Source organism: Dasypus novemcinctus, chromosome 13 (genome assembly GCF_030445035.2).
Source record: "Dasypus novemcinctus isolate mDasNov1 chromosome 13, mDasNov1.1.hap2, whole genome shotgun sequence".
Taxonomy (NCBI): Eukaryota; Metazoa; Chordata; class Mammalia; order Cingulata; family Dasypodidae; genus Dasypus; species Dasypus novemcinctus.
In genome coordinates this window covers 98,804,463-98,930,247 of record NC_080685.1, presented here as the reverse complement: position 1 = coordinate 98,930,247, position 125,785 = coordinate 98,804,463, and the positions used below count along the sequence as shown (strand labels likewise).

The 125,785-nt window shown below is 38.9% G+C and overlaps 2 protein-coding genes across 6 annotated transcripts; one reads left to right on the top strand and one right to left on the bottom strand.

Moving 5' to 3' along the window:
* Positions 1-29,684: 29,684 nt before the first annotated feature.
* TATDN3 (TatD DNase domain containing 3) lies at positions 29,685-65,325 on the bottom strand. 4 transcript variants are annotated; one of them, XM_012530044.4, is made up of 10 exons: positions 65,198-65,325; positions 63,275-63,307; positions 62,369-62,442; positions 51,829-51,913; positions 41,256-41,318; positions 40,183-40,292; positions 39,973-40,028; positions 38,425-38,537; positions 32,896-32,976; positions 29,685-30,346 (listed from the first exon to the last, which is right to left on the bottom strand). In XM_012530044.4, exons 1-10 carry the CDS (start codon positions 65,261-65,263, stop codon positions 30,203-30,205), a joined length of 825 nt encoding a protein of 274 aa, XP_012385498.2. In that variant the 5' UTR covers positions 65,264-65,325; the 3' UTR covers positions 29,685-30,202. The 4 variants fall into 4 exon arrangements, with proteins under 4 accessions (XP_012385498.2, XP_004471031.2, XP_058131164.1 ...); XM_004470974.5 differs by having other exon boundaries at positions 32,896-32,973; XM_058275181.2 differs by having other exon boundaries at positions 65,194-65,301.
* Positions 65,326-65,351: 26 nt separating this feature from the next.
* On the top strand, positions 65,352-105,715 carry NSL1 (NSL1 component of MIS12 kinetochore complex). Of its 2 annotated transcripts, XR_009180238.2 has the most exons (7): positions 65,352-65,643; positions 72,684-72,762; positions 76,391-76,521; positions 78,089-78,143; positions 102,565-102,632; positions 103,000-103,142; positions 104,222-104,352. XR_009180238.2 is itself a non-coding variant. In XM_004470972.5 (6 exons), the coding sequence occupies exons 1-6, from the start codon at positions 65,410-65,412 to the stop codon at positions 104,498-104,500; spliced, it is 846 nt and encodes a 281-aa protein (XP_004471029.1). In that variant the 5' UTR covers positions 65,352-65,409; the 3' UTR covers positions 104,501-105,715. The 2 variants fall into 2 exon arrangements, 1 of the variants encoding a protein (XP_004471029.1); XM_004470972.5 differs by lacking the exon at positions 103,000-103,142 and having other exon boundaries at positions 104,222-105,715.
* Positions 105,716-125,785: the final 20,070 nt, after the last annotated feature.

The window sequence follows — 125,785 nt, the reverse complement described above, 5'->3', positions numbered from 1 at the left end:
TCTGGCCAGACTCAAGATTCAAAGCGGACTCTGCTTGCCGAGTTCACTGAAGAGAAGCCCTCTGACACACCCTACGTTTTTCCTTGTAAGAGCTGACCGAAAGGAAGACCACTGTTCTGCCTCTTATTTGGCTGCAGTTAGCCAGGGGTTTTATCCAGGCTTAATGTCTTGAGGGTGGGGAGTGGGAGCCCTTCCCAGCTGCCACAGGGGTTTGGTAACTCACATTTGTTGTTGGATTCTTCATCTCTCTGTCCCTCACCCTCCTGAGAGTTGCGCAGCACTGTCCTGGTCTTCTGACCCCCCTCCAAAACAGGTCTCTTGAACAGCTTTTGCTCCTTTCTCCATTGTTTTAGTGAGAAAGTTGAGGGCTGCCTGCTTTCTCCAAGGTCATCTTCCCAGAACTCCTCCAAAGCAAATAAGATATTTCCAAAATAGGGATTATACAAAATTCATATGCCTATTTTAACAAAGCTTCATAACGTAAAGAATGGAGTACAGAAAGTGGAAAGCACAACAGTATCTCTTTGCAATATAATACTTTTTTTTAAGATTTTTTATTTATTTCTCTCCCCTTCCCCCCACCTTGTTGTCTGCTCTCTGGGTCCATTCGCTGTGTGTTCTTCTGTGTCCACTTGCATTCTTGTCAGGGGCACCCAGAATCTTTGTCTCTTTTTGTTACATCATCTTGCTGTGTCAGCTCTCTGTGTGTGCAGCACCACACCTGGGCAGGCTGCGCTTTTTTCATGCAGGGTGGCTCTCCTTGCAGGGTGCACTCCTTTTGCATGGGGCTCCCCTACATGGGTGATACCCCTGCATGGCACAGCATTCCTTGCATGCATCAGCTCTGCTCGTGGGCCAGCTCACCACATGGATCAGGAGGTCTTGGGTTTGAACCCTGGACCTTCCATATGGTAGGCAGATGGTCTGTCAGTTGAGCCAAATCCACTTCCCATATAATTCTAATCTCTGAACTTTGCCTCCTCTCATTTCTAGATTATTATTAGCCAGTTTAGGCATGAGTCATAGTTTATATCCTTTGTATGGATGTATAATATAACATGAACCTTAATCTCTGTCAAAGATGACACTACGGGCAGCATCACTTGGGGGGAGTCAAGATGAGCCTGAGCCACATTATGGGTGTGGAGTGTCGAGTGTGGACGAGATTTGAAGAAGGAACACTTCAGCAATATGAGATCTGAACAGCACCCAGGAGCCAAGGTCCACGATGCTGTTAGGAGTGATGTGGCTGTTCTGGAGCAAAGGTTTCCCACAATCTAAAATGCAAACCAGAACAGTGCTACCAGATGTACAATCCATGGTATTTCATGGGCAGAGAGGAAGATCCCAGCAATCTTGCCTTCATCTTGCACCCACATTTCCATGCTCTGTTCACTTGAGAGGCTGAGGCTATGCTGTTCTACTCTTTGAAAAGATTAAGTTGGGAATGGAGGGGTAGAGGAAGCTGTAAGTCAGAATCCTCCCGTGGGTACATTTTTGTATAAATTTGCTAGGGATTTAATTTTGCATCAGGCAGAGCCTCCTTTCCTATTAATAAAAAATATCCAAGAATTGCCAAAGCAGGTCCTACATTTCCTTTCTGGCTTAAAAATGCACCTACTTAGTGATTTAAGTATAGCCAATGTCATGTCACAATGAAATTATCCATAGTGTGTCTTGCTTCTACTCCTTTTGACATGAATTAATGTATTAGATTAGCTAGTTGGTATCTTGGTCCTAAAGACGGTGAGATTAAGAATGCCTAATTTGAAGAAGAAGAAGTAAGATAACCAGAGATTCTGGTTCACACTTTCATCCCTTGTGCTCCCCTACTCCCAAACACTGTCATTTGAGTTTTGTTTTATTTGTTTGTTAATATTAAGGTAGGCTTTTCTGCTGGGCGGAGGTGAGAGAAACATGGTGTTTGCTTTTAAATCACTATTTGAATTATTAACATTGTTCATTTTGAATCTTTTATTTTACCAAGCTCTTATACCAAAGTTGTTACAGTGGTATCTAGTTACTCATCGTTAATTGGTTCCAGGAGGCATGACAAGTAACAAGTACCCCAAACAAATTTTCCCATAAGGAATAATGTAAATAAATTTAGTACATTCCCAAACCAAAGACAATGCACATTTTTAAGACGATATGTAAAAAGATAGGGTTGTATATCATTATTTTACATGAGAAATAAACCTAAAAATTAATAAATACTTAAATAAAATAAATCCCTTTGCCTGTACTAAGAAGAGTCCATGGCTCAATGGGATGATAGGAGAAGAGTGGAGAGGAGGAGAGGTTACATGGAGTGTTGCTTGGAAGGAGAGTCCCCCTCCAGTAGAACATCGGACACTTGTACTTCAGGTGTTCTTCCTCTTTTCTGCTTTTTTTCAACTTACACCATAGGCTCTGACACACTCTTTGTCACCTTCATTAAAACTTATCCAGTGAGGATTGCTTCTGTCTTATTTTCAGAATTACTTGAAAATGTGAAGTTGTTTGGGCATTCAATAAGTTTACATTTCTGCTTGTCAGAGCTTTGTCCGTATGGTACTTCTCCACAAAGTTTTGTGCTTCTGCCCATTTTGGACACATTTCTTTTATCAAGGAACTGGAGACATCCTCCCTTATCTCCTCCTCACCTGAAGAAATCTCTCTTTGCTGCTCATTCTGTAGTTCCTGCAGCTCCTCCGTGCTGAGCTCTTCACGATGTTTCTCCACTAACTCCTCAACATCAGCAGCACCGACCTCCAGACCCATGGATTGGCCCAAAGATACACAACTATATCTTCTGTACCGGCAGGCTCAGCCTCAAACTCTTGGAAGTGTGTCTGAGTCACAGCTTCTGGCCACAAATTCTTCCATGCTGAATTCATGGTGGTCCTCTTTATTAAATTATCAAACCAGCTAAGGCTGGCCTTAAAAACTTCAACATGCTCAATCACTTGGTTCTGGTTTGTTTTTCAAAAGTTCGGCATGCAACATTTTTGCTTTTTCACATGTCATGGCTTCCGATACACGCCCCTTCAGTATTCCACTTGTGTATTTATCTTGCAGTCTTGCTTGTAACCTGCCCTCCCATCTTCTCTCCACTTAAGCAAATCCTACCTATCTTTCATGGCCCAAATCATCTCAATTCTCACGTCCTTGCTGAGGTTTAGACTGAAGCCGCTAGAGACCTCTTTCTCTTCTGACCTTGATAGAACTGTTAGTATCTCCCCTGCCCCCCACCATGTAACTAAACACCTTAAATTCCATTTTAAATTCCTTTTTGCCTAGTTTAAATTCAGTTTTACCTAGTTGCCCACAATAGCACACGCCTCATACTATATCCCTTAACTTTAGAGTGGGAATGAAGCAAGACCTTGGTAAGGTTTGGAATGTATTGCAAACTAGAGCAAGGACAGGGAAATGGGGTGTAGCAGTTTGGTATAATTGATGAATTCCAAAAAGAAATATTGGATTATGCTTGTAATTTGATCTGTACCTGGGCATGATTGAGTTATGATTAGGGTATTGCGTCCCCACCCCTTGGTGGGGCATGGTGAAAAACAAAGTTAGGGATTTCTGGTGTTAGAGTTTGATGCTGAAGACCTGGGAAGTCAGCACCCAGAGGAAAGAGAAGCCAGCCCCAGGAAGGAAGGAACCTTGAACCCAGAGAAAAGCAAGCCCCAGGAACATAGGAACCCAGGAAGCCTGAACCCTCATGGACCCTGGCAGCCATCTTGCTCCAAATAGACTTTGGTGAGGGAAGTAACTTATGCTTTATGGCCTAGTAACTAGCTTCTACCCCAAATAAATACCCTTTATAAAAGCCAACACATTTTTGGTATTTTGCGTCAGCACCCCTTTGGCTGAGTAATACAAGTGTCAAGATTATGAAAGATAAAGAAAGACAGAGGAAGCATCCCAGGCTGGAGGAGACTACACACAATGCAGGATTCAGGATTCAGTCCTGGACCTGACATAAGTGGGACAATTGGCAAAATGGGAATAAGGTCTGGAGAGCAGTTAATAGCACTGAAGTGATGTTAATTTCTTAGTTTCAGTAACTATATTGTGGTTACGGTGGGTGTTGATGTTAGTGATTGCTGGGTAATGGAATATGGGAATTCTTGGTATTGTCTCTGCAAACTTGAAATAATTTCAAAATGAAAATAAAAATAAATTATTATATATATATATATATATATATATATAAAGAGAACGTTTGAATAATTTATCTAAGGACACGTGGTTGATGAGTAAATGGTCTTTTTGACTCCAGAACTACCTCTAACTAGAGTTGTATGAATGGAGCAAGGCTGGAATGGCACGGATGAGGACATTCCATTACCACGGTAGCATCACAGGTGGGCTGATCCCTACCAGTGGACTTCACATAGGCTCTGGGTTGCTGTCTGTTAAAGGTGATTCATAGTACTATTCCTGTAGAAAAAATACCTTTCTCTCTCTATATATATATGTACATATATATATATAGATATATGCTTAATTTCAAAGCCCTTTTAAAATCACTGGTTGGGCACATTATTATCTCCATGAGAAATTATAAAATTAAGTGAATTAGCCATGGACATGAACCTGTTCCTTGTCACACAGAGGGAGGGTCAGCTTCATGGGCGTGCAACCCAGCAGTCACACAGAGCCCCCCGCTCAGAGGGCTCTTGCTCTTGATTTACCTCTCTGCTGCCGCTGTCTTGAAATGCTCAGTAATTTCTTAACAAGGGTCCCTGCATTTTCATTTTGGCACTGGACCTCCAAATTGTGTAGCCAGTCTTGATCACACAACAAATAAATAGATCGGTAACTAGAGGGGCAAAAATTACTACTTTAAAATTGAACAAAAAGTTATCTATTTTTTAGTTCCTAGTTAATATATAAAGCTACTGTTTTTTTGGGTTGGCTGTATTAAGCTCTCAATATGTTCTTGCTTATTAAATCCTTATGACGTTGTGACTTGGGTGTTTGACTTATGAAGAAACTGAGGCCCAGAGCAAGTAAATAACTTAACCAAGGTCATACAATTAGTAGCTGCATAGCCAGGAGTTGAACAAATCTTCCTAACTCCAAAATCCTTGCTCTTTCACCAGACTCTATTTGCTGTGATAACTAGTTTGCTCCAGTTTTCAGGTGTTATGTAGTAAAAGTTTGAATTTTGTGATCTTCCCAGTAAACTTTTAACTAACATCTAAATTTCATTTGCAATAAACTTAAATAATGGGCTTTCAGCAAAATGTAAATTAACTCAAAAGAACACAAGAGATAATTACCTTGTTTCGTGTTCTTCTCCTTTATTTACATTCTCATTGGTTTTCATTTGTACATCCCCCAGAGAGGATAATTGGTGGCAGTATTAAAGAAGATGGAATTCAAAAAGTTTAATTTCTGATGAATTAGTGACGGAAGTTGAAATTAGTGCCAAAAATGAGGTATTTGAATCATTTGTAGATTCTTTTCATTCATTTTATTCTTGATTTCCATTACACTGGATAAGTAATTGAAATACGGCTAGCACTATTGAGGCCTATTGTGGGGACCCAAGACACCCCCCCCAAGTTCTCAGCACACAGCCGCCTGCATGACATAGGCATAGGTTAAAGGTCAATAACCCTCCCTGGAGGGGAGAGAATGTGTGGATAGTGTCATAAGGAAAATCTTCCCAAAGCAGTAACGTCCTTGGTAAACGTCCTTAGTAAATGGCCTTCCTACAAGCATAGTGAAAACATCCCCAGACCCTATGTGTGGGCCTCAGGTGACCCCAGCAGGAGCTCTGTTCTTCCACCCTATGGAAAGTCCTTGTTCTAAAACCGCTTACATAATACCCCTCATTTTCTCATCTCTTTGCCGAGCTCTAACTTCATTCATTCTTGACCAGCCTCCGTCAAAGATTCTCTTCTGTTCGTAAGTCCCAGTAAATGCCAGGTGTGTTCTTTGGTACCAAGGCCACACCATCTCGTGCCCTTCAGGAGATGGGTTGTAACACCTATCAAATTCTTTAATGTTAATTGAGTTTTTAAAATATTTTGTCGTCTTTAAAATTCAAATTTTCTAGGTACAGTGTTGGAAAGGTATTTTCCCTTTTCCTTCTGCAATCGACATCTTGCCTAAAGAAATGTTTATTTAAATCACTTGAATTCCCAAGGGTTAAAACTTCAGAGTGGGTTTTTTATATAAGTATGTATAGGATCTTTTATATTCGTGAGCAAACCACTGGATTCATATCTTTACGAAGGTAGGTTTATCACCTGCTTCTTATTGGGCCCTTATATCACACTGGGTTCAAAGACCAAAAGTTATTGTAAGGGAGAGAGGAAACAAATATAAAAGGGGAAAACTGCACATGTCAGAGAGGACCAAATTAAAGTGTAGTTCTGTAAAATCAGCTTGTTTTCTTCTTCTGTACTTTACCTTTTTTTCTTCTAACTCTTTAAAATTCCATGAAACAAAATGAGTATAGGAGTTAGGTCCTGCTTGAGACACTGGATTAGAGAAAAATATCCTTTTCTGTTTCTCCCAGCCCTAAAATTTTGGGAGCAGACCTAAGTCCAGCCCTCAGCCAAGAGCCAGGCCAGCAAGACCTTCCAGGAAAGCCGAGCTCAAAGGTGAGCTGAGCCTAGGTGAGCCAATCCATGCTTGAGCCTGAGAAGAAATGCTTATTGTTAACATGCCATTGAGTTTTTGCAGAATTACTTTGGCAATAGCTGATGGAAACAATTTTTTTACTACCTTTCAGAAAATCCTAGTGTTCCTTATGCCTCTGGAAAGGAGAGGGGTAGGGGGAAGTCCAGAATTCCATTCTACCCTAAAGCTTTTCTTTTTGTTCAAGAACAACTGTTTTCTGGAAGTATAAGTACTAGTAAGATTTCTTTGTTAGCCAGAGAGCATTGAAATTTACCTCTTCTCAATTCCCTAATATATATAATGTGGTTAATTAATATTTGTTGAATGAATGAACAGTATTTTACCTGAGTCTTTATTTTTTTTTCATTTAATATTACATTGTAAGAATTTTGTCACTAAATGTGTCAGCAATAAAAATTTTTATTTGATAATAATATAGGAATATATCATATGGGTTTATAATTTAGGAATGAAAAAACTGATGACTCTGGTGGCTTTCTTAAGATGATGTATATTTGTATGGTTTTTGTCACTTCAAGGAATTTCAAAGCAAAAAAGTAGAAACAACCTAAAAGTCTTAACATCAAGGGTACTAATTTAATAAATTATATATATATATATACTGTTCATTCACTCAACAAATATTAATTAACCATACTATATATATTAGGCAATGTGCTGGGTGCTGATCCTAATTTTATTTTTTAACAGTTTTATTGAGGTATGATTGACATATAATAAAATGTACACATTTAAAGTGTACAATTGGATACGTTTTGACGAATGCATACATCCATGAAACCATCACCAGATAACGAGCATATCCATCACTTCCAAAAGTTTCAGGTCCCTTCGGAATCCCTCCCTCGTTATCTTACCCTCAAATCCACCCCATTCTCAGACAACAACTGATCTGTTTCCTGTCACTATAGAAAACTTTCTGTTTCTAGAATTGTGTATGAATGGAATCATACAGGTTATATTCTTTTTGTCTTTTTTCATTTACCCTTATTTTGAGATTTGTCAGTGTTGTATCAATAGTTTATTCATTTCTTTTACTGAGTAGTGTCCATGTGTGGATATACCACAATTTGTTTATCTATTAGCCTGCTGATGAACATTTGGATTTCAGAAGTTTTGGGCTTTCAAAAGTAAAACTGTGGTGAATATTCATCTGTAAGTCTTTTTATGTATAAATACATTTCCCCTTACACCTGTATGGAGAATTTCACTTCTTTTGGGTAAATACCTAGAAGTGGATTACATGGTGGGTATATGTTTAACTTTTTAAAAACTGCAAAACTTTTCCAAATGGTTGTACCACTTTGCATTCTCACCAGCAGGGTACAAGCATTCCCGGCCCTCTGCATACTCGCCAACACGTGTGGTGGTCAGTCTTTTTAACTTTAGCAGACTAGTGGTAGGTTGTAGTATCTCACTGGAGCACTGATTTGTATTTCCCTAATGATTAATGATGCTGAGCATCTTTTTATGTTTTGATTTACTACCGGTATAACTTATAGTTCATTGAAAATATTATTCTGGCTTCTGTTTGTTGTTGCTTGTTCACATGTGAGCTGTTAGTCCCCACTTTTTATTCTCTGGTTTCTTTTTTTTTTTTTTTAAGAAGTACTGGGGATTGAACCCAGGACCTCGTACGTGGGAAGCAGGCACTCAACCACTGCGCTGCATCTGTTCCCCTCTGATTGCTTTTTTTTTTTAAGATTTTATTTATTTCTCTCCCTTTCCCATTGTCTGCTGTCTGTGTTCATTTGCTGCGTGTTCTTCTGTGTCTGCTCACATTATCTGGCAGCACTGGGAAACTGCATCTCTTTTTTGTTGCATCATCTTGCTGAGTTGACTCTCCATGTGTGTAGTGCCACTCCTGAACGGGCTGCGCTTTTTTCACACAGGGCTGCTCTCCTTGTGGGACGCACTCCTCGCGCATGGGGCACCGCTATGTGGGGGTGCCCCTGCATGGCCCAGCATTCCTTGTGCGTGGCAGCACTGCGCGTGGGCCAGCCTACCACACAGGTCATGAGGCCCTGGGTATCGAGCCCTGGATCCTCCATATGGTAGATGGATGCTCTATCAGTTGAGCCATGTCTGCTTCCCTCTGATTACTTTTAAGGTTTTCTTTTCTTTTTTTTTCAAATTTTGTTGAAGTCTGTGTATGGAGTTTTAAAAATTCCTGACTGGTGTTCTTTGACCTTCTTGAGTCTGTGGATTGGTATCATTAATCAGTTCTGGTTATTTCTCGGTCATCTTTCCAAGAAACATACCTGTGTTTCATTCTTGCCTTCTGGGCTTCCCATTGCATGTAGGTTTGACCTTCTCACTGTATCTTCCACATATTAACACTCCCATATTTTCCATCTTTTTGTCTTTCTTTGCTTCTTCAGGATAATAACTTCTGATCTCTATCACAGTTCTTTAATTCTCTCCTGCTGAATTCACATCTGCTGCTAAACTCTTCTCAATTTATCTTACTACATTTTTCCATCTTCCTTATTTTTCTTGTAATTAAGGTTACAAGTTAAAAAGACCAAAACATCTATAAGTAATCTGTACATTCACAAACTTAGTTAATACAAACCTTTTAAATATTTTAAGTATTTTAAACTTCCTTTGTAAATTTAACATGTCTGATTTTTCTAAGCCCTTTAAATACCTGAAAGGACAAATTTACAGCTCTAACAATCAAAATCTTCCTAAGTATTCAACAACATGTATACATTTTAACATTACATTTATAAATGTGCTGTCACTTAAATATTCCAAGAATGTTTATAAACTTAATCATAGTATCTTACAACTTTCCACTTAAAATCATGAAACTAATCACAAATATTTAAAAATATACCAACACAGAGATTGTGTGTTAAAATAAGCACACACAGATTATTCTGAACTTTACACAAAAATATTGATATTATGGGTTTAATTTACTTCCTTGTCTCTATATTTATTTTGTATCTTTCTGGAATTGGAAAGTTACTTGGCCAACCAATGGACACAGTTTACTATCTTAGGCAAAGTGATGTTACAAGACCTCATTGTACTTTTTCATTTATTCCCAGGACAGCAAGAATCACTGACTGGTTGACTGGTTCTTAAAGCATAATGACATCTATAAGCAGAACTGACGAAATAATTAAAAAACTTAAAATAGACAAACAGTGTCTCTTGGAGGAGATAAATGCAAAGCGTGAATCCAACTGCTTCGTGGAAAGAAGCAATCAAGTCAGCATACTGAGAGTTCAAAAGAGGCATTTCAGTGGTGCCTATAAATCTCTTGGCCATATCAAAATCAAAGAACCTGTTCCTGACAGTGACAGGAGCTCCTGGGTCAATCTGAGTCTCCTTGTTCACACAGAGAAAAAGCATTTTCCAGCCAAAGGTAAGATGCTTGGTAGGAGTCCCATCCAATAGATAGATAACAGATTTATAAGTAAATTTAGGTAGAATTTTGGGGCTTGAAAGGGATTCTTAATTATAGCCCTGGGATAGTTTAAAGGCAATCTCTCTGAAGTTACAAGCACCAGTAAATTAGGTTAGTTGATATAAGCTCTACTGTAGACCAGAGATTCCTGTTTTCTTGTGTACATAGAATCCGAGGCTCCACCTCCACGCAAGCTCGTGCACTAGGCACTAGTTTGGGCCCTGAAATCTGCATTCTCAGCAAACTAATGTGAATCTGATGTGGAGAAAAGTTGTTATAGATAATTGCAGTAAACCAAAAAAGGTCTAGAGAGCTCCTTCCTCATCAATTTATGTCCCTGCGAAAGTTTCATGTGTAAAATTAAGGTACAATGGAAATGATTTTATGAGAAACATCAAAACAGAAAGCCCTGAGAAATAATAATAAAAAGGGGGGGGCGGCAGGGGGAAGGAAGTGCATGGTACTATTATTTTGCAGGAGGAGAAACAGGAACTGGTAAAGACCTGTGTCTGAATACTTGTTTCTGAGTCAAGGCAAGAAACTGATAGTATGTTATCATTAGTTTGAAAAAAATAGGGTGTGGAATTTTATTAAATTCAACTAACAAATAATGTATGTCAAAAGAATTGTCACATTGGTGATGTAACTTCTTTGATGAGGGAATTGTGACTTTACATTTGCCCAGTGCTCACGTGGCATGGAAAACTGAGCTTCTCCATTGTGTTGTTTTTTGTTTGTTTTTTTTTCGTTTTCAAAAATTTACTTATTTTTTAAAGATTTATTTATTTTATTTATTTATTTCTCTTCCCGCCCCCCCCCCCCCCCGGTTGTCTGCTCTGTGTCCATTCGCTGTGTCTTCTTTGTCTGCTTCTGTTGTTGTCAGCGGCATGGGAATCTGTGTTTCTTTTTGTTACGTCATCTTGTTGTGTCAGCTCTCTGTGTGTGCGGCACCATTCCTGGGTAGGCTGCACTTTAATTTGCGCTGGGTGGCTCTCCTTACGGGGCACACTCCTTGCACGTGGGGCTACCCTACACAGGGGACACCCCTGTGTGGCATGGAACTCCTTGCACGCATCAGCGCTGCACATGGGCCAGCTGCACACGGGTCAAGGAGGCCTGGAGTTTGAACCGCGGACCTCCCATGTGATAGACAGATTCCCTAACCATTGGGCCAAGTCCACTTCCCTCAAAAATTTATTGAAGTATATCACTCACAAATAAACATACATAAACAATAAGTATATAATAATTGTGAACTTAGAAAACAAACATATCTAACATCATACTGGACTCCCATAACTCACTCTACTACCAAAAACTTACAATGTTTTTAAACATTTTAAAGTAATGATTAAAGAGCGTTGTCAAAATATTACTACTAAACAAAATATTTTCCCCCAACCAATCCTATTATTATCTTTATATTGTTTATATATGAATGTACATAAACAATTAAGTGTATAGTAAAAGTTGTGAAGTTACAAAGCAAACGTGTAACATCATACAGATGTTGGTTTGCATTGTCCTGAGATATTTGTTACAGATTATGAAAGAATATTGTCAAAATCTTACTACTAATTATAGTCCTTATCTTAGATTCAGTATATTTTTCTCCATAACCCACCCTATTATTTTTTAAATATAATTTTTATGACAGAAGTTATGAACTTAAACGACAATCATGCACATGTCACTCCAGCTGTATTTTTCCCTTGCTTTTCCACATTCCCAGCACCCTGCAGTAGTGATATACATTTGCTTTAACTATCAAAGGACACTCTTGGATCGCTACCATCAACCACAATTCTCACCCACCTCTTGGTTTACTGTGCTATCCAGTTCCTAGATTATTCTCTTGCATTCTGTCAATTGGCGTTTACATACCTAGACTACCATTTTCGGTCACATCCCCATTTATAAACTAGCTGTTACTCACTGTGTGTTACCATCCACTCTATACATTTCCACACTTTTATAGTAAAGCTAATTAAAACTTCTACATACATTAAACACCAGTAGTCCACTCAGGCCTCCTCTTATCGCCTTTAAAGATCCACCACCTACCACCAGGTCTTGAAGACATTTTCCAATAATTTCTTCTAGAAGTTTCATGATTCTTGCTTTTATTTTTAGTTTTTTGATCCATTCTGAGTTAATTTTTGGATAAAGTGTGAGATAGGGGTCCTCTTTCCTTCTTTCAGCTATGGATGTCCAATTCTTTCGGCACCATTTGTTGAATGGATTGTTCTGTCTGAGCTGTGTGAGTTTGAGAGGCTAGTCAAAATTCACTTGACAATACATGTGACAGTCTGTTTCTGAACCATACATTTGGTTCCATTGGTATATGTGTCTGACTTTAGGTCAGTACCATGCTGTTTTTACCACTATAGGTAGATATTATGATTTAAAGCCTGGAGATGAGGGTTCACTTCTCCTTTTTATGATGTTTCTGGCTAGTCAGGACTCCTTACCCTTCCAAATAAATTTAATGATTGTGTTTTCAATTTTTTCTTTAATGCTGGTGGAGTTTTTATTGGGATTGCATTAAATCTGTATATCAATCTGAGTAGAATTGACATCTTATTGATATTTAGTCTTCTAATCCATGAGTATGGAATGTTCTTCCAGTTATTTAGGGCATTTTTAATTTATTTTAACATTGAGTTGCAGTTTTCTGAACACAAGAGCTTTACCTCATTGGTTAAGTTTATTCCTGACTATTTGAGTTTATTCTGTCATATTTTATTTTCACTACTCTTTTGACACTTTTAGTTACCTTTATTGATATAATCTTCATTTCTAGACTCTCTTCCAGGCCCCTCTCTCCTGCATTTTCTTTTCAGGCTCTAACATACCCTTTAGTATTTCCTGAAAATCTGGTCTCTTGCTTAGAAATTCTCTCAGTTTCTGTTTATCTGTGAATATTCTAATTTTGCCCTCATTATTGAAAGACATTCTTGCTGGATATAAAATTCTTGGCTGGAAGTTTTTCTCCCATAGTATCTTAAATATATCACACCACTGTCTACTTGCCTTCTTGGTTTCTTGTGAGAAATCAGCCCATAATCTTATTGGATATCCCTTATATGTTATGCATTGCTTTTTCTCTTGCTGCTCTCAGAATTCTCTCTTAGTCTTTGGCATTTCACATTCTGATGAGTATGTGTCTTGGAGTTGGTCTATTTGGATTTTTTTGGATGGGAGTATGTTTTTGTGCTTCTTGGGCAGACATATCTATGCCCTTCAATAGGGTTGGGAAATTTTCTACCATTATTTCTTTAAATATTCCTTCTGCCCCTTTTCCTTTTACTTCTCCTTCTGGGACACCCATGACACGTATGTTTGAATGTCTTTTGCTGTCATTTAGTTCCCTGAGACCTTGTTCATTTTTTTCCATTCTTCATCTGTTTTTTTTTTTCTTTTAAAGATTTATTTTTTATTTCTCTCTCCTTCCCTGACCCCCAGTTGTCTGCTCTCTGTGTCCATTCACTGTGTGTTCTTCTGTGTCCACTTATATTCTTGTCAGCAGCGTCCAGAATGTCTCTTTTTGTTGAGTCGTCTTGCTGCATCAGCTCTCCATGTGTCGGCACTATTCCTGGGCAGCTCTCCTTATGGGGTGCATTCCTTGCGTGTGGGGCTCCCCTATGCTGGGGACACCCCTGCGTGGCACAGCACTCCTTGCATGCATCAGCACTGTGCGTGGGCTAGCTCATCACACGGGTCAGGAGGCCCTGGGTTTGAACCTTGGACCTCCCATGTGGTAGGCAGACGCCCTATCCCTTGGGCCAAATCCGCTTCCCTCATCTGTTCTTTTGTATGTTCACTTTCAGAGGCCATTTTTTCAAGCTCAGCAATCCTTTCTTCTGCCTCCTCAAATCTGCTATTATATGAGTCCAGTGTTTTTTTAAAATTTCATTTATTGCACCTTTCATTCCCACAGATCTGTTATTTTTCTATGTATGCTTTCAAATTCCTCTTTGTGCTCATCCAATGTCTTCTTTTTTTTAAATGTTTTTATTTACAACTTTGAAAAATGTACATTTTTTACATGGGTTACTTATGCAAAGTTAGATTTAAAAGAATGAGAAACACATGAAAAAATAACAATAGAACATAAAACAAAAACATTTACAAGCCTTATCCCACACTGCTACTTAAAGGTACTGTATATCTAAAAGTATGAATAACCAAAGAAAGATTGCCGGCATTGACTTTGAGGTCTTTGTAATGCTGAAAGAGAAGAAACTAACTAAAGCATGCAGTGTGAACTCAGGATTTAAGTGGAAAATAGTTTGCCACAGATATGCTCCCTTCCTTGGGTTAATTAAAACTCAGAAAAAAGATGGGGGACTATAAGCTTATTTTTCTAGGGCAGCACTGCTCCTTTAAAAAGAGTAAAGGATCTCCACCTTTCCCTAGCTGCAAATCTAATGATTTTGTTTCCATTTCTCTGCTCCCGCACTTCCTTAAAAAGCAAAAACCCGAAAGACTACAGTATTCTGAAACTTAGCCATGGGTACCTCCAGTCACTATCTGACAAGGAGAGAGTAGGTGACAATTGCTGCACTCCTTTTGCTGAGTCCTTCCTACCAGTAAATACCATCTTGAAGTTTATTTTGGCTATATCTTAGTACCATAAGAGTTTTAGCCTCCGTTGCCCTTCCAAAATGGATGTGTATATGGATTTGCTTCCCTATTCTCTGTAAGCTGTATTCTATACACATTCACTTTGAAATTCAATACAAGTGAAGGATGAGCCAGGATGAAACACTTTAGCAATCATTTTGTTAAAAATAACATTCTGGTCATCAAGATATGCATAAGCACCACTTGTGTAACAATTCATTTTAAAAGCTTAGTGTAAAGTACAGTAACACAATACTGCCCGAAAACTGGAGGTAAAATACCACAGAAAAGGAATTAAGCATTAGCAATTTTTGCAAGTAACCCAGGTACAGTACCTTTGAATTCATAGAGGATGTTTTCTGATGTTCAAGGAGAGGGTAGAAGGGGTAGGAAAGCTTGGCAAGGGAGGATGCTAACAATACAACAGCTGTTTTGTTTTTAATTAAGTAAATGTAGCGATACTGAGGAATAGGAAGGTAACAAACACATCATATATAATTTTTCTTTTGACCACCCTCTTCTTTTGCTGCACCTGGGTCAACAGTCACGCCAGCACTGTTCTACTATTGCAGAAACAGGCTTTTCATATTCCTGCTTGTTCTCCTGGTACAGCTGAGCAGCCTGGCTATTTGCTGGACTATTGGGATTAGGTTCATCCAAGAGAGACTGTATGGATATTAAAATGGAAGACACATCATAGGTTGGACTCCAGCGGTTCTGAAATATATCCAGACATATACTACCATCTGCATAGAGATAAATCTGTCAGTGGTTTATTCGGATATTCTTCAGTGAATTCTATTGTAAGCTTAAACGTTCCATCCTCAAACGGGGTCCCTTCAGGGCCCGAAAATGACCACATTCCAAACCATGATGTTGTTCTCGGATGGGGCCCCACTGACTCCAGCCGGAGGATCCTCCTGCAACCTCTTGAAGTCCTGCATGAGGCACCACCGAACCAGTGTGGACATTTCTCTGGTGGGGTCAGGGCTGGAGCATACACGAGGGTCTCTGGGCCCCATGGAGGGTAAGGAGGCTGAGGAAGAAGATGGAGAAGACGGAGAAGCTGAGGAGGAAGCACCCAGAAGAACTGCACTGCCTCGGCAAAGTCAGGGGTCCCCAAAGTCTTCTTAATATCCTTAATCTCTTTAGCCATCTAATCGAATTTTTTAAGGAGATTTGTTTGAACATCTATGATTAGTTGTCTCAACTCCTTTCTGTTATCTGGAGGTTATCTTGTTCCTTTAACTGGGCCGTAGCTTCCAGTTTCTTGGTGTGGATTGTAATTTTTTGTTGGTGTCTTCGCATCTAGCTTACTAGAGTATTTTTTTCTGAGTGTAGTTTTTCTCTTTAGTTTAGGGCTTCCTATCATTTCTCCCTTGCTGGTTGTGCAGTAAGAGCCAAGCATGTAATTGGTGCTGTAAACTGTGGAGGCTCAAGCTACCCTCATTGCACCAGGGACCAATAAAGCTTCCTCCAACTTTCTCCTTTGCCAGCGGTAGGGACAGAGTCACAGCTGGGTGGAATAATCCACATGCAGGCCTAGACAGTAGGTGCCCAGAGAGACTGATGAAGCCTCACATCCCTTTCTCCCCTACCTGGGGCAGGGATGGAGCTGCAGGTTTGGGCAGCAATCTATGCAGTGCGGGACCAAGGTGACTGCAGTTGCCCTGGTAGACTTCTGATTTTCAGTCTACGGCAGCCAAAATTCCCTGCAATTACCTGTATAGGCTGGTGCAGGGCTCCTCAGCCTCCTCTCTGCCAGGAGCTGAAGCCTAGGCCAGGGCTGCAGGCTGATACGCGTGAAAGAAACTGTCAGCCTGGCTTTCCCTCACTCAGGCTGGGGGCAGAGTCAGAATGGCGGCTACTGGCCTCTTTCAAGTCAGGGCTGGTTCACACACCCGTTCCCAGGGTTATCTTTTAGCCAGCCGAGTGTACCAATCAGTAGCCGAAATCGGCAGCCAACTCTCTCCTCTTCCCATTTCTGGGAAATGGAGCTTACAATTTCAGCCACAGAATAACTCCTGGGGCGGCTTGTGCTGCCAGAGTAGGACAATCACCGGCCTCTGTGGGTTGGCCAGTAATTTCCCGGAGAGGCAGCTTCCTTCCTGCTGAAGGTGGCACTGGGGCCTAGGCTACAGCTGCAATATGATCTGGATGGAAAGAAGCTGGTCGCCACCAGCACTGGGATTCTCAGTCTGTCCCGCTTCCCCTCAGGCTAGGTGCAGAGTTAAGATGACGGCTTCTGGCCTCTTTCTGACTTGGACAGGCTCAAGCTTTAGCTGTTCTCAGGGTTATACTGTAGCCCGCTGAATTTACTCATCAGTAGCTGAAGTTGGTGCCCAACCATCTCTACCTCCCGGTTTTGGGGATGTGGAGCTTTCAATTCCAGCCACGGAACAGCTCCCGAAGCGGCTTGTGCCTCCAGTGGAGGATGGACACCAGCCTCCGTGGCGTGAAGCCTCTACTTACGTGTCTTCTCTGCAGACGGGCATCTCCTCCTTCCATTCCTTCAAGGATGTTGCAGGATGCCCCTCTGGCCTCCTGCAGCCCCCAAACAGGTGCTCAGCCAGCTCCAGAGAGCTCTGGGTGCTTGCTAACTGCCCTATAGCAGGAGCTGACTCTAGCAGCCCCTTACTCCGCTGCCATCTTGCTGGTTCTCTCCCTCTCCTTTGCATTTTAAAGGAACAGTCATACCTGTTATTTCTTGAAAAAAAAATAACCCTTTTATAAGGAGGAATACCTTTAGTTGTGTTCCTGATTTTAAGAGAATCTGCATAATCTTTCATTCCGGTTCAATTTCTGAGAACTAGATGAGTAAAATCACAATCACTACATTAATTCTTGCAAGTTTATAGGGTGAGGACAAACATGGTTTACAATTTTATGTGAATACACATGGTTTTCTACACTGAAGAGTCTGGAAACATCATTTCCATAATCAACACCCATGGTCTCAAGGTTACAAGCCTATATCTTGGAGCCTCAAAACAAGTCTTCCAATGTTGTAGAACAGCTATCGGCTCCTTTTAAGTAAACTTAAATAGACTTAAATAGAAACTCAACTTATGAAGGCAATATAGAGAATAAGTATAGACCTTATTTAAATGTTATGGTAATTGGTATGTAAATAATGCCCTTTCCTTGTTAGTCAAAACTAAGGGTCTCTAAGTATGGTCTGGGGACTGCTGAGGGTAATCAGGTCCTTTTCAGGATGTCCATGAGGTCAAAACTATTTTCCTACAATACTGAGACATTGTTTACCTTTGTCATTCTCATGCTGTCATGAGAGTGCGATGGACTTTTCTAAAAGCTTTATGACATGTGATGCTGTCACTACTCTGCCTGTTAATGGCTTCTGGGCTTATATTCTTGAGTTGTAAACTTTTCTCTTTTTGATTTCTAATATGGTAAATATTGAGAGAGATAATACATATGAACAAAAGATCATTAGAGTCCTCAATAATTTTTAAGACTCTAATGGGTCCTGAGACCAAAATGGCTTGAGAACCACTGGCCTAAAAAAATGTTAGGTAATTGTTGACCCAGTGTTACATATTCTCAAAGTCTTCTTAAAAATTTTCCCCATGGATTTCTTATTAATTTCTACTTGAAACTTATTATCTTGGGTTTCAAATTTAATTCTAATCAAGGTTGAAAAAAATATTCTAGGTTTCTTTTCTTTTTATTTCCACATGTTGAAAGAACCTGGTTTTAGAGAAGGGCAGTGACCTTATTTAAGTGCTTATTTTATCTTAAGGTTTGAAAGGGTAAAAAAATCAATACCCTTCTATTCCTAATCTGAATTTACATCAGTTGAGAGATAGATGAAGGTAAAAGCCTCAGTTTCATTATTGGAAAACAAAGCTATATTGGAGAAATTGGCTTAAAAGCAGCCAATGGCAACCCCACTCTTGAAGAGAACTTTCCCTGTCCCAAACTAAAACTTTAGGCTGAAAGAGATGAGAGAATCCTTATTTGTAAAACTAAGGAGATGGGGTAATACCTATAAAATCTGTTGAACTTTTTAGTCTAGTAGGCCCTCAAAAAGTATGTGGTGAATCAAATGATTAACAACACTAACTACAACACGCTCATTCAATTTTGAGATGGCCCTCTTCTATCCTGTGAATGTTGAACACCAAAGCTCAATCCTTGGCCCTCTTCTCATCATCTCCACTCTTTCTAGGTGATCTCAGTTACAGAACTTAAAATAGCTCTATTCTGATGACTTGAACATTTCTTTCTCTGGCTGCGACCTCCTTCCTGAGTTGGAGACACATATCTCAGATTGCATCCTTGACATCTCTGCCTGATATTATCTCGGAATACCACAGCCCAAACAGTCCCTTTCTCCCATCCTCACGTGCACGCTCACCGTCCCCAGTCTTCCACTGCTAGAGGAACGGCCCTACCATGCACAGTGGTCCAGTGGGCCAGTGGTCTTGGAGTCACTTACAACTTTCTTTCCCTGGTATCCCACATCCAATCGGTAGCAAGTCCTCTCAATAGCGCCTTGGAAATCAATCTTAAACCTGAACACTTCTACCACATCAACCCAGTCCGTGGTCTTCTCCCTCCTGAAGTACAACAGGGGCTTCCCAAGGGACCTTCAGCTTCCACTCTTGCTGCCCCACATTTACTTCTTCACACAGCAGACTGAGTGAGCTTTTAAAAACATACATTAGCTATGTCCCTTATTGCTCAAACCTCTCCTATGGTTTCACACCACACTGTGGATCAAATCCACAGTCTTTATTCAGTGCTTACAGGCCCTCCATGAGCAGGTTTCTGTTTATCTTTCCAATTTCCTTTCCTCTACTCTCCCCACCCTCATTCAATGAGCCACAATGGCTTTCTTAGTGTTTTTAAAACATACCAAGCTAGTTCCCACCATAGGTACTTGGCATACGCTGTTCCCTCTGCCTGGTATATATTCTTTCCCTTTATTCAGGTCTTTGTTCAAAAGTTATTTAATCAGAAACCATTATATCTAAAATAGCACTCCCCAGTACCCAATCCCTTATCCAGCTTTATTTTTTTCCAGTATTAATACTCCCTAATGCTAAACTGGCACAAAGTAGGTACTTAGGAAATATTTGTTGACTGAATAAATATTGGGACACTGACTGTATTTTTCCAGAATGAGTGGTGGGTCTTTCTTCATTCCTCTTGGGACCAAAGACAAGCCCTTGGGCAATGTTTCACAAACCTAGAGTTTTCCACTGCGCTTTTGTTTGCTGCTATAGAATAATCCTTAGAAATAGAAGAGAGTAATAAAATATCTTTTGCAGGACAAACTCAATAAAAATTAGAAGGTACTCTTTTCCTTTGTACATACCTGTGTGAGAGGGAAAACATTCATTCATTTTATTTGTTCATTCAGTCATCAAATATTTATTGAAGGCCTACTTTATGTTAGGCAATATTATATGTGCGGGCAACGCAGCAAATAAAACAGACAAAAACCCCTGCCTCATAAAGCTTAAATTTTAGAGGGTGGAGGCAGACAAGTAAAAAATATATTTAAAATGGTAGTAAGTACTCTTGGGAAGCCTAAAGCAGGGTGGGAGGATAGGAAGTATTGGGTAGGGGATGCAGTGCTGCTCATCGAGTGCCCAGGGCATAAGGGATGACCAGACTCCTGGCTTCTTGTGGTGGCCAATGTAAACGGGAAAAGGGCAATGAATGAGGTTAGTCCAGATGGTCTTGATTGTGGTGAGGCCATGTGTGTTGATGGAGAAGGAGATTGAAGATTTTGTCAGGAGCCCTCAGGCTCTACCTGCCAGTAGAGATGGGAAGATCAGATAAGGTTTTTTTTTTTTAACAAGGCAGCTTCAAGCACTTTCCTTAATCTGCTTGGGAGATGTGGAGGCCAAAAAACAGGGGCAGTCCTATCAGACACATAGCCTTAAACACAGAAGACTTGTATCCACGTTTGCCTCTGCTATTGATAGCCTTATGCTTATAGTCATTTAGCATTTCTAAACCCTACTTAAAGAAAGTGTCTGTAAAACATTGCTCATCCTCTCTGTCCTCCAGGATTATTTTGAAAATTATGAAATGTACTATAAGTTATATAACACATGGTTTTATTTTTTTATTTTTTAGATAATGCCATATTTGGATGAAGTGCATCTCCAGAGAAAACAGAAATACATTCTCTTTGATCCTTTTTCAATGTCTGTCTGCATTATTTACAAAATATTAATTGTAATAGACACTAACAAAATTATACACTAAATCACCAAAAAACATTGTCACATAAAACATACATTCTCTTTATTCATTCCATTCCAGCATTCTGGCTTAGATGTTATGAAGGGAGGACTTGCATTTCTAGAGACACTTTCAAAGATGAATGACCTAACAGTTCACTGTCTAAAATGTTTAAGTCTGTGGAATGTTGGCTGATTCCAGCGGTCAGCTTGAAAACCAACATTGCTCAAAGCTTAATACTTGCTTCCAAATGCTTAGCTATGTTACTTCACTCAGTGAGAGCTATGATTTTGATAATTTGAGTAAGTACATACATGAAGGGGTAATATAAGTTGCTTATAAATAAAGCTTTTTGTTATAGTTTATAACCAGACTGTTAGCATCAACCAAGTGAGCCTCGCTAGAATCACCTCTAGCCAAATCCTGTTTGGCTGCTATCACCTCTGTCTCACTGCTTCTTGGATAGCAGTCTTTTCACATTTTAACTTGGCTGTGGTCCTTTTTATAGTTTGAATTAATAACCTACTCTATAGCAAATTCAGCACTGCCTGGCCTGGAACTCAGAATCTTCTTGGCCTTTGTCTATGTACAAATAAAATGCTTGCCTTTTATTTGGTTGCTCTCTGTCTCCATAGAAAGCTCAGGTTCATAAACCAAAGTATTCTGATTTGGAAGGCACGTGGACAAGTTAACAGGACTAAAATTCTGCCTCAGCTCAGACTGCAATAGGGCACGGTAGATAATAAGATCTATCAACTGTGAGTACATATAGAAAAGCAAAAGCCAGGCCTAGAGTTAATTCTTTACTTTTCAAAAGGCAAATAGCTAGTGTCGAGAACTGTGAAGGGTTCACCTGCCAGTTTCATAGGCACTGACAGAAGACATGGGTCAGAGATTAGGGTTTTACTCTTCACGGCACAGCAAGCTGCACAAGCCTCAGGGACACCCCGGGTGGATGCCTCCCACACAGCTGAGGAAACCTGAGTTTAGGAAACCCAGCCTTTGCCCTAAAGAGACATTGTCTTTATTGTGGCTGGTAGCAGTACGAGCTCAGCTTGCCATCTTTCCCTGTGACCCACAGATAACCTGTGTTAGGACTCAGTGTGTTAGCCTGACTCCTAGGAAGAAATGATAAATGTGGGAGGACTTCCTTCTCAGAGTACCCTGAGGTAAAGCTCATCCCCGAACAGATAGTGGCCTGACAGCACATTCCTTTTCCTTTTGTCCCAAGCATGTGTAAACATTCTCTGGAGACTGGTTGAAGGGTGTTAGGTTTATGGCACCGGCTCACTGGCACTGGACAGTGTCCTGCCTGCATGGGCCAGCAGATGGAGACCCACTGGCCCTGGGTCTGACACCCACAGTTGAAGCAGACCTTTGTTCTTCTCATAAGTGTTTGTTCCATCCAGTGCCTGTGTGAGTGGTGATTTTGGTGACCCCGCCACCTGCAAACCATGGAATGGTTGGGACCTCAGGATGGCTGTTCCTGGTGGCAAGCATTGCTGTGCTCTTTACTACCTGCCATGTGGTAAGTTTCCTTCCTTGGAGGAGATAATGGGGGTTCTCTTCTGACCAACATTTATTATGCTGGACCATCAACAAACCTGCCCTCTGCTCCCGGGAGAGACACTACCTTCCAAGGCCATTGGCTAGGCAAACAGCCTTGAAGAGATAGTCTGGAATGAAAGCTGCCAGTATCTCTGCTCCCAAGAAGTGCAGAAACAGAAGTATCTCCCAGCACCTAGCAGCCCAAAAAAGACTATCAAATACAGCATCATTTCTTTGGCTCAATATACAATGAATCCTGGGAGAGAAACACATAGTAAATGAGTGCCGCGTTATGCACAAAACAATTAACAACCTTCCTAGGCTCATTTCTCTGTAACCCATCCCACCTCCTCTGCCATGCATCTCTGGTATGGAACTACCTATAGTTGGATTGTGTCAGAGCAGGACACCCATCTTGCACAGCTCCTTGGCCAAGAACCGACTTATAACTTAGGGCCTGAAGCTCGATTTAAAGTTCCTTTCACACTTTATTTACAAAGACCACTGCGAAGTGCTGAGAAGAAAGAAGAATCATAGATCACATAGTCCCTCCTTGCACTGGGCCTGACAAGGAATTTCAGGTTCCTGCAAGCACTTCTGATTTAGAGCCTCAGCCCAGGAAGGGCTCACTCAAGGAGTTCTAGGAAAAAAGTATTTTTTTCTCCCTCATTTTCCCAGAGCATTAGAGATTGCCTTATCAGAGCTTTTTTCTTAATGAAATATGAAATTTTTTAGCTCATTCTGCAGATCATTAAAAAATCTCATTTGCTTCCCTACTAATTTTTGTCATTATTTTTAAGATTAGAATGAAAACTCCCCATACATATTTTTGGTTACAGCAGCAGATAGGATCACCACTTCTAAATCATGACATGGAAATGTAAATAGGAATCTTTATAGCATAATTATCCTTCAAATTTATAGGTAACCAAGACTTTTCCTTAGGATAAAGTAAGTCTTCCCTACCAATTTCTGAAATTTCGTAAGAACTATTATAGTTTTAGGAAGATATAACTCATCAGATATGAACGATAGGGGCAATGAAATGCATTGATTAAAAAAAAAAGAAATGCATTGATTAGCTTTCTAAGGTTGCTCATTTGTTTTGGAAGTCACTGAGAACGTTCTGTGGAGATTTTTTTAGGTTAGGATATATCAGAGCAGATAGAATAATTTTTATTTTCTTAGAGGCACTGGGATAGATTGGGCGAGCTTTACATAACCCTTACTCATTTGTAACCGAAATCTCTCTGCTGAGCATCTTGAGCACAGCTGTAAAACATTCCACCGTCCTCTACATGTCCTTATTTTTTCTTGAACCCTTAGATTCTACTCTGCCTCTACCCCTCACCCCATACCATTCCAATTATCATCTCTCATATGAGCTAATAGAGAGCCATTCGAGGTTGTGAAAGGGTCAGCATTTTGTTGAACCAGCAATGATTTCTACAGTTTCCAGATTAGTGTTACATATACCACAACTGAGAATTCCCTTAAATAGAGGCTGTCCTCCAGAGCAACCCTTAAACTTACTGGAATTCTCTGACATCTGGAGGGCCCAGGGAAATGCCCATGATTCTGAGTTTCCTGCTCTCTGAATTTTATTGGAGTGGATCTGGTGGACTCTGCCTCACTCATACATTCCAGAACCAGAGAAGAGTAGAGGGGCCCCCACATGAAGAGCATTTATTCTCATCTCTAGCAGGGTAGCTTGGGAAATTTTCCTATCCTAAGGAAAAATGTTGGTTATCTATAAAACTGAAGGGTTAAGTCAGTCTTAATAGCTCCTGGAGAGACTTAATAAAGAGCAAGGCTGCCTGCAACTCTGGAGGAATTATAAGAAATTTGATATTAAGAATTTTAGATATCCAAAGATAATTTTAGACTCCCTAACTTCTATTAATAATAAATGGTTCTAGTTGGATCCAAGATAAGAAAGAGGAAACAGACAAAAACAGTGTTTGCATGTAGTGCCTTCTTTGTAGGAAGCTACTGGTTTCAGAGGACCCCTGGTAAAATGGACGTTCCTGGATAATATATGTTCATCAGTCCAGTGTTTGGTGATGGTATTGCACTGACAAGCTTTTCATGGTGGCAAGGATGGCAATGTCAGACACCATAAGTCTAGAAAGGAGTCTTGGGAAATAGGGATGAATCACCTGTGAACTTTAGGGATAAGGGAGAGAATTTCCCTTAGGACTTGTTATGTGTGGGGTTTTGAAATACAATTTCACAGGCTTGGTCCTTTGTCTGATTCCAAAGTGGGTATTCTTTCTGGCCAAATTAATTCCTGGCTTTTCTTCTGAGCCCCCAGCAGAAGGCCTTTAATAATAATAATTTTAAAAAAGCTATTAAATACGCAATTTAAATTTAAATTTTGTAGCAGTCAGAATTAGTTGCAGTAAACATCTAGAAACCAAGTTTGACTAATACAAGTAGTAAAGGAATTTATTGGAGAGTTTAAAGAATCTCAAAGAGAGGGAAGCAGATGTGGCTCAAGCAATTGGGCTCCCATCCACCATATGGGAGGTCCAGGGTTCAATTCCCAGGGCCTCCTGGTGAAGATAAGCTAGCCCACGTAGCGAGCTGGCGCAACAAGATGACTCAACAAAAAGACAGAGAGGAGAGACAATAAGAGATGTAACAGACCAGGGAGCTGAGGTGGCGCAAGAGATCCAGCACCTCTCTCTCACTCTGGAAGGTCCCAGGATCGGTTCCCAGTGCCGTCTAAAGAGAAGACAAGCAGACACAGAAGAATGCACAGTGAATGGACACAGAGAGCAGACAATGGGGCAGGGGGTGGGATAAATCTTAAAAAAAGAATCTCAAAGAGGACAAGAACCAGGTTTGGAGGCTACAGAATGAGGAACAACGCCCCGAACCAGGCCACAAGGCAGGTGACGAAGACTCACTGCCTTTGAACACTGGATACTGCCACTAGAATCAATGCCCGCTCTGAAGCTGGCTGCAGCTGCAACCACCACACCAGCATGGGGTTCACACAGTCCAGCTTATGTTTTTACATTCCTGGCTTCTGACTGAAGTCTGAGGTAGTGCATCTGATTGGTAGAACTTAGGTCATGTATATGTCATAGTTGTAATAAAAGCTGGGAAAGCAAGTATTGAATATTTTCAGTTTCTGTGGTGGATAATGGCCTCTGCCTCTTTAGGCAAAGGATTCTCCCAATACAGGAAAAGTGAACAAAAAGAATGAAAAATGCTCAATACAGTATACCCTTTGGGCTGCCCCCAAATCCATGGTGGTGGTTTGAAGTTGTATGTACCCTCAGAAAAACGTGTTCTTAAATTTATTCTAGGAAGGTGAACTCTGGGGATTTGTAGGTCAGTGATTGAAACTTCAATGGTGGGAATGTTCTTTTGGCAAATATGGCAGGGAGGGTCACTGGTATAGGGTGTGGGGGCATATGTGGGATAGGATGCACCTGTGGCATGCCTCTAGGGAATATGAATGTGTTCATCTTGTCATAGGGTTATCTCAGTGGGTGAAGAGCCACACAATAAACAAGAAAATATTAAACTCCCATCCTGGGGAGTCCTGCTATGATTTCAAATAGAGTAGCAAGCATCTCTCTTGAACACAGGCAGTGCCAAATAAAAGAAAAACAGACCAATATGTCAAGCCTTCAATATGAATGCATGTAACTCTGAACCTTAGTCTTCAAAACTTGAAACTTTGTGGTTACCATAGGGGAGAGGGAGGGAAGAGTAGGTGGAACATAGGGCATTTTCAGGGCATTGGAATGGTTCTACATGATCTTGCAATGACAGATACAGGCCATTATATGTTTTGTCAAAACTCATAAAAGTGTATGGGGCAAAATGTAAACCATAATGTAAACCACTGACCATTGTTAGTAGCAATGTTTCAATATGTGTTCATGTAAGATGTTATTAATAGTGGAAAATGTAAGGGGGAAAGGGGTGGGGTATATGGGAATCCCCTATATTTTCTATGCGATTTTCTGTAACCTAAAGCTTCTTTGAAAATAAAGTGAAAAAAAAAAAAAAAAGACACTGGGGGAACATACAGAGGAAGTTGTCAATATCTATAAAATATAGATCTTACAGTGATGAAAGGCATGATGCAAAAAATTTATTTTTTTAATATATTTATTTATTGGCTTTGATTTCAGGTAGCTTTTTGGTTGTAGACAGGTCACATCTGTGGCTAGGGAGGATCACTGGTGTGGGGTTTTGGTGGTGGTGGGGTGATGTATGGGGAGGGATGCACCTGGAGAATGCCTCTGTGGAATATGAATGTGTTTGTGTGGTCATGGGATATTGTCTTGGTGGGTAGAGACCCACACAATAACCAACAGAATATGGAATTCCCATCCTGGGGAGTCCTGATACATTTTCTAACAGAGTGGCAAGAATCTCCAGAGTACATGGGCAGTGCCTAGCAAAGGAGGACAGACCAATATGCCACGCCCTTGATATTGATGCTTGTACTTATGAACCTTGTTCTTGTGAAATTGAAACAGCCTAGTAATATATGTTGCCTAAGAGTTACCTATTGAGGTGGCAGACTTGGCCCAGTGGTTAGGGCATCCGTCTACCACATGGGAGGTTCGCGGTTCAAACCCCGGGCTTCCTTGACCCGTGTGGAGCTGGCCCATGCGCTGTGCTGATGCGCGCAAGGAGTGCCCTGCCATGCAGGGGTGTCCCCCACGTAGGGGAGCCCCACGTGCAAAGAGTGCGCCCCGCAATGTGAGCCGCCCAGCGTGAATGAAAGTGCAGCCTGCCCAGGAATGGTGCCGCACACACGGAGAGCTGACACAACAAGATGATGCAACAAAAAGAAACACAGATTCCTGTGCCGCTGACACATGCTGACACAACAAGATGATGCAACAAAAAGAAACACAGATTCCTGTGCCGCTGACAACAACAGAAGCAGACAAAGAAGACGTAGCAAATAGACATAGAGAACAGACAACTGGGGTGGGGGGGAGGGGAGAGAAATAAATAAATAAATCTTTTTTTAAAAAGTTACCTCTTGAAAACCTCCTTGTTTCTTAAATGTGGCCTCTCTCTAAACCAAACTTAACATATAAACTCACACCTTCTCCCTGGCATGGGACATGATTCCCAGGGATAAGCCTCCCTGGCACCAAGGGATTATTACCAAGTGCCAACTACCAAAGCATTTGGGAAAAGACCTTGACCAAAAAAGTGAAATATTAAATACAAGTGAGCTTTTATGGCTAAGAGATTTCAAAGTGAGCTGGGAAGTCATTCCAGAGGGTATGCTTATGCATGTCTCAGGAGGATCTCACTGACTGCTTACAGTAAACAGCGTCTTAAGAAGTGGTGCTCCTGAGGGTTCGAGAGACATCTAGACATAGGAAGGGCAGACAACCCCAGGAAATTGGCATCCTGTTGCTGGGCCTTACCTTGGAATATACGATAACCTACCTCCCCAATATATCAGAGTTAAAGACCCATTTATAATTTTCCTACACGAATCTTCTGCCACTTTTATTTGAACCTATACTTAGCACTATACCTGTTAAAATGTCCCAAAGACTTAAATCTTTCAGCTATTTATATGTCAGTTGAACCCTGAATCTCAGCAGAGTTGCAGCAAACACCTACTCTCCAGTTCATTGGATTCACCCAGGACAACTAACAAATGGGTGATGATGGACAACGCCCATCTGAAAAAAACAGAAGGTATCTACAACCGCAAGCAAGAAAGTTCCATTTATCTGCCCCATGGGATCTAAGCCCCCTTTCAATCGAAAGCAGAGTGGGCATCACCATCCCAAAATCCTCGAGATTGAGGAATGAACAAACTTAAGGGGGGATTATGATGGGGACATAGTGAGCAAGGGGGAGAGAGCAAGGAACAAAAGACAAAGAAACTCTTGGTTGTATAATAGTCAAATTTTTAAAATTATAATTTTTCTTTTAAGAATGCTAAGTTTTCATCTGATTCTTACTAGAGTGAAAGAAGGTAAGAGCTGGAATAACAAGTTTCCTTTAGTAAGGAAGGTCCCCATATGCTCAGGGGGCAGGGGGCAGCCCTGTTTGCCTTTCAGCTGTGTGAGGAGGGTGTTACTATAGAATGCAAAAAGAATTTCCAAACCAGATCAAGAATTTTCTTCTACTTTGCAGAATGGTTCAACTTTAGGAAATCGCAACAGTTTTTAGGACATTTATAGGGAAGAGGAGAAAACTAAACACCTTGAAAATGATATGAAAAGGTTGATATTGTTAATAATACTTAATATCTATTCCAAAGAGTAGATTGAAAGATTTTTAAAAAGTGGCTTCTCAACTGCAGTCAGACTTACTATTTCCATTCACTATTTTAAAAATAGGTGAGCCTGTGATACTATGAACTTGTAGAAGAAGTAAAACAAAAAACTTGGTCTGTTCTCAAAAGGTTTACAATTTCTAAAAGTAAAAAAACATACACAAGGCAACTATAAACAAAAGTAAAGATTATGTGAGAAGTGTCATTAGACTGGTTTTATAGCACTTTTCACATACTTTGAAATGCTTTGGTCAACTTGTCCAGATCCTTTATTAAACTGCGAAATGAGGACAAGAACCATATCTTATTTACTTCTCTTTGGAGCCTATGGACCTAGAATAGTGAGCAATCTATAGAAGAGGCTCAATAACTGTGGAATAAAAAAAGAAAATGGTTCAACAATTTAGAGGGCAAGGATCATATCGGGCTGAGGTGATTAGGAAAGATGATGGCATTTAAGCTGGACCTTTGAAGATTTAAATCCGACAAGGGGAATGTGGACAGAAGGGAGTAAGAAATACGGAAAGGAAATATAGAGTTGAAAGCTCAGAAGTCTAGTTTTAATATAACCTCCCGTATTATGTAGGCATTTCATTTATAACAATACTGAGGAGTGCTTAAACAGCCTATTTCATTTCTCAGCTAGTTTGGAGAATCTGCCCTACCATGTACTGATTCCTCTATAAATGAATTCATTTAAAATATTTATTGAAGATCTACTTTGTAAAATCTCTATGCTTTTTAGGAGGTTGATTTTTTTTCTACTGCAGGTACTTTTTCCCCCAGAATTTGCCGTTTATATAATTTAACAAAATTAAACATCCTGGTTAACTATAACATTTTTAAAACTTAAAAATATAAAGGATATAACTGCGACACAAAAAATCAGAAATGTTTTAAATAAAGCATTTATATTAAATAAACATCAATGTGACAAAATTCAGACTGGAACTTAAAATCAGTTTATTAACTAGACTTTGGGGTTGGAATTTAAGAGTGATAGCCTCATAAATCAAAATCCAAAATCAATATGAAAACTTTGTACATTTTTCTCTTAGATAGTTTAAGAAACTAGATATTCTCCCTTCACTGGATGAATCATATGGGAAGTAAAACAGGTAGACAAGGATCCAACTTTAACCTATTCCCTCTTCATTTCTTTAATTGTGGGAGCCACCCTTCCCTGAAGAAATATTTTAGCTCAATGGTAGTTTATTTAATGGAACAAGGTTAGAAGCAGCAGCGCTCTCCCAATCTACTGCTAGTACTCCATTAATTCAAAAGCAGCACAAGGCTAGAATTAGAACCCAGGGTTCTAGCATTCCAGTTAAGAGAAATGATTCCCTTAATATTATAATCTTCTACATATATAAAATGGCTCCTTAATCAAAATAATCTCTTTTTCTCAAATGCTATCCCCTGCAGTAGGTTTGGTTTTGCAATTGATGACGTTGAAGCTATTTTGGAAACAGCTGCTGAAGCTTGGGAAAAAGTTTCAAAGCATTCTGTGTTGTAACTTCTACAACTTCTTCCACTGAGATCCCTTTTGCCTGGGCAATATATTCTGCTGAAATGGAAATGTTCTGAGGTTCATTCCGTACCTGAAACAGAACAAAGCAGACAATGAAACAAACCTGACACCCAAAGGAAGCAAAACCTTGGAGCCTGCAGTTAAAGAGAAGAAAATGAGGATAGATGATGGATGGATGGATGGATGGATGGATGGATGAATGGATGGATGGATGGATAGATGGATGGATGGATGGATGGATGAATTGATGGGTTTATTTGCTGGAGAGCAAGGGGAGAGGACGCCCTGAACTTCAGCTTAAAAGCTGGGGCTGCGATGCTGATTATAAGTATATGCTGCTCCTGTGAAGAACCCTAGGGTATGAGCAATTGAAGTTCCAGTACCTAACACATGAAGCAGTCTGCAAATAGTGAACACTCAATGACCTTCCTGATGAAGTTAATTATCCTTTGATTTGCTGTTTATGTAAGTGCTTATAAAGGCCACTCCTCTGCTCCTTGGCCTCTTCACCTAACAAGCTACATTACAGTTTGATTGAAGAAATGCCATTGTGTGTCTGAAAACCTAAACAGACTTTATACTGGTATTTCACTGAAACGAAGACACATTTGGCTATTTTAAATCACTGTAATTCATATATATAGCTTATATCCAATGGCATGGTATAATCAGCAGTGTTTTTTCTTTTGAATGGTCATAAAACAATAGTGCATCTATAAACAGTGGCATTGAGATTTGATGAAATGTATTACCATTGTTATTATGAATGTGTTATCTACCTCAGGATGATACTCAGGATGATAAAGTTCAAAGGAAAAAAATTACTGATAGAGTACAAAAATAACTTTGGTAATTTAGCCTAAGAAAACAATGAAGAATGTGTGCAAAGATTTATATTCAAGGATGGTTATCATAATTTTTATAGTACTGTGTAAAAAATTGGAAACAACCTAAATTGCCAATATCAAGTTAAATACATTATGGTTTATTCACATACTGGAATACTATGCAGTTGGTAAACATTATAAGGAAAAGTTTATTTACTGATTAAATAGGTGTTCACTACATAAAAGCAAGTCATGAAATAACATGTTCAGGCTTATTTCTATAAAATATACATGTATGTACATATATGGATATAAAAGAGCTAGAAGGCTAAGAGTTTACATTTATTTAGTGTTTATTGCAAACCAGATTTGTTCTCAGCTTTTCATGGAATTTCTCATTTAATCTTCAAAATACCTCTATGAGACGGGTACTATTATTATCAGCAGCCCTTCTCTATAGATGAGAAGGAATCCTAAGCACCTAAGTAGACTGGCTGAGGTTTAAACCCCAGCAACCTGACTTCAGAAGCTATGGTCTTAACCACTATGTTATAGTACCAACCTCTGGGCAGTGAATGTCTTTATTTTTTTATGATTTTCTGTGCTTTCTAATTTTCTAAAACAAACATTTTATTTATTTATTTTATAAAAATGCGTATCTGGCTAAAATTTCTTTTATTCAATAAATATTTATTGAGTATCTCCTAAGTGCAAGGCCAGAAACTCACAATTTGGGTCAAATCAACTAAATATAAATATGACAGCAATCAAAATTCAATCCTGTTTGGGGAGAAAAAATGCTAGGTCATTTTCCTTTCATTTTACACTAATCAGTAAGGCAATTTTGTACCATTCTGTCCTACATCCAAATAAAATATTACTGCAGATGTCATCCTCTACTTTCTCATTCCTCTGTCCTTCACAATAATTCTGAATAATGAAACTATGTAATTACCTGGGCATTAATTAGCAAAAATCCACACTGAAATCATAAATGACCATAGTTTATTAATAATCATGTTAACAGTGCTCCAAAACTTCTTAATCTTAAGTACTCATTCTTTGAATGTGCCAGGCATGGAGACAAAGATCTAATGGGAAACCAGAGGCACTTAAAAGCTATTAACTGGGAACACTTAGACACTAACTAAGTAAATAAAAAAGATTCTGTGGCTCCCTTTCAGAGTTAGAATAGTATCAGTATGAAAGAATATGAAATTTTTAAAATGAGCCTTTGTGGTCTACAATAACAAAATAAGAAACTACAGCAAAGACCATATAAACCTATGACTATATAAATATCTGTACGGAAAGAAATTGAATCTCATAACACAGCTAATTCCAAGAAGACCAATGAACATTTGTTGAGCACCTATCACATATCAGCTACTACTATGCACTTTTACATAAATTAATTCATTTAATCCCTACTGTAATCCTTATTTATTGTTTTGCCTACATTTTACATAGTTTCAGAGAGAATAAGTACCTTGACCACAGCTAGTGAGTAATGGAGATAGGATTTAAACCCAGGTCTTTCTGTCTCTAGACACTGTGCTTTTTATGATATTGCTCTGGTTTTTATTGTTACATAAATTAGGACACATCCCATATCAAATTATATTCTCTGGAGTGTAATATCTTTATTTAGAAAAAACCTGAAATAGAGTTATTATAACCCTTCAAACTATAATATGGTTCCATTGGTATAATGGGAAAGAGATTTAAATTAGAAATAGCTCGAATGAAAGGTAATTTAAATGTATAATGTAGAAATTGGAAATTCATTTACCTGTTTTTCTGGTCCTAGGGCAGGTGAATCTGTTTCTAAGCATATAGAAGTTAGAGGCAACTGTTTCACAAGTTTCTGCTTCTTGGAGAAAAAACGGAAGAATTAGTAGTTTAAACATGAGAAATAGAAAAAATAAGAACAGCAAATTAAATCCAAAGCAACCAAAAGGAATAAAATAATGATGAGCTTAAATCAATGAAATTAGAAATAGGGAAATGGACTTTGGCCCAGTGGTTAGGGCGTCCGTCTACCACATGGGAGGCCCGCGGTTCAAGCCCCGGGCCTCCTTGACCCGCGTGGAGCTGGCCCATGCGCAGTGCTGATGCGCGCAAGGAGTGCCGCACTACGCAGGGTGTCCCCCGCGTAGGGGAGCCCCACGCGCAAGGAGTGCACCCGTAAGGAGAGCCGCCCAGCGCGAAGGAGGGAGCAGCCTGCCCAGGAATGGCGCCGCCCACACTTCCAGTGCCGCTGCTGACAACAGAAGCGGACAAAGAAACAAGAAACAAGACGCACCAAAAAGGCACAGAAAACAGACAACCGGGGGAGGGGAGGGGAAATAAATAAATAAATAAATAAATCTTTAAAAAAAAAAAAAGAAATTAGAAATAGAAAAAATAAGAATCACAGAAACCAAAAGTTCTTTGAAAAGAACACTGATAAATCTCTCTAGCCAGAATGAACAAAAAAGAGAGAAGAAATTAGAAATAGTTCTGTATCTTTTTTTTATTAGAGAAGTTGTACATTTATAGAACGGTCATGCATAAAATACTGGATTCCCATATCCCACCCTATTATTAATACCTTGCATTGGTGTGGAACATTTGTTACAATTGATGACAGCACATTTTTATAACTGTACTGTTAACTATAGTCCACGATTTAACTAAGGGTTCACTGTGTAATGTAGTTACATGGATTTTTAAGTTTTATTTTTATTCTGTTACCATATATACAATCTAACATTTCTCCCTTTAATCACTTTCAGATATATATTTCAGTGCTGTTAATTATGTTCACAATGTTGTGTAATCATCACTACCATAAGAAATTTAATTTGTAATTACGCATCTTAAATCAAAGGAAACTTTAGGTCCAGCTGGCTTTACTGATGAATACTATCACACATATAAGGAAGAAATAATACCAGTTCCACATTGTGATGGTTAGGCTAATGTGTCAGCTTGGCTAGGTAATTGTGTCCAGTTGTTTGGTCAAGCAAGCACTGAGCTAAATGTAATACAAGGACATTTATGGACTTTAGGCATTAGTGCATTTACTGCATAGATGGCTGATGACATCTGCAATCAACCAGGGAGATTGCAATGAGTGACGTTTTATCCAATCAGTTGAATGCCTTAAAAGGGGAAGTGATTTCAGCATTCAGAGAATTTCCCAGCTTGTCTTTGGACAGCCAGCATCTCCTGGGAGCTCATCAAGAACCTTCACTGGACCTTCACTGGAGCCCCTAGTTTATAGCCTGCCTGAAGAACCTGGACTTGTGCATCCCCAGTCACGTGAGAGAATTTTATAAAATCTCATACTATTTACACATATCTCCTGTTGATTCTGTTTCCCTAGAAAACCCTGACTAATACACACTTAAACTCTTCTAGAAAAAAAAAAAGAGGAGGGAATTCTTTCTGTCTCACAGAATAAGGCCATCATTACCCTAATACCAAAACCAGACAAAGACATGGTAAAAAGATAACTAGAGACCAATGAACAGAGACATAAAAATCCTTAACAAATATTAGCAAATTGAATCCAACAGTATATAAAAATAATAATATATCATGATGATATAGACTTTATCTCAGGAAGGCAGGGTTGTTTCAACATTAACTTATCAATGTAATTAACCTGATATCAGCAGACCATAAAAAAAGAAAAACCATATGATCATCTCAGTAGATGCAGAAATAGATTGGACAAAATACAGCATCTAACTATTTCTAATAAAAGCTCTCAGGAAACCAGATATAGAAGGAACTTTCTCAACCTAATAAAAAGCATCTTTGAAAAACTTATAGCTAATATCATACTTTAGGGTGAAAGACTGAATGCTTTCTCGTGAAGACCAGGAAAAAGCAAAGATGCCTGCTTTCACTATTCTATTCAATATTGTACTGGTGATGGTACCCAGTTCAAGAAGGCAAGAAAAAGAAATAAAGGGCACACATATTGGAAAAGCAAAAGTAAAACTGTCTTTACTCATAGATGACATGATCAACTATGCAAAAAACACTAAAGAATCTGTAAAACTCTACCAGAACTAACAATGAATTTAGCAAGATCACTTGAAAAATCAATTGTATTTCTATATTACTAGCAGTAAATAAATGGTAACAAGCTTAAAATCCAGTACTATTCACAAAAGCATCAAAAAATATAAAACACAGAGTGATGAATTTAACCAAATATGTAAGCTATGGATGCTGAAAACCATAAAACAAGGATGAGAGAAATCAAAGAAGCTATAAATAAATGGACAGATATACCATATTCATGACAAGTCTCCCCAAATTGGTCTAAAGGTTGAATGCAATTTATTTTGGAAAAAAGTGCCAAAGTAATTCAGGGAAGGATGGTATTTTTTAAAATGGTACTGAAAGTGGATCTCTATAGGCCAAAAAATAAATCCTGACTCATACCTTGCATTATATACAAAATGGATCACAGATATAAAGGTAAAAACTAAATCTATCAGCATCTAGGGGAAAAAAACGTAAAAGAAAATCTGTGAATGTGGGTTAGGCGGATTTCACAGACTTAACACTAAAAGCATGAACCCTAAAAGAAAAATACAGATAAGGTAAAGTTCATCAAAATTAAAAACAACTCTATTAAGAAAATTACGTTATTAAGAAAATGATAAAGATTGGGAGAAAATATCTGCAAAACATATAGCAAATAAAGAATTTGTATATTGGGAAGTAGACTTGGCTCAACTGATAGAGTGTCTGCCTACCACATGGGAGGTCCAGGGTTCAAACCCAGGGCCTCCTGACCCATGTGGAGCTGGCCCATGCGCAGTGCTAATGCGTGCAAGGAGTGCCATGCCTTGCAGGGGTGTTCCCTGCATAGGGGAGCCTCACGTGCAATGAGTGCGCCCCGTAAGGAGAGCCACCCTGTGCGAAGAAAGCGCCGCCTGCCCATGAGTGGCACTGCACACACAGAGAGCTGACGCAGCAAGATGATGCAACAAAAAGAGACACAGATTCTGGGTGCCGCTGACAAGAATAAAAGTGGACACAGGAGAACACACAGCGAATGAACACAGCAGACAACTGGGGGGGGAGGGGAGAGAAATTAAAAATAAATAAATAAATCTTTAAAAAAAAAAAGAACTTGTATAAAGAATATGGCTAACTCAATAAGAAAATGACCCAATTAAAAAGGTGGTAAAAGATTTGAATGGAACTTTACCCAAAGAAAAGGTGTGGATGTTTGGAAGGTAAATAAGCACAATGAAAAGAGTTCAACATCATTAGTCATTAAGGAAAAACAAATAAAAGCCCCAAAGAGTGACAAATATGCATATATTAGAATGGCTAAAACTGAAAAAAACCAGTATAACACCAAGTACTATCAAGGAGGCAGAACTTTCACAAATTGCAAGTGGGAATTCAAAATGGATAGCTACTTATAAAGGTAATCATACACTTGCCCATGACCCAGCAATACCATTCCCAGGTATTAATTCCTGAGAAATGAAAACATATGTCAAAAAAAAAAAACCAGTACACTAAACTTATTGCAGTTTTTATTCATAATAGCCTCAAACTGTGGCAGAGGATGGAAGGAGAGGACTGGCTAGAAAAGTGCATAAGGCAACTTTTGGAGATGATGGAAATATTCTATTATCTTCAATGCAGTGATGGTTACATGACACATAAATTTGTCAAAACTCATACACTTGCATACTTAAAAAGAGTAAATTATAATAGGCATATTCTTGTATAAACCTGACTTTAAAAACTACAATTTAAAAAAACTATAAAACAGATAAATGATTGCTAATGGAGATAATAAAATAATATATTGGTTATAACTCAATTCTATACTCTCTTTTCTTACATTAGTTTTTGAATACTGGTATAACTTACTGTATTTCAGTAACATGCATCCCAATGATAAATATAAAAATGATAAAATATGAAAAAATGAGTATTTAAAAACTGATGAAATATGGTAAATTTACCAAGATGAATTTTTTTTTGCATTTTTATTCAACAATAATTCATATACCAAAATATTAATCCTTTTAAGTGTACAATTCAATTTTTAGTATAATCATAAGATTGTGAAACCATCACCAGGACTTTTTCACCACCCCAAAAAGAAATCCCAACCCTAACTGAAGTCATTCCCCATTGTCCCCTACTCCTAGTAACCACTAACTTGCTTTCTCTCTCTACAGATTTACCTCTTTTGGACATCTCATCTTTTACTTAGCATGCTTTCAAGGTTCATCCCTATTGTAGCATGAGTCAGTACTTCATTGCTTTTTATGGCTGAAGAGTTCCACTGTATGGTTATACCTCATTTTGATGGATTTTTAGGTTGTATCCATGTTTTGGCTATTGTGCATAATGCTGCTATAAACATTTGTTTATAAGTTTTGTGTGGATATGTATTTTCATTTCTCTTGGTTATAGAACCAGGGGTGGCATTGTTTGGTCATATGGTAACTTTATGTTCAATTTTTTGAGGAACTGCCAAATTGTTTTGCAAAGCTGCTGTACCATTTTACATTCCCTCCAGCAATCAATGAGGGTTCCAATTTCTCTATCACATCTTCACCAATTCTTATTATTGTCATTTTTCTGTTTATAACCATTGTAGTGCAAAGTGGTATCTCATTGTGGTTTTGATATTTGCATTTCCCTAATGACTAATGATGTTGAGCATCTTTTCAAATGCTTATTGCTCATTTGTCTATCTTCCTAGAGAAACATCTATTCAAATTCTTTGCCTTCCCCCCATTTTTAGGGGTACCAGGGATTGAACCCAGACCTTGTAAATGTGAAGCAGGTGGTCAGCCACTAAGCTACACCTGCTCACCTTTGTCCATTTTAAATTGGGTTATTTGTATTTTTGTTGGTGAGTTATAATGTCTGGACACTAGACCTTTATCAGATACATGTTTTGCAAATATTTTCTACCATTCCTTAGATTGCTTTTTTACCTTCTTGATGGTGCCCTTTGAAGTACAAATGCTTGTAATTTTGATGATGTCAATTTACTTATTTTTTCATGGGCTCCTTTTGCTTTTGGTGTCATATATAAGAAATTATTGCCTAGTTTGAGGTTATAAACATTTATATATATTTTCTTTTTAAGAATTTTATATTTTTGGCTCTTACATTTAGGATTTTGATACATTTTGAGCTAGTTTTTATACATGGTGTTGACGTAGGGACCTAAGATAAATTTCTGTAATGCAATTAGAATAGTATAGCAAGTATGTAATTAAAGTGCTTAAAGTATATTTCATAGTGTCAGATGCAGTTTAATGAAAGAATATACCTGTCCACTTCTTATGATAGAAGGTGGAATTGAGAAGAAGTATCCAGCTCTTACTCCTTCCATGGCTACAGATGGCCGACCATCAAATGCATGCAGCAGCACCTTGTCAGCACCTCTCAAAAATTAAAAGCAAATTAGAGTTAGAGTTCTATTTTATTTCCTTAACAAGAGGCTTTCCCGGTAATCAAACTAAGCAAAAAATACCAGAGATTTCAAGTAAATGTTGGGCATTATAATATAAAAATAAGGTTCTATGACTTCTGAAAAGTAGATAAATGTACAGTGTCCAAATAGATTAAGAGCAAATTCTTAATCTTCAGAATAAAATTGTTAAAAGAACACTGAAATACAAACTTTTAAACAGTTAAACTTCCTGTACCATGAAACCTTTTCCAGAAGTTTGTGAGCTGTCAATTTATTGTTCCTAACAGAAATGCTAATGGAAGAAGAAACTGGACAGCCAAATAACTCACAAATTCAATAGTCATAGGTGGCTTCACAAAACTATGTCCAATCCTTTAAGGAAGGCTGCTCAGACAGCATAAAAATCATGTTATCAGTGATTTTGGAAGGGTTCAATACTCGTTGCTGAGGAGTACAGTGCTTTCTATTTGTAAGCAATTGCACTTACGTCATTTGATAGGTTTTTTGCCAAATGGTAGGTACACACACACACACACGTCCTTGTTAAACTTTAGTCAATTTTTTTTGTGTGTGTATACTGAGCTTCAACATAAACTATATCTTACTGTGGTGGTACCTTAAAAAATTTGAAAAAGATATATTTTTACTTTAGGCACAACTGGTAAAGCAACAGTGCATCTTCTGTATGATGGTCACAATCTATAAAATACCATTTTCTGAAGCAGCAGAAAACATGCCAAAGAATGATCCAGTGTGACTGCCCTTCTTTGCCCAGTATTTTTTTTAAGATTTATTTTATTTCTTTCTCTCCCCTTCCCCCCTTGCCCCCCGTTATCTGCTCTCTTGTGTCCATTTGCTGTGTGTTCTTCTGTGTCTGCTTGCATTCTTGGGGGCCCCGTGCAATCTGTGTCTCTTTGTGTTGTATCATCTTGCTGCATCAGCTCTCCGTGTGTGCAGCGCCACTCCTGGGCGGGCTGCACTTTTTGCGTGGGGCGGCTCTCCTTGCTGGGTGCATTCCCGCACATGGGGCACCCCTACGCAGGGGGCATCCCTGCGTGCCATGGCACTCCTTGCGTGCTCTTTGCCCAATTTCTAACTCTCCCTCATGAATCAGCTGGCTAAGCTGATTAAAATATTGGAGCTGTTAAATTTTTAAATAAGGAATATAAATTATTTGACCAATTTTTAATTTGCTCGATCTTAACCTAATAAATATCATACACAGAATATCTTGTGTCCAACAGCCTTATTTGCAAAATCACCTTAGTTGCTTGTCCACCTCCATTCTTATTCCTTTCCCTTCCCTTAAAGAAATCAAATTAAAGTACTTTCTGCTCTAAGATACTCTGGACTGGCCTTGTCATACTTAAACGTAAGGCATACTTCTCTCAGGAACCTACATACCTTGCTCATGGAGGAGGCTGATGGTGGGTCTTCCAGCTGACCGGGAGTGAACATTCCTATTTAAAAACAAAAAAATTCCTTTTAGTATTATTTTTGTTCTATGAAAATAATTCAGAGATAAATGTAGAGGTCAATTTTAGGAAGATCTCTTCCAACATTATTTAATTTGTTCTATAGCTGTTAACATAGAAAGATGATTAATTAACCTACAAAGGCAAATTTAGTCTTTTGGCTAATTGGACCTGTCTGATTAGCACTTGTCTTTGCTCTTCCTTCTGTTCATCAGTGCTGGCAAATCTGGGGGAAAAATCTAGCCCAACCTAAAACAGAGAAATAAAATAAAATTACATGATATGGTATAATGAACCCCAAAAGAGATACTATACATTAGTGCCAACCAATAGAAATATAATGTGAGCCACAAATGCAACTTTACATTTTCTAATAGTCTTATTAAAAATATTAACAAGAAATAGGCAAAAATAATTTTAATGAAATATTTTAGTGGGGCGGGTGTAACTCAGTGGTTGAGCGTGTGCCTTGCATTATGAGGCCCTAGGTTCAATCCCTGGTACCTCCCTACATATACATATATTTATACACACATACACATATTCACAAATATATATTTAATCTACTACATTCAAAATATTATTTCAACACATAACCAATATATAATATACAAAATTATTGAGTTATTTTACATTCTTCTTTGTTACTAAGTCTTTGAAATTTGCTGTGTTTTATACACTTATGGCACATTTCAGTTTGGACCAGTCACATTTCAGGGGTTCAACAGCACTTTTGGGATACATTACCCTAATATATATTCTAAATTTATGTATTATTCTTTTATCTTTAATGAGAAATGGAATTTATTACAAAGTGATAAAAATATTTCACAATTGTAAATTATTTAAAGTATTCTTTAATTACTCTAGCCTACTTAAAGTTTGTTTCTAGATTATTTATGAAGAGTTGTATAGACTATTTTAATTAACCAGAATGATCCAGTTTTAAACAAATGGGGGGGGAAAGCATAGTATATAGTATTGCTATTAAAATTAATATACTCCCATTAAGGTAAGCCTATGGTGAGACTTTCTCTAGTTTTATCCCCAAGCTCTTCTGCTTATTGAGAAAGCACCAATAAATTATTATTAAGCCAAATGGGATAAACATAATTATCACCCAGTCAATTATAATCACCAATACTGAACTGAGGATTATTTCATATGTCATATAAAGATCAGGATTGGAAGTTATTTGATGAGCTAATTTACCTCTCCAATTGCCAACAAGTGATCCTTAAAATGCTCGATAATGGGCAAAGCTATATCCAAATCCTGGAAGATAAAAAAAACAGTAAATTTTTTAAATGGGAAGAGAAGGGAACTGATACTTCATGACTGCCTATTCTGTTCCAGGCCTAGGCTATGCCAGGTGCTTTACTTACATTTAATCCTGTTAATCATTTGAGGAACTAAGAATAGTAGTCCTTTTATAATGGGAGTATCACCATCTGGAAATCTGAGTAGAGACATATCCTAAGATATGCTATTCAGACTACAAACTTATATTTTAATGAAGATTTGCTTAACACCTCTGTCCTGAGTATAGAGTGGTGCTGTACAGAATGACACCTTCCCTCTGAACGGAGAGGGAACTAAGAGAAACAAAAGAACAAATTGGACAAATCCAGCTTGGCAAGTAAATGAGCAATTATGAGAGGGCTTACATGGGGTCCTCATCCTCAGTGATGGGAGAAGAGACGACAGTTCTGAGATGGTCTGTCCACACCTCCTGAGAAATTGTTGGATTTTTTATTGAGGTTGCTATGTGAGGAACTGGTGTCACTCTAAAAGAATGCAGCACTTTGCTCAAGATTAAAGGTTCATACCTTTAAAGATAATTATCAAAGCATGTGGGCGTGCGTGCACAGGACTTCTACAGAATGCTTCTTTGATTACAATCAAAGAAGCAGATGTTCTTATATCTCCTTACAAGGAGGGAAAGGTCAGATAGTTACAGTTTTACTAGCTTTAAGATCTACTTATTCTTGGGCAATGGCCTTCTGAGGCCTGTCTTATGACTAGCTGAATCTAGCTTACAGTGCAAGTTAAGGAAAGGGCAGTCAGTGTTCGGGATGTTGAGTTACTTATGCTACAACCACCTTCTGTTTAGGGGGCCTTTCCTGGCATTTAAGAAAATCAATGTGCATTTCCTAGAATAGCTGAGCAAGGAAGAAGAGAGCCACCAAGTGGTAACCTTTGCAGGTGAGTTTTTGGTAGTGCACTGTGTTACTTAGAGTGCTAAAGGTTTTGCAGGTTCACAACAGTGATAATATACTGTTTCATTGACTTCTTTTGTCTTTAAAGTCTGGCTTGTCCTAGTTTTGATGTAAAAGTTCAACAATATAAACAATGAATATCATATATATGCTTGTTTGTTAACTGTTGAAGTAATGTGTACCATTAATTTCAATATTACCATTTCTACTTAAGAGAATTCATCCTGGGAAGATTTCTCAGGAAGGCAGGAGAAAGACAAATTTATATAGAAAATTGCTTCTAGATACATTTATTTTTTATTCTCCCTCCACCCCCCACCCCCCATTATTTGCACTTGCTGTCTGCTCTCTGTGTCTGTTGTGTGCTCGTCTTCTTTTTAGGAGGCACCAGGAACCAAACCCAGGACCTCTCATGTGGGAGGGAGGTGCCTAATGACTTGAGCCATCTCCACTCCCATGATACTTGTCAACATGAGCAAAAAAAGAAAAAATAGATAAACTGGACTTTATCAAAATGAAAAACTTTTGTGCTTCAAAGGACATTATCAAGAAAGTGAACAGACTACCCACAGAATGGGAGAATATACCTGGAAACAATCTATCTGATAAGGGTTTAATATAAGGAATATATAAACAAAAAGACAAACAACCTAATTTCAAAATGGTCAAAGGATTTCAACAGGCATTTCTCCAAAGAAGAATATTATTTCATGGCCAATAAGCACATGAAAAGACACTCAACATCATTAGCTGTCAGGTAAATGCAAATCAAAACCACAGTAAGATACTACCTCACACCCAAAAGAATGGCTAGCATTCAAAAACAGAAGATAACAAACGCTGAGGAAGCAGAGAAATAGGAATACTTGTACACAGTTGGTGGGAATGTAAAATAGTAAAGCTGCTATGGAAAATGGTTTGGTGATTCTTCAAAAAGTTAAACTTAGAATTACCATGACCCAGCAATCCCACTTCTAGGTGCAGAGACTTGAACAGACATTTATACACCAATATTCATAGCAGCATTATTCACAATAGCCCAAAAGTGCAAGCAACCCAAGTGTCCATCAACAGATGAATGGATAAACAAAAAGTGTGGTAAATAAATACAATGGAATATTTGGCCATAGAAAGAATGAAGCTCTGATACATGTTAAAACATGGAAGAACCATACAGACATCATGTTGAATGAACTATGTCATATACAAAAGTTTATATTGTATGATCCCATGTACATGAAATAACCATAATATGCAAATTTATGAGACAGAAAGTGGATTTTAAGTTACCAGAGTTTGGGATGTATCTTAGTTGCCAAAAGGCTGCTGATGTAAAGTAGCAGAAATGGGTTGGCTTTTATAATGGGGATTTTATTTAAGGTAAAAGCTTATAGTTCTGAGTTCATGAAATGTCCAAATCAAGGCACCATCAGAGATGCTTTTTCACCAAGTCAGCTACTGGTATTTCTGGGGTCCTGCCATGTGGCAAAAATGGCTGTGGATCTCTGCTGAGGTTCCCGCCTTCCACTTCAGAATCTACCATATCCCATAGCTCAGCTGTGGGCAACCAGGCATAAGGCTTGTCTCTTACCAGGCCTCCTCTCTCAGGGCCCTCCTCTCTCAATCTCAGCTGCTCTGTTTTCTTCCTGAGTTTAGCTGTGATCTATCAGGCATATGGCAGGGCTCGTCTGCTCTTCATCTGCTTTGTGGGCCCAGCCTTTTAGAGGCTTCGCACTTAAGTCATCCTCTAGTACTCTCACTTGCAGGATCGGAAATGGTAGAGCTCCCTTTTTCCGTGTCTCTCTCTCTCTGTCTCCATTTATATCAGACCCAGCAAGAGGCTGGAGACTCAACCTGAGTCACACCATAGTCCAGTCAAAAGAATCTCACACCCACAAGAATGGATTATTTAAAAAACATTATCTTTCTCTTTTTGGGATTCATAAAGAAATTTAAACCTGTCATACTCCATCCTCTAAATCCCAAAAAGACATATTTCTTTCCATATGCAAAATACATTCATTATGTCACAATATTTCAAAAAGCCTTAAATCATTCCAGGAACAATGCTAAGTACAAAATATAGAAATCAGTTATAGGCAAGCAGTTTGTCTTGGGGCAAACTTCCCCTCTGGCTGTAAACCTGTGAAACTTAGAACACAAGTTATCTGTTTCCAATATACAAAGGAGGAGAGTCCCAGGATAAACATTTACATTACCATATGGAGAAATTGGGAGGGAAACAGGTAATTATGGGAGCCAAACAGTTCCAAAAACCTGCAGGGCATACTCCATTAGATTTCAAGGTCTGAACGTCATCCTTAGAACTATGGTTTCTTCTCCACAGGGCCTCATGGGACCTGTCCCTTCCACCAGCTTACCCAGTGGCCTTCTTCTCAGTTCCCTCCTCATCAAGCACCTGGGTGGTGGCCAAGCTCTAGACCTCGCCCTGCAACAACACTGGGGTGATGGCCACACTTTCCCCAATCTCTGGGTCACAGCCTCAACCTCACCAGTACAGTGGGGTGGCAGCAACATTCTCTCTTAATCTCTGGAATACAGGCCTATGGACATTTGAGATTATTTTATGAATCCCAAAAGAGAAAGATTATGTTTGTAAACTAATCTATTCCTCTAAGTGTGATATCCTTTGATTGCATTGAATTCAGCTGCAGAGCTTTTGATTAGATTATTTGGTAAGATTGCTTTGGATTTTGATTTGACTAGTCAGTGGGTGTGGCTCAGGTTGAGTCCCCACCCCCTTGCTGTGTCTGATATAAACAGACATTCAGACAGACAGACAGACACACAGGAAGAGAGAGCTCTGTCATTTTTTCTTCTGCCATATGACAGAAAGGAGAAGGCTCAACAGTGGAGGCCCCTCAGACAGACGAGCCATTTTGCCTGACAGCTTACAGCAGAAATTGGGAAGACAGTAAAATTGCAGAGACTGATGTAGAAGACCTGGAAAGAAACATGCCCTATGCCAGGAGAGAGAGAAAGCCCTAAGAGACAAGCCCTGTGCCAGTTTACAGCTGAAATCTGGAAGAAAGCAGGGCAGCTGAGCCTGAGAGAGGAAGCCCAGAGGGGAAGGCAGAAACCTCACAGAGACTGGCAGCTGTCTTGCTTCACCATGTGGCAGCACACTGGGATCAAAGGTAGCTGACTTTGGTGAGAAAGCATCTCTGCTGATGCCTTGATTTGGCCTTGGAACTATAAACCATTGGCCCCAACTAAATACCCATTATAAAAGCCAAAAGCTTTTTGGTACTTTGTATTGGCATCCCTTTGGCAGGCTAATACAAGGCTTGACCCCTTCAGAACAATAAATTGGTGACCTAACTCTCCCTAATCTATGGGAAATAAGCCAAATGCCTTCAAAGCTGTGGTGTAGTGACTTAATTCTCTCCAACCAGGGAATGTGTTCCACCCTCTCTGTAGCCTGGGGTAGCCAAACTCTCTCTGAGCAATGGGCTGGAAGATCCACCTTCTTCAAATGCCAAGACAAAATCACCCTCTATGCACACATGGGTGGGGTCCCTCTCCTGGTCCGAGAAGATGTCCTAAATCCAGAACTCAGCTTCCGTGATTTTCCTCTTGAAGCTGTTTGTCCTCTAATCTCTTGCCTCCCTGTTCCTTTTAGTCCAGGCTGACAGTGATTTCATTCATACAGATCTCACAAAAATCTTATTGGTTTTGCATGCAGGAAACAAGGGTCCCGGGTTTCGGCACCAAAAAAAAAAAAAAAAAAGAAAGACAAGGGTCCAAGCCTTCAGACAATGACTTTCCCCAAGTCCTGCCTGCATAACTGCATTTCCAATATTAAGTTATCGAGTTAGTTAAGTCCTCACCTGGGACACTATCCTCTGGGGGCTTTTTTCTGGAAGCTTGAAATTTCCCAAACCATCAATTTCTGGTTTCTTTGTGCCCAACAGTTTGTTTCTCAGCTTATCTCTTTCCTCTCATACTTTGCTATAAGTTGCAAGGAGAAGCCAGGCTGCATTTTCCACTTTTAATTTGGAAATCTCCTCAGTTAAATGTCCAAGCCTGTCATTTAAAAATTCTGTCTTCCGTCTAGCATAAGGAGTCAATTTTGACAAGTTCTCTGCCACTTTAAAACAAGGGTCACCTTTCCTCCAGTTTCCAATAATAGTTTCATCATTTCATTCTAAGGCCTCATCAGAAATAACTCTAGGGTCCATATTCCTACCAACAGTCTCTTCAAAGTAATCTTGGCCTTTTCTATCAAGCATCTCACAATTCCTCCAAAAAATACTCCTTACCCATTTATAAAGCTGTTCCAACATTTCTGGTAATTGCAAGCAGTGGGGTTGGGTGTAGGGTATGTAGTCTGAAATTCTTTTATGAATTACCAAAAGAGAAAGATTATGTTTTTGAATTAATCCATTCCTGTGGGTGTAAGACTCTTGATTGGATTACATCAGGATTGAGTACTCTAAGACAGTACTCAAGGACCAACAGCAGCCAAAATTTCAGCATAAGACTCCCAAGCAGCTGGGCCCACAGGGCAGCTCATGGCTGAAGAGACAAGCCCTGTGCCTGGCTGCCAGGAGATGGCATCCAGGAGATGGCAGATTCTGGAGGGGAAGGCAGAGACCTCAGCAGAGATTGGCGAACCATGTGGCAGGACCCAGAGAAAGCATCTCTGCTGATGCCTTGATTTGAACATTTCATGGCCTCAGAATTACAAGCTGTTACCCCAAATTCCAAATAAATCACCCTTATAAAGGCCAACCCATTTCTGGAACTTTGCATTGGCAGCCTTGTAGCAAATTAAGATAGGAATGTGCTAGTCAATGTTTAGTGGGTGCAGTTTCTGTTTGGAGTGATGGAAAAGTTTTGGTAACGGATGGTGCTGATGGTAGCACAACATTGTGAATGTAAGTAATGCAATGGAATTGTATGCCTAAAGGTGGTTAAATGGAAAATGCTATGTTGTATATACGTTACCACTATTTAAGAATAAATAGATGATCTCAAACTACTTTGAGGATTTTAGTTTCAGGATATGTAAGTTGCAAGGCACTTCTATTAGGGATAATCACAAGAGGGACTTAAGAAAAGGGAGGTACCTGAAAACCTCCTTGTTACTCAAACATATCCTCTCTCTAAGCCAAAATCAGCAAATAAACTCATTGCTACCTCCCCCACCCTCCGACATGGAACATGATTCCCAGGGATAAGCCTTCCTGCCAACAAGGGATTATTACCAAGCATTAATCAATGCTGCATCTGGAAAAAGACCTTGACCATAAGGGGGAAACATTAAATTAAAATAAGTTTTAATGGTTAAGAGATTTCAAAGTAAGTCAGGAGATCGTTCCAGAGGTTACATTTATGTATGTCTCAGACAGATTTCACTAACTGCCACAGTAAACAAATCCTTAAACAAGAATGCTCCTGATGGTTCTAGGGACATCTGGACATCAGAGGAAAGGCACACAGCACCATGAAATCAACACCCCTTTGGCAGACCCTATCTGGGAATGATACGATAATCTATTTCCCCAATATAACATAGTTATATCCATTTATAATTCCCCCAATCATGATTCTTCTTCTCCTTTTATTTGAAACTATAATTTTCATTCTACCTGTTAAGTTTATTTCACAGGTAAATCTTTGGACTGTTCAAATGCCAACTGAGCCCTGAATCCCAGCAAAGTAGCAGACAACTCCTACTATCCAGTTCTTCAGGGTTACCCTGGACAACCACCAAAATGATGATGATGGACAAGTCCCATCCTCCAAACTGGGGAGTGTTTGCAGCTGTGGACAAGGTAATTCCTTACATCTGCCCCGTGGTATCTGGCTCCCCTCTCAGCCTGGGGCTAAAGAAGAAGACATTGTCCTGGGTCCATAAGGATTGGGGAATTAATTATTTTAGGAGGGGTGTGTGTGGCTACGTGATCAAAGTAGATTAGTTGTTTTTGTGGATGTTATCTTGTGTTGGATGAAGAACCTGTAACATTGATATAAAGATAGTGGTTGCCAGAGTTTCTGAAGGGTGAGGGAAATGAATGGTTGGAACAGGGCATATGTGAGGAGGTGAGATTCTTCTGTATAATATCTCAATGATGGACACATGACGTTACACATTTCTCAAGGCCTATGGAACTGTACAATTTGTATGGTTTACAAATTGTAAACCATAATGTAAACTATAGACTTGGAATAGTAGCGATACTTCAGTATTGATTCATCAACTGTAACAAATGAACCACGCTAATCTACGAGGTCAATAAGAGGGGTAACTCTGTGTGCGTGGCGGGGGAGGGGGGGGTTATATGGGAATTCCCTACAATTTTGGTGTATTTTTTCTTTAAATGTAAAAAAACTTCTCTAAAAATTGTTTTAAAGAAAGCAAACCAAAAAAAAAAAAAAAAAAGGAAGAAAAAAACAGAGAAAGGTGAAAAATGGCAGAGGAAAAGGAAGAGATTTTGAAATTGTCTTAAGAGAGAAAAGATGATGAGGGGGAATAAAGGCCTTAGGACTACATTCTAGTGGACTTGGTTAAAAGGAATGAACATTGTCATAAGGAGTTAAGAGCATATGATCCTGGATATCAGAGAAGCTGAGTAGGTTAAATAGGGCCAGGTAAAGCTCTTTCCAGAAACATCCAAACTATTTTGGTACTCTGGGACCTCAGAAGGACTGGGGAGGTGGGGGCAGCACACAGATGTTTGGCATTTTGAAAGTCTTAGAAAGAAGTTGCACATTTGGGTGAAAATCAGACACAGGAAAAAACATGACTTTAAAAATATGTATTATCTATGAAAAAACAAATTCACAGACTGTTCAAACTACTGATGGAAAAGATTCAAAATTTCTAACAACTCAAGGATGGTAAATAGACCTTAGTGGCAGAATATAAATCATATCAATAATTTAAGATCTGTAAATATATTTTATTTGTGTGTGTGATCTTTATCATTTTATTTTAGAATATGTAAAAATATTTATAAGGACATTTATAGGTCTAGAATCTTAGGTATCCTATTCCTACTCCCCCTATATTCTTAACAGCTAATGTTCTTATTAGAGGGATTTTCAAGATTCTACATCCTATGATTGGAGGGAAGAATACTATATTATTACTGCTGATTGACAAATTAGTAAATTGAGATTTGGTAAATTAAGCAACTTGCCACAGATCACAGAAGCCAGTAGACCAGGTTTCTCTGATTTTAAAGCGCTGTTTTTACCATGCTACTGAAAATAGGACATAGGGACAAAAAAAGGGAGGAAGAGAGAAAGGAGAGACTTATTCTGAATTATTTTAAGTAATTACAATAGATGTTTAATTAAAGAAAATATTTAGTTTTCAGAAACTTAGAATAAGGGGCCAAGAAAGTAACAAAAATGAGTGAAGTGGGCTAAGTAGGGACAGTAGCAAACCGGAGAGCTCATGCCCCTGCCTGCAGGGGGCAGCAGACCATGTCTGGTAATAATATTTATTAAATGAATTAATTCAGGAATAGACTGAGAGATGTGAGTGATGCTAGGCAATTCTTCATTTTATAAACCAAGGCAATTTAATGAATGCTTACTACATACCCAGCTTTGTATCACATATTATGCAGGGTTCCAAAGGTGCATTAAGGTATATAATTCCTGCTTTAAAGGTATCTTTATTCTATTAAGTATGGAAAAAGTAAACTGTGATATGGACTGCAAGGACAAAAGAACAGAACAGAAATAACTCAGCTTATCACCAGTCTATTCCAGACGGCTATCCTGAGATCTGGCAAGTTCAATCTGCTTTGAGAATCTAGAATTACTATATATTACTGGTACTTTAATTACTTTTGTAACTTATACAGTCCTGTCAGTTCTACATTCAAAACAAATGCCACATATCCACCTACTTCTCTTCACCTCCACTGCGACTGTGGCCCAAGCCCACATCATTTCTCACATGGGCTATCACAATAGCCTACCTGTTATTCCTTCTTCCCACTTTCCCTCCTCAAAATTCATTCTTCACACTATAGCCAAGGGAATCTTTTTGAAACAAAAATTACATCTTGTCACTCACTACTTACTTTTTGGTTGTTTCTGTCACTCCCTACTTTAAATTCTCCATTGGATATAATGAAAATCCAGCAAGGCCCTGTTTGAGGTGATCCCTGCCCAGTTCCTCTGACCTCATCCTATCACTCCCCAGTCTCCTCTAGCCACACCAGCCTCTTTCTATGCCTTGACCACATCAAGCCTGTTCCTACCTTAGGAACTCTGTCGTTTGTTGGTTCCTTTGTCAACAACACTCTGACCCTTACCTGTGCAGGGCCCACTCCTTTGTTATCACTTAACTATAAAATCTAAAACCCAGCATCCACAACCCCTAGCACATATTCTTGCTTTATTGCCTTCAAAGCACCTAGTGCTATCTGAAGTTTTCCTGTTCATGTCTGTCTATCCCCACCTAGAATTTAGCTTCCATGAGAGAAATCTTACTCACTACAGGATCTGTCATGCTTAGAGCATGCAGTAGGCAGTCAGTAAACACGTGCTGACTGACTAAATGAATATTTATTAGTATATATCTCTACATACTTGAAAGAAGTGCTGTGTTGCTGTGATCCCCAACATTTTGAGAATTTTATGTCTCTGGCAATTTAGCTAATTTTACCATATGCAACAACTAAGGAGGGCAACAGGATAGGTGCTTAGATTTACCTGATGCAAATTAAAAGTACTTTTTTACTTAAAATAAGCATAGCAGCCTGGGGTTTGATAATGTAGGAACAGTGATTCATTATTATAAAAAAATGATAGACCCCATATCTTACTTTATTTATAGATAACAAAGAGCCAGCACGTCTTCCAAATGGCGTATCAACTTTTGAAAATGTAATAAAGCACTCAAGAAACTGTGCATCCTCCTAAGCTGAGTCAGGAGAAAAGTGTGAAATATAAGACATATTGACTACTGTGATTGGTGAAACCTTATGGCTAACTGTTATTTTTAAGGAAGGTATAAAGTCAGTGCAGGTTAACAGATCCAGAGTATAAATGTTGCAATAGTCCTATGTACAAAGATACTATTTACTTGAATCATCTATTCCCTTATGGTATTGTACCTAGGAATTTGACTGTATTTCTTTTTCTAGATATTCTATCACCTTTCTTTTTTTGCCAAAGCAATATGCAACATGCCAAAAAATGTGAAAATCATCCATAATTCCATCATATCCTCATAGTTACTATCATTTTTGTATTTTTCTTTTCAGTCTTTTCCTTATAGAACATAGTAAATAAACCACTTGGTATCCTCTTTTCTCCCTATTTTATACTGTAAACATTTTCCATGTTAATACACAAGCTTTATAATGCTCATTTCCAATAAATGCATTATATTTAACACCCACAAGTTAACTAATGATTATTTTTTCTTAAATTCTATTACAAATAATGTTGCAATAAACGTCTTTATGAAAGGTGTTTCTTTTAGATTATTTCCTTAGAAAATCCTAGAAAAAGGAGGATTACTGAGTCTGAAGGCATTAATATGTGACATGGTTCTTGTTACGCATGACTGCTACCTTTAATGTGACACTTCTTTGGCCTTCTGGTGGGAGTCCTTGAATGGGGTGAACCCCCAAGCACGGGAAGACAAACCCACTGTACCTATAAACGTGGAGCAAATGAAGAGAGCAGGAACAGCAAATTAGTAGGCTATTCATTCTGAAGAAGGAGTAGAAAACAATCTCTTTTTAGGGCTATGTTAATGTTCTTTATCCTCCCCTTTCTCTTTAAAAATGATCTTTAGGCCCTACCCTAATTAAGATGGCAGAGTGAGAAGCTTCAGGGCTCTGTCCCCACCAGAGAAGATTTGAACAACCAGCAAGAATTGGCAGAAACATCTTTCTCAAAGCTCCAGAAACAGTTAAACATTTGCGAAAACAGGGCACATGCTGAGTCAAGAAAAAGGCTGGGGAGCAAATGTGGCTCGTGGTTGAGTGCCTGCTTCTCACATGGGAAGCCCCGCATTCAGTCCCTAGTGCCTCCTAAAAAAAACAAACAAGCTAACAAACAAAAAACAAGCACACAAACAAACACTCTCAGGGGAGCACATGTGGCTCAGTGGTTGAGTGCTGGCTTCCCACACACCAGGGCCAGGGATCAATCTCTGGCCCCAGTACCTTAAAAAAAAAAAAAAAGGCTATGTGAAAGCAGGAGGGTTAATAATAAAATGCTCTAGAAACTTGCATATATTTTGGGCATACAAACTTAAAACAATGTAAGTACTGCATAATGTGACAATTATAAAGTTTATGTAATCAGATGCATGAATCAGAATTTTTATATAGTTTATGATGATTATTGATTTATTATAATGGATTAAAGCATGTAATTTGTTTTGTTTTGTTTTGTTTTTCTTAAAGCAGTAGATCATCTGGGGCCCTGGTGGGTGGCCCATCACTTATTCCCTCACCAGCTTGGCATGGAGCTGGCCTGTACTTGAGTCCCTGGTCCCAGTTCCAGAGGGAGCAAAGTAATCCTCATGCACATACTGGGAATATGTATCTCTAACACAGCCTGACTAGTAGCAGCCTGAAGGACTGAACCAGGATATTTGTTGCAGGCTTTGTATCCTAGAATTTGCCCTACATGTGGAAGCAGCTCAAAGAACTCTCCTACAGAATGCTATAGGAGAGCAGTCAAGTCATGACTGCCTACAGCAAGGGATTATTGGCTGTAGGACTCACAAGGAAGAGGGGACATTTATATCTATGTAAATTGGGAAACTCCTAGGCCCACAAGAGGATGTCTAAGACAACACACATGTGCAGAAAGGACCAAGGAGGGCCTATGTTTTGGCCTGGAGTAATTCTCTAAACTCAATTTATAAATAAGCCCTGAAGGAAAGGCCTCACAAAGGTCAATCTGTAAAGACTGGAAAAGATATTTTATTTTTCCTTTTTTTTTCTTGTTAGCTCCTGGCCTTCAAGACAGGTCAGTCATAACACTAGCTGGATATAAGCTTAAGGAACAGACACCTCAGAGTCTAAATTCCAAAGATAACACATTAAAATATCAAAATGGGGAAGCAGACTTGGCCCAGTGGATAGAGCATCTGCCTACTACATGGGAGGTCCACAGTTCAAACCCCGGGCCTCCTTGGCCCGTATGGAGCTGGCCCATGCGCAGTGCTGATGTGCTCAAGGAGTGCCATGCCATGCAGGGGTGTCCCCCGCATAGGGGAGCCCCACGCGCAAGGAGTGCGCCCCATAAGGAGAGTCGCCCAGTGCAAAAGAAGTGCAGCCTGCCCAAGAATGGTGCTGCACACACAGAGAGCTGACACAAGATGACGCAACAAAAACAAACACAGATTCCCGGTGCCACTGATAAGGATGAAAGCAGTCATAGAAGAACACAGAGAGCAGACAACTGGGGGGGTGGGGGGGGAGGGAGGAGAAGAAATAAATAAATCTTTTAAAAAATTAAAATAAATTAAATTAAATTAAATATCAAAATGTGTGAAGGCCCAGGCAAAGAAGACTAAAATATTAGAAATCATCAGTAATGAGAACCAGATCCTGGGACACTACAGACAAAGGCATTTAAAAAATGGTCCTAAATATGCTCAAAGAACTAAAGGAAAACATGGTCAGGCAAAGGAGAAGACTAAAATATTAGAAATCATCAATAATGAGAACCAGATCCTAGGGCATTACAGATGAAGACTTTTAAAAAATGGTCCAAAATATGCTCAAAGAACTAAAGGAAAACATGGATAAAGAATTAAAGGAAAGAAAAAAAAGTATTACAGGAAATCAGGAAAATGATATATTTTGTAGTTGACCACAAAGAGAATATCAATATAGAGATAAAAATTAAGAAAAGGAACCAAACAGAGCTAAAGACTACAGTAAAGGAAACTAAAAATCCCTAGAACGGTTCAAAAGCAGAGCAGAGCTGGCAGAAGAAAGAATCACTGAACTTGAAGATAAGACAACTGAAATCACCCAGTCTAAGGAGCAGAAAGAAGAAAGAAGGAAGAAAAAGGAACAGAGCCTGAGGAACCTGTGGAATACCATCAGGTGTACCATATATGCATAGAGGGACTCAGAAGGAGAAGAAAGAGAGAAAGGGGCAGAGAGAATATCCAAAGAATAATGGCTGCAACTCCGAAAAGTAACAAAAAAAAGGAATATACAGCCAAGATACTCAATGAACTTCAAATGGGACAACCCAAATAGATTCATGCTGTGACATATTTTAATCAAACAGTTGAATGACAAAGATGAAAAGAGAATTCTGAAAGCTTCAAGAGAGAAGGAACATGTTACATACAAGGAGCCTCAATATGATTAACAGTCCAATTTTCATTGGAAAATATGTTAGAAAGAAGGCAGTGGGATGACATATTTCCAGTGCTGAAAGAAAAAATTTCCACTCAAGAATTCTATATCTGGCAAGATTGTCTTTCAAAAATGAGGGAGAACAACCAGCAAGACGGCAGTGGAGTAAGGAGCTCCTAAAGTCAGCTTCTGCTACAGGGCAGTTAGTAAACACCCAGAGCTATCTGGAGCTAGCTGAAGGACCTGTTTGGGGGCATCAGGAGACCAGAAGAGCATCCTGCAACATCCCTGAAGGAATGGAAGGAGGAGACTGCCCATCTGCAGAGAAGATTCATAAGTAGAGTGCTTCATGTCCCAGAGGACAGTGCCCATCCTCTACTGGAGGCATAAGCCACGTCAGGAGCTATTCTGCAGCTGGAATTGAAAGCTCCAGTTCCCTAAAAGAGGGGAGAAAGAGAGAGTTGGGCACAACTTCAGCTACTGATGAGTAAATTCAGTGGGCTAAAGGATAATCCTAAGAACAGCTAAAGTTTGAGCCTGTCCATGTCAGAAAGAGGCCAGTAGCCACCATCTTAACTCTGCACCTCACACGAGGGGAAGTGGGGCAGACTGAAAATCACAGTGCTGGTAGGGGCTGGCTCCTTTCCACCCAGGCCAGATTGCAGCTCTAGCCTAAACCCCAGCCCCACCTCCAGCAGGGAGGAAGCAGGGGAACCTGCACCACCCTCCCCAGGAAATTACCAGCCAAGCCGCAGAGGCTGGTGATTATCCTACTTGGGCAGCGCAAACCGCCCCAGAAGCTATTCTGTGGCTGGAATTTGAAGCTCCATTTCCCAAAAACAGGGGAGGAAGAGACAGTTGGCTAGCAATTTCAGCTACTACTTTATGGATTCAGCTGGCTAGAGTATTACTCTAAGAAGAGTTAAAGTTTGAACCTGTCTGGTCAGAAAGAGGCTGGTGGCTGTCATTTTGACTCCGCCCCCAGCATAAGGGGAAACCCGGCTGACCAAAAATCAAAGAGACGGTAGGAACTGGTTCCTTTCACCAAGATCGGCCTGCAGCCCTAGCCTAGGCTTCAGCCCTGCCTCTGGCAGGGAGGAGGTCAGCTGGCCCTGCACCAGCCTATCCAGATAACTGCAGGTACATTTGGTTGGCAGAGACTGAATAATTGGAAGTCTATCGGGGCAACTGCAGTCATCTTGAACCTGCACTGCACAGATTGCTGCCCATACTTGCAGCTCCATCCCTGCCCCAGGCAGGGGAGAAAGGGGCATGAAGCTTCCTCAGTCTCTCTGGGCAATAAAGTCTAGGTCTGCACGACTTGGACTATTTCACACAGCTGTGACTCTGTCTGTACCCCAGCAAAGGAGAAAGGGAGACGCTTCATGGGTCCCTGGGGTAATGAGGGCAGCTTGAGCCTCCACAGCTTATAGTACCACCTACATCCTTGGTTCCTATTGCATAATCGGCAAGGGAAAAATGGCAGGAAGCCCTAAACTAAAGAGAAAAACTGCACCCAGAATAAATACCCTAATAAGCCAGATGCCAAGACACCAACAAAAAATTACAATCCACACCAAGGAACAGGAAGTTATAGGCCAGTTAAAGGAACAAGATAAGCCTCCAGATGACATGAAGGAGTTGAGACAACTAATCACAGATGTTCAAACAAATTTCCTGAATAAATTCAATAAGATGGCTAAAGAGATTAAGGATATTAAGAAGACACTGGGGAAGCGGATTTGGCCCAATGGATAGGGTATGTGCCTGCCATAGGGGAGGTCCAAGGTTCAAACCCCGGGCCTCTTGACCTGTGTGGTGAGCTGGCCCACGCACAGTGCTGATGCGTGCAAGGAGTGCCCTGCCATGCAGGGGTATCCCCTGTGTAGGGAAGCCCCATGTGTAAGGAGTGCGCCCCTTTACGAGAGCCACCCAGTGCGGTAAAAGTGCAGCCTGCCCAGGAATGGTGCCACACACACAGAGAGCTGATGCAGCAAGAAGATGCAACAAAAAGAGACAGAGATTCCGGGTGCCGCTGACAAGAATACAAGCAGACACACAGAAGAACACACAGCAAATGGACACAGAGAGCAGACAACTGGGGGGAGGGGTGGGAAAGGGGAGAGAAATTTAAAAATAAATAAAAATTAAAAAAAAAAAAGACACTGGATGAGTACAAAGAATTTGAAAGCATACATAGAAAAACAGCAGCTCTTATGGGAATGAAAGGTACAATAAATGAAATTTTAAAAAACATTGGAATCATATAATAGCAGATTTGAATCATATAATAGCAGATTTGAAGAGGTAGAAGAAAGGATTGGTGAGCTTGAAGAAATGGTCCCTTAAAATCAACATAAAAAAGAACAGATGAAGAAAAGAATGGAAAAAATTGAACAAGGTTTCAGGGAACTAAATGACAGCAAAAGACATGCAAACATATGTGTCATGGGTATCCCAGAAGGAGAAGAGAAGGGATAAGGGGCAGAAGGAATGTTTGAAGAAATCATGGCAGAAAATTTCTCAACCCTATAGAAGGACATAGATATCCATGTCCAAAAAGCACAACATACTCCCATCCAAAAAAATCTGGATAGACCAACTCTGAGACCCATACTAATCAGAATGTCAAATGCCAAAGACTAAGAGAGAATTCTGAGAACAGCAAAAGAAAAGCAATGCATAACATATAAGGGATATCCAATAAGATTAAGTGCTGATTTCTCACCAGAAACCATGGAGGCAAGAAGACAGTGGTGTGAAATATTTAAGATACTACAAGAGAAAAACTTCCAGCCAAGAATCTAATATTCAGCAAGACTGTCTTTCAAAAATGAGGGCAAGTTTAGAATATTCACAGATAAACAGAAACTCAGAAAATTTCTAAGCAAGAGACCAGGTTTTCAGGAAATACTTAAAGGGTGTGCTAGAGCCTGAAAAGAAAAGACAGGAAAGAGACTCTCTAGAAGAGAGTCTAGAAATGAAGAATATATCAATAAAAGTAACTAAAGGTGTGAAAAGAGTGATAAAAAGAAAATAAGACAGATAAAACTCAAATAGTCAGGAATAAACTTAACCAACGATGTACAGCACTTGTACTCAGAAAACTGTAATTCAATGTTAAAAGAAATTTAAAAAGACCTCAATACCTAGAGCTGCAGGGTGCCTAAGAGTTATCTCCTGAGAGCCTCCATGTTGCTCAAATGTGGCCATTCTCTAAGCTAAACACAGCATCTAAATGTATTACCTTCCTCCCAGCTTGGGACATGACTCCTGGGGATGAGCCTCCCTGGCACCGAGGGATTACTACCAATCACAAGCTGGTGATGCAACTAGAAAGAGACCTTGAATAAGAGGGGGGAATGATAAAAACAAATGAGTTTATATGGCTAAGAGACTTCAAAATGAGTCGGGAGGTCATCGGAGGGGTCATGCTTACACATGTCTCAGCAGGATCCCAGAGACAGCCAAAGCAGATACAACCCCAGGTGCTGGTGCTCTTGAGGGCTATGGAAACACACAGGTTCTGTGGTCATGGCAGATGGGTCTGGAGTTCAGTGCCTTGTCAGTGGGCCCTACTTTGGAATTTGTGCTCCTGAGTGTGACGGAGTTGGACTCAGATGTGACCTTTCTATACGTGCCTCTTCTGTCACTTTTACTGAACCTGTGGTTGGCGCTGGGGTTGGTGTATACTCAGGAGACTTGACTCTCTGGACTGTCCGTGTGCCAGCTGGGCCCTGAGCCTCAGCAGAATTGCAACTCCTACTCTCTTGTTCGTTGGACTTATCCAGGTCAGCTAACAGGGAGATGAAGATAGTCAAATACCACACCAGGAAACTGAGAGTGCCTACAACTGCAAGCAGGAGAATCACATCCATCAACTATGTGGGATCTAAGCCTCCTCTCGATTTAGAGGTGGAGTGGACATCACCATCCCAGGGTCCATAGGATGGAGGAATAAAATATGTATTAGAGTGGAGTTACAGGTATTCTACTATAGAACTGTTGTGACTCTAGCAATGGAAGAAATTGTATAATTGATATGGAGACAGTGGCTTCTGGAGTTGCTGAAGGCAGGGAGAGGGGAGAAGAGATGTGATGTGGGGGCATTTTGGGGACTTAGAGTTGTCCTAAATGATATTGCAGGGACAGATGCTGGACATTATATATCCTGCCATAACCCACTGAATGGACTTGGGGAGAGTGTAAACTACAATGTAAACTATAATCTATGTGGTACGGCAGTGCTCCAAAATGTATTCACTAAATGCAATGAATGTGCCACAGTGATAAAAGAGGTTGTTGATGTGGGAGGAGTGGTGGGGTGGGGTGTGGGGTATATGGGAACCTCTTATATTTTTTAATCGAACATTTTTTGTGATCTATGTGTCTTTAAAAAAAAGAATTAAAAAATAAGAAAATTTTTTGTAAAAAATTAATTTAAACTGGAAAAGAAAAAAAAAAGGCCTTAAATAACTGGAAGAACATTCCATGTTATGGATCGGAAGACTAAATATCATTAAGATGTCAGTTCTACTCAAATTCATATAGAGATTCAATGTAATCCCAATAAAAAGTCCACCAGCATTTTTTAAAATTGAAAACATGCTTATCAAATTTATTTGGAAGGGTAAGTGGTCCTGAAGAGCCAGAAACATCTTAAAAAGGAAAAGTGAACTCTCCCCTCTAGATTTTAAATTATATTACTTAGTTATAGTGGTATAAACAGCATGGTACTGGCTTAAAGACAGACCCATAGACCAATGGAACCAAACAGACCCTCATAGGTATGGTCAAGAGATTTTTTACTAGCCTGTCAAACCCACACAGCTTGGGCAGAACAGTCCATTCAATAAATGGTGCTAAAACAACTGGATATCTATAGCCAGAAGAAGGAAAGAGGACCCCTATCTCACACCTTATCCAAAAATTAATTCAAAATGGATGAAAAGCCTAAAAATGAAAGGAATAACCATAAAGCTTCTAGAAGAAATTGTAGGAAAATATCTTCAAGACCTGGTGGTATATACTGAGGTAGACTACTGATGTTTAATGTATGTAGCAGTCTTAATTAGCTTTACTGTAAAAGTGTGGAAATGTATAGAGTGGATGGTAATAAATAGTAACAGCTAGTTTATAAATGAGGATGTGGCTGAAAATGGTAGTCTAGGTATGTAAATGCCAATTGACAGAATGCTAGAGAATATTCTAGGAACAGAATAACACAGTAAACCAAGAGGTGGATGAGAATTGTGGTTGATGGTACAGATGCAAGTGTCCTTTGTGAGCTAGACAACAGAAAAAGAGTGTCCTTTGTGAGATAGTACACCACACCACTATTGCAGTGCGATGGGAATATGGAGAAGCATGGGAAAGATACAACTGGAGTGACCGATGGACTGTGATTAGCAGTAATAATATAATATTCTTGCATCTATGTGAAAGACGTACTGTGTTGATAATGGGGCAGTATGGAAAATCTGTGCCAAATGTACACTGTGGACGTGGTAACAATCAGATGATTTTATATTATTTGTAACAAATATTCCACCACAGTGTGGTGTGTTGATAGAGGGGTGTTGTTTGGGAATTCTGCACATGTACATGATTGTTTTATAAGTTTACAACTTCTGTCATAAAAACTATATTTAAAAAATAATAATAGGGTAGGTTGGGGGAAAATACACAAAATATAAGTTAAGGACTATAATTAATAGTAAGATTTTGACAATATTCTTTCATAATTTGTAACAAACATTTCATGACAATGCAAGGTGTTGGTGGAGGGTTGATGTATGGGACCCCTGTATGATGTTATGCATGTATGCTTTATAAGTTCACAACTTTTACTATACACTTATTGTTTATGTATGTTGAAATATAAATGATATAAAGATAATAATAATGGGGCGATGGGGAGAAAATACTTTGGTTAGTAGTAATATTTTGACAATGCTCTTTAATCATTAGTTAAAAAGGTTTAACAACAATGCAAGGTATTGGTGGTAGGGTGAGGTGCAAGAGTACTGTATGATGTTATATATGTTTGTTTTGTAAGTTCACATCTATTACTGTACACTTATTGTTTATGTATGTTTATGTATGAATGATATACTTTAATAAATTTTTAAGAAATGAGGGAGAGATTAAGACATTCACAGATAAAAGCTGAGGGCCACTGGTTGTACACTTTGGATAGATTATTTACAAGACATGGGACTGTATAACACAGTGAACCATGTGGTAGAAGTGGGTTATGGTTAACAGTATAAATATGAGAGGTGTTCTTTCATAAACTATAACAAATGTACGATACTAATACATGGTGCTAACAGGGATATACGGAAAAAGTATACCAAATGTAAGCTATGGACCACAGCTAGTGGTAATAGACTGATGATGTATTTTCATAATCTGTAACATGTTCCACAATAATTTAACGTGTTGATGAGGAATGGTGCATGGGAATTCTACACATTATGCATGATTATCTTGTAAGCTCACAACTTCTCTAATAAAAAATATTTATATTAAAAAATAAAAAGCTGAGAGAATTTGTCACCACTAGACTGGTCCTGTAAGAGATGCTAAAGAGCATTTGGCAGGTTGAAAGGAAAGGACAAGAGATAACAGACTGAAGCTGCATGAATAAATAACGCTCTCCAGTAAGGGTAAAGACGTGGGAAAATATATATGCCAATACTATTGTATTATCGTTTGTAGAGTGTAACTCCACTTTTTACTTCCTATGGGATCTAAAAGACAAATGCATACTATGTAATAAGAAATTAATGTAAACATGTAATTTGTGACAAGAACTACATAAAGGTGGGGTCAGAGGGGTATAGGAACCCAGTTTGTATATACTATTGAGTTAAGTTGGTATCAAAGCAAATGAAATTGTTATAGATTTAGGATGTTAAATTTAAGCCCCATGGTAACTACAAAGAAACTAGTAAAGAATGTGCAAGCTCGTAGAGACAGAAAGTCAAGTACATATTGCCAGGGGTGGGGGGGGAAAGGGAATAGGAGTTAATGCAAAATGGGTATAGGGTTTCTGTTTGGGGAGATGGGAAAGTTTTAGTAATGGAAGGTGGTGAAAGTACCACATTGTGAATGTGATTAATCCCACTGAATGATATGCTTGGGAGTGGTTCAGATGGGAAATATATGTTCAGATGTTGCATATATGTTCCCACAATAAAAAAAGAAAAAGAGCAATTAAAGAGACAATGAGAAATGCAATACATGGTCCTGGATGGGATCTAACAGGGAGGAGAGAGGCTCAAAAGGACATTATTGGGACATATGGAAAAACTGGAATATAGACTGTAAATATTACATCAATGTTAAATTCCTTGAACTGGATAACTGCACTTAAGGTGGCTCCATAAGTGAATATCCTTGTTCTCAAGAAACATACATGGCAGTACTAAAGGCGTTTAAGGAGCATGAGACAGACAGCCTAGCCAAGTGTTTAGAAAATGGGCTGATAAATATACAAGCTAGACAGACATATAGATAGACTGACAGATGGACAGAATGATAAGGAAAATGTTAAGATTGGTGGATCTGAGTATCTGGGGTGGGGAGGAGTGTTCGAGTTCTCTGAGTGGGGTTTGTGTTATTTTTATAACTATCCTGTAAGTTTGAAAGTATTTCCAAATAAAGAATAAAAAGAAAAAGAAAACCCAGATAATCTTTAATAATATAAATCTGAGCATTATAATCGTGTCCTTATTAGCAACCCTTTAAAAACCTTAATTAGATGTAGCACCTTTCTGAAAGCTTCATAATCTTTTCAAATTCTCCTGAATGTTCAGCAACTGCCACAAGGGCCATAACATTGGCCTAAAACAAAATAGAATAGTTATAACCCACGACAATATGCACATCTAATACAATGAACTGAAATTAAAAATTTTTCTCTGCATTTTAGTTTATCCTTGCTCACCCACACTCCTTCAATATAATAATAATAATGGCTACCACTGAGTACTTAGTATGTTTCAAGCAGTATGATGAGTGAATATAAATATTAAGTCATTTAATCTACACAACTCTATGAAGCAGGCATTGCTATAATCCACATTATAGATTAGGAGACAGAGTTTTGGATGAGATCAAATAACTTGCCCAAGGACCTTAGGCCTGTGTAAATCCAATGTCCTTGCTCCTATGTAAGATGTCACAATGAAAGCTGGCTGTATGTGAAAATGAACTGTCAACTACTTCTGGTTCTCTTGCTTTCTGGGAAGACCACAGAATGTAAGTTAAACAAACACTGCCAAAAATTAATAGTTTTTTTTCTTTAAACAAAACATTACAGAAAATTTATAATTTATCTAAGATCTCCAGCATAAAGTAACTTTAAACTGACAGATGGGTCTTCATTATTGCCGGGAAACACAGTGGTTAAGAGCACAGGTTTTATAATCAGACTGTTTTGTCTCTATTTCTTTAGTAGTGGTATGTCTTTGGTTTAGTGACTAATCTCAAGGCCTTGGCTTCCTCACCTATAATGGAGGATGGGTAGCTACAGAATAACTTCCTCAGAGAGCTGTTTTGAAACATTAAATGAGATGAAGTTCATTAATTACTGAAGAAACATCAACATAGTGTATCTACATTTCAAGCTGTTTTAATTTGAAATTAGTAAAAAACAAACAGATTACTGACATACCTTCTTGGCTTTCTGCAACACATCATCCAGATCCTAAAATAAGCATAAGTAATCACAATTATTGTGTGCTCTTTGGCTGTATTTATCAATGCAGTTGAGATACCATAAAGAATGATAATGATTGCAAGGAATAGTCATGGTCCCAACATGGAAAGCCTACACTGATCCATATCCAGTTTATTCTTTATCTCAGTAACATCAAGCTTATGGGGAGCAAATGTGGTTCAAGCAATTGTGTGCCTGTTTCCCACACGGTAGGTCCCAGGTTCAGTTCCTGGTGCTTCCTAAAAAAAAAAACGAAACAAAAAACCAACTCAGGGGAGCCCATGTGGCTCAGTGGTTGAACACTGGCCTCCCATAAAGGAGATCCCAGGTTCAAGCCCCAGCCCCAGTACCTAAAAAAAAAAAAAAAAAAAAAAAATCAGGCCTCTGTTCTCAATCCACTAAACTAGAACCTGTTAATTATAAAGGATACTTCTCTGTCCTCCTCTTACTCCACCTCTCAGTAGTGTTTGGAACCCTTTACTTGCCCAGGCCCCCTTTACTTGCCCAGGCCTTTCTTCCTGACGTATTTCCACTCTTGGCTTCTGCAACACCACTCTCCTCCAAACGCCACTCTCTCACTGGCAGCTCCTTTCTAGTCTCCTTGACTGGCTCTCCCACTTCCCTCTGACTTCAGGACCCTCTGGTCCTCTCTGTTCTCACCGTAATTTCATCCATTCCCATTAATATCATCATTATGCTTATAAGCCACCTTTTTAAAAATTTCCAGACTATAACTCTTTCCTGAACTCTGGATTCACATTTTTAAATGACTATATGTCTCCACTTGGATGTGTATCAGTAATTCCCTCAGTAATTAACAGCACCATCATCTTCCCCACAGCACAAGCAAAAAAAATCTGAGCCATTCTTGATACCTCCCTTTCCCAAGCAGAAACTTAGAATTCTATCTCTAAAATATATCTTGAATACCTCTACTTCTCTCAAATCCCCTAGTTATCATCATTGTACAAACCACCATCTGCCTGTACACTACAAATGCCTCCTAACTCGTCTTCTAGCTTCTGCAGTTGCTGTCCTCCATCCATTTGCCACTCAGCAGAGAAAATGGTCTTACACAGCAATTAGATCGTGTAACTCTCCTTTAAAACAAACCCAACCAAACCTTTTAGTGGATGCGCAGTTGGTTCTGATGAAATCCAAACTACCACCTGATCGATCACACCTATACCCTGCAAATCTCCCAGTCTTGTGTTATGCCTCTCTCTCTTTCTACTTCATCAGGCCCCAGGCTTTCGTAGTTCGAAACTGCCAAACTCCATCCTGTCTGGGATCCTGCAATCTGCCTGCTCTCCTCACCATCATACTACCAAACCCTTGCTTGGCTGGCTCCTCTCCTTCCAGCCTCAATTTAAGCCTCACCTCCTGAGAGAGTTCCCTCTAAAACAGACCCCGCCCTTCTTACTCTATTACCAGCCTCTGCTTTCCACCATAGCGGGTAACCAATTCTGATAATATGTGTGTTATGCTTTTTTTGTTTGTTCCCTTTCCCATGAGAACGGGCGCACCAGGCGGAGATACCGCAGTGCGCCCGGAGCGAGCCTGCGGCTTCCCAGAAAATGGTGTCTCAGCAAGGGGCTGAGAGGACGGTGGATAAATAGCCGGGCCACTGGGAGGTACGGGGAGGGAAGATTCCAGGAACTGGGAACGGCAATCAAAAGCCCTGTGAGATTGGAGAATTTACCGCTATCCAGGAACAGAAAGAAAAAATCGGTATGGCTAAGGTTAAATAGGGAATCAGGGGCAGTGCGCACCGGGCCTACGGAGGATTTGGGATCTTGTCCTGAAGAAGGAAAGCAAAGCCCCCTAGAGGCGAAAGGACAACGCCTTCCCGCTCCCGCGTGCCACGCCCTCACCTACGTGGTCAAAGTCTGGGTCGGACAGATGGCAGTGACAGTCCACCAGCCCCGCGCCCACCGCTCCCATAGCCGCCGCTGAAGCCCAAGGCTTGCTGGAGGAGCTGGAACGCAGGAGCTGCCCGCGCTGAGTTTCCGGCCGGACTTGTGCTTTGTACACCGTGGGAACTTGTTCTTCCGTTCCCGGACTCCCCGCCCACAGTTCAAATTGGGAAAATGGCGGGTCCTCCGGGGTTGCTGATTCTTGCTCCTCCGCCAAACGAGGAGCTAGTGGCGGGTGGAGACGACCGGGCGTCGGCCCCGGGTGTCTCCCGAGAGGACTTCAGAGTTCGCTGCACCTCGAAGCGGGCTGTGACGGAAATGCTAGAGCTGTGCGGCCGCTTCGTGCAAGGGCTCGGGGACGCGCTGCCAGAGGAGATTCGCGAGCTCGCGTTGCGAGATGCACAGTGGGTACGGGACCAGTTGCCACTTCTTTCCTTATCATCCCCTTCGCCCGCACCCAGGGTCTCAGGGCCCACAAACTACCCGCGCCGAGTCTCGGCCGACTTAACCATGCCTGAAGTTGCTGGAGAAGCAGCCCGAGAAACGCTAGGGGAGGCAGAAATGGGCTGTCAGCTGAGTATTATTTCGTGTATGTGCTGTCCAGTAGAAAAAACAAGACGAGCTACCTATGTGATTTTAAATTTGTGATGATAGAAAGAGGTGAAATTTTAACATTTTATTTAACCGAACATATTCAGGATATCATTTCAACATGTAATAATATAAAAATGGAGATATTTTACATTCTTCGACCTAGTTCTTAAAATCTGGTCTTATTACAGTTTATCTCAATTCTGACTAGCTCACTAGTCACATAATGGCTACCGGCTCCCTACTGGACAGCACACACACAGATTCTCTGATGAATTCTCCAGGAAAGGATAATCCTGGAAATCTGTCAGTCACCCGGTTGGTTAATTCTTGGTTTTCCCTTTTGCCTGTCCTAGAATATCTTGTAAAGAGAGCAGAAACATTTTCCCTATCAGACCAAAACAGATAAGGCTTGGTTATAAACATCAGTTTCACACCCTGGCCCTTATATCTATTTCTCCCTCATTTCTTAAATATTTTGCAAAACTGCAGAAGATAGATTTTTGGGAAAAGAACATATTGGCGGATTGGGGCCTACTATAAGGAAGCACACTATACGTAGAAAAAAAGTTTAAAAGCTTATAATGCAGCACACTTGTGAGTGTGAATGATCATACTGCGAACAGTGAAAATAAAGGTCAAATGGGAGAAGAATGGAGAAACTCGGGCTGTGATTCTGAATGCCCAGTTTTGTATACAATACTTATATTCATTCCCTTCTTGTAAACAGGCAAGAATAGAAACATACCTCAGGACGTTTTTTCCCTAGTATTTTAATAATAAGATTTTTGTTCTATAAGGATCTAGAAATCACCACTTCCAAGAGGCACTAATATACTTAATTGCTTACAGGAAAAGAGGAACTTGGTTTAACATTACGAATTCAAACTATTTAATGGGGTAATAAAGTAAATTAGAAAATAAAAGTTTGAAGACAGACGACCAAAGGAAAGCCACTGGTGTTTTAAGGAAGAGAGCTGTTAAAAAGCAGAGGCTTTAATTACGTTAATGTATTTTCTTATCTAAAAACTGCATAATAGTATATTTTCTTAAAAATAGTATTGTGCAATGAGCGTTACAATTTGTATTCTCGGATAATACTTGAAAGTCTGTATGTAAAGTAAGAATTTTACTTTATAAAATATTTAAAATGTTGAATATGTGCTTTAATTCATGATCAGTCTTTATTTGATTTATGTTTATTTTTATTTATATAAATTGTACAAAATACATCCTTATTGTAAAAACTTCAGACAGAAGCACAAAGCCATAGTCTCCTTTGAATTCTTCCTCCTCCCTCTTCCTGGAAATAAATTGTTATTTCGGGAGGTACTTGGGACAAAAATAATCCTTCTACACCCTTTTTAATACTTTCTTTTTTTTACTACCTGTCTTTTTTTTTTTTAAACATTAATGTTGTCATGCTGGTGTTTCACCAAATGTGTATTCTACTGTTTATTTGTCAGTGTTAGGGAGAGAGATCCTTCTTTTTAATACTTCATGGTATGGAAATATTGTAGTGTATTTAACCCTTCTCCTAATTTTGAGTTTAGATTTTTTCCCCTCAATTTTTCATTATTTCAAATAGTGCTGAAATGAGCATTCTTAGAACTTGCCTGTTTGTATTTTTATGAGAATATCCTTTAGGATATATTGCAGAAAATGAAATTAAGTAATATGGAACATGCACAGGAAATTTTAATGGTGCTGCCAAATTTCTTTTTAAAAACATCCTATGAACACTTTCAACTATACAAAAAAATACATTAGTACAAGAAAATACATATATCCATCACTAAATTCAACAGTTATCAAATCTTTGTTACACTTGCTTTACTTATCCCTGACTTTTAAAAAAAATTAATTTATTGAATATATCACTCATACATAAAACATAAACAAGTGTGTAATAATAGTTGCGAACTTAGAAAACAAACATGTAACATCATTCAGGACTCTCATAAATCAACCTACCATCAATAACTTGCATTTTGTTAAACCTTTTTAATTAATGATTAAAGTGCATTGTCAAAATATTACTACTATTTTTCCCCCAACCAAGCATATTATTATTATTTTTATACCACTTATATATGAACATACATAAACAATTAAGTGTGTAGTAAAAGTTGTGAAGTTACAAAGCAAACATGCGTAACATCATATAGGGGTCCCATACATCAACCCTCCACCAACACCTTGCATTGTCATGAGATGTTTGTTGCGAATTATGAAAGAATATTGTCAAAATCTTAACTACTAGTCATAATCCTTATCTTACATTTGGTGTGTTTTTCCCCCAAACCACCCTATTATTATTTTTAAACTATATTTCTTATGAAGGAAGGTGTAAACTTATAAAACAATCATGCGTGTGCAGAATTCCCAAACAACACCTCTTCATCAACAGGCCACACTGTGGTGGAACATTTGCTACAGATAAGTTAATAATTTGTCCACATTTTCCATACTGCCTCATTATCAACACAGTACATGTTTCACATAGAGTAATATGTTATTATTGCTAACCACATTCCCAGCACCCTGCAGTAGTGATGTATATTAGCTCTAGCTCACAAAGGACATCTTTGATCTGTTCCATCAACCACAATTCTCATCCACATCTTGGTTTACTATGTTATTCAGTTCCTAGAATATTCTCTAGCATTCTTTCAGTTGGCTTTTACATACCTAGACTACCATTTTCAGCCACATCCCTAATTATAAACTAGTTGTTACTATGTGTTGCCATCCACTGTATACATTTCCACACTTTTACAGTAAAACTAATTAAAATTTCTACGTACATTAAACATCAGTCCATCTCAGTCCTCCTCTTATCTCCTTTAAGAATCCACCACCTACCACCAGGTCTTGAAGATATTTTCCTACAATTTCTTCTAGAAGTTTTATGGCTCTTTTATTTTTAGGTTTTTGATCCATTTTGAGTTCATTTTTGGATAAGGTATGAGATAGGGGTCCTCTTTCCTTCTGTTGGCTATGGATGTCCAATTCTTTCAGCAGCATTTGTTGAATGGACTGTTCTGCCCAAGCTGGGTAGGTTTGACAGGCTAGTAAAAAATCAATTGACCATGCATGTGAGGGCCTGTTTTTGAGCCATCAATTTGGTTCCCTTGATCTTTGTGTCTGTCTTTATGCCAGTGCCTCCTGCTTTTACCACTATAGCTAGGTAATATGATTTAAAGTCTGGAGATGAGGATTCACTTTTCCTTTTTATGGTGTTTCTGGCTATGAGGACTCCTTACTCATCCAAATAAATTTAATGATCATGTTTTCAATTTTTTTTTTTAATATTGATGGACTTTTTATTGGGATTGCATAGAATCCGTATATCAATTTGAGTAGAATTAACATCTTAATGATATTTAGTCTTCTAATTCATGAGCATGGAATATTCTTACAGTTATTTAGGCCTTTTTTGATTTAACATTGAGTTGCAGTTTTCTGAATACAAGTCCTTTACATCATTGGTTAAGTTTATTCCTGACTATTTGAGTTTTATCTGCCATGTTTTATTTTCACTACTCTTTTGACACTTTTAATTACTTTTATTGATATAATCTTCATTTCTAGACTCTCTTCCAGGCTCCTCTCTCCTGTCTTGTCTTTTCAGGCTCTAGCACACCCTTTAGTATTTCCTGAAAGTCTGGTCTCTTGCTTAGAAATTCTCTCAGTTTTTGTTTATCCGTGAATATTCTAAACTTGCCCTCATTTTTGAAAGACAGTCTTGCTGGATATAAGATTCTTGGCTGGAAGTTTTTCTCTTGTATCTTAAGTATATCATACCACTGTCTTCTTGCCTCCATGGTTTCTAATGAGAAATCAGCACTTAATCTTATTGGATATCCCTTATATGTTATGCATTGCTTTTCTCTTGCTGTTCTTAGAATTCTTCTTAGTCTTTGGCATTTGACATTCTGATTAGTATGTGTCTTGGAGTTGGTCTATTCCAGTTTTTTTGGATGGGAGTACATTGTACTTCTTGGACATGAATTTCTGTCCTTCAATAGAGTGGGGAAATTTTCTACCATTATTTCTTTAGATATTCCTTCTGCCCCTTTTCCCTTCTCTTCTCCTTCTGGAACATCCATGACACATATATTTGCATGCCTTTTGCTATCATTTAGTTCCCTGAGACCTTGTTCAATTTTTTTCCTTTCTTTTCTTCATCTGTTCTTTTGTGTGCTCACTTTCAGAAGCCATTTCTTCAAGTTTTCTTCTGACTCTTCAAATCTGCTATTATATGGTTCCAATGTGTTTTTTAAAAATTTCATTCATTGCGCCTTTCATTCCCATAAGATCTGCTATTTTTCTTTTTTTTTTTTAAAGATTTATTTATTTATTTAAATCCCCCCCTCCCCTGGTTGTCTGTTCTTGGTGTCTATTTGCTGCGTCTTGTTTCTTTGTCCGCTTCTGTTGTTGTCAGCGGCATGGGAAGTGTGGGCGGCACCATTCCTGGGCAGGCTGCTCTTTCTTTTCACGCTGGGCGGCTTTCCTCACAGGCGCACTCCTTGCGCGTGGGGCTCCCCCACGCGGGGGACGCCCTTGCGTGGCACGGCACTCCTTGCGCGCATCAGCACTGCGCATGGGCCAGCTCCACACGGGTCAAGGAGGCCCGGGGTTTGAACCGCGGACCTCCCATGTGGTAGACGGACGCCCTAACCACTGGGCCAAAGTCTGTTTCCCTGCTATTTTTCAATGTATGCTTTCAAATTCTTCTTTGTGTTCATCCAGTGTCTTCTTAATATCCTTAATCTCTTTAGCCATCTCATTGAATTTATTAAGGAGATTTGTTTGAACATCTGTGATTAGTTGTGTCAACTCCTTTATGTCATCTGGAGGCTTATCTTGTTCCTTTAACTGGGCCAAAGCTTGCTGTTTCTTGGTGTGGATTGTAATATTTGGCTGGTGTCTTGGCATCTGGCTTACTAGAGTATTTATTATTCTGGGTGTATTTTTTCCTTTTAGTTTAGGGCTTCCTGCCCTTTCTCCCTTGTTGGTTGTGCAGTAGGAGCCAAGGTTGTAATTGGTGCTATAAGCTGTGGAGGCTCAAGCTGTCCTCATTGCACAAGGGACCAGTGAAGCTTCTCCCAACTTTCTCCTTTGCCAGGGGTAGGGAAAGAGTCACAGCTGTGTGGAATAATCCAAGTCGTGCAGGCCTAGACTGTAGTTGCCTAGAGAGACTGATGAAGCTTCATTCCCCTTTCTCCCCTGCCTGGGGTGGGGTTTGAGCTCCAGGTGTGGGCAGTAATCTCTGCAGTGAGGGTCCAGCATGACTGCAGTCGCCTGGGTAGACTTTCTGATTTTCAGTCTGTGCCAGCCAAAGGTACCTGCCGTTACCTAGATAGGCTGGAGCAGAACCCACCAGCCTCCTCCCTGCCAGAGGTGGGGCTGAAGCCTAGGCTAGGGCTGCAGGCCGATCTGGGTGAAAGAAACCTGAAACCAGTTCCTACTGTCACTGTGATTTTTAGTCAGCCCTGCTTCCCCTCAGGCTGGGGGTGGAGTCAAATTGGAGGCTTCCAGCCTCTTTCAGACTTGGACAGATTTATACCCCAGGTATTACCAGGGTTATATCTCAGCCATCCAATCAGTAGCTGAAATTGGCAGCCAACCGTCCCCTCCTCCCCTGTTTTTGGGAAATGGAGCTTCCAATTCCAGCCACAGAATAGCTCCTGGGGCGGTTCATGCCTCCAGTGTAGGATAATCACCAGCCTCTGCAGCTCGGCTGGTAATTTCCCAGAGAGGCTGACACAGGTCCCTGCAGCTTCCTTTCTGCTGGAGATGGCACTAGGGCCTAGGCTAGAGTTGCAGTCTGACCTGGATGGAAAAAAGCCAGTCACCACCAGCACTGGGATTTTCAGTCTGCCCTGCTTCCCCTTGTGTCAGGTATGGAGTTAAGATGGCAGCTACCAGCCTCTTTCTGACGTAGACAGGCTCAAACTTTAGCTGTTTTCAGGATTATACTTTAGCCTGCTGAATTTACTCCTTAGTAGCTGAAGTTGGTGCCCAAGTGTCTCTTCCTCCCCCATTTTTGGGAAGTGGAGCTTTCAATTTCAGCTGCAGAATAGCTCCTGAGGCAACTTGTGCCTCTAGTGAGGGATGGGCACCAGCCTCCATGGCATGGAGCGCTCTAGTTATAATTCTCTGCAGATGGGCAGTCTCCTCGTTCCATTCCTTCAGGATGTGCAGGATGCTCTTCTGGCCTCCTGGAGTCCCCAAACAGGTGCTTCAGCTAGCTCCAGAGAGCTCTGGGTGTTTGCTAACTGCCATGTAGCAGGAGCTGACTCTAGGAGCTCCTTACTGCGTCACCATCTTGCTGATTGTCTCATCATACCTGACTTTTTTTGTTGTTACTGAAGTATTTTAAAGGAAATCCCAAATAGCTTGCCATTTTATGTCTATGTACTCCAGTGTATATCTTCAAAAAATATAGTCCTTTATAAAGTGGAAATTAATTTCACTTAACTTTAAACATGCATATTTTCCTTCTAGTTAACATGACATTGACTCAGCCATATAGGCTCAACTAAGTCCAAATTTGTTAGCTTTTTCTTCTGTTCTCTGAGCAGTACATTTTTTGTTATTGTTTACAAGAAAATTCTAAAATTTTGCATGAAATTGTCTCATGGGTAGGATAATTCCTACCAGAGCTAGAATGCAGGTAGAAGTAATTACTGAAGCAGAGTCTTACTTCACTGAAAATATTAAATACATTAATAGGCTGGTCTGCTACTTTCCTTTATAGTTTCTATCACAAATCTGAAGTATTATTTTGCCAAATGGTTGAATTCAGTGTTTAAAGTTATTTTAAGTGATTTGACTGTTCTTTATTGCAGACTTTTGAATCAGCTGTGTACGAGAATGTCAGCATTAATGGGCAAGCATGGCAGGAAGCTTCAGATAATGCTCTTATGGGTATGTGATTTAATTTTTTCCTTCTATCATTAATTTTTGAGTTTTAAAATTTTATTTACTTTATTTAAAGAAAATGTTCATTGTGGTAAAATAGGTAACAGAATTTGTATTTTAACCATTCGAGGTTTTTTTGTAGCTAATTTCATTTTGAATGCTGTTTTTTTAACCCCCATTTTCATTATCATTTCTTTTTAAAAATCCTTTACTGGGATTAAAAAAAGAGTGACCTAATTAAGGAAACAGTTAAAGTTATAATCTGAGGCAGACAACATTGTAGCCCCTTCGATCTCCCATATATGCAATATAATATTCTCAGCTATTTGTCATTAATCTTCAAAAATATTGTCCTCAGTAGTTTATTGTAAATTACTTTAGAAATATCCCTACATAAGAAACAGGCCCAGAGAATTCCTATGATTAATACCTTATAAATTAAGTTGTATTTAACCCTCAGAGTAGTGGAGTACACTTAGAAGAGTGAAGTTAAGCTATAAAAGTACCATGTAAAGAATGAGGCCAACTATTTGTAGAAGCCTCCTTAAAAAGACAGAGTATTTTCCTAGTCCAAAGTACCCTAACTAGTGTTGTTGACATATGTAAGAAATCATAGTTTTATTAGGAAATGATCTGTGTAGAAGGAAAAAAATTAAGTAAGAAGGGGATGGGCAGAATGGATAGAGGAAGATATCCCATTATCTATCCAGTAATGTCCAGGAAAAGGGCTGTCTCAACATGAGGACCAGAATGTCTTGTCTGTCCCCATGGTGATGTTAAATGGATCTGACCAGCATAGCTTGATGTCACTGCCCTGTTATCCTTGAGCTGATGCCAAGCCCATCAATCAACTCTTTTTGGTTAGAATTTGTCTTTTTAGCATTGAGATAGTATTTTACCCAGAAGACTGTTCACTCCTTGCAATTATTGTAGTTATCTTTTAAATTCACCAACCTTTCCAGTTTACATATTTAAACAGTAAAAACAATTACACTCTTTGCTAATTATTATAAATGATTGCCAATTAATAGGGGAGAGGAATTATGTCAGAATCAGTGAGGAGTATTTTTCTTTATTTTTTTAATGTTATATTAAAAAAATATGAGGTCTTCATATACCCCCCACCCCCTCAAGGAGTATTTTCAAACTACACAGCCGTTCATTCTCTTTGTCTTGTTCTATGCAATCACTTTGGAATTGCTTTATTTGATTCCAGGTTACCTTTTGTAATATGGTTCATCAATTCATAGATTAAGAAATACATTTTCCAACAGGTTGGCAACCTGGGGGAAGCGTAGCTATTCTTTGTCTACCACCTCCCTCCCCGCCCACCCGAGTGACTGTAAGGGGAGATTGTTGAAAGTACTGCGCTTTCACCTTTTATTATGGGTACCTGCTAAATGCCAGGTACTATGCCAAATGCTGGGAAATGGATGAAAGGACATGGTCCATTTTTTAGGAGCTTGTCATTCATGGAAAGAAATGCACAATGAATTATTAATACTCTTTTGGACATAGGAAAAGACCAACAGCATATGTTATTGTTAGAGCCAATGCATTTGATAAATGAAAGTCTGCTAGACAGAAAGGAGGTAGGAAGGACATTTGAAGCAAAGAAAACAGGATGTGCAGAGATACAAAGGAGTGATATGTTTGGGAAATGTCAGAAGTGTTCTGTGAAAATTAATGGCAGATGTCACCAGGAAGTTAAGTTGAGACCAGATTGTAAAGAGCCTTGTAGGATATACTGACAAATTTGCATTTGATCGTATGGGCAGTGGGCATCAGTGAAGGTTTTTTAAAGTAGAATTACATGGAAAAGTTTGCGTTTTAAAAAGCTAACTGCTGGCTGTGGGAGGGTTAGATTGGAAAAAGGAGAAATTTAAGGTAGGCAGACCTTAAGGAGATTATACAGTAGTCCAGAAAGACTGGTTAAAGAGATATTGAGAAGATAGGATTACTAGAACTTGGCATCTTATCTAATATATAAAAGCAGTAAGTTAGCATTACAAGGACAGACATTTTTGTCTGTTTTCTTCACTGAGATTTCCAAGTCTCTGGCACATAATGTCAGTATATAAATGAATGAACAAATTAGTGAATGTGTATACAAGTCAAAACAACCTGTTTCTCTCTGCCCCTGTAACTTGACTGCAGGAGGCTTGACCAGGCACATTTAAGATTTAAAATGTAAGTCCCTCAAGAGCAGGACTATATCTGTTTTTCTCATCGTGATATTCTCAGCACTTAGTTTGGCACATAGTGGTCACTCATTAAATATCTGTTAAGTGGAAAATTGTTTTCCTCAAATTTACTTATAAATTTCAGTTTTGTAGATTTATCAATAGGTGGCGCTTAGAAACCATTTTCTTTTCCATACAGAAGCTTTAACTTGTAGACTTTTTTGAAACTCATTATAATGTAGTACATTGTTTCTTTTAGGCTATTGATTGTTGTGCACGTTAACTTTTTAAATGGGTAAATTAAAATTTAGGATTTCTTATTTAAAGAGTAGCCAAACTAAGAAATGACTGTGCTTCTCATAATACCCTAAAAAAAGTAATATAGTTAGATTCAGTAAATATTTGTTACACGAATGAAAAACCAGACTTGGCATACCTCATTAATCTCTACCTGATATAGGCATGTTTTCTAATATAGATTACCAATGTCTCAAAATGTTTCAAATATACATATGACAGATGATTCTGACTTCTCCCTAATAAAGTTGCTACTCAGTGAAATAAATAGATCCATTTCTTGCATAGACTTTAATAGCAGAACAGATATTATGTTTCATGTGGGGTGCTTGATTTCCGGGCCCCATCCCAAAACTGCCAAATCAAAATTTCTGTACTTCTCTAATAAGCTCCCTAGGAAGAAAACATAGGCAACCATCTGATAAATAGTTTTAGCTAAATCAAAGAATTGAAGTATTTTTCAGTTTTGTTTCTTAAAAATTTTCAGTGACTTTCATTGTCTACATAATAAAGTCAAAACTTTTTAGCATCTCTGGCATTAACTGTCCTTTACAGTGTAGTTCTCATACATTTTATCATCTTTATTTCCTTATACTTTATCCTGCAGCCATTTAGACCTTTTCTATGTCCCCAAAGAGTCTATGGTCTTGCAAATGCTGCTTCCTTTGCCTAAACTGCTTCTCCCTGCCATTTTTTTCCTGCTATTTTTTATCCAGTGAATATACACTTATATTTCAAGTTTCAACTCAAATGTTACTTCCTCTGTATGATCCTGAATTCCCCAGGCAGGTAATGTTCCATGTTTCTGTGTCCTGATACATTTTGTTCACATCTCTATTGCATTTATCCAGGTGCTTTGTGATTATTTGTCTATTTCTTTTAGTAGACTGTAAGCTCTTAGAGAGCAGGTATCATGTTATATTCATTTTTTCATTTCTCTGGTTTTGGCCTGGCTTGCCATAGGTGTTCAATAATTAGATTGTTTGATGGGTAACTTAATCACTAAACAAAGTGTGAACATCTATTAACTTGCAATATTTGCTTTCCTTAATTATTGTGTGTTTTCTAAATTTCATTTATTTATATCACATTTCTATATAGAATATAAACAATGCATTTTAAAGAATTATTTAGACTATTTTTTTTTAAAATAGACTCTGACATCAAAGTACTTGAAGATCAGTTTGATGAAATCATCGTAGATATAGCCATGAAACGTAAGCAGTATCCTAGAAAGATCCTTGAATGTGTAATCAAAACCATAAAAGCAAAACAAGAAATTCTGGTAAGATAATTTACCTTTAAAATTAAAGTATAAAGTCCATGTACAGATAATTGATATTTTTTGTTTTTATCTTTCTTGCCTCAATTACTACTGGTTTCCTCTTGTAAGAATTTTTTTCTTGTTCTAAGTCACACTAGGTTTTGAACAGCTGTTATTAAAAAGAAATTGAAGATGGAAGACTGACAAGGCAATTCTGAGATCAGGAAAGGGAAAGAAAATCATCTTTTAACCCTTTTCTTTCTATTTGTTATATGTGTTTGGTATGTTATTTATATATGTTTGTATATTTTAGAGGCTCCTTTATTTAATTTGATGGTGAAGATTATTTAGAGTACCTGTTTATAAGACTGAAATTTGCTTTATAAATTCTGTGTAATTTGTTTTGCTCCAAAAATCATGGCCATTGGGGGCTTAAGTCCAGGAAGAACCAGTCAGCTCCTTCAGCTTGAGCTTTTCAGACAAGTGAGGAACAGGTTTGCATCTTATTTTCAATTACAATAGATATCAGTGATCATCCATATTATGCCCCCCTCTTTTCAGATTCACTAAGATTAGAATCAAAATAAAAAATTAGCAAGAAGCCTACCAGCAAATAAAGTAAGAAATACTTGCACTTTAAATCTTCTAGTTGCCTTCCTTTCAGGAATTGTTTTACAGCATAAAGACCAGACTTAACACTTTAAAATGTTTTAGTCATTCTATGAGAAAAAAACATTCATAATCAGAATTTTCATTTTTTATCCTCCATGGCACTTATTCCTCAGAGAGATACCCTACTTTATCCCCATCCATTTTTAAAAATTTATTCAGGAGAGACACTTAAGATATTTATTTTCTAGTGTCTCCCTCCCCATTCCCTACCTAGCCCCCAATCTCACCAAAAATCTGGTAATCAGTATTGCATAAAAGAGTGAAAATTGCCAAGACATAGGTGAGGTGTTATTGTGGAAGTTTAAAAAGTTATGCAAAATAGATGGAGTGGGTGAGGATACTGAAGACAACTTTTACCTTTTTTTTTTCTTTTAACCCTTCTTTTGGCTTCTGGTTTTGGGGAAGAGTTAGGAGGAATGGTTTCCTCATTTCTTTTTGCCCAAATGTGGATCCCATTTCTGTTTTACAATTCTGTTACAATTATTTTGGTGTATCACCAGATATATAGTCTTTATTTGTGCTGACGTGGTAGCCTAACCACTTTTAAAAACTGAATTTCTTTGGGAGTATGTGTTCTGAATTCAAAACATATGTCCTAAAATGAACTTTTTAAATACTCTGTACTTTAAACACAAAATTCAGCCTCTGTGCCTTTTGATTGTTTTTATGGGTTGTAGTTTTTTTCTTATGGTGCTATTTCTTATTGTATACAGTAGGAGGCAGTACTATAAAAGGTATAATTCAGACTTCATTTAACTTTTCCACCTCTCTTCTCTACACATTTCAGGATCTAATATTTTTTTCCCCAAAAGAATGATACTACTGGCTATATGGTATATTTGCTTACATTGGCTGAAGGAAATATTTACATGAGATGTTAAGTAATTAAGTTTTAATCTGTTTTAATTTATATTAGAAGCAGTATCAACCTGTTGTGCATCCAGTGGACTTAAAATATGACCCTGATCCAGGTGAGTCAATGTTCAGTTTTGGTAAGCATGAAGCATCAGGTTGTCATTTTTATTAGTTCCTGATAATAATGGTGTCCGCATCGGAGGTACCTTCCCTTTGAAGCTCTAATCCACTACCAGTCAGTCATGTTTAGCTCTACGCTTAGGATTAAGAGGATTTACTCTAAACCTACTGAATCAGAATCCTCCGGGTTAGGAGCCAGGAATCTGGACTCTTACAAAGCTCTGTCCTGACTTAGATTATTACAGCACCTTCCCATCTCTAACTTTTATTCTACTATTCATTTTTTGTGGTAGAGCCAAAGTTATATACTACTAAAGTACTCTCTTGTGGTGTCACTTCCCCATGCAGTAACCTTCAATGGTCTCTCATTTGCTTACAAATAAAATCCAGTTAAAAAATATAATGTTGAATTTAAGAAGAGATAAGCATACTTGTTAAAACTTTGAATTCATTTCTGTTTCTACTGTATCTTCTGAAATAGAGAAATAAAATTGATACAAACTTATGGAAATACGGTATCAGAGCTGACGTTGGTAAAAATGCGGGTCATATATATATTTAATTGGTTCCATTCTCACATTTTAAAATTTGTAACAGTCTTCCTAAGAGACCTTTTGAAATTTGTTTTGGCACTCAAAAATGCCATTTCTGAACACTTAGGGGAAAAAAGCAATTAAATTGGTTTATTTGGATTGGATATTGATGTTTATGACTTGTAGTACCTTACCTTTGTTGAATTCTAAATTACTTTTCAAGCCCTCCTGTCCTATAGGTCTCCCAAGCAAATGGGATAAACTAAGAGGGGAAAGAAAGCATAAAACTGCTCTAAAATTGGTTAAAATCTCTGATATGTTTGACAGTAGAAATTGACCTAGGACCTAAAACTTAGTCAGGTGTCATGGTTCAATTTAGCAAATATATATAGTTACCTAAATGCAATGTTTGACATACACTTGTTCTAGTTTTGAACAAAATAAAAATAATTGAATGTCTTGTGTTATCATAATATGCTTAAGCATTACTTTTTAAATGTAGTCGGTTCCCCTGTAAAGAAACTGGTAACTTTTTTATCTTAGGAAGGAAAAAAATCTACTTAAATGACCCTTCCAAGCTCTAGATGATTTTACTTCCACCGTTCTACTTATGCAATGCTAGAGGCAAAACGATCTTTACCACAGGATTCTAACACCAAAAGTCAAGGGATAATCAAACATACTTGCACACAAGTATTCATAGTGGCATTATGCACAATTATCAAAAGATGGAAGCAACTCAAATGTCCATTAACCAATGAATGGATCAACAAAATGTGGTATATATACATACAATGGAATATTATTCAGCCATTAAAAGGAATGAAGTTCTGATACATATGACATAGGGATGAACCTTGAACATGGAAATGGTAAAATCATATGAAACTAATTATGGCTTAAGGGAAAATTAAAAGCATATATTTTTGTATAGGACCTAAAAATCTGAATAAGTTGCATGGAAAAACTTGCGAAAACTTCTTGAAAGTTTTTTTCTTTCTGCTATTGTAACAGTAAGTGGTATCAAATTTCCTTGAGAGCTGCCACTTTTAAAGAGGGTGGTCTGGTTTCCAAAATGCAATCTTCAGGCAATATATATGATCAATAGTATTGATTCAGCCTAGCTATGTTGGGGGGAATATAAAGATAAAGCAGACTGATCTTACCCTTATAGAACTTATGTTTGAGTAGAAGAAATAAGAGATAAACATTAAAATAGGATTATTTTATGCCCTCTATCTGGTTCCTTCCTTAGTTTTCCCCAACTCAGTAAGTGGTAACTGAACCTACATATTCTCTGGTCAGAAGTCAACCTTGATTCCTTCATCTGCCTAGCCCTTCATATTTACCCCATCAACAAGTCCTATAAATTATGCCTTCAAAATATAATCGTATATCCATCCCCTTCTCTCCATCACTATTACCACCTGAATTCTAAGTCACCATCCTTCTAGCCAGGATTTCTACAAATGTTCTTTGGAGAGCTTCCTGTTTTCTCTCTTCCATTTCATTCTGCAAACATTATGCATAGAGATCTTTTATTTTTTCCTATTCTTTGAAATATTTGAAATACTTTAAGGGCTTTTCACCTTTTGTCATATTTGCCTCAGACAATTTTAAGAAACAAAATGTATGGATACAGTTGAAACTCTTTTTACCCCACCACCATCCAATTCCACTCCTTCTCAACTTGCAAGTAACCACTGTCCTCAAAATGTGTGTATCTTTCCTACCCATGCTTTTATGCTTTTTCTTTTCTTTTTCTTAAAGATTTATTTATTTATTTCCCTCCCTCAGCCCCCTCCCCCCCCCCCTGCCCCGGTTGTCTGTTCTCTGTGTCTATTTTTTTTTAAAGATTTATTTATTTATTTCTCTCCCCTCCCCCCCCACCTCGGTTGTCTGTTCTCTGTTTGCTGCATCTTCTTTGTCCGCTTCTGTTGTCAGCAGCATGGGAATCTGTGTTTCTTTTTGTTGAATCATCTTGTTGCATCAGCTCTCCGTGTATTCAGTGCCATTCCTGGGCAGGCTGCACTTTCTTTCGCGCTGGGCAGCTCTCCTTGCGGGGCGCACTCCTTGCCTGTGGGACTCCCCTACACTGGAGACACCCCTGCGTGGCACGGCACTCCTTATGCGCATCAGCACTGTGCATGGGCCAGCTCCACATGGGTCAAAGAGGTCCAGGGTTTGAACCGCGGACCTCCCATGTGGTAGATGGACGCCCTAACCACAGGGCCAAGTCCACCACCCTCAGTATCTCTTAGCTGCGTGTTCCTCTTTGTCCACTTCTGTTGTTGTCAGTGGCATGGGAATCTGTGTTTCTTTCTGTTGCGTCATCTTATTGTGTCAGCTCTCTGTGTGTGCAGCGCCATTCCTGGGCAGGCTGAACTTTCTTTCGTGCTGAGCAGCTCTCTTTACGGGGTGCACTCCTTGCATGCGGAGCTCCCCTAGGTGGGTACACCCCCGCGTGGCAGGGCACTCCTTGCACACATCAGCACTGCGCATGGGCTAGCTCTACACGGGTCAAGGAGTCCTGGGTTTTGAACCGCGGACCTCCCATGTGGTAGGTGGATGCCCTAACCACTGGGCCAAGTTCGCTTCCCTACGCTTTTTCTTTATAGGTATGTATACACAATCATTATATAACATTTGTTTTTAAAAAACCTTTTTTATTAGAGAAGTTATAGGTTTACAGAAAAATCATGCATAAAATACAAATTCCCGTATACCACCCTATTATTAATACCTTGCATGATATGGTACATTTGTTAGAATTGATGAAAGCACATTTTAATAATTGTACTGTTAAATACAGTCCATAATTTAACTTAGGGTTCACTCTTTGTGTCATGCAATTCCATGGATTCTTAAAAAAATGTTTATTCTAGTTTCAGATATATAACCTAATATTTCTTCTTTCACCCACATTCAGATATATAATTCAGTGCTGTTAATTACATTCACAGCATTGTGCTACCACCACCATTCACAGCATTGTGCTACCATCACCACCATTCACTACCAAAACATCTCCACCATCCCAAATGGAAACTATATTTTAAGCCTTAATGCCCTATTCCCTACCCTCACCTCATCCCATGGTAAATTATAGTCTAGATTCTGACTGTATGGGCTTACTTATTCTAATAATTTCATATCTGTTAGATCATACAATAATTGTCTTTTTCTGTCTAGTTTATTTCACTCAACATGATAGCTTCTAGGTTCATCCATGTCATATGTATCAGAACTTCCTTTTTCTGGCTAAATATTTCATTGTTTGTATATACTACATTTTGTTGATCCATTCATTGGCTGATGGACACTTGAATTGCTTCCATCTTTTGGCATTTGCAAATAATGCCACTCTTAACATTAGTGTGCAAATATCTGTTTGAATCCCTGCTTTCAGTTCTTTTGAGTATGTAAGTGGGATTGCAGGGTCTTATGGTAATTCTATATACTTTCTGAGAAACTGCCAGACTGTCTTCCACAGTGGCTGCACTATTTCACATTTTAATCAGCAGTTAGTGAGTATTCCCCATTTGTCCACATCCTCTCTAACACTTGTAATTTTCCTTTTAATGGTAGTGTTCTAGTGGGTGTGAAATAGTATCTAATCATGGTTGTGATTTTCATTTACTTAATGACTAAAGATGTTGAACATCTTTTCATTTGCCTTTTGGACATTTGTATATCTTCTTTGGAAAAATGTCTTTTCAAATCTTTTGCTTGTTTTTGAATTGGATTGTCTTTTTGTTGTTGTGTTGGAGGATTTCTTTTTATATTCTGCATAGTAACCCTTATCAGATAGGTGATTTCCAAATATTTTCTCCCATATGATAAAGTCCTTTGATATGCAAAAGCTTTTCATTTTGAAGAGGTCGCATTTATCTCTTTTTGTCTTTTGTTGCTTGTGCTTTGGATGTAAAGTCTAAAACCATTGCCTAACATAAGGTCCTGAAGTTGCTTCCCTATGTTTTCTTCTAGGAGTCTTATAGTTGTGGCTCTTATATTTAGATATTTGATTTATTTTGAGTTAATTTGTTTCTATGATGTGAGATGGGGGTCCACCTTCATTGTTTTGCAAATGGAGATCCATTTTTTCCAGCACCATTTGTAGAAGAAACTTCTTTCCCAATTGAGTGGTCTTTCCTCACTTGTCAAAAGTCAGTTGGTCATAAATGTGAGGGTTATTTCTAAACTCTTAATTAAATTCCTTTGGTCTATATGTCTGTCCTTGTGCCAGTGCCATCTGTATTGATTACTGTGAATTTGTAGTAAGTTTTATGATTGGGAAGTGTGCGTCCTCCAATGTCATTCTTCTTTTTCCATACAAATTTCATGATTGGCTTTTCCATTTCTGCAAAGAGAACTTTTGGAATTTTTATTGGGGTTGCATTGAATCTTTATCTCATATAGTAAATATTCAGTAAATATTTATTAAATGATTATATTTTATATAAATCAGATCATATTATGCATGCTTTTAAAAAACAAGGATAGTGTTCTGTTTTTTACTTTTTGTTTTTTGCTTCCTTTCTCTTCTCCCATCTTCCACCTCATCAGCTCTCCAGTGTTAACCTAGTATGAATCCATTTATCCATTTTTCTCTTTTCATATAATCATTTAGGAATACGTATAACCTGTATGTTTTGGAGGCATAATTTATTTTACAGAAAACTGATTCATGTATTTAAATTCTCTGCAATGTAAGTATATGGAATTTATACATTTTCTAACCTTTTTAAAATTGTGGTTGTATTTTAAATTGTATTATATTTTTATAAGTAATTAATTTTGTGTTCTAAATGAATGCAAACAGTGTAAAATTTTAAATAATCATTGGTGTAAATATAGTAGAAAATGCAAATCTACCAAAACTCCCAAGCCAACCGAATCCCATACCCCTTCAAATAGACAACTACTAATGTTAGTTTGATATGTATAATTTCAAATCTTTATCAGTGCATTTGTATACAGGCAGACAGACTGAACAGGGCCGTTGGTTTATTTTTTTATATAACTATTCCACAGTATTTTGTAACTTTGTTTTTTACTCAGTGATATAAAATTAAGCTCCATGCTTCTATTTTTTTTTTTTTTAATGAGGTACCGGGTATAGAACCCAGGACCTTGTACATGGGAAGCATGTGCTTAACCCCTGAGCTACATCGCTCCCCATCTCCATGCCTTTTGTGATTTCTTCATGCTTATATATACATGCACAATTTTATTTAAATGGGATTATATACATACTGTTTTTGTTTTGTTTTGTTTTACTTACCTTCTCTATCTTCCACGCACATCTCCATGTATGCTTTCAGTCTGAGGATTCCCATGTTCTAGAAAATCTTTAATTCTTCAGCTATTGCTTCTTTACTATTTTTTTATATTTTGCATTATTTTTGTTTTAACTTAGTTTTTTTCTTTTATATAATATATTCTTTTCCTTTACCTATTGGAGGATCATAAACATTTTTAAGCCAGTTCAGATTGCTGTCTTTTAATTTCATCCATTGTAAATTCTTCTCTGTGTCATTGATTATATTGGCTGTCTTTCATAATTTTAATTTCTTCCTGTGTTTTGGAATTTCGATTTGCATGCACATTTTGATTAGTAGTTTTCCTCACTTGTTACCTTATGTTTGCTTTCATCCCTACCTATCTAGTGGTTCTGTGTTTGCTTACCATCTGTCCCCTGAATAATCCCAGGTAAAGAACCATATCTTAAATTGGCAGTACGGGGAAGCGGATTTGGCTAAACTGATAGAGCATCCGCCTACCATATAGGAGGTCCAGGGTTCAAACCCAGGACCTTCTGACCCATGTGGTGTGCTGGCCCATGCCCAGTGCTCTTGTGCACAAGGAATGCCATGCCACGCAGGGGTGTCCCCCACAAAGGGGAGCCCCATGCGAAAGAAGTGTGCCCCACAAGGAGAGCTGCCCCACACGATAAAAAAAAGCACAACCTGCCCGAGAGTGGCGCTGCACACACTGAGAGATGATGCAGCAAGATGATGCAACAAAAAGAGACAGATTCCCAGTGCCGCTGACAAGAATGCAAGCGGGCACAGAAGAACACAGAGCAAATGGACACAGAGAGAAGATAAGGGGGGGGAGGGGGTAAAAATAAATGAAAAATAAGTCTTTAAAAAAAAAGGGGGGGGGGAGCGGATTTGGCCCAATGGATAGGGCATCCACCTACCACATGGGAGGCCCAAGGTTCAAACCCAGGGCCTCCTGACCCATGTGATGAGCTGGTCCATGCTCAGTACTGATGCATGCAAGGAGTGTGGTGCCATGCAAGGGTGCCCCTGTGTAGGGGAGCCCCACGTGCGAGGAATACGCCCCGTAAAGAGAGCCACCCTGTGAGAAAAAAGTGCAACCTGTACAGGAATGGCGCCACACACATGGAGAGCTGACGCAGCAAGATGATGCAACAGAAGGATACACAGTTTCTGGGTGCTGCTGACCCAAGTGGACACAAAAGAACACACAGCGAATGGACACAGAGAGCAGACAACTGGGGGGGGGGGGGAAGGCAAGGAAGGGGAGAGAGAAATAAAAAATTAATCTTAAAAAAAAAGAAAAGAAATTGGCAGTACGATTTATTGTCCCATTATTTTATTGGAGACCTAGTGGATTTAATCACTCAACAGATAGCTGGGTCCAAGCCAGGCATCGAGATACTACCTGCTTCCTGTCCCTTCTAAGGCAGCTTTAAGTAAGCATCAGCAGTGGTTAATGGCAGTTTTTTTTCATCTTCTTCAGAGTTAGAGTAGGGAAACTTCATTTCAGTTCTTTGGTTTCAAACAGTGAAGCTGACTCTTCCCTGCTCCTCTGGAGTACTTAGAGCTCCTTTATCTTGTGGGAGGCAAATTCCTGGCTACTTCTACTACACAGTATAATTGTTAATGTTAGCCTGACTTTCTGCTTTTAGTTTTCTGCTTTGTTTCTAGTTCAATGAAATGTTTTGTTTGCTTATGCTTTGGATATGTCTTTTAAAAATTATTAATAGACTTTATTTTTTAGAGCAGTTTTAGATTTATAGAACATTTAGCGGACAGTACAGAGAATTCCCATATACTTCCTCTCTCCTCTGTTACAGTTTTCCCTATTATTAACATCCTTCATTAATTAGCATGCTATATTTGTTATAATTTATCAATACAATATTGTTATTAAAGTCAGTAGTTTAAATTAGGATTCACTGTTCATTTTGTACCATTCTTTGGGTTCTGACAAATGTACAGTGTCATGTTTCTAACCATTACAGTATCATACCAGTTTCATTGTCCTAAAAGTCCCGTGCTCTACCTATTCATTCTTACCCCCACCCCCACCCAGCAATCACGCTTTTATTATAGTTTTGCCTTCTCCAGGATGTGATGTAGTTAGAATCATATAGTATTTAGCTTTTTCAGACATGCTTCTTTTACTAAGCAATGTGCATTTAAGGTTCCTTCATGTCTTTTCATAGCTTGATAACTCATTTCCTTTTATTGCTGCATAGTATTCGGGTGTATGGCTGTTCACAGTTTGTTTATCCATTCACTTATTGAAGGACATCTTCTGAGAACTATGATTGAAGCTGCTACAATCATTCCTTTTTTTTTAAGATTTATTTATTTATTTATTTCTCTCCCCTTCCTCCATTGTCTGCTCTCTGTGTCCATTTGCTGTGTGTTCTTCTGTGTCTGCTTGTATTCTCATTAGGCAGCTCTAGGAACCAATCCTAAGACCTTCTGGAGTGGGAGAGAGGCAGTCATTCTCTTGCACCACCTCAGCTCCCTGGTCTGTTACGTCTTTTATTGTCTCTCCTCTGTGTCCCTTTTTTGTTGAGTCATCTTGCTGTGCCAGCTCTCCACGTGGGCCATCACTCCTGCACGGGGCAGCACTCCCACATAGGGCAGCACTCCGTGTGGACCAGCTTACCACATGGAGCAGCTTGCCTTTACCAGGAGGCCCTGAGTATCAAACCCTGGACCTCCTATATGGTAGATGGGAGCCCAATTGCTTGAGTCTCATCTGTTTCCCCCTATGCCTAGAAGTATGATTGCTGAATCATATGGTAAGACTTTGTTTAGCTTTGTATAAAACTGCCAAACTGTTTTCTAAAGTAGCTGTACAATTTTGCATTCCCACCAACCATGATTTAGCATTTCTGTTGCTCCACATCCTTGTTAGAATTTGGTATTGTCATTTTTTGGATTTTAGCCACTCTAATAGGTATGCAGTAATATATTGGTTTTTTTTTTTTCTGTTTTATTAGAGAAGTGGGTTTACAGAACAATCATGCATAAAATACAGGATTCCTATATACTGCCCTGTTATCAACACCTTGCATTTATGTGGTACATTGGTTAAAATTGATGAAAGCACATTTTTATAATTGTACTATTAACTATAGTCCATGGTTTAACATAGGGTTCACTGTGTTGTGCAGTTCTTTGGATTGTTAAAAATAAAATTTTATTCTAGTATCATATATACAACCTAACATTCCCCCTTTAAATCACATTGAAATATATATGACATAATATCTTATTTTAATTTGCAATCTCCTAATGATTTATGATGTTGAACATCTTTTTATCTGCTTATTTGCCATTTTTATATCTTCTCTGGTGAGTGGCTATGTCTTTAACTTCCTTTATTTATCTAATTATGTTTTTGAAGAAGGGTGGGGAATTTTGTGATCTTCTAAGACCAACTTGACCAGAAGTATATGATGTTCTTCTGAAAACACAAATCAGATCAGTCATTCCTCTTCTTAAAACACTAAAATCTTCAGTGGCTTAGGGGAAAAAAAAAAAAAAAATATATATATATATATATATATATACACACACACACACACACACACACACAAAATAAACTTCAAACTTTTGAACATTCCCTTATATAAGCTGGACTGTATCAACCTCTTCAAATTCATTTCATGTTCTTTCCTTCTTGCTTAACCCCATTACTCACCTTTCAGTTATTTGACAGAGCTTTACTTTCTTTCAGGCCTTTTTCCAGTGCTGCTAAGATTGGCTGCTTCTCAGATTTTCTTTCTCACTTAAATGCTACATCCTCAGAGAGATCTTCCCTGTTGTTTATCATAACACCTGTTGATTCCTTTAATTGTACTTATTACAAGTATTTGCATTTGTGTTTATTTTCCTAAGTAAGATGAGTTCTAGGGTAATGCATTACAGGATGGGAAACACTTTTCTGAGAAAGTGACATTTAAGCTGAGATCCAAATGACAAAAAAGTAATTTACCTTGTGACTATTGAGAGAGTGGGCTTTCCAAGCAGTGGGAACAGCTAGAACAAAGTTCCTACATCAAGAATGAGCTTGAGTATTCATAGAACAGACCACTGAGGCTGTAGTAAACTGGAATAGAAGGAAACAGCAATATTACAAAACAGTTTCAGAGACTTGGCTGAGGCCAGGTGACACAAGCTAGGATAAGGAATTTCAAAGTGTTTGGTGCTGTCAGAGAGATACAATACAGTACTAAAGAAGGTGGCAAGGTATAAGAGAATGGGAAGGCTCAGGAGTGGTACACAGGATTATATCTACCACTCAGGTAGGTTCAGGAGATCTTACATTGTAGCAAAGAATTATCTTCTAGAAAGTCATAAATCATTATTTAGCTTTTGGTTTCATTTTCACAATGGATTTTAATTTTCAATTCATGGTTCTAATTCTTGGCTTTAGTTACTGCTTTAGACACTAGTACAAGCATCTTATGCTGTACCTGCTTCCTCGTTTATACTCATAAAATACATTGGAAATAGAAAGGAAGCACTCAGTTAATGCATTTATGCTGAATTTGTGCAGGCTTTTGGAAGTTCATGTTTCCTACTTTAGTCAGTGACCCGAAAGCAAAACTAGGTTGATTACTCAATCTTTCGTTTCCACTTTTTCATTTCCCTATGTTTTAGAAAGCAAGTGACTACGGAAGGCCGTGTTCTCAAGGGTGCCTAACTTCCACATTTTTAAGAGCAAACTTTTTTTTTTAAGTATCCTTGCAGCAATCTGCTGATTAGCTGTCTGCCAATAAGATGTGATTCTCATCTGTCTGTTACAACCTTTTGTAATCCTCTTGGTAAAACTAATAATTGCTTCCATATTGTCATCTTTAAAATGTCCTTTGAAGTTAATTGAAGAGACTCCCTTTCCTTCCTGTCTTTCCCTATAACATATAGTGTGGCAAGGAGCTATTTTTAGTTTCTCTACAGTAGAACTTAATGATGCTTCTAGTTCTTTTGCTGACCCTGCAGAGGACTTAGATACAGTTCCTCTTCTTTTCTAATGATGCATTTTCTCTTCAGTCACTGTGAAAATATTTATAGGTAGCCACCCATTATAAATGGTTATGTTTCCAAAATTCATATATAAACCTGGGCTTTGGGATTGGAAATGCATTTTTACCCTGAAAGGCTAACCTTTGAAGACCTGTTTAACCATAGTATAGCTGAAATACTATATTTTTATGTTGGAAAATATTAGGAAAAAAATAGTGTTTCAGGTGTACATTCATTCTACTACAAAGCATTTAAATAGGATTTTATGAAGAATTGTCTGGATTCCTAACCATCATGATTTGTGATGAGAAGGATGGAAAATGGTGCCATTAGGGTATTCCTTTAAACCCTATATAGAGAAAGAAAGCCTTGGCATTGGAAATCCTTAAGGCTAGAGCAAGTCCATTCCCATCTCCTGCATGGCATGGACCAGCCATTTGCATGTGAGACATTCAAGATGTCTGTATATCAGGAGGACCTATATCTTATTAGTTAAAAAATGTGAAAAGGTCGTTTAGAATAATCTTGAATAAGGGAGTAAAATGGTTAAATACTTTGAAATTTCCACTTTCAACTAGTGTTGGAAAATGCTTTTTTGGTGCATATACAAACAACATATTTATGAATTTATTGATCATTTTTTAACTGCTTTTTCCCCCTTTGTCTTTTTTTTTTTAAGGTTATGTTCAGTTTTATTCCTAAAATTATTGATGCTACTAAGTTTTAAATGAAAGAAATTTGATTTACTTAGCTATGAAAGAAAAATAAAAGGTACTGTAATATTAATTGTTAAAACATACTAAAACAGATTTAACTCCCGAATTTCGCTATTTTTTATTCTTTACTAGACATTATTTTGATTTCTGTAGCTTTCGTTACCTTGGAGTTAAGCCGATTTTTGACCGTTTGTTAATATACATTCTTATGAGGATAGTATAATTCCTAGGAAAGTGATATTGGCAAGTTACATTTACATTGTACAACAACATATACTTTGGATTCAAAGAGATATGAGTTCTAATTCCAGCTCCAACTCTAGATATATTTCTTAGTTTTCTCAGCCTTTTTCCTTGTCCATCCAAGGAGGCTGGTGAAACATGCCTGCCTCATAGGAAAGCTAAAGGTATTAGATAAAATTAATTGGGAATATATTAGGTCAGGCCGTATAACTGTAGGAATTAACTATCAGAAAACATGTAGGGAAAATTTGCATGCCATTGTATTATTGTATTTCTCCTTTCCTGACCTTTCTCTTTCCCTTCATAGCCAACTTTCTCAGTTCCCCAGCTCTACTTTTTTTTTTCTTTTTTTTTGAAGTACTAGGGCCAGGAATTGAACCCTGGACCTCATATGTGGGAAGCTGACAGTTAACCAGTGAGCCACATCAGCTCCCCTGAGTTGGGGTTGTTGTTGTTGTTTGTTTGCTTGTTGCTTGTTGCTTGTTTTTGTTTTTTTCAGGAGGCACCAGGAACTAAAGCCAGGACCTCCCATATGAGAAGTAGGTGCTCAACTTCTTGAGCCACATCTGCTCCCTAAACTTTCAGTCTTGCTAAAAATCAGTAGTAGTTAGTATTTTTATTGTTACAACTATATAAATGTTCTTCAGTCTGAATAAGGTATTGACAGTGTTACTTAAAATTTTTTGAGAAATATGAAAAGTATAGAAAAACCAAAATATTTCCAATATTATACTTTTCTATATTTCCTCCTGGTCTTTTATTGATGTTACATGACTTCTTTCTTAAACATCTCCCCACCCCTTTCAGAAGATAATTGCTTTATTTTTGTTTGCTTTGTTTTCTGTGTATCGGTTACTAATTCCCAAACACTTCAACAGAACTGTAAAAATCCTCTTAGTATGGTAAATAGTTCAGGTTATTAATCACATTTCTTGGCTCCTAGTTTTCCTCTATCTTCCTTTATTCCCTTACTTTGGAACAATACGTCCTCTACTATCCACCTCCTACTCCTACTCACCTCTACACCAATCTTCTTTTAAGGCAACTCTTTTATAACATCTGTGAAGCTTCTCTTCTCCCTGCAGCCCCCCAGTTGTAGTGATATCAACCTCCCGAGTGCCTCCACTGCACCCTCTGTTATAGCCTTGGTCCATCATAACCATTGCACACCCACAGTACCTGTCAGGCACTGTATTTAACACTAGAGAGAACACAAGTTAACATAAGTTAAGAGAACTTAACTTGAAGGAAGTTCAGGAAGATAAGGACACCATGGTTCCCCCTGGGGGCAGTACTGCCCCCTAGCAGCCCTTTTAGTAAAGTTGGGGCATGCGCACACCCACCCACACACACAATTACTTATTACAATTATTTGAGCCTTAGCCCTCTAACTATTTTACACACGAGCTCAAGTATTTTGGGCACTTTCACGTTTATCAGTGCTTGTGCAACTGATGAAGAATAGCTAATGTTGATCAATTATGTAGGTTTATAGATTTTTATTTTTTAGGTAGCACAGGGTATTTTAGAAATTCTTTGCATTAGTCATTGACAGCATTAGTTTCTAAGAATCCTAATGAAATGTTCCACAAATCAGTGAAAATTATTAGTGCTATTAATATAAAATCCATTGGGTGATAGAAATTTTGTGATCTGTGCAATAACAATAAAGAATAATAGTATTGTCTTACCCTATACATAAAAGTAAGATAATTTTCTAAGATAAATCTTAAAAAAATTGTTGCTGTGTATGTATGTGTATGCATTGAGATATAACATATAATGAACAGCACAGTGAATTTATAGAAACTCACATACACATACACATACACATCCATGTAATTGCCACCGTTATCCACAAGCTGATCACCTTTATCCACTGCAAAGTTGGGAAACACAGGCTCATTTTTAAACAGTATGTTAGTTTCATTTTAACATAATTTACCTAATGTGTTTTCTATATATCAATCAGTATAATCCAGCATGTCCAAAAGAAATCTGGAAACACAGGGAAAATTGTATATTCATTGTATTTTTTTTTCCAGATTAACCATTGGACCCATTGCTTTAAGCTTAGAAGTATTTTACCTGGAAAGGTATATTGAGTCTGAGTTAAAATATAGTGAGCATAGTGTTTGAAAATGTAACTACACAAGGCTATCTTGTTTCCCAACTATCTAGATCCTGTATAACATTTCAAGTACCCAAAAAAAGTTTCCTTGCACCTCTTTATGCTCAGTGTTCTTTCCACCAAAGGTAACCACTGTTCTGACCTATATCAACATGATTTGTTTCGTGTCTTCTTGAACTTCATATAAAAGGAATCATGCAGTATGTATATATGCATCTATCCTTTTTAACTCAATGTTATTTCTGTGAGATATCCATCTTTTGAAAGTATCAGTTCTTAGTATTTCGTCATGTCTATAGACAATTTGTCCTATTCTTCTGTTAATTGTCATTTGGATTGTTTCCAGGTTTTGAATATTATGAATAAAGCTACTATGAACATTCTTATACCTCTTTTTCACACTCATTTCTTAAGGAACTATATCTAGAAATAGAATTGTTGGGTCATATGCTAGGCATATGTTTAGCTTTCATATAGATATTACTAAAAAATTTTCCAAAGTGATTATACCAGTATACACTTCCATCAGAAGGTGTTAAAGTCCCGGTTGATTTACATTCTTATCAACATTTGATACTGTTAATGTATTGTATAGTATTCAGGCAATGAAAACCAAAAATTTAATAAATGATACCTCATCTTTAGATAGCTTTGAAATTTTAAATGAGGATTTTCTTAACAAAAATTATATAAATCATGTTAGAATAAAAGGGAATTATAGTATTTATAAGAAAATATACATATTTTAAAATGAACTCTCACTAAGAATTTGTTTCGGGAAGCGGACTTGGCCCAGTGGTTAGGGTGTCCATCTACCACATGGGAGGTCTACGGTTCAAATCCCGGGCCTCCTTGACCCATGTGGAGCTGGCCTATGCGCTGTGCTGATGTGCGCAAGGATGCCGTGCCATGCGGGGGTGTCCCTGCGCAGGGGGTCCCACGCACAAGGAGTGCACCCCATAAGGAGAGCCGTCCAGCGCGAAAGAAAGTGCAGCCTGCCCAGGAATGGCGCCACACACACGGAGAGCTGACACAAGATGACACAATATAAAGAAACACAGATTCCCATGCCGCTGACAACAGAAGCGGACAAAAACAAGAACACACAGCAAATGGACACAGAGAACAGACAACTGGGGTGAGGGGAGAAGGGGAGAGAAATAAATAAATAAATCTTTTAAAAAAAAAGGAATTTGTTTCCACCTAGGATAGGTCTAAATATATATTTTTTTGTTTTGCTTTTTCTAAATATATTGATTTGAAAATATATTGCTTTCATAATTGTATTATTTATTGCTGTGTAATAACTTTTCTGAAACTTAGCAGCTTAAAATAATAAATCTCTTACTGTTTCTGAGGGTTGGGACTATGGGAGCAGCTTTGCTGGTAGTTCTTGCTAAGGCTATCTCGTGAGGTTGCAGCCAAGCAAGCCATCAGCTGGGGCTGCAGTTATCTCAAGGCCCAATTGGAACTAGGAAATCTGCTTACCAGCTCATTCACATGGTTGTTGGCAGCCCTCAGTTTCTTATTGGCTGTTAGACAAAGACTTTTTGTTTTTCACAATGCGAACCTCTCCATAGGATAGCTCACAGTATGTCAGTTTACTTCTCCCAGATTGAGTGATCAGAGAGAGAGAGAGCAAAAGAGAGAATGTGAGAGTACCCAAGACAGAAGCCTCAATCTTTTGAAAAAACCTAATCTTGGAACTGTATGCTGTTTTTTGTTGTAAATAATGGTCACACAGACTAACCATGGTACAATAAGGGAGGGGACTGCAAAGGTGTGAACACCAGGAGGCAGGGACCTTTGGGGGCCATCTTTGAAGCTGGCTTCCACACATAGGGATTTTTTTATTGTAGTAAAATATACATAACATAAAATTTATAATTTTAACCATTTTAAAATATACAATTCACTGGCCCTTAACACATTTCTTTGTTCTGAACTCTATAGCCACTATCTAGTTCCAGGACATTTTCATCAGCCCGGAAAGAAATCCTGTACCCATTAAATAATCACTCCCCTTTCTTGCCTTACCCTAGCCCTTGGCAACTGCTAATCTGTTTTCTCTCTAGATTCGCCTATTCTGGATAGTCCATGTAAATGCCATCATGCATGTGTGGCCTTTAGTGTTTGGCTTCCTTCATTTAGCATAGTTATTTCAAGGTTCATCTGTGTTATAGCATTTATCAGTACTTTACTCCTTTTAATGGCTGAGTAATATTTGTGTTCTGCTCATGTTGGGTGGAATATTCTGGATATGTCTGGGTCTACTTGATTTGTTCAAGTCTTCTATTTCCTTATTGATATTCTGTCTAGTTCTATTCATTATTGAAAATGGTCTTTTGAAGTCTTTCTTCTTCAGTTCTGCTGGTTTTTACTTCATGTATTTTGGTGCTCTGACTTTTTGTTGATTGACCCCATTAGCAGTTTATAGTGACTATCATTGTCCCTCATAATAGTTTTTGAATTAAAGTCTGTTTTATCTGATATTAGTGTAGCTATCCCAGCTCTCTTTGGTTTCTGTTTGCATAGTATTTTTTCCATCCTTTCACTGTCAACTTATTGTGTCACTGAATTTAAGGCAATCTCTTGAAAACAGCATATAGTTGTGGCATGCTATTTTTTAATCAATTCTGCCATTGTCTGCCTATTGACTGCAGAATTTAATCCATTTACACTTTAAGTCACTACTGTAATACAGGGCTTTCTTCTGCCATTTTGCTATTTTTTCTTTGTGAATATTATGCCTTTCTTTGTCCCTGAATTCTGTTAATGCCTACTTTCATATCAGTTTGATTTTTCTGTGCTTTCTCATTTCTTTCTGTGCATGTTTTTCATAAATTTACTTTGACATTACCATAGGGCTTAAATTTAACATCCTAAATTTATAACAATTACATGTGTTTCGACAACTTAAGTTTAATAGCTTACATATACACTTTTCCTATACCCCTGTTTTCCCACCTTTTTGTGGTACATGTTACAGATTATATCTTTATACATTATATGTCCAAAACCACAGATTTATAATTACTTTTTATGCATTTGTATTTTAGAATGTTAAGTAAAAAGTAAAGTAACATATCAAAATATACAATGTTATAACACTGGCATTTATATTACCTACATGGTTGCCTTTACCAGAGGTCTTTATTTCTTTATGCCACTTTTTTAAATTTAAATTTTATTTTTTATATCAATGTTACAAGTTACTCCATTAAACAAGATAATAACTACAGTAACAATAAATCTCCTTTGGTCCATGGTTACACTCTCTTATTAATATTTTTTGTTCATTCCTCAGTCTTGAGGGATTTGGGACAATAGCCACTTTGACTACTTCTTTTTTTTTTTTTTTTTTTAAAGATTTATTTTTATTTATTTAATTCCCCTCCCCTCCCCCGGTTGTCTGTTGTCTGTGTCTTTTTTTTTTTTTTTTTAAAGATTTATTTATTTATTTAATTTCCCCCCTCCCCTGGTTGTCTGTTCTTGGTGTCTATTCGCTGCGTCTTGTTTCTTTGTCCGCTTCTGTTGTCGTCAGCGGCACGGGAAGTGTGGGCGGCGCCATTCCTGGGCAGGCTGCTCTTTCTTTTCACGCTGGGCGGCTTTCCTCACGGGCGCACTCCTTGCACGTGGGGCTCCCCCATGCGGGGACACCCTTGCGTGGCACGGCACTCCTTGCGCGCATCAGCACTGCGCATGGCCAGCTCCACACGGGTCAAGGAGGCCCGGGGTTTGAACCGCGGACCTCCCATATGGTAGACGGACGCCCTAACCACTGGGCCAAAGTCCGTTTTCCCTGTCTGTGTCTTTTTGCTGCGTCTTGTTTCTTTGTCCGCTCCTGTTGTCGTCAGCGGCACGGGAAGTGTGGGCGGCGCCATTCCTCGGCAGGCTGTTCTCCCTCCTTGGCGCTGGGCGGCTCTCCTTATGGGCGCACTCCTTGCGCGTGGGGCTCCCCTACGCGGGGGACACCCCTGTGTAGCAGGGCACTCCTTGCGCGCATCAGCACTGCTCATGGGCCAGCTCCACACGGGTCAAGGAGGCCCGGGGCTTGAACCGCGGACCTCCCATGTGGTAGACGGCGCCCTAACCACTGGGCCAAAGTCCGTTTCCCCACTTTGACTACTTCAGGCTGAGAAAGGACTTACATACCATGGGGCAGAGGAAAGGAACTGTTTTGCTTTCAGTTGAAGACACTCATTTTGGGGATGGGACTGGTCCATCATCATCATTTTGTTAGTTGTCCAGGGCAAGCCCGAAGAACATAAGAGTGAGAGTTGGCTGCAATTCTTATAGCTTTCAGGGCTCAACTGGCATATGACCAGTCTGAAGATTTAAGTGTCTGAGAAATATTCTTCAAGGTATACTGAAAATTATAGGTTCACATAAAAGGAATCAAAGAATCATGATTAGAAGAATTAATGAGTATAACTATCTTATATTGGGAAATAGATTTTCATGTATTTCCAGATAGGGCCCTCTGAGGGCATGTTGATTTCATGAGGCTATGTGGCTTCCTGTGGTATTCAGACATCCCTTGAGCCATCAGGAGCACTGTTTGTTTATTTTAAACTTTATTTCAACTTCAAAAAATAAAATAACAGACAAAAGACAGCTTAACAAATTATGGAAACATTACTTTGAAAAACCCTGTCCAGGCATTATTTATCTTATTTAATCCTAAAAAAGCTCAATTGCTTCTCCATTCTTCCAAAAGATGAATAAATTAGTACAGATTAGTTAAATGATATGACCAAGGTCTTCTTGTTAATGAAGAAAATGAAAAAAAAAAAAGCTTGATCATATTCACATCTCATAAAACTAAACTCCATATTCTTTTTTTTTTTTGACCTTTAGTATTGATATAGTACCTTTTTTGCCTTTGCTACAAAAATATTGCAATAGTATTACTAACTATAGTCTGTTAAATTAATTGTATTTTTCTCATGTATCACCATATTATTAATACCTTGTAATAGAGGAACATTCTTGTATTTGTATTATTAGCCATAGTCTTTATCTACCACTGAAATCAATATATTATGCTGTCCCTAGATTATCCTTTAGCTGTATTTCAGTTAACATTATTAATCTCCCTAGTCTACCCCTTTTCAGCCAAACTGAGTACTATCGTTTGAGGCTTTGTTTACTGTAGCAGTTTTTTAAGTCTCGTTGAGACCTGCGTAGTTATAACCTCCAGAATGACCTCTTGACTCACTTTGAAATCTCATAAAAACTCTATTTTATTTACTATTTTCCCCATTTGATCAAGGTCTTTCTCCAAATGCATCACTGGTTAGCACTTGTTAATAATCCCTTGGTGGCAGGGAGGCTTATCCCCAGGAGTCATGTCCTATGTCGGGGGAAGGTAGTGAGTTTATTTGTAGTTTGGCTTTAAAGAAAGTCCACATTTGAGTAACAAAGAGGTTTTCAGGAGGTAACTCTTAAACATTAATTATAATTTTACTTAGTTTCATTATTATAGGAATAAGGTTTATAAGTACAGGCATTAAGATCAAGGGATTGGCTTATTAGCCTGTTTTATTAGGAAAGGCTTATATATTCCAGAGATTTTTGCCATCTTAATTGAGATAGTAGCAGGACTTCTCCAAGAGGGAAGTTTAATATTTTGTTAACTACTATTTGTCTACCCAGAAAACATACCTATACCAACAAGGATACACATTTATATCCCATAGGTGTATGCTTTAGGTACATTTTTCCCCATATACCACTCCACTGTCAACACCCCGTGTTGATATACCTTTGTTATAGATCCTGAAAAAACATTCTTATATTTGTATTATTAAGTACCATCCTCAGCCACCACAGAGTTCACTATGTTATACATCCCCCATTTTATCCTCTAGCTTTCCTTCTAGCAACATATATAACCCAAAACTTCCCCTTTCAACTGCAATCACACACACTCTTCAGTGTTGTTATTATATCACTGTGCCACCATCACCAGTATACATTTCTAAACCATTACAATCAACCTAATTATAAATTCTGTGCAAATTAAGCATCAACTCACTGTTCTCTACTCCTATTCTGTGTTCTGGTAACCTATTTTCTAGACTCTGACACCATGTGTCTGCTCACTATACTTTGTTCATATAAGTGAGATCATGCAGTAGTTGTCCTTTTGTGTCTGGCTTATTTCCCTCAACATAAAGTTCTCCAGGTTCATGCATGTTGTCATATGTGTCGGTACTTCGATTCTTCTGTGGGCTTATTTCTAAACTCTCAGTTTGGTTCCATTGGTCAATATGTCTACTCTTCTGCCAGGAGCATGCAGTTTTGACCACTCTAGTTTGTAGTGTGCTTTAAAGTCAGGTAGTATGAGTCCTCCAACTTTGTTCTTTTCAAGATGTTTTTGGCTAAAATTTGGGGTCCCTTACCCTTCCAAATAAATTTGGTAATTGGCTTTTCCATTTCTGAACAAAAAAAAAAAGGCTGTTGGAATTTTTATTGGGATTGTGTTGAATCTGTAAAACCAATTTGGGTAGAATTGATATCCTAATGATATTTAGTCTTCCAATCCATAAACATGGAATGTCCTTCTATTTGTTTAGGTTTTATTTGATTTCTTTTAGCAATGTTGTATAGTTTTCTATGTATAAGCCTTTTATATCCTTAGTTAACTTTATTCCTGGGTATTTGATTCTCTTAGTTGTTACTTGTAAATGGAACTTCTTCTTGATTTCTTCCTCAGATTTCTCATTCCTGATATATAGAAACACAACTGATTTTTGTGTGTTGATCTTATGTCCTGCCACTTTGCTGAACTAATCTATTAACTCAGGTAGCTTTGCTGTAGATTTTTCAGGACTTTCTATATATAGGATCATGTCATCTGCAAATAGGGTATGTTTTACTTCTTCCTTTCTGATTTTGATACCTTTTATTTCTTTTTCTTGCCTGTTTTGGGTAGAACTCCCAGTACAATGTTGAATAACAGTGGTGACAGTGGGTATCCTTGTCTTGTTCTGGATCTTAGAGGAAAAGCTTTTCAGTCTTTGACCACTGAGCTATGGGTTTTTCATATATGCCTTCTATCATGTTGAGAAAGTTTCCTTCTATTCTTATTTTTCTAAGTGTTTTTATCAAGAAAGGATGCTGAATTTTGTTGAATGCCTTTTCTGCATTGATAGAGATGCTCATGTGATTTTTCTCCTTCAATTTGTTAATGTGGTATATTACATTAATTGATTTTCTGGTGTTGAATCACCCTTGCATTTCTAGGATAAAATCCACTTGATCATGGTGTATAATTCACTCAGTGTATTGTTGAATTTGATTTACAAGTTTTTTGTTGAAGATTTTTGTATCCGTGTTCATTAGAGAGGTCTGTAATTTTCTCTTATTGTAGCATCTTTATCTGGCTTTGGTATTAGGGCGATATTGGTGTCAGAATGAGTTAGGTAATGTTCCCTCCTCTTCCATTTTTTGAAAGAGTTTGAGTAGGATTGGTCTTATTAGTTCTTTTTGAAATGATTGGTAGAATTCACCTGTGAAGCCATCTGGTCCTGGTGTTTTCTTTGTTGAGAGGCTTTAATGACTGTCATTACTTGTGATTGGTCTGTTGAGGTCTTCTATTTTTCCATTGCCAGTGTAGGTTGCGTGTTTCTAGAAATTGTCCATTTCATCTAAGTTGTCCAATTTGCTGGCATACAGTTTTTCATAGTATTCTCTTAGGATCCTCTTTATTTTTATGGGAGTCAGTGATGATGTCACCTCTTTCATTTCACCTTTCTCATTTATTTGCATTTTTTTTTCCTTTGTTAGTCTAGCTAAGGGTCTGTCCATTTTATTAACCTTCTCAAAAAAAAAAAAAAAAAACAACCCAGCTTTTGGTTTTGTTAATTTTCTCTATTTTTTTAAAATTCTCAATTTCATTTATTTCTGTCCTAATATTTGTTATTTCTTTCTTTCTGCTTGTGTTGGGATTACTTTGCCATTCTTTTTCTAGTTCCTCCAGATGTGCAGTTGGGTCTTTGATTTTAGCTTTCTTCTTTTTTAATGTAGGCATTTAGGGCTTTAAATTTCCCTCTCAGCACTGCCTTCGCTGCATCCCATAAGTTTTGGTATGTTGTATTCTCATTTTCATTTGCCTCGAGGTATTTACTGATTTCTCTGGCAGTTTCCTCCTAGACCCACTGATTGTTTACAAGTATGTTGCTTAACTTCCATGTATTTGTGAATTTTCCAATTCTCTGTCCATTACTGATTTCCAGGTTCATTCTGTTGTGGTCAGTGAAAGTGCTTTATATCTTTTCAGTCTTTCTAAATTCATTGAGATTTGTTCTGTGAGCTAACGTGGTCTACCTGGAGAATGATCCATACGCACTCAAGAAGAATGTATATCCTCCTATTTTGGAGTGCAGTATTCTGTATATGTCCGTTAGGTCTAATTCCTTTGTATTATTAAATATCTCTTTCTTTATTGATCCTTTGTCTATATATTCTGTCTTTATGCCACTTTGATCCACTATCTAGTGTCATTTTTCTTCAGTCTGAAGAATTCCCTATAGCATTGCTTTGTAGGGTGGCCCTAGTGGTGATGTGCCCCCTCAGCTTTTGTTTATCTGGTAATGTCTTAATCCCCTCCCACCCCCCCTTTTTTTTTGTACAGTATCAGGGCCAGGGATTGAACCTGGGGCCTCATATGTGGAAGCCAGTGCTCAACCACTGAGCCACATCAGCTCCCCCAAGTTGGTTCCTTTGTTTGTTTGCTGTTTGTTTATTTTTTGTTGTTGTTTTAGGAGGCACTGGGAACCAAATCCAGGACCTCTTATGTGGGAGGCAGGCACTCAACAGCTTGAGCCACCCCCCTCCCTCTCCCTTATTTTTGAAAGAAAATCTCATTGAACATAAAATTCTTTGTTGGTAGTTGTTTTCTTTGACCATTTAAAATACTTTGTCCCACTCGCTTATGGCCTCCATGGTTTCTGATGAGATAAAGACACTTATTTTTATTGGGATTCTCTTAAACATAACTTCTTTTCTTTTACAGCTTTCAGGACTCTCTCCTTGTCCTTGGCATTGGATAGTTTGATTACTATGTGGTTTTCTTTGAGTTTATACAGTTAGGAGTTCATTTGGCTTCTTGAATGTGCATGTTCATGTCTTTCGTTAAATTTGGGTTTTCTGCCATTATTTCTTTGAATATTCCTTCTGCTTCTTTATCTCTTTTTCCTTCTGGGGCTCCCATAATGCCTATATTGGTACACTTGGTAGTGTCCCACAAGCCTCTCAGGCTTTGTTCACTTTTTTTTTCCTCTCTGCTCCTCAGCCTGAATCATTGCAATTGCCTTGTCCTTAAGCTCATTGAGTCTTTATTCTGCCAGCTCCAATCTGCTGTTAAAACTCTCTAGGGAATTTTTCGTTTGTTATTGTGCGCTTCCATATTCGTTTGGTTCCCTTTTAAAATATGTCTCTTTATTGAGAGTCTCATATTTTGTTCATTCATTGTTTTCCTGATATCCTTTACTTATCTTTGTGTTTTCCTTCATTTCCTTGAGTATATTGAGGATTTTTTTTATTTTTTTATTTTTGTCTTTGTATATCCAAAGTCTGGTCTTGTTCATTGATAGTTTCTGGTTTTTTATCTCATTCTTTTGGATGAGCCATCTTTTTCTCTTCCTTTGTCTTACAGTCATTTGTTGCACACTGTACCTTTTTTTGTTGTTGTTGGAAGTGGAACCAAAGATTGAACCTGGCACGTCATACGTGCAAAGCAGGTCCACGACCACTGGGCTACACCCACTCTGCTATGTACATTTTAATATTTTCATGTGTTAAGTCAGGGATTTCATCCCTGAGCTGTCTGTTCCTTAAGTTTATATACAGCTAGTCATATGACAGAGATGTCCTTGAGTGCTAGGACTAATAAAAACAATCAAACCAAAGCAGAAAGCACCTTTCATAGTCTTTACCAGTTGGCTCTGCTTTGGCTGGTGGTCTTCAGAGCTTAGCTCCCCTATCAGGAAGATCTGTCCAAGCTTCTCCTGTAGTCTTAGCCCCACTCGTGAAGGGACTTTTGTTTTATACCACCTTATGCTTATAACTTTTAGTTTTACTCTAGTGTTTTAATTTTTCAATGTCTTTTCATTTACCTAGATAAATTTAATAGGACACTTATTAAAATGAATTATAAAGCATTCTAAGGAAGATTAAGCTAAAGTGAATAATCCTAACACATTTTTTGTTTAGATCAAGGGTTCTTAACAAGGGGTCCATGAGCTTGAATTGAAATTCAAAAAAACATTTTTCTTGTGGGGATGTGTTGATGCGGGTGTGATCTATTTATTAAATAATAGAGTATAGTGTGGACTTAGTAAGGGGTCCATGGTTTTCACCTGACTGGCAAAGGGGCCGTGTGACAACAAAGGTTAAGAACCCTTGGTCTAGATAGTGTCTGCCTGACTGTTATGATTTTGTTTAGGGGAAAAAATCTAAAATGCTGTATGGTGGTTTCTTTGTAGCTTCTCGTATGGAAAATTTGAAACACAGAGGGGAAAAAGTAGCAAAGGAGATCAGTGAAGCCATGAAGGTAAAAGTTACATGCTAAAAATTATAAAATGAACAAAATGTATGACTAGGTATTTGCTTTCAACAATCATGTGTTTTAGACTACTCTAACCTGAATTTTCAGTAGTCTTTAAATAGATCTTTAGTCAATCTACTAAATGACAGTAACATTCAGATAACCACCATTTATCAGGTACTTACTATATGCCAGGCTTCATGCTTGGTTTCTTTAAAGGTTGGCTATATTTTTGGGTTCTGAGTGTTAGCAATCCATCAGACAACTTCATGTAATATACCTGCTAACATTTATTGAGCAGTTAGTTTGGGTAATATATTACATCATTTAATTCTCACAATAGCCCTGTGAGATAGGTACTTCTATTTTACAGATGAGGAAACTGAGGCAAAGAGAGGCTAAATGTGAGTGCACGTGTGGTGAGCCAGTGTCTGCATGGTGAGCCAGTGCCCCGCGCAAGTGAGTCATGCAGGAAGATGAAGATGCATCAAAGAAAGACAAGGGGAGAGAGTCAAGGTGAAGCACAGCAGAAACCAGGAACTGAGGCAGTACAATTGACAGGGAACCTCTCTCCCCATGAGATGTCTCCAGGATCGAATCCCAGTGAATCCTAGAGGAGAGAAAATGAGAAGAGAAGACAACACAGACAGCAAAAACAGCAGGGCGGGAGGAGGGGAAGGGGGGGAAAATAAATCTTAAAAAAAAAAGGCTAAATATAAGTGGTTTACCCAGTTAAACAGCTGAGCCTGGAAGTCTGGCTCCAGAACCTGTACTCTTAACAATTATACCATATATATATACTACGTACCCAATTTTGGTGTCTTTCAATTACTATAATAAAATAGTTTATATTCTTGAAATTTATTTTACCCCAAACAAGAAAACATTTAATTTCTAGTATATGAAAGACATTTTTAAACTCCTTCAGAATCTCCTCTGTTCTGATGTTAATTCTCTGTAACGTTCTTTTGTGGTTTGTATTAGTTCTCTGATTTTCTGATGGTCATGCTTCTCTCATAGCATGTTCTTGATCATGGCTTGGCTAAGTGTGGTGGGCCAGACCACATCTAGCTCACTACCCATTTTTGTAAATAAAGCTGTATTGAAACACAGTCACATCTATTCATTTACTGTGTCTGTGGCTGCTCGCACTACAATGGCAGAGTTGAGCAGTTGTGACAGGTGTAAGATCCCCAATGCCTAAAATATTTACTATTTGGCCCTTTTCAGGAAGAAATTGCTGATCACTGCTCCCAATAGTAAGATTTCTAAAGTATTCATATCAAAAAATTGGTATGTAAAAGATCTTTCAGACAATTAACTCTTAGCTCTGAATTTCCATTACCTTCTACTTTGCCAAAGTTTTATTTTAATACCAGGCATTGAAGGAACAGAAAATATATCTCTTTAGTCTTAGCATTCAGTTAAAGTTCCTCGTCCAAAACTAGTATTTTGAAGGTAAAGTTGAATATCCATGTCCCCAAAACATTAGGTCTTAGAAAAGGCCTAGACATGAGAATGAAAATTCTAGAGTGTTGTGTCTATTTCTGTTTGTTAACCTGAGATTAACTTTGAGTATTACTTTTTTTTTTAAGGCCTTGCCTGTGTTAATTGAACAAGCAGATGGATTTTCCCAAGTTTTAAAGATGCAGCCTATTATTCAGCTCCAGAGGATCCACCAAGAAGTCTTTTCCAGTTGCGATAGGAAACCAGATATTAAACCTGAGAACTTTATAACAAAAATAGAAACCACACCAACAGAGACTGCTGCCAGGAAAACCACTGACATAGTATTGAAAAGAAAGAGAACTAAAGATTGCCCCCAGAGAAAATGGTATCCATTACGGCCAAAGAGAATTAATCTTGATATATAAGCTCCTTTTGTTTAACTTTGAGTTGTAAATCATTGCGATCAATATTTAGGTTACAGTCTAATGCCTAGAAAAGACTTCATTTAAAACAGCAAATAATTCTTTAGTGGTTCATTTGCACATATAGTAGCTCTGTCCTAGGATATGATGTAATATTTTTTTTCCTCATCCATTCATCTATAGTAGATAAAAAACATACTACTGGCACAAAGCCCGTCCGTGGGCATTAGAGTGCAAACGTTTAGTGTCAACTCTTGGCTGCCTTGCAGCTTTTATGGAATTTCAGAAATGGTGTATTCTATAAAGTTTCCCTGATATACGCCTTTCTATTGAAAAAAAAAAGCTGTTTACCAGTTGTTTTTATTTAATTGCTGCAAAATAATCAGGTCTGCATAGCTGCAGATGCCATTTTTTGTTTGTTTGTTTCATTCTTTTTTTTGTCTTTTGGGGTTCAGTTTGATTTATCAAATTAATGTGCAGATTACAAGACTGGCCTTGACTTTGTTACTCTTTAAGTTCAGCAAATTTGGATTTGTAGGTTAATTTTAGGATTTTTTGCTTTTACTTTTGTCCTGTTTTGTAAGACTTAAAAGAAGAATGCTATTGTTTGTGTAAGAATTACTTTTGCAAATAACTGACATGTAGCCAATATTTCCTGCCCATACATTTTATTCCCTGCCCGTACTTTTGTTTCCCATAGACCTTTTAGCTTTTAAACGTAATTTGACTTGGGACTTGTAGTTTCTTTTCTGTATTTATCATTTTTTAAAATATTATGTCAGTTAAAAAATATATATATATTAGATTAAGACATGGGCAAAATGTAGAATAAATATACACAATCATACTGAACTATTTTCTATTTAAGGATGCTTATGTGTCAAGTATATGATCATGGTAGAAGTGTGAGAAAGCGAATAACTACAGTTTCTTAATAGCTCTTCTTGGGTCTCTTAGTCATGCCACATAGGCAGGACCGTCTAACTTGCCAATTGTTTTTCCTCTTGATGACTGTAATCCCTTCATTTTCAAGGAATTTACTGGTTGGAAAATCTGTACTTCCGCTCATTATATCTTACTAATCATAAATGTCTAAATTTGGTCTGTCTCAGTGAAGAAAGCATGTAAATCTACTACATTCTGTTTCTGTTACATTTAAGATCTGTATATTTGTACACAGCAAAGTGTTTTTATTAAAATAATGTATAAAGACTGAAATCTTGATACTGTGTGTTTTTAAGAGTCGTCTTTAGGCATTCTTGAGCTTAGCCTTAGTTAGATGGTAGGTCAGCACCCTGCATTTCAGAACATACTAAAATTTCACTTCAAAACTGTTTTGAAACTACAGAATATTGCTATTCTAATGCAATACTAAGTTTTTAATAGTATTAAATTTCTATATTTATTTCACCTCAAAAGTCCCAAACAAAAGGACCATGGTTAATTTTAATAGATTAGATAAGATAATGATATTGTGATTATATGAGAAAATGACCCTTTTAAAAGAGAGAAATGCATTCATAGATACATTGAGTTTAATGACATCATGTCTAGGATTTGCTCTGATATTTCAAAGGAAAAAAAGGGAAAAGGAGTGCTTAAGCTAATGTGGCAAGCATTTTGATAATGTTGAATCTGGGTGATGGATCTATTCTTTCTATTTTTTATCTGTTTGGAAATTTTATAATAAAGTTTTTAAAAAGGTTTGTTGTTTTATTTTAAAGTTCCCAGAGGCTGAGGCTTAAAATCGCTGAGAGTCCAAAGTTCCACTCCACAGTTTTAACAGAGTTTAAAACAGAATTACCATTGGGAAAGACAGTTTATTAACATTATTAACTAAGATACACATGACTGATAGTGATAAAATTGGACAGGTACACACTTTAAGAGGAGAAATTGTATTTCTGCATAAGCCAAGACCTACCTAGGTAAGAGAATAAAAAGTAAAGTCTATAATTGTAAGGAATGTCAGAAAGGTTGAAGGAAAAAATTGTAAATCCTTGCAACACTTTTTTTTTCACAGCTTTTTAATTACAGCCATGCTAGTGGGTGATAAGTGTCGTGGTTTCGATTTGCTTTTCCCTGATGGCAAATAATGTTGAGCATCTTTTTTTTTAAGGATTTATTTATTTTGTATTTATTTCTCTCCCCTCCCCACCTCCCAGTTGTCCACTCTCTGTGTCGACTTGCTATGTGTTCTTTTGTGTCAGCCTCTATTCCTGCCAGCGGCACAGGAATCTGTGTCTCTTTTTGTTGCATCATCTTGCTGCAACAGCTCTCCATGTGTGCAGCACCACTCCTGGGCAAGCTGTACTTTCTTTCGCGCTGGGTGGCTCTCCTTACGGGGCACATTCCTTGCGTGTGGGGCTCCCCTACGCGGGGGACACCCCTGCGTGGCACGGCACTCCTTGCGAGTGTCAGCACCACACGTGGGCCAGCTCCACACAGGTCAAGGAGGCCCGGGGTTTGAACTGAGGAGGACCTTCCATGTGGTAGGCGGATGCCCCATCCATTGAACCAAGTCCACCCCCGAGCACCTTTTCATATGCTTATTGGCCATTTGTCTATCTTATCTGGAGTTATGTCTGTTCCACTCCTTTGCCCAATTTTAAAATGAGCTGTCTTTTTATTGTTGAGTTGTAAGAGTTGTGTATATATTCTGCATACTAGACCCCTTTCATATACATATGATTTGCAAATATTTTCTCCCATTCTGTGGATTGTCTTTTTACTTTCTTGATAGTGTCCTTTAAAGTACAAAGGGTTTTAGTTTTGATGAAGTCCAATTTAATTTATCTTTTGTTGCTTATGCTTAAGGTGTCATTTCTAAAAAATAATTGCCTAACCCAAGGTTCTGAAAATTTATACCTGTTTTCTTCTAAGAGTTTTATAGTTTGGGTACTTAACATTTATGTCTTTGATCTACTTTGAGTTAATTTTTTTAAATGAGGTAAAGAACCAACTTCATTCTTTTGCATGTGGGTGTCCAGTTGTCTCAGTACTCTTTTGAGACTATAGTATATTGCTATTTTAATGCAGTGCTAGCTTTTTCATAGTACTAAAATTATATAATATTTGTTTCACCTCAAAAGCCCCCAAACAAAAGAATTATTGTTAATTAGGTTAGATAAGATGATGGCATTGTGAATTGTGTAAGAAAATGACATTTTTCAGCCATTTGTTGAAAAGACTGTTCTTCCCCATTGAATTGTCCTGGCACCCTTGTCAAAAATCAATTGACTATAAATGTATAGAATTAGTTCTAGACTGTCAGTTCTATTCCATTGATCTTTATCTCAGTCCTTATGCAGTACCAACCACACTATCTTTGTAGTAAGTTTTGAAATCAGGAAGTGAGTCCATTAGCTTCTCAATTTTAAAACCAAGTTGTTTACTGAGTTTATTCTAAGAGAAAATTGTATATTGCTACCACAAATGGAATTAGTATCACTTGCCACAAATAAATGGTAATCATAAAATTCAATGAGAACAAATGTTATTGAACTTTAGGTAGATAACTTTGCCTCCAAAGGCTCTTGAATTTGGGATCTGCTCTCTGCTAAACAGTTGAGCAGTGTTAAAGAGGTGTGAAAGATTAGTACCAAAGACTTTTTCTCACATGTAATCAGATTAAAAGAAAATAGAAAGAATACCTTTCTTATGAGAGTTAGTATGATTTGATCCCATGCCTTGCATCGTCTAAAATCATCTCCTATATCACCATTGCTACACAATCCTACACCTTGGGAAACAATGGACTAAACTTCGTAAATGCTGTTTGAACCTATGGAGAGTTTTGAATCCAAATATAAATAGAATTGCTTATCATCCGTTTAGTATTTATTTATTTATTTAATTTTTTTTTTGAGTAACTGGGGTTGGCCTGGATTTTGTATGTGGGAAGCTGGTGCTCAAACACTTAGACACATGGGTTCTCCTGAGTTAGCTTTTTCATTTGTTTGCTTTTATGTTTTTAGAAGACACAGGAAACTGAACCTGGGACCTCCTGTGTGGGAAGCAGGTGCTCAACCGCTTGAGCCACATTGTCTCCCATCATTTTTTTTAAGGAGGTACTGGGGATTGAACCCAGAACCTCATACATAGGAAGCAGGCACTCAACCACTGAGCTTTATCTATTCCTCAATAAGAGCTGGATTTTTCATTTGTTTTTAGGAAGTATCAGGGATTGAACCTAGCCTCTCATACATGGGAAGCAGGTGCTTAACTACTTGAGCTACATCTGCTCCCTGCTATATCATTTTAACTGAAGAGCAGTTTTCATTCTATCAGAGCGAACAAAAGTTTGCTTTGATAGAGTATAAAACAAGTATTTTAAAATTGGTTGGACTTTGCAGAAATTGGGTGTAGTGAATGAAAACATAACAAGAACCTCCATTAATAGGGAAGATCTGTTATAATTAACCTTCAGGTCTTGTCTGAATGATACATCTTGTAACCACATCATGATTTTTTAAATGTACAAATTAAATAGAAGCCAACAATGTTTCAAAGGCAACTAATCACTTGTCAAATGTCCTTTATCATCTCTTTTTACTAATAAATGAAGTTTGATCTGATAATACAACTATTTTTATCTACAGGTTTTTTTTTTAAACTAGTGATTCTTTTCATTTGGACATGGAAAGCGATTTATAGCTCCTGAAGTGAACAGTGGCTTAAACAATGGCGATGTGTTGATCATGGTTTTGGGGCTAGGAGAAGCCCAAATGAAGGCGTCATCAAGGCAATGCTTTCTCTGGGAAGAATGGTATTCTGGGCTGGCTACCAGAGCTTCTTGACCCTTGGCTCCTTTATCACATAAGAATGCACATGGTGGCCTCTTCTGGCCTCTCCCTACTCTTCTAGGTTGTAGTGATTTCAGTCTCTGGCTGCCCCCCTCTGTGACTTTCCCTCTGTCTGAATTTCATTCTGCTTTTAAAAAAGACTCCAGTAATAGGATTAAGAGACATCCTGATTGAATTGGGCAGCACCTTAACTAAAGTAACTTCATCAAAAGGTCTTACTTACAATGGGTTCACATGCACAAGAATGGATTAAGAAAAAAATTAAGTGGTGTTTTAGACTGAAAAAAAAACAACCAAAAGCTAAAGGAAGAACAGGTAAACAACTGAGTCTTGATCAGCATGTTTTCATTTCCCTAAAAACAGCACACATGAACAAGAGGAACTCGGAATTGACATCTAAAAGAGTATAAAACATTAAGCATATAGAAACACAGTAGTGGGGTCTTAAACCTAGAATTAGCATTTCTAGAATGTGGTTGAGTGCAAAATTTCTAACCTGAAGGAAAGGGGTTGAACCTAGTGACATTTAATTGTGTGATTTGATATATGTCTGGATGCTAAGACACAATCGTTGCTCAATAAATATTTACTGATTTAGTGGGGTTTTTACAAAATTTTTATTTATTTATTTCTCTCCCCTCCCTCCCCCCACCTCAGTTGTCTGTTCTCTGTGTCTATTTGCTGCATTTTCTTTGTCCGCTTCTGTTGTCAGTGGCACAGAAATCTGTGTCTCTTTCTGTTGCGTCATCTTGTGTCATCTCTCCGTGTGTGCGGCGCCATTCCTGGGCAGGCTGAACTTTGTTTTGCGCTGGGCGGCTCTCCTTACGGGGCGCACTCCTTGCGCGTGGGGCTCCCCTACACGGGGACACCCTGGCATGGCACTGGCACTCCTTGCGCGCATCAGTACTGCGCATGGGCCAGCTCCACACGGGTCAAGGAAGCCCTGGGTTTGAACCGTGGACCTCCCATGTGGTAGACGGACGCCCTAACCACTGGGCCAAGTCCGCCGCCCTGATTTAGTGTTATTAGACCTCATAAGAAGCCTCCTAGCATTATAAAAGTCCCTTGTGCACTACAACATTCTACCCTGTTATTTATGTTTTAGTTTTTATCTACCCTATTAAGATACAAGTGACTTGAGGGGAGCAAATGTAGCGCTAGTGGTTGGGCGCCTGCTTTCCACATATGAGGTCCCAGGTTCAATCCCTGGTATCTCCTTAAAAACAAAACAAATGGAAAAACCAACTCGGGGGAGCTGATGTAGCTCAGGAGTTGAGTGCTGACTTTCCACATACAATATCCTGGGTTCAATCCCTGTTCCCCATAGCTAAAAAAAAAAATACATATATATATATATATATATAAGTGACAACTTCAGAGATCACTTCTTACCCCACTTTTGTATTCCTCTCATTGAGCACAGTGCCTGATACTTGAATAGACAATGATTAATCGTTTCTTGGGATGAATTAATGTTGACTAACAGAAGTGTTCTCTCTCAAGCCCAGAACATTCTGTAGACATTCTGAATTGAGATATTAGTTTTGCTGCAGGAATGAGAAGCCAAATAAATTGTGTAGCAACAGTAAATTAGTCTTTGGAAACTTAAAACTAGAGTTTAATCCGCAGACGAGGAGCATCAGTATCTTTTGGGGCAACATGTTAAAAATGCTAATTCTTGGATCCCACCCTAGACCTACTGAATCAGAAATTCTGTGAGTAGGGCCAGTAATCTGTTTCAACAAACCCTGCAGGTGATTCTGATATACACTGAAGTTTTAGAGCCACACTTAAGAGTCCAGGGGTTCTTAACCTTTCTTTCCCACAGACCCCTCTGCCAATCATGTAAAATGAATACTACTGTAATTTATCTCATAGATTCTTAAATGAAGGAAATGCTAGATTTCAGTTAGAGGTCAGAGAAAATAAAGATAATAAGTTGATTATTTTTTCACTTCAAGCTCATGGACCCCCTGAAATCTCTCCACGGACCCCTGATTAAGAACCCTTGGCTTAGATCATAGCCCCTGTAGCAGTTTGATATGGTTATGAATTCCAAAAATAGATATTGGATTATGTTTGTAATCTGGTCTGTACCTGGGCATGATTTTATGATTAGGGCTTTGTGTCATTAGGGCGTTGAGTCCCCACCCACCAGGGGTCTTTTATCACAGATAAAAGACATGGTAAAGGACAGAGTTGGGGGGTTTTGATATTGGAGTTTTGATGTTAGAGTTTGATGCTGAAGTCTTAAGCTGGAGCTCTGGAAAGTAAACTCACAGAGGAAAGAAAAGCAAGCCCTGGGAACAGAGGAACCCTGAGCCCAGAGAGAAGCCTGAGGAAGGGAGGAACCCAGGAAGCCTGAACCCTTGCAGACATTGGCAGCCATCTTGCTCCAACATGTGAAAATTGACTTTGGTGAGGGAAGTAACTTATGCTTTATGGCCTGGTATCTGTAATCTCCTACTCCAAATACATACCCTTTATAAAAACCACCCAGTTTCTGGTGTTTCGCATCAGCGCCCTTTGGCTGACCGACATAGCGCTCCTGTAAGGTACAGTGCTTACTGCTTCTTTCGTGCTCACTCCTTGGAGCGGGCTTGAATAGCTTTGAACGACATCAGAGAACCACAGCGGGGCCCTGACGACTCCCTGGGGTTTATTTTGTTTGGCATGCCTCACTGGAGCCCACAAATGATAGAAAATAATTTATATTTTCTATGGTTTTCATAAGCACATCAGCATTAAAGTGAATCGAGACAAATCTTATACTGTGTGCTATCAAGAAGACACTGGCAGGAAGTGGATTTGGCCTAACAGATAGGGCATCCATCTACCACATGGGAGGTCCAAGGTTCAAACACTGGGCCTCCTTGACCAACGTGATGAGCTGACCCATGTGCAGTGCTGATGCGCACAAGGAGTGCCATGCCATGCAGGGATGTCCCCCACATAGGGGAGCCCCACCTGCAAGGAGTGCACCCCGTAAGGAGAGCCGCCCAGTGTGAAAAAAGTGCAGGCTGCCCAGGAATGGCGCCACACACACAGAGAGCTGACGCAACAAAAAGAGACACAGATTCCGGGTGCCGCTGACAAAAGCGAACACAGAAGAATGCACAGCAAGTGGACACAGAGAGCAGAAAACTGTAGGGGTGGGGAGTGGGGAAGGGGAAAGAAATAAAAAATCTTTAAAAAAGAAAAAAAAATTAAAAAAAGAAGGCACTGGCATCGATGTGGAGGCAGTGGCCACCGAAGTTTCTGAGGGGAGGGAGAGGGAAAAATAGGTGTAATAGGGGGGCATTTTTGGGATCTTGGCATTATCCTACAGGACGTTGCAATGACGGATACTGACCATTATATAATTTGTCATAATGTACAAAATTGTGTGGACAGATTGTAAACTATAATGTAAACTATAATCCGTTGTTAGTGGCAATGCTTAAATATGAGTTCATATTTGTCACAAAGGTACCACAGTAATGAAGGATGTTGTTAATGTGGGAAACTGTGGGAGGGGGAAGGAGTGGGCATATGGGAATCCCCTATATTTTTTATGTAACATTCTGTAATCTAAAGATCTCAAAAAAAAAAAAAAAAAGAAGGCACTGGCAGGAGACTAATCTCTTTATACCATTTGCAACTACCAAAGAACTCTGGAGATGGTCACCCAAGCCCAATATTGAAACCACAAACACATGTTTTGACCTTTGTGGTACCAGTGAGTGGTGATGCAGCTGCTGTCTGGTTTGTGTTGGAGAGAGAAACTGCAAGAACATTTGGCTCTTCAAGAACGACTCTGGGGAAGCGGACTTGGTCCAGTGGTTAGGGCGTCCATCTACCACATGGGAGGTCCATGGTTCACACCCCGGGCCTCCTTGACCCGTGTGGAGCTGGCCATGCGCAGTGCTGATGCGCGTAAGGAGTGCCCTGCCACGCAGGGGTGTCCCCCGCGTAGGGGAGCCCCACGCGCAAGGAGTGCGCCCCATAAGGAGAGCCACCCAGCGCGAAAGAAAGTGCAGCCTGCCCAGGAATGGCGCCACGCACACACGGAGAGCTGACACAGCAAAATGATGCAACAACAACAAAAAAAGAAACACAGATTCCTGTGCCGCTGACAAAAACAGAAGTGGACAAAGATGAGGACGCAACAAATAGACACAGAAAACAGACTACCGGGGTTGGGGGGGGAGGGAGATAAATAAATAAATAAATCTTTAAAAAAAAAAAGAACGACTCTGCTGAAGCAACTTTGCCAACTGTGTTGAAGACCATCTCCAAAACATTACTCCACAGTTTCCTCTTTGGAAACTTGGAGTATTTTATCTCCAGGTAAAATGGTTCTGATGTCATTCTTTCTTTCTTTCTTTCTTTTTTTTAAGATTTATTTTATTTATTTCTCTCCCCTTTCCCCCATTGTCTGTTCTCTGTGTCCATTCACTCTGTGTTCTTCTGCGTCTGCTTGCATTATCTGGCAGCCCTGGGAAACTGCATCTCTTTTTTTGTTGCGTCATCTTGCTGCGTCAGTTCTCCGTGTGTGCGACACCACTCCTGGGCGGGCAGCGCTTTTTTCACACGGGGTGGCTCTCCTTGCGGGGTGCACTCCTTGCGTGTGGGACACCCCTACACAGGAGACACCCCAGTGTGGCACAGCACTACTTTCGTGCAGCAGCACTGCACGTGGGCCAGCTCACCACACAGGTCAGGAGGCCCTGGGGATTGAGCCCCGGACCCTCCATATGGTAGGCAGATGCTCTATCAGTTGAGCCACATCTGTTTCTCCTATTATTTCTTGATTAAGATACAATAACTTCTCTCTTTTCAATATCCAAAATTATAAATTTCTTTTTTGATTGCAAGTTCTTATCACAGAGACTGTGTCCCGATCAACTTAAGATGGAACCCAATTCCTGGTTTAAAAGAAAACATGTATACCCAGTCTCATATTCCTGCTAGAACATATGTGTAAGCATGGGCAGTGTATAATTCGGTTCTATAGGTAAGTATAAGATGATATGTAATACTAGTTCTGTAGCTAAGTATAAGAAATCTTATCCTGGACCTCTTTCCCTGTGTCTTTTTGGCTTGGGCTGCATAGAAAACAAAGTCAATAACATCAAACATTTTATTTGCTTCAAAAAAGTATGATTTCATCTTGTAAAATGTAGCTATCTCTAAGACTGAGTTTGTATGACTGTCTATTAAAGGTCTAAGTTTTTTTCCGCCCACCTTCATTCATTCATTCAATAAATGCATATTGGATACCTACTCAGTTCAATGGTAGGGAACTTAGAAGCGTGGTCTCTGAGTCAAATCATCTAAGTTTAGATTACTGTCCTACCATTATTAAAGTGACCTTGAGCAAGTTACTTAACCTCTCTGTGCTGCAGTGTTTGCATATGTAAAAACAAGGGTGATGATTATATCTCATAGGGCCATTTGATAATTAAATGAGTTCATATATTTAAAGTGTTTAGACTAGACCTTGACACAGTGAACACTCTATTATATTATTATTTGATAAAGGAAATGAAAAAAAACGAATACAACTGATACTGCCTTCATGAAGCTCATATTGTCACGAGGAAGATGAGAATGCGAAGAGTGATAATGCAATGCAACAAATGCCATAATAGATATATGTATGGAGCACTTCGGGGAAAAATTCATGGAAGTCTATGTAGAGTAGGGGACAGTTGAGTTGTCTTGAATGTTGTGGGCAAACAATCAGGAAAGAGAATTCCCAACATTGAAGAGAATTTATCAAGGCAGGTAGTGGTGAGAGAGCAGGTGTTCTGGGGGAATATTAGGTAGGTTTATATGGGTCTTTAAAGGTGAACTTCGAGAAGTCAACCTGAAGAGATATGCAGGGTCAGCTCTTAAGAACTTTGTCCTTAGAGATGGTGATTAGGTTCCATTGACTTCAACAAAGGAGGGGAAGGGAGGTAAAACTCCAGTTGAGCCATTTTCCTCTTTGTGTAACATTTATCCAAAAATAGGAAAAACAGGAAGGAGAAGAACACACTCCTCTTCTGATGAAACCAGGAGGTATATTTCTCCAAACCATAACCTAGAAGAAGAAAAGTGATGGAAGAATGCCTAATGAGTTAGCAGATCAGAGAACGATCTAAGTGCCTGCAGAGAGATAAACGAATAAGAGAAATTCATTGTGCCTCCAGAAGCTCTGGACAACTGAAGAGTGGCCAAAAAGACCAAGATGAGTTGGAGGAGCCTGAAAATGAGGGATTGTGTCCTTATTCCCCTACATCCACTGTCAGTGATTGCCTCCCCCAAAGGAGTTTATTTTCTGAAGAAACTGAAATAAAATGGTCCTGGAGAGTAAGAATGAAACTCAGAACTAAGAACAGAAGGGCAAAAAGTGAAATTCTTTGTTGCACATGATGAGACTCCCAGTTCCAGAATTCTGGCAGCTCGGCTCACATGCTTTGGAGGCTCTTTATTGGAGGAACTGAACAATACCAGAGAAAAGACAGAGAATATAGTAATATATGGGGTCTTTAACCATGTCTCCAACTTCCCAATCCAATCACCCTATTGTGAAGCCCCTTACTTTCTAAGCCCCACTAACAATAGAGCTTCCAGAAGTTTTTTTATATTTCACTCTTCAAAATTAATGGACGTAAAAAAGAAAAGAAGTGGAAGGAATCCAAAGTCCCATCAATGGTAAAATGGAAAAAAGTGTTGCATATGCATATAATGAAATACTACACAGGAATAAAAAAGAAACTACTAAGACACACAACAGCGTGGATGAAATGCAAGGACCTTATATGGAAATGTAAGAAGCCAGACACAAAAGAATACATACTGTATGAGTCCCTGTCTATCTTAGAGTAGTAAAAACTAATCTATGATAGTTACCTGTGGGGAGAGGGGAGAGATTAATTGGAAATGGACACAAAGGAAAACTTTGGGGGGAAAGAAATGTATATTTTACATATGTAAAATTTTGCCATTATACACCTAAGATGTATATGCACTTTACTGTTTAGGTTTACATGAGCACTTTAGTTTATATAAGTTTTACAAAAAAACCAAACCAAACCCACAAACCAAGTTTGGTGGTTTGAAGTTACGTACTCCAGGAAACATGTTCTTAAACGTAACTCATTCCTGAGGGTGTGAACCCGTTATTAATAGGACCTTTTTGATGAGGTTATTTCAATTAAGGTGTAGCCCAGCTGAGTCAGGATGGCTCTTAATCCTATTATGAAAGCCTTATACGGAAGGCCACGCAGAGAGAGAAAGACACTGGGGGAGCAGCCAGAAATGGAAGTGAGTGGAACCTGGAAGCCAAAAAGCTGCAGCCGTGTGCACTGCCACTTGACAGAGAAGCCAGGGACCGAGGATCCCCTGCAGCCGGCCCCAGAGTGCCCGTCTTCTGGGAGAAAGCATCGCCTTGAGGATGCCTCGATTTTGGACTTCTCCTAGTCTCAAAACCATAAGCCAATAAATTCCCGTTGTTAAGCCAACCCATTGGATAATATTTGCTTTAGCAGCCAGGACACTAAAACAACAGGCTTCACCAGACTTTTGAGGGAAGCTTACAGCATCAAAGACAGAAACCAAAAGAACGTGATTCCCATAAGGACAAGAAGGAAACTTTTTTCTATTCTCTGATTATCTCAAGCAAGTAGGATAGTGCCCCGGCATATGATGGGCCCTTAAGGCATATTGGTTAAATGAATGAGTGAAAACAAAAGCAAACAAAAAACAAACAAACAAAAAACAGAAAGAAAATAAGAAGTCAAAGGACACAGATAAAAACAAAGCAAAACAAAACCCCCAGAATAATTACTGTCTTTGAAGAGATGAGAGAAGATACTGCATCATTAAAAGGAGAGAGAACACAATGCTATTTTAAAAGAATGTTTAGCAAATAAGTAAAGATTCTTTTTTTTCAAAGATTTATTTTTATTTCTCTCCCCTTACTCCCCTTACCTCCCCCCCAGTTGTCTGCTCTCTGTATCCATTCGCTGTGTGCTCTTCTTTGACTGCTTCTATCCTTATCAGTGGTATCCAGAATCTGTGTTTCTTTTTCTTGCATTATCTTGCTGGATCAGCTCTCTGTGTGTGCGGCACCATTCCTGAGCAGGCTGAACTTTCTTTTGTGCTGGGCGGCTCTCCTTATGGGGCACACCCCTTGCATGTGGGGCTCCCCTACACGGGGGACTCCCCTGCATGGCACGGCACTCCTTGTGCGCATCAGCACTGCACATGGGCCAGCTCCACATGGGTCAAGGAGGCCCAGGGTTTGAACCGTGGACCTCCCATGTGGTAGGTGGACCCCTATCCATTGGGCCAAGTCTGCTTCCCATAAAGATTCTTGATAATTAAAAACATAAGAATTGAAATAAAAAATTTAGGAGGCTGGCAACTTTCCCCAAACATGAGACAAAAAGATTAAGAGGTTGTAAATTGAAGAGAAAAGGTAAGAAATAAAGAGAAAAAAATCCAGAAGATTCAATGATTCTAGAATGAAGATTCTAGAATGAAGATTCATTCTAGAAATGATAACCATTCTAGAAAGAGAGAGCAGAAAAAAAAGAGGAGTCAAAATTATCAAAGAAATAATACAGTTACCACATGACCTGGCTATTCCACTCTTAGATATAACCAAGAGAATTGAAAATGAACATTCACACAATAACTTGTAGAAAAATGTTCAGAGCAGCATTATTTAAAATAGACAAAAAGTGGACACAACACAAATGTCTGTCAGCTGATAAATGGATAAATGAAATGTGGTATATTCCTACAATGGAATACTGCTCGGTGAAAAAAAGGAATGAAGTACTGATAGATGCCAAAACATGGGTGAACCATGTCTTTGAAAACATTGTGCTAAATGAAAGAAGACAGTCACAAAAGACTGTGGCCTTTTGAATTTTTCTGTTTACATGAAATGTCCAGAGACAGAAAATAGATTAGTGTTGCCTGGGCCTGGGGATGGTGGTGGAGGAAATGGGGGTGACTGCTAATGGGTAGAGTTTCTCTGTGGGGTGATGAAATGCTCTAAAGATGATAATGGGATTATTGCACAATTCTATGAATATAGTAAAAACCATTAAATTATGTGTTTTTAATGGGTGAATTGTACAGTAAAGGAATTATATCTCAATCATAAAATAGAGCAAAAAGAAAGAAATAAAAAAGGGAGAAAGAAATGTAAAAAAAAAAATCCTCAGAACTGGAGGATACTGAATCTTCAGATGGAAAAGGTCCACTGAGTATCTAGTACAAGAAATAAAAGACAAAACCCCCCAAACCCAAAACATTTAGACCAAGGCACATAATCGAGAAAGTTAGAACCAGTAATAAAGAGAAGTTTTAAAAGCGTCCTGAGGGAGAAAAAGATCATAAAGGGAGGAGAACTGGAATGGTATCAGACTACTAAACCACAATCCTAGAATCCAGAAATCTTTGGAGCAATTCTTTTTAACTTCTCAGCAAAACTGATATGCAACCTGGAATTACATACCTAGCCAAGCTATCGTTCAAGTGTAAGGGGAGCCCAAAGCTGTCCTCACACAGGCCAAGTCTCCACAATTTAATTCCAAAGTGCCCTGTTTGGGGACACTATTAGAGGATGTGCTCCACTACCTTTGCCTCAAAGGGTAAACCAAGAAAGAAAGATGCCATAGGATCTAGGAAACAGGGGCTCCAAGACAGAGAGCAGCAGACTTAGGTCCACAGGACACCAACTAGGCAGCAGATCTGGAGAACAGTCCAGTCGGACCAGGCTGGAATAGGATGTAGGACTCCAAATAAAATATTTGACAGTACTAGCAGTAGTTTTGACTATCTGGAAAATGGTATAGAGGAGATATTGTTTCAGAGGTCCAAAGAAACAAATCAAGGTAACTATTGAAAAAATCAGGTAATTATTCACTACAGTCAAAGTAGACCAATGTACAAGAAAGGAAGTGTAAACATGGTTACAACATGTTATAACAATAGTTACATAAACATAATAATGAAAACCTGACTATCAAGTCAGTAAAGAATTTGGATAGTTACACTGGGAGGCTGAGGGGAGTGGGGATGAACAGTCAGTGTACCATGCGGGCACTGACCAGTCAGAACAAGCAGTGACCTCCGCCCTGGAGCAGGGGCCTGGAGGCCCCTGGAGCTGTTTGATGTGGGGAAATAGAGGGCATCCCAGGGACCCGCGCAGCCAGAGTGGTGGGGTGGGGGCATGGGAGAGGCTGTACAGACATGGTTGTTTACCAATCAGTTTAGAAGTTTGTGTTTCAATATTTAACCAACTGGTATGGTTTTAACAGTGTGACCATGTAAAGATCAGCCTTGAACTGGGGACATCAGAGAGAAGTCTTCATCTACCATAATTGAAAATCAATGGATAATGTCTAAAATAGCTAAATCAAGAGATATCACACTGTGGTTATTATTCAAATACTAGAAAAAGACAGCTAAGAGTTGAAAAAGGTTAACTCTAGGGATGAGCCTAAGTGGAAGAAGTGGGCCAAGGAACTGCTATATTTTGTTATAAACATATAGATTCGATTTTTAAAATTATGCACATATAATATTTGGGTAAAAATTAATTTGATCTTAAAATGGTTTAAAAACTAACACAAATGTAAGTGAATATGAGTTTTCTTCTAAGAATTAAGACACAAGTTATACCCCAGAGACTTTTGCATGGTTTCAATTGCACTATCTCAATATATATCAGATAAGACTTTTACTTTCTACCTTTGGCTGAGAGTTTTAGTTTTGGTTACTTTGGGATTTCTTTTTCCCCCTTGACTATTTGTTTTGCAAATAGAATGGATTATCAAGCCTCTGTGTTTGAAAATGAAGCAAAGCCTCTTTCTAGAGAACCAAGGAAGTCTTCTGGAGGACTTTCTGTGAAGGGATTTGGGGAAACTAATATATATATTTATATTATCTTACATGAATTTATCATTGTATATATTTATATTATACAATATTAATTTTATATTTAATATACAATATTAATTGTATATTATATTATACAATTATACATTTGAAGCTTCAGGTGTGAAGAGTCCTCCTGTAATTCATCATTGTATCTCAACATTGATTACACCTTGTGGGCTTCCACTAATATTAGTTGAATGAATGAAAGATTTCATATTACCGATTTCCAACTTGTTAGTTCCACTAATTTCAATCATTAGGGACCCTCTACAGCGTGTGGCATTCATATTCATTATTTGAATGTAAGCAACTGTGATTAGAGGATGGGCTTACTATTGCCAAAAAATAATAATAATAATTGAAGGACTAAGGCAAATCACAGGGGGACTGCCTGAACTGGGAGTCAGAGTCTTCCCACTACTAGTGATGAAGTCTAGCCCTCATATCCCTGCAGGACATCAGAGCAGAGAACGGCACTCATTCCTCTCAGCCTGGCCCTACAGTGCTGCCAGCTACATTTGCTCTGCCGCCCTCTTTTCTTGGGCAATGTTCCCTTGTTTCCTGGGTGGCCAGAAGCAGCCAGATAAGAACACCTCACCCCTCAGGGCCACATGCCCAGCTGAGTCCTGCTTCTGTGGAGGACCAGGCGTTTGTATCATCACCGTAACTGGTCTCATTCAGAGAATAGCAACCCAACCGTGCCTCTGGGCTCATTCCTAGTCACAGATTTGTTTAAAGACCTCCCTTGGGGCTCACCCTGGGCCTCTGGGGCCACATCTTCTTCCATGGTGGCCTTAGAGTTCCCTGCCCATCTCTGCCCCGGCGGTGCTGATTTGATGGGAATCCCCGCCACGCACAGCCTCGCCAGTCCCTGTGTGCCTGAAACTTGACCATTTCATTCTTGCTGCTCCCTTGAAACTCTTCTGGAGGATTAGCTCCTCCGTGAAGCAGCCTATGGTTTACCCTCCCCCGGCCTTGCTGCCTGCATCTCCCCAACTTCCAAGCCCCAGAACCCCGTGATCTTTCTCAACCACCCTCATATTTTAAGTCAATATTCATCATCACTCATCTTCCTTCACAAGTATTGAATGAATCCAGATAGTGTGTTAAGGGGTGCTGTGGAAACATAAATCAAGGCACAGGCACTGCCCACAAGCAAACTGCCTTTGGTCTCAGGAGGGAGATGTCAGTGGCAGCCAGGAACCCATCAGGGTGACACCGAGGGAGCTGAGGGACAGGTCCAGAAGCAGGAGGGAGTCTGGCTTCTGCCAGGGTTCTGAGGCTCCCTGAGGGAAGACGAGAGCAAAATTCAGGGGTTTTGAGACTTCTGTGGAATTAGCTGCTTGCGAGAAATGGTGTTGTCTTGTTTCAGAAACTGTGGTGGAGCAAAAGAAATTCCTGTAATTTCCTGGCAGGTCTTAATAAGTAATTACTACAATTTTTCTACATTATAAGCCAAAACCAACCATTTTTATTTTAAATATTAACTGTAGATTTGACATATGGTTGCTTCTCTTGAAATACTCATTACTAAATTTAACCCTCATTTCTTTTTCCTTTCATACTCCAAGGGGACAAAAGTTCAAAAACATAAATAAATACAGTTCCCTGTGTTAGGGGCTCTTGGCTTGCCACCCCGGAACACTGGACTTACTCTACTGGGCTGTCTGTCCTGATGGCTGAGCCCTTGGCCGAGTCAGAGTGAGAGGAAGCAAGCTGAGGTGGGGCCACAGAGAGGAACAAGATCAGGTTTTACCCCTGACGTTGACTGTGAAAGTAATCCGCTTTCCCAAGATCTCATCAGATGGTATCTGTGATGTACAGATAAGCCTGCAGGTCCCTTCACCGGGCAATACATCAGATCCAAGCCTCCAAATTCTCAGAAACTACTTTTTTCTAACAAAACTCAATTTCTTTTTCCTACCTCATTATACATCTAATTTAAAAAAAAAATGTTTAGGCAAAACCACAATGTCAGATTTGATCTAGCTACATGAGGTCACAATTTATTCTTCTCTTGGTAGTTCAAGATAAAAAATAACCCAAAGAAAAGGAAGAGATTAAGTAAATCCCCAACTGAAAGAGCACAGCAAAACCAGGTGAAAGGCCTCTAACAACCAGTGTAAGTTATAGAATCTCTTAGAGCAGATTTTTAAAACAAGCATAGAGTCTACTAGATGCCCAGAATTGTACAGAATACTTCCCTGTAATTAATCTTATCAACTTACTTGTCCAAGGTAATAGTAATAAAATACTAGCAGTTCCCATGTTTCAAGGGCTTACTACGCACCAAGAACATGCGAAGAGTTTCATATGCCTCATCTCATTCAATTGTCTGACCAAGCCATGAGGTAGGGGCTTTCATCGTCTCCACTCTAATGACGAGAAGGAGGCTGGGGTAAGCCCCCTTGCCTCCTTCCCAACATCCATTGAGGTCTGCGGACTAGACGCAGAGCCAGCTCTGCTGACTCCAAACCCCACCTCCAGCCTCTCCCCTTACCCAAGGTCCCAGATGCCCTCGCCATTATGCCACAGCCACCTCACGCTTTCATTTTTTTCAGAGACATGTGGTAACAATAAGCATTTCTAAATTTCCCAGGAATTAATAAGTAGCTAGGATCCCTAGCTTAATTGTAGCATCTGAGAAATCACCCAGTCATTTAAAACAACTGATTATCTTTAAAGAGGTCAAATATGCCCTTTTGCTGTTAATTGCTAGGGAAATATAAATCATCATAGCAAATCATTTCTTCATCACAGGAAGCAAACAGTTCTGCCTATTCAAGTTTACGGTTACAAGAAATTCTGAATTGGTAAAATATGAACGAATAAGGTTTCCAGGCAACTTGCAGGCAATTGTGTGATGAAGTTTTTAGGGAAAAATAGAATTGTGTGTCACACATTTAATCCACCATTCTTTTTCTTCAGTGGTATATTTATAATATTAACCTAAATTATAAATTAATTTTAGTTGACAACTGCTTGAAATTATATCCGTTGTCCAAATGTATGTATTGTCTGTTACAAAGATGTTTTGAAGTCATTAAACTGGTTTCGATGAGGCAGGTTAGTATGGGGAAAGGGGAGACTTGGGTCACAGCTGAAGGCCTGGTGGACAACATGGCCGACAGACAACATGGCCGACAGACAACATGGCCATGAGACCCCTCCCAGAACTTCCTGAGGGCTCCCAGGAGACCCTGGAATGAGAATCTCACTTGGGGTGAGAATCTCATTTGGGGAGAGAATCTCATTCGGGGTCAAGGGAAAGCCTCGGATATCCTCAAAAGGCCTCACCGTTGGCCCTTTGAGAAATGAGAGAAATCAGAACAGTGGACAGATTTTAAAAAGCCCTGAGCTGGCGTCCCACATGTGCAACTCACCCTGCAGTACGCCCATGGTCCATGCCTCCGACCATGTACTTTGCTTGTTTTCTCATTTCTTAATAAACTCTTCACTCCCTTGCCTGCCCTAGGACATATCCTTAAATGCTTACATGCCATATAAGACGAGAGCCTAGAAGCCTAGAATCCGGAGACATTCAGTAACTTTATTTGGCGAGCAGAGCCAGGAGACAGAGGCAAGTGGCACTCCCTCAACCCCGCTGAGGACTAGTGAGTTTTAATTAAAGCACCCTGGGCTGTGCCAGGAGGTTTGTTCCTTACTCAGCCCCAAGAAGTCTTTTAATCCATTACCTCTGGGGCCCCTGAGACTATTTGCCTGTAAGCAGCACATCAGTCTCTGCTTCTTAATTGCTTTTTTTTGAGTTACTGGGATCTGGGAATCTCATATGTGGGAAACTGGCATCAGCCACTGAGGAACATTGGTTTCCCTGAGTTGGTTTTTCCATTTGTTTTGCTTGTTGTTTGTTGTTTTTGTTTTTTCAGGAAGCACTGGGAACCAAACCCAGGACATCCCATGTGGGAAGCAAGCGCTCAACAGCTTGAGCCACATTGACTCCCCTTAATTGCCTTCTAATGTCAGGTTTAACTTCGGAACTTGGACCCTGGGAGTGGCCAAGAGATGAGCTCACTCATGGCTATCTCCTAAGACCTCTGCAAACTAGGCCAAAGAAAAGCCCCTAGCCGGTCCCTTTCCTAATGGGAAAGCCTGGTTTGGGAGCTGAGTTCTGGGAACCACACCCAGAAGTCTCCCAAGACCTCTCAGGCTCTGGGGACGCCCAGAGACATAGGGCTCCTGATCCCGGAATGTGGGGACAACCAGCAGAGCTCCCGACCGTCAGGACAGTGGCTCGGCAAGCAAGCTGTTCAGCCAGTCCGGGAGGGACACCACCCAGACAGCCAGACGCGTTTATCCTCCCCTAGGATACTGGACACCTTCTAACTGGGACAGCCTGCCTACTGACAGTCTAAAAAGAAAGAGGCTCATCTTTTCCTGCCACACCCATGGTGTGACTGAGAGTGGGCTCTGCATGGGACCCTGAATTCCAGTTAAAGCTGTGCAAGAGGAAAGGAGAAGACAGACAGATCCAAGGGCCAGAGACCACGTGGTCATGTCTTCTTAAAGGGATGAGAAAATGCACTACCAAACTGGTCAATTTTAAGTAAGTTCAGGGCAATTACTCAGAGACAGAGCCTAGACCCCAGCCACGCCACATCAAATATCCGTAGAAACCTGCAGAAACTTTCTGTGGGTGCCCAAACTTCCATTAACTCCCTTTTAGAAACGGCCTTCTCAGTTTTCAACCATCGAGACCCCGCCACCAAGATGGAAGAGGTAAGGAGGACGGGCGCAGGGTCCGGGACAGGCTCACCTTTCAATCACTGCCACTAAAGGCACAGTCACCCCAGGTACCCAAATCCAGGCTGGACGTCAGCAGGAACCTGGCCCCAAGCTGCCTCACCTTGTGGACCGCTGGGGCCTGGGCCCAGGAGAGGACGGAAGGGGCCTGAAGCCACGTGTGGACCATCAACCAGGAGGCCTCGGGTGACCCATGACGTGGCAGGTAAGATTATTAATTTCTTAATTAGCATGGGAGCCAATTCCTCAGCCCTGGCCTGCACGCGGGTCCTCTCTAACCTTGGTTATGCCTCATGAGGGGAATGAGGGGTGATCGAGATCTAGGCTGTTTACTACACCTCCCCCCTGTAGAATAAGGAACCTCCTCGTATACTATCAAGGAAGATTTAAAAAGATTCCTGGCTATTCCTAGCTCCCTGCCTATTCCCTTGTAACATTCCAATCCTTCCAGCAAAAGAAAAGCCTAGCAGGATGTTACCACTAGTGAGAGGTAACTAATGGGATGCAGTCCCCAAAGCAGCCCCCATCAGTGTCGCCTCAGGGCCAGGGCTTCTCTGTTCCCCTTAGCTCCACACTTAGCAGCTGCCCAGGGATTTTTCTGGAGAGTCCTGCACAAGGTTCCTGCCATAGACAGACACTGGGAGCTTTGCATCTAGGTGATTCTAAAGTCAAGTCTTTCCCTAAACTGAGGAGGTATAAAATTATCTCTTCTGTTCTAATCCATGCTTAACTTTCTGTTTAACTTTTAAAATCTGTGTTTAACTTTGTCACTCTGCTTGGGCCTAGGAACTGGTAA

Coding starts and splice junctions, on each gene's coding strand:
- TATDN3 (XM_012530044.4), bottom strand. CDS start 65,263: ATGGGAGCGGTGGGCGCGGGGCTGGTGGACTGTCACTGCCATCTGTCC. Junction 62,443..63,274: donor TGTTGCAGAAAGCCAAGAAG/GTATGTCAGTAA, acceptor ATTTTGTTTTAG/GCCAATGTTATGGCCCTTGT. Junction 40,029..40,182: donor AAAAGACTAAATTTGCCTTT/GTAGGTTAATTA, acceptor GTTTTTAAATAG/GAATGTTCACTCCCGGTCAG.
- NSL1 (XM_004470972.5), top strand. CDS start 65,410: ATGGCGGGTCCTCCGGGGTTGCTGATTCTTGCTCCTCCGCCAAACGAG. Junction 72,763..76,390: donor TTCAGATAATGCTCTTATGG/GTATGTGATTTA, acceptor TTTTTAAAATAG/ACTCTGACATCAAAGTACTT. Junction 78,144..102,564: donor AAAATATGACCCTGATCCAG/GTGAGTCAATGT, acceptor GTTTCTTTGTAG/CTTCTCGTATGGAAAATTTG.